The sequence below is a fragment of the Rhinichthys klamathensis genome, unplaced genomic scaffold (genome assembly GCF_029890125.1).
Source record: "Rhinichthys klamathensis goyatoka isolate OS25496 unplaced genomic scaffold, OSU_Roscu_1.1 h1tg000487l_1, whole genome shotgun sequence".
In the NCBI taxonomy this organism is placed as follows: Eukaryota; Metazoa; Chordata; class Actinopteri; order Cypriniformes; family Leuciscidae; genus Rhinichthys; species Rhinichthys klamathensis.
Window position 1 is genome coordinate 1,218,751 of NW_026606974.1, and position 101,250 is coordinate 1,320,000.

Consider the following 101,250-nt stretch of genomic DNA (forward strand, 5'->3'; position numbering starts at 1 on the left):
TATTCTGATCGGATATGGTCACATTTTAATAATGGAATAGGAGCTAAATATTCTCTATAAATAAAATATAACTATATATACAAAACTGTATCTTATAAATCTTACAATTACAATATACATAGAAAAAAAAGGAATAGAGTAATCATGATTTAAACTATATTAGCAATATGTAAACGTACAAAAGAAGAGGTGATCTGTTTTATGCCATTATCGCATCTTACCTGTCGTTTTTTACACCTTTGACGCTCTCAGTGGCTTTTAAATATTGATCAGGCTTTCGTTCTTGAAGCAGTTAAGTTAAGGTTGTAGGTTTTTTCCTAACATGTAACATGTGTAACAATTATTGTATTAGTTAAAAATACAATATATTGTAACATACTAAGGAAGATTAACACCATAACCAGAAAACAAGTTTAAAAAAAAAAAGAAAAGGAAAAAAAAGTGCCTGGCTAAGGTTTTTTGTTCTAAAACCAATTATAAACAAATAATAATGCAAGTTCTAAATCCCTGAAAATCAATTCCATATATATACAGCATGCCGAACACAACAATCTAGGATATTTTCAGGGGCTTTTAACACTGTGCATGATACTCTGCTCGAGTCATCTAATTATCAGCTGACGAAGCTCTTGTTTCCTGGCACACTGCAACATCCTTCCCTTGATATCCTCTAGAGACACTCTCTTGACATCATGAATTTTCATCTTGTGTCCGACGTAGGCTGTGCCGTTTGAAGGAATCCCTGTTGTTACAAACACAAGAGGGAACAGGAGCTTAAGCAGTGACTGCAATGTTAGAAAGAAATATCTCCACAAAAAGAGCTGCACTGTGCAATATGAGTGCTCACATTGATTGACCACGTTCACACAATCAATGTTTGGCATTGTGCAACTCTCAAATAGTCCTATCTCCTGTATATAAAGCATCTCATGGATCCAGCTCTATACAGATTTACCTGCATATACAGAAAATGTCGAACAACGCCACTGAATTATAGTTTATAATGCAAGAATAGACCCAGATACTGCTATCATAAGTCAAAAAATATTCTATATTTTAATAGTAAAAATATTACTGCACAACAGGTAATAATCATGTAGCTTTACAGAAGAAGTGATTGAGTTTCTTAAAAAAAGAAAAAAGTATATTTATAAAACCGATAACCAAAGTCAACTCCTTTCTCTAATTTGAGATATCTTTCACTATGGCATTACTGAATGTATTAATTATTAGATAATACATATTGAATTAATAAAAAAATAATATTAATATTATATTTTTTATTATATTATAATTATATTTTATATATATTGTTTATATGTTTACATGAAATGTTGTTCTTTTTGAAGTTTCTATCAAAGAATACCGTGGTATTAAGCAGCACAGTTTTTTAACTTTGAAATAATTGTAACATTTCTTATTATTATCGTAGTTATTTCATAAAATGATTTCATTTCATAATGAAGCATCATGTGGCATTTAAGAATAAATTACATTTTAAAATATATTTTAAAAAAAAGTTGTTTTAATTGTAATATTTAACATTATTAGTTTTTACTGTATTTTTGATTAAATAAATGCAGCCTTGGTGAGCACAACAGACTTCTCTCAAAAACATCAAACAAATATTTTCGACCCCAAACTTTTGATATATATACACACTACTTTAGACTACTGCTAAAATTAATAGGATATTGGCTGTTTATTAGTACTTATAAAGCACATATTAATGCCTTATTCTGCATGACCATATATTCTACATTCCTTAATCCTACCAATACCTAAACTTAACAAATACCTTACTAACTATTAATATGCAGTGACTTAGGACTTTGAGGCAAAAGTCATAGTTAATCGTGAATATGTGTTCCCAAAACTAAACTGTGACCAAAATTTGTTTTAAATAATCTTTGCATATACCTTTTCCATACAACAGTCTCCAAAATATCACTATAAAAGCACAATAAAGTAGCTCATAACGACAAAATCTTCATTTTTTCGGGTGAGCTATTCTTTTTGCACCAATTATGAAAGTACTTCTGAACACGAAAGAATATTGCCTTCATTCACTGATTGCTGAGTCAATGGTCAAGTATACCACTAATAGGTGTACCTATTCTCGATGCGAGGTTTGATGATGGGCTTGTAGAGCTCAGGGATCTTTCTCTCCAGCATTGGCCTCAGATTCTCTCGCAGTTTGTTGTAGTTTTTCTTCATCTCCTGCTGGTACTCCTTCTGATCAGGAGTGATGAGTTGCTTGTTCTTCTCAACAGCCTCTCCACACCTGCAGATATGCAATCACAACAGCATTAGCAACACAACACGCGCAGCAGAGCACCAGACGATGAATAATTGGTGCAATTATCTGCATTTGGACAGAAATAAACAAATGAGTTTGATAAGGAGACTCAACAATTAAGTTTTATTCCCCAAAAACTTGCTCAACAACAGTCACAAAGGGAACGCTGAGGAAAATGAAAATGTGCTCTAGATCTACTTTTAAAATTGATTTTAAATGGCTCTATACCTTTCAAAATATATCTTAAACGGTCTAGTTATAGAATTAAAAGCCTATAACGTCTTGGCATAAATAACAATAACTTGGCTAGAGAAGGTTTGTGCTAGCTTGGATGGATTATGGAGAAAAATAAACATATTTTAAATTACAGTAAATATTTGTCTGCACGCTGGCAGCAATCAAGCCCCAGAATCCAACATTAACCATTCCGTCTGTAAAAAGCAATATGTAATATTTCCATACAAACTGTATACATCTTGGGAAAGAATCACTGTATTCAAAATCTTAATTCGTTTCGAGTCTTGGTTTAAACATTATGATGATTATGCAAAACAAATGCAGCTGGGTGACATTAAGACAGGGTTTCTCCGCTTGCAGAAAAGCCCCTCGGGTGTCTTTCGTCCACGTATTTCAGCGAACTTTCAAATAAAGAACTTTAAACAAACCAATCACTTTAAAATAAAGACACGTCCATATTTGCTTTGATCCTACGATAGAAAACTTGCTTCATTCGATCATACTTGACTGAAAAGTTTATGTGCATATCTCTTTTCCACTGGAAAAGGCAACTCACCGCAGTATGAACTCTTTGAAACACAAACGCAGTTTGTTGTGATGACGGAAGAGCTTGGGGTCTGCTGGGATTTCATTCAAGAAGACCTGGGCCACCTCCAATGGACCCTGCAGAGACACACAAGAGTGAGAAAAGGAAAGAAAAGCCCCCCCCCCCTCACTCCCACAGCGCTAACGGAGAAAATGAATGCTTCATCCATTGGAGGCCACAAGGTAAAGTCAACACATAAGGGAAAGATCATGAATAAGTCTTTGTGTGAGTGATGTCACCGTGGAGCCAGGAGCAGAGGCATTGCCGCGCTCTTTGTATGTTGTTTCTCCAAAGGGCATTTATCACGTAACCGCAGCCATATGCACAGGATTTAGATATGTTTTAAACTTGATTGGTGTTGTAAACTGTCACTTTGGAGCTTCAGACATCACTATAAATACAGAGACGCCGGGAGCATCATTATGAATGCTTGCAACCCTAAAATTTACATTACTCTTCTATACTGTACTCACATTACCTAATATATTCAAAAACCACATCAGCAGTAGAAGAGGCATGGAAGGAGTCTGGGTGACTGGGAAAGTGACTGAGCCAGTGTTTATGTCAAGGGATCCAAGTTTGGTTGGTTGGTTGGTTAGCATGGGTTCATTAGCCTCTGCTGGTACATGCAGTAACTACATCATCTGAATGCAAAAAAGCATCTTTCCCCATTGATGGTTATTTAAAATCAGCAAAATAATTTTTCAAAATATTTTATGTATTTATTAATAATACATACACACATATATATATATATATATATATAGCCCATGTACACACTGCAAATGCATTTGTGACCACCGCATTCTAAAATGTAATTATCTCCTGAAAAATGCAGGTAGTGACAACCGCACTTACAAAAATTCTACACAGTCAGAGAGGGAGTTATTATTGGGAGATACGGGGGTCCGTGGCTCTACCATTGGAGAAATCATAATGGCTAACTTTGATCACGTGTGCCTTGATAACCAATCATATGACAGCCTTGACGTCATTGAATTTCGTTCTGTTTCAACATTGAGACTGTGTGACAGAAATCACAGGGAAAGCGGTACAAGCCTTGACTCATTCCTGTTGCCAGATCAGTGCTAGAAGAACAGTGAACAAGAACAAGCCCACAATAAACCAAAACAAATCCAAATGCTTTAAAACGGACCAAAATATCGCAGCCCGCACTGGCTCACTTTAATAACTCCGTAAACTCGATTATTTTATGAGCCAAGCTTAAACAACAAGCCCCATAACACCTATAATAAGTGGACATGGCAATACATCGACTGTGCTTTAGTTAAAATTGATGAATATAACGAGTCTTTCGTTGCTGTAATATTCTTTGATCAGAATAGAGGATACCAGACACACGAGATGCCAGCTTGTTGCTATGGTTACCAAGGTGTCAATCATCACCATTTCGGGAGCGAGTCGTGTTCCATACACACATGGAATGATAATTTAGGGGACTCCTGACACTCCTGAAACTTTACAGTGTGTACTTGGGGTCAGTATGAATTTTTTTAATGAGTTTGAAAGAAGTTTATTTATTTGATCAAAAATACAGTAATATTATGAAATATTACAATTTAAAATAATATTTATTATTTGAATATATTTTTATATGTAATTTATTCCTCTGAAGTTTTCAGCAGCCATTACTCCAGACTTCAGTGTCACATGATCCTTCAAAAATCATTTGGTGCTCAAGAAATGAAATGTGAATATGAAATATTTCTTCTTATTTTCAATGTTGAAAACATTTTTAATATTTTGTGGAAACCATGATTATTTGATGAATAGAAAGTTTAAAAGAATAGCAATTATTAAATACATTTTTTGTAATATTAAAAATGACTTTATACTGTTACTTTTTCTTGCTTGCTATTTTATTATTTTGTAAAATAAAAAATATATATAAATGTATTACTTATTTTGTCAAATTAAAAAAACAAATAACATGACAATGTGTATCGTTATATTAGGTATACTAATATATAATTGATAGATGTTTTACCAGAGCATTGGTTTTAGAGGTTTTTTACACAGCTCAGAATATTTAAAGGGTACAAAATGTACATTAAAGTTTCAGACCTGATTGACAGTGGCTGTGACGGATCCCTGCAGAACCATCTGAAGCATCACAGCATCTGGCTTCTCTCGGTGCGTGGCTTCAGCCAGCTCTCGCGTCTTCTTTTGCATGTCCTCAATGGCCACCTCGATGGGCGTGAGGTCAAACTGAAAACATAAAAAAAAAATTGATTGAGCAATTGGTCTATCAAATGCTTTTATCAAACTACTACTGCAGATGAAGCAGACCAGGGTTGTTGTGATTACCTCCTCCTTCTGAATGACGTTGATCCGTGTCTTGATGTAGGGGAAGGCATGCATGGTGGTTAGGATGGTTTTCCTCTTGTATTGCTCATTGAGTTCCCCCCGCGGCCGCCCACTCTTTGTGAACGGCGTAGTGTACATGAAGCGGCGAAGGTTGAAGTTCTTCTCAAAGTTGGTGAGGCGGTCTTTCATTTCATAGTCATCAAAGAAAGGCTCCACAAAGGTAATCTGTACGTATACCTGATGTGATGTATGAAAATCAGCACACTATGTTAGGAAATCTCAATGGCACTTCAAGGAAACATAAATCCTTGAGGGTAACATTAGTTGAATGAGGCAATTGAGATTTGACTGTAGAGGCAGACGACGGCCTTTCAAGCTAATGAGGGTCATGCTGAAGAGAACTTTTGATTGTAATCGTGTTTACACTGGCACAAAATTTGATGAGACTTACCTTGTTGGGATTCAGCTTGTTTCTGTCTACTGGTGTGGAATCTTTAATCATTTCCAAAACTCCATCTCCAAAACACTCACTGTAGAAGTTCTGGAAAATTAGAAGACAAAGAGTTCACTACTAAGTTGCTCCTGATCAAACGAAATGTGTAAGTTACGTTACGTATAATATCAGAGCAAATTTCAGACCATTACAGAACTGCCTAAAAGTATCAAAACCTGTAATTGAAACCTTAAGAAAAACTTCAAACTTCAAATTCATCTTCATCACAAATGCAGTTCAGAACTTCAGAGGGTTCCAGAGAAATTTCACCTCAAGCCGGTGGGATATCTCCGGTAAATGGGTGATTCCTGGCTCTTTGTAGATAAATTCTTGCTCATCCAGGTCTCCAAATTTAGAGCCATAAAATCCTACGCGGAAGTAGGTTCCAAACATCCTCTTGTGACCCTGAAAAGTAAAAATAAACATTTCGATAAAAGACAGTAGTTGATGCATGATTTTAAATTTAAATGTATATAAAGTCACCATTTTATGTATGTTTTTGTCTTTACACTGATTTTTTTTTTTTTTTTTAGATGAAAATAAATAAAAAGATAATTGGAGTAAAGTTTGCAAGAAAATATTAATTCAGTTTTCTTTCTTCAAAATTAAAAGTACACATTCTATATAACGTCTCAAAAGTGCTCATAAAACTAAATGTATAATAACTATTAAATAACAGCTAAATGCTGTTTTAAATCGTTTTGCCTCAAGTATAGCATGTCACAACATATCAACTTCCTCCCATCGGCCCACATGCACATTAGATAGTTTTTTTCCTGCCTGGCAGACTCGTGTAGGAGGACATGTCATTTGTATGCTTTACCTTTTGAATGATGCTCTCAAAAGCCCTTTGGAGCTTGTCATGTGTGGAAGCGAGCTTCCGGAAATCTCTGTGGGCCTCCAGTATAGGCACGATTACCTTGTACACCTCATTAACTGCCTCGTACAACCCGCCCTGTAAGATGATAAGCAGTAATGAACAGTTTTTTTCATTCTTAAAAATATATAATATTTCAGTTAATGTTTAATCATGTTTAATATAAAATATGTCAAAATTAAATATAAAGAAATATATCAATATAAAGAAATATATAAATATATACACACACACACACACACACACACAATTAAGCTAAATCTATTTATATAGTTTATGTATTTTTTATCTTTCAATTATTATTATTATTATTATTATTATTATTATAAATATATACAATAAAATAAATACTACTACTAATAATAGCAAAAATAAATATATATTTTTATTATTAAATAGTATTTAAATATAATCAAAAAATGTATGTTATATAACACTGTACACAGTATAATGAATACAAGTAGCATCATAGTACAGAAAAGATTCAGAGTATCATAAAAGAGAATGGGCTGCTAATTTGGATTATGTCGTTGGCGCCTTGCTCCACGGATAACTCACATTGCTGAATAGCTCGGCAGCCTGTTCCAGAAGCCCAACTAGGCCATTTTCTGTGAAGTAGCGTCCCGAGCAAACCCCATCCTCGTCTGGAGACAATATGTCGTCTGAGACTGCAGACTCCTCCAGCACATTAGGAGAGATGTTCTGGTGGGGAGAGACAATTATTTACCACAGTCGGACATGGATCTCATTTAAACCGAGCCGTGTGTGAGGGTTCGAAGAGCAGCCGAGACATAATTCACGCCTACTGTTGTTTTTCGGAAAGGGAGCCGATTCAAGCGTTTCCTACTCACGATAATAACTCACTTGAAAGGTGACGCTGCCCACAGGCAAGTATTTGTGATCCTCCAGCATGCTGAGATATTCAGCTACCAGGGCTGCGGCATGGATCAGACACATGGCTGACTCTGTAAAACACTTCCTGCCGTTGTGCTTCTCTGCCATGTTTTGGAGCCAGGTTAGACGCAGGTCTGGAGAGGTCTGGTAACCCTTTGCGATCCTGGAGCCAAAGCAAACAGTAGGTTTATTTAAAAAGTAGGTTAATGCTCTGAGGAAATAAATACAATTTTGTTCATAATATCAAAGAAAAGTGTGGACTGGCATATTCGCTCAAGTTATTACACATGTGAGGCACACTGCAGGGCTCAAATGTGCCACTCGGTTACCATAGTAAGTCTAAAAACAGTAGACAAACAGTAGAAACCACAGCAAAATGGGAAGCAGGGAAAAAAAACCACAGGACTGGAATCCCTAAGCCACATGCAGACTTGGTTTTAGCTGCAGAAGAAAATGTGTACCTATACATGAGGTCCATGAGCATCTCCGGATCTTTCTGGAACTCCTTCATCTTGACTGTATCTGAGAGGATACTGTTTAGGTTCCTCAAGAGTTCATCCACCTGTGGAGACAAAACCAATAAAGTAATTCATTACAACAGATGATCAATGAAAATGATTAGTATACTTATTGATTGGGCTGAAGGTCTAAAGGTCTAAACTTTAGGCCAAAGTTTTACCTGTGAGGGCAGCTGTGTAGATTGCATTTCCATGTCCTCTTCCGCATATGCTAGGATAGTTCTGAAGGAGCGACGCAGGTACTCTTCATGGATGTCTGAAGACTTGCCAACCAATGAGGCCAAAGACATTGTCACCTGCATTTTGACTCTGGAGAAATTCTGCAAGGGCAAAAAACAAGGGGTCAAGGTTTGGCTAACTAGCCTAACACAGCTAGCCCCTGCTGGTCAATGCTGTACTACAAAGTCTAGCAGTAAAATAAATAATAATAATTTTGTTCGTTAACAGCCAATGTAGAGCAGATTAATATCAGATAGACTAATTGACTAACTACTCTGGAAAACTCAATCCAGGCTCAAAAAATGATGTGGTCCCATGAGCTACGAGGGCAGCATGCAGTTAAAGAGTTATAAGCCATGAACCAAACCAACAAGCCGCTAGGTGAGTCACATTACAAACTTTGATATGAAGAAAAAAGCATTTGAAAATCTGCCAAAAATTACAAGACTGTGTACATAACAGCTTTAATGAGGGAATGAACTACAATCACATTAAGCATTGCTAATGACAATACAATTAAAAACGATGGAGATATATTAATTGATAAAAGATCAATATATAAACAATATATTTTATGTTTATTGCAAAATATGCATATATATATACAGAAATATTGAAGTAGTTTGAGAGCATAGGGAGACTGACTTGATTACGTAATATGCAGTGCTTCATGGGAGTGGGCGGACGCAAAAGTGTTCATTTGGCGTGATTTGAGTGTTTCGTTTGTCTGATCGGTGGAGATTTATTTGCAGTCATTAGTAGAATCATCAGAAATGTAGTTTTTACCAGAAATTCAGCAGTTAAAAACGGTTATTTAAAAACACGTTAAACTGGGACTGTAGATGAAAAAAAGCTATTGTGTTAACTCTGGCACAAAATTGTACATGGTCCTTTCAAAAAAACAAAATAATAATAATGTGTGCTGATGGCTTCAACAAAAGCATATGCCCACGGCAATGACTGTGCAATGACTGTTGATCTCTATTGAGATGGATGAGAATGCCAACTCCACTTTCTCCGTGGCAAAACATTGATTTCTTACAGGATTATTTTACCCCCAAAAAATTTAATTCTTTAAAATTCATGTATATTCAATAATGCCAGGTTCTCAACTTAAATTATGGTATTTTCTTCATGCAAAACTATCATATTACTTTAGAAAATGTGGAATACACAGTGTATGGACCACTTTTAAAATATGTTGGTTTTTTTTGCCTTTTTGTAGCTCGACAGCACCCTTCCTTTTTGACTTTCATTACATGCAAAAAAGCAGCATGAACATTCGGTCTAACATCACCTTTTGTTTTCCACAGAAGTCATACAGGTTTGGACAGACATGAGGGTAAGCATTTTTGGGTGAACTATCCCTTTAATTTCAAGTCTTGTTCCAAAGTATGAATGTCCAAAGCATCATGACAGCAGAGGTCTGATTACTGCCTGAGGTTTCCTATTTAGAAAACAGCCCTTCCCCCAGAAGTTCCTGTCAACCAGAGCTGTGTCATTTATCTGGGTTGGCCCTGCTGAGGTTATTGAAGGTTACATTGTCAGATACAGGTGTTAGGCTGTGAAAGGAAACGCCACACTGCCAGGCGCGGTCGGCCATTGCTGTCATAGTTTCAGATCATTGATTCCATGGGAGGCTTGAGCCAGGAGCTGAAAATGCTCCATCCATCTTGCTTAGCATCAGGAAACTGCAAAATGATCTCCCATTAACCCCTGTATAATTGCCAATGGATCATTTCAATGGCACCATTATGTTAAATTGAGCGTATGCGTGAGGCATCTCTGTACGTCGCCAATATCGCATCAGGTCAGTTTTGCCGTGAAAAACGACTCAACATCGACACTGCTGAGAAGATTAATTCTGAATTTGTGCTTGGACCTGACTTCACTGTTTTCACCATTTAATCTAATGTGAGAAAAGGCCTTAGGAAACATAAAAACAAAGCAGAGAGGGGGGAAAAGACGGCCTGTCGCTGAAAGGAATCAGCATGACTTATTCAAGGTTACACTAACGACAGGAACGACTGCTGGAGCCTTTTACAAACCAAACAAGCAAACAAACAGACAGACAGGGAGAGAAATCCATCCTTTCCCCATTAAAGATGAATGAGATGGCAAACAACACGGCCATCTGGTAGGGGAGGGCTGAGGGGGTGAGAAATTGAGTAAACAGAGGAAATACTCCAGCCATCAGCCTGGTGCATACAGAGAGATGGCCGACCAGCAGCGACAGGCTCGTGTTATCAGACGACAGACAGACATAGAGAAGAAAAACATCACAGCGAGCATTGTCAATGTTAGCATTTTAACGGAGAAAAGACAAGGTGAAAGTGGTTTTTGTGTATTTGGCAATAGATCCTACTGAAAAGTCCAGCATAAACCAGCATGAATGTTGGGCCAGAGTGGTTTGTGTTGGTTAGAGCTGTTATAGTGTTGGTCTGGCTGGTGGACCACCATAGTCATGCTGTTCTCAAGCTAAACTGAGCTGGTGTAGCTGATCTACCGGCACTCCCACTTTCCATGCTGGGGACCAGCAACCAGCATCACATGCTGGTCCCGGTATGCAAAACATACCTATGAAGGTGACCAGCAATGCTGGATTTTTCAGCAGGGGAGGTATTGAGTGGTCTGTTATGAGGTGTCTTACACTAGCAGAGCTGTAGCTGTATCTCATGATCAGGTACAGCGTAGCACAAGCCTGACTCCTGTTGCCGTCCACACAGCTGCTGCAGTAATGAAGAACCTTCTGACACAGGTCTGCACACTGCTCGGCCTCCTCCTCAAACAACAGGTCGCCAAACTGAAAAATATTAGTGTCAGTGATATATTCAATATAACATACATTACATGATTACAGGAAGGAGACAGGGTTTGGTTGGTACAATTTACATTCTTTGGTGAATACCTCTGGTGAGAGAAACATTTTAGGTGCAACTGAAAGCTTAGGTTCTTGGATAATAGACATTCAATAATAATCACATTTTGTTAATTCATGACTAAATTTATGCAATTGTGCCAGCCAACTGTAACACAGGAGGGGATTAACAAACAGCATTTATTTATTTTTATTTTTTTACAATTAATATGATTCTGATATGGTTTACACTACCGTTAAAGAGTTTGTCTCTTATGCTCACCAATTAAGGCTTCACTTATTTGATCAAAAAAACTGTAAAAACAAGGTAACACTTTATTTCACAGTGTCCTTGTTACACAGGTTACCTGTAGTTACTATAGTAATAAATACAAATTATGCATAATTACATGCAACTAACCCTGAACCAAACCTAGTTCATGTAGTTAATTAATATTACTCAGTACTTAAATGTATAATTACACTGTAACAAGAACACCTTAAAATAAAGTGTAACCAAAAACAGTATTATTGTAAAATAAAAAAAATCTATTTTAATATAACTTAAAATGTTATTTATAAAATTCTAACTGACCCTAAACTTTAGAACAATAGTATATGATTCATTTAAAATAATCTTTTATAATAGTTGTTACACTTTAATCACTTAAACAGTCAGTACGAAGATGTTTTTAGTTTTTGCTTAATCTTAATTTGTTTTGTCTTTTTATTTTTATTATTATTATATGCCCGGGCAGAATATGTTAGATCTAACTGACGAAAATAACCGTCAATTTTACCGTTCCGGTCAAATATTGCGCTGCGAACATCAATAACAGCTTTAAGTTGTCAGTGCTGACAAATGACCATGGTATAAGTGGGATAATCAACGGCTAGCTGTGCATTAAACGATTTTAATGCATTTCGAGGAGGCAACCACCATGTCGCGCATTAAAATCATTTAATGCACAGCTAGGCATGAATTATCCCTTACATGTCATCCACAAGACTGGGTTTCCCCAATATAATATTTTAAGAATCAGCTATTGAAAAATATGGACTGGATCGGACCTATAAGGATTGGTTGACTGCTAAACTGAATATTGAGGAAAGTGCATGACTCCCCTCAACATCTATAGTGCTTACGGACTTTAAATATACTTGTTAAATGTGAGTATGTACGTATATGTCGAGGTAAATGTTCATTAACACACTCTTTTCAAAAATGATGTCAGCCAAGTGGCATAATTTATAAACAATATAAAAAAATAACAGGTGTCCTGGTTTGACCTCGTATTTTAAATCTCTCTCTTAAATCTCTTTTTTTTTTTTCTGACAGCATCCAATTATGAAATTAATCCTGTAGACAACCAACCCCAATCTAGCCTACAGCTATATGATTAAGAATGAGTTACACTAAAACAACCCACAAGAAAATGCTCTTATATAGTTGTGAATAAAAACAAATTCAATTTCATCACATTTGAAACAATTGCACATGACAGTACCTTTACGATGAGAGCCCGTAGGGTGCTGAAACAGTGCGACAGGAAGGTGGTGCTCTGGTTACAGGTGAGAGAGTGCAGCAGAACTTTCAGCACTCCACCAACCACATTATCCTTGCAATCTGCCAGAGGAACTGCCTGAAAGTAGAATATCAAGCAAAAACATTTATTTATGCTAAAATGTCCAAATATGTTTTGGGTCCACTGTAAGAGTTCTCCGTTACCTGTACGATCATCTCCAGCAGGTCAAGGACTATGAGGTTGGTCTCAGTTGCCAGGTTACCACAGATGATGGCCTCCTGATCCAGCTCTGCTTTGGATCTGAGGAAACAACAATAACAAGATAGTAATCAAAAAAAAAAGAAGCTAATTTTTTGCAGTAGATTAGGGCCATGGAGAACTAGAACCAACAATGAATGAGAAGCGCTGCAGGTTAAACAGATGTGAACCATGAAATGAAGGTACTATTTTACGCTCACTTGTCCTGCCTGTCGTTTGTCTGGCGCCACTGTGTAAGGTCTTTCCTCCAGCGTAGGTTCTCTCTCTGACCCAGCGTCCGGTCGTTACCTTGCACAACACACAGCCAACACACAAAGACGGGACATATTTAGAAAATATCTAAACAAAGGAAGTCTGCGGACTGTAAACATGTCAAATTAGACAGCATTTTACATGAAATGGAAAATTATTTTAGTGCATTGTGGAAAACAAATAATATATTATTCATTGGGCCAACATTAACTGTCCCCCCTGCAGTTAATATTTCTGTCATTATTTATTCATCTGCATGTGGTTTCAAAAACCCAAATGACTTTCTTTATGCTGTAGAGAACAAAAGGTGTAACATAATGAAAGTGAATGGAGACTGGAGTCAGACTTACAGTAACTACAGTAACTAATACATACAAACTTTCCTCACAAAAAGTTAGTGTGTGGTTTCAAAAACAGAGCATGTAAAGTTATATGAAATACATTTTTGTATGCATTTAAATTTGGATATAAAAGTACTTTTCTATTTAGATGTATTTGTTTATATTTTTAATTGCGATAATTAAATTGGTGAATATAAATTGTGATAATTAAAAAATAATTAAATTGTGATATATAAAGTCGCAATTGCGAGTTACAAAGTCATAACTCGCAATTCTAAGAAAAAAAAAACTAATTTCAGTGAAAAAATTAAATTAAAAAAAGAATGTAACTATAATTTAATTATAACATATTATTAGCACCAAATTAATACCACCACATAATGTTAGCACCAACAAAAAAATATTCACAGCTGTCCTCCCTTCTCCATTTCATTACATCAGTTAGCCACGTTACCCGGAATGGTGCGTATACTATTCCCACGAAAGTGGGATATATATATATATATATATATATATATATATATATATATATATATATATATATATATATATATATATATATATATATATATATATATATATATATATATATATATATATATATATTTGTACAGTGCATGACAGTCCCATTGAAAAAAATAACAAAAAAATAACATTTTGTGTTCTATGGAAGAAAGTCACCTAGGGGCAAAATTAATAACAGAATTTCCATTTTTTGGGTGAACTATCCCGTTTAAAGGCTAAGATAGAAAGTAAACCATGAGATGCAGCTCACCTCCCACCCTTTTCATCATTTCTCCTCTAGCTCCATACCCTCCCAGCAGAACCTCCTCCAGACGCGCTTTAGCCTGCTGAGACTTCTGCAGGGCCTGCGTGCTCACCTTATCCGAACTCTGCTTCCCCTACACACAAATAATGCATCACGTGAAAATGTTCTAATGACATCAGAAAGGCCATCCAGAAGATGTCTTGCTCTTCAAATCAAAGTGCATCCTGTCATGGTTCTTGATGCTGCAGTGCCTGAGTGTTTTACCCTGTACTCAAAGCAGGAGATGCAGATTGCGAGGAGTTCCAGCAGACGGCTCAGCTGGGAGAGAGGCATGTCCACGGTCCAGCGCTGGATCAGATTATGGTCTGCATTCTTAATAATCCACAGGAAACACATCAGCAGATTGCGGCTGGTCTCTGCTGTCAACATGTTGCTGGATTTTCCCGTCTAGACAAAGAGAGATTGTAAAAAAATATTCAAATGAGAATGACTGTTTCTTTGGAATATCTCGGATAAATAGACAAATATCCATAGATCTCTGGAATACTTGATTCTTATCAATCATTGTAAAATATTTTGTATGCGAAACTGTCACTATTGTAAACTATTGTTGTAAACTAAAACTATTACAATTATTTTCCTTAATTGAACTTACGCTGAAATAAAATAAAATAAAAATATTAGATTGAAAAACTTAAACCTAACAAACTTTTAAATTTCTTTTTTTTTTTTTAAGTTGCCTTGGCAAAGAAATTAAATAAGTTGAAATTGAAGATCTAAAATGATTAAAACTAATCAAAAAATAATTAACTAATTGGAAAATATAAATATAAAAAATAAAAACAATAAAAATGACAAAGGCACAAAAAAAGTAAACTAAAATTTAAGTGAAATCTGAATATATATATATATTAATAACATAATTGACATTATAAATAAATGTAAATAAATAATTGTATTATATGAGAAGAAAATACACTCACCGGCCACTTTATTAGGTACACCTGTCCAACTGCTCGTTAACACTTAATTTCTAAGCAGCCAATCACATGGCGGCAACTACGTGCATTTAGGCATGTAGACATGGTCAAGACAATCTCCTGCAGTTCAAACCGAGCATCAGTATGGGGAAGAAAGGTGATTTGAGTGACTTTGAACGTGGCATGATTGTTGGTGCCAGAAGGGCTGGTCTGAGTATTTCAGAAACTGCTAATCTACTGGGATTTTCACGCACAACCATCTCTAGGGTTTACAGAGAATGGTCCGAAAAAGAAAAAACATCCAGTGAGCGGCAGTTCTGTGGGCGGAAATGCCTCGTTGATGCCAGAGGTCAGAGGAGAATGGCCAGACTGGTTCGAGCTGATAGAAGGGCAACAGTGACTGAAATAACCACTCGTTACAACCGAGGTATGCAGCAAAGCATTTGTGAAGCCACAACACGCACAACCTTGAGGCGGATGGGCTACAACAGCAGAAGACTCCACCGGGTACCACTCATCTCCACTACAAATAGGAAAAAGAGGCTACAATTTGCAAGAGCTCACCAAAATTGAACAGTTAAAGACTGGAAAAATGTTGCCTGGTCTGATGAGTCTCGATTTCTGTTGAGACATTCAGATGTTAGAGTCAGAATTTGGCGTAAACAGAATGAGAACATGGAACCATCATGCCTTGTTACCACTGTGCAGGCTGGTGGTGGTGGTGTAATGGTGTGGGGGATGTTTTCCTGGCACACTTTAGGCCCCTTAGTGCCAATTGGGCATCGTTTAAATGCCACGGCCTACCTGAGCATTGTTTCTGACCATGTCCATCCCTTTATGGCCACCATGTACCCATCCTCTGATGGCTACTTCCACCATGTCACAAAGCTCTAATCATTTCAAATTGGTTTCTTGAACATGACAATGAGTTCACTGTACTAAAATGGCCTCCACAGTCACCAGATCTCAACCCAATAGAGCATCTTTGGGATGTGGTGGAACGGGAGATTCGCATCATGGATGTGCAGCCGACAAATCTGCGGCAACTGTGTGATGCCATCATGTCAATATGGACCAAACTCCCTGAGGAATGCTTCCAGCACCTTGTTGAATCTATGCCACGAAGAATTGAGGCAGTTCTGAAGGCAAAAGGGGGTCCAACCCGTTACTAGCATGGGGTACCTAATAAAGTGGCCGGTGAGTGTATGTAGAGTGATCAGTTTTTATAGTATTTTTACAGTTGTATAGTATATTAATAATACTAAAAAACTGATCACTCTACATATTTTCTTCTCATATAATACAATTATTTATTTCCATTTATTTATAATGTCAATTACGTTATTAATACATTTTATATCAATATGCTATGCTATGCTATGCTATAATATAATATAATATAATATAATATGATATAATATAATATAATATACATTCTATTTAAAAACCTTGTTCATACCACAGAGGTCATAGATGCCAGTGCATTTTTCGCTAATGTGTTGAAAGGATTTCCAGCGATTGCCATGGCAACAGACTGATTGATGGGGGTGACGCTGTCAGTGTCATCCTCAGGTCCACCAGACTTGCCTTTACCGCCACGAGAGTCAGACACTGTGAAGAAAACACATACATTCACATATATAAACCGCAGGTCTGAAAAGCATAATCCATTTTAAACTACCATCAGAGAGCCATAATCGAGCACTTTGGCTCAGTGCCTAAAAGCAACTATTAAGTCTAACTGAGATTAACAACTAGACTTGTGTAAGGCAGTACCTGTGAAATCAAGATAATTGATGGAGTCAATGATGATGCCCACTAGAGGGAGGTAGAGAGCAGCAATCTTGGACTTGACCTCTGACCTCGAGCAGCGCTGGTCCAGATCGTGAGCGCACAATAAGCTGTATGTGGCATTAATGGCCTTTTGTGTAACCCTCCCCCTACACATGCACATAAAACAGAATTATTAGTTTGTCAAATGCACTCTTGAAAAAAATTCACTAAACAGTTGTTGACACTTTTGTGCCACACATTAAATGTGACCGACCCCTCTGACTCAATGTCCAGTGCAGTACTGAGTTCGGTCAGCAGCAGTCCGGTCAAATAATGCCGTTGCTTAAAGTCCTGCGACAGATCGAACATGGCTGCGATCTTGTTGTCCAGAAAACTGCACGAGCTGGAGGTCTGGCGACAGAGACAGATGATACTCATTGTTTCCAAACACTGTGAGTATTAGATCAGTCATAACAGCAGAATGAGGTTGTTTCTTTACTGACCTGTGAGGAGACAGAAGGTGACGGGGAGGCGGGGGCGGAGGCAGGGCTGCTGAAGAACAGGCTGAGGTTTAGATAGTGCTCATGACTGCACAGGATCCTCAAAAACTCCAACCTCATACTGATCAACGTCGACATGTTCACACTCTTTGCTGCCATCTGTGAAAAAGAGTGACAGTTACATATTAATGCTGCAAATATTCATTAGTGGAGCTCAAGATAAAATGAAAAACTAAAATGTAACTATAAAACTTTAGTTAATAAAATATTTAATCTATCTACCTATCCATCCATCCATCCATCCATCCATCTATCCATCTATCTATCTATCCATCTTTCATTCCATCTGTCATTCATCTATCTATCTATCTATCTATCTATCTATCTATCTATCTATCTATCTATCTATCTATCTATCTATCTATCTATCTATCTATCTATCTATCTATCTATCTATCTATCTATCTATCTATCTATCTATCTATCTAAACATCCATCCATCTATCTACCTATACATCTTTCATTCCATCTGTCATTTCATCTATCTATCTATCTATCTATCTATCTATCTATCTATCTATCTATCTATCTATCTATCTATCTATCTATCTATCTATCTATCTATCTATCTATCTATCTATCTATCTATCTATCTATCTATCTATCTATACATCTATCTATACATCTATCTATACATCCATCCATCCATTTATCTACCTATACATCTTTCATTCCATCTGTCATTTCATCTATCTATCTATCTATCTATCTATCTATCTATCTATCTATCTATCTATCTATCTATCTATCTATCTATCTATCTATCTAAACATCCATCCATCTATCCATCTGTACTTCAAAAGTCATGCCTTAATTTCTTGTGATGTTCACTGAATCGAGAAGTTGTGAATGATTTCTTGCTGTTAAGATAACGATTAGAAAATGAGATGAGCTGCACTACCTGGTTGCAGTAATTTTTCACAAGCTGAAACACAAAGCCTCGGTCCATTAGAGACATCAGGTCATACAGGAAGAAAGCCAGGCTGACGTTAACCTTCTCTGCCTGCTCCAACTCCTGAAGACAAATAAACACACACATCTCTTCTCATTATCACTGACAAATAACATTCCTCCCAAAAATCTGACCTCTTGTTATTCTCGTGCGCTCCATGTTTACTGAGATACTAAACAGTTCTTGAGTCCGATTTTGATCAGTTCAGAATGGATTCAATCACCTTTTGCTGTTTTACTAAAATGTTCCCAATCTCAGCAGTAACAACGTTGACTATAGTGGTAATGTCATCTTTGAAACGGTCCGAAAATCGATTCCTACGAGGGACTGCCTTCTTATCCAGCTGAGACACGTGCTGACTCATGCTCTTCACCTGGAGTGAGTAAATTTGGACAATGAGAACCAGAAAAAAAGAAAAAAAACTCTCAAACAACATCTACAGAACATCTTGCATTTGGAATTTCAAAGACAGCCAAAGTTCGGCTTGCTCAGCAACGTATACATATTTAATCATCTTACCAGAAGTTCAAAAAAGAACCAGGCGTATTTGTAGACGTTCTCTCTGCAGACTCCAGTGCTGACCACCATCTGAAGAGCCAGCTCCTCATGGAACAACTACAAAGACAGATGGATCTGCTTATTTAGAAACATCCTCTGCTGAAATGACAGACAGCTTCGGTAATAAAGTGGCAAGTCAAAGAGTCACCTTTTTGTTTGTGGGACGTGTGCTTGGTGTGGAGTTCTGTGAAGTATTGGCATTTGTAGCTGCTGACATGCGACTGCCTGGAAGATTTAAACCCTGGTGGAAACCAAAATGAAGAATGAAAAAGAAAAAAAATACAAAGTGTGTGTATTAGGGGTGACCCCGAATAGTCGAAGATTCGATGCTTCGATAGGAGGAGCCTGATTCGACTACCAATCTCACGGTCGAATCTTCGCAGATGTGTTGTTAAACGAGGATTATGTCATTTTGGCTATATGAGTGTGCTCAATGTCTGATTTCACATAGAACTACTGGTTTTCTGTCAATACGTTAATATACAGCCTATTATGATAATGGTGTCAATAAAAATGTGCAAAGAAAGAAGCTTTTAATAAATATTTTTTAACGTGCGTGCAGCGTGAATAAATCCAAACACCCCGTGACAGATTTAGTTTCACTTTCGATCCGTGACCGACAGAGGAGCGTCTTGTCGGCAGGGATTTAAATCTTTGAAAATGTCTGGGACAAGAAAATCTAAATGCACACCATCAGAAAGGATATTCTCCAAGGCTGGATTTTCATTTTCATCAGGAAAACCATGATCGCACTTCTGCCGGCCAACGTTAACAGGTTTTCCTCGGATGTTCTAAAATGCCTAACGTGAAAAAAGCTTTTAAAACGCCTAAATGGCACTTTTACGTGCTTAATGTATGTATACAGTAGGCTACACACCTTAAGAAACCATTCTATGTGCAGATAAGCAGATGAACCCAGAATATGAACGCAACGCGTTTCTCCTGAAAGTCACGTAAAGCTTTTTCTTTAACGGTTTTCAATGGGAGGAAAATGCTTAGCCTAGGCTATAATAAAACGCGTTGCGTTCATATTCTGGGCTCATCTGCTTTTCTGTAGGCTATATAGTATGCTTTATTAATAAGGTGTGTACAGAATTTGATCTTTTAATATAACAGTTTTAGGACAAAGCCGTTAAGCGTTTTTCACGTTAAGCGTTTTTGAAGGTATTTTATCCGCGCACACAATTTTAAAAGACTCAAACGGACACAGGCCGAGTGAAAGACTGGATTTTGTTTTTTCGATCAGGTATGGGTACAAGTGATTTCAAAACATTTCAGCCGGTTCTAATTTGATTTTTGGATACTGTGAACACGTTTAGCTAAAAAGACTGCCCAGTTTAGCGTTTATTGTTGTTTCTGCAGTTAAAAAGACAAAGTTGACAATCCTGGCCATACTTTCGTTATTTTAATAATTTCTTTATTTTTATTTTATTAATTGATCACTCAGGGTGATCTAATTTAACTATTTGTGACTTGTGTTATGAATATTTGTTCCCCTGCACTTTAGGCATTTTGCACACATTTGTTCTGCTTCTTGTGACTTGATTCTGACTTATTTCGTTTTGTATTTTTATTTATTATAAATGTATCTTGTGTTCTTAATTGTTGATTATTTTTCAGTGCATCGATGTTGCGCTGTAGGCCTACTTAGAGCATGCTCATACAGGCAATTCAGCCGATTTAATTTGCATGTGAAATGCAAATCCTATCTGCAGTGTGGCCTTTCTGCAGTTAAATATGTTATTTCTTAGTTTTATTGATCCAAAATGTTTTTATACATTTTCTTCTATATCTTTGTGTGATGTTCTGTACATCGCGGCTTTAAAATGTTACAGCCCCGCCCCCCAACACCACACACATGATTCGACTATTAGTCGACTATAGGCAGGACTTGACGAATCTGATTCGACTATGAAAATCCTTAGTCGGGGACACCCCTAGTGTGTATGTGCCTGTGGAAGAGCTGGGTACCATTCCAAATAAAACTGGGAATACGTACCTTTTAAAAATTTAAATTTAAGGAATTGTGTCATTGTTGTTGACTAAAGTTGAAATGATTAAAAATCATTGAAAATAAAAAGCTGAAATAAAATAAAGTACTGATATTAGATGAAAACCTGAAAATTAAAATGTTTTGCCTTGGCAGCAATTAGAAATAAAGTGTAAGTTGAAGTGCAAAAATGAATAAAACTAATGAAATGAAAATAAGATAAATAGATATTTTAAAAAGACTAATAAAATGACAAAAACACTTAAACTAAAATATTAACAAAAAAGGCTCATTTAAATTAATAATAAATAATAGTATATAAATAATACTAAAATAAATATATATAAAAAAAAATGAAATACAGTTCATTGAACTGTGATTCCATGTATTCCTCTTCCTACATCCTGTGGCCTGTGACTCGTGAACTTTGACCAACACTTGGGTTAATGAGTAAATTTAGATTGGCATGTTGAGGTTGCCTTTGTGTATATGTACCTTTCCCAGAATGTTATTGACCTCTGCGTCCTCTGGGCTCTGTGGTGCTGGTATATCAGGGTTGCTGCTGGAACGAATGCGTGACTGAAGCAGCATGAAGCCGACCGTGTTGGCTGAGGTGCGAGTCAGAGTGCTGTATCGGCTCTCTGGGTGAGCCATCAGACCTCCTGTGCCTGGTGAACATAAGCCTCGGATCAGTGACAGACAACAACGGAGTCAATCCCAAACCGGATTGTTTTAGAATGGCGAAGAATGACATCATTGGGGGTCTAGATGATATCACAGCCCTACTGTACCTGTGGTGTGGATTTCATATTGTGTGTCTGGCAAGCGGAAGACAAAGTACAGATATGTTGCAAGGAGACAGTTCCTGCCCTGATGGTCCTTCGCCAGCTCCTGACTGTTGTGAAGGCTGTTGACAACTGACACCACTGACTCAAATGCAATCTGGGCCAGATTTGCTGCACAAAACAAGATTAAAACCCTGTAAAGTCAGCTGACAAAACCGAACATGCTTACTTGCCTTTGCAGGATGCAAAAATCAGAACGTTAAATTAGTAAAATGTCCGAAAACTCTGAAGAGGATGTACTTGTATGCTGAAAAAATGACTTTGTTTTTCCAGTAAGTGTAATTCAAAAGCTAAAAGCTCTTCCTGTCTGAAACGCACCAGTCTGTCCAGCAATGACCATGGGCTGCATGATGAGTCGGAAGAGCTTGTCGAGGACCTGATGGAGAAAAAGCACCAGCGGCTCCAGGCTAGAGGAGGACAGCGAGATGATGCTGAGCTTCAGCTCGTGCTCAAACATGTTTTCAGAAATCTTCTCATCTCCCACTCGGATGGGGAAGGTGGACTTGCCCTCCAGAGCGTGACACAGAGTAAAGAAACGGTCCAGATGACTGTCCTGGGATTAAATAAAAAAAGTTTCAGTAACAGCCAAAACCTTCTTAAATATAAACATAACATTGCATAATATTATTAAAAAAAATTGAAATGTCACCTATAGAAGCTGGTATTTTGATCATAGTATGTTTCATATAATATAATATAATATAATATAATATAATATAATATAATATAATATAATATAATATAATATAATATAATATATGTCATTTTTATAATTATTTTAATATTCCTTTTTAGCTATAATTTATTTTTATTTCAGTTTTACTAATTTTAGTACTTTAGTAATTTTAGCAGTTATTTCAGTTAGTTGCCAAGGCATTTCTAATTTTTGTTTTTCAGTTATTATCTACATTTAATTATATTTCAGATTTATTTCAATTGATGAAAATTATTTTTAAAATAAGGTTAGTTAACAATAACAACACTGAAATAAATCTGAAATATAATGAAATAGCAGTTGTTATTATTAAATAAAACTAAAATTGTTTAAAAAATAATTTTCATTAACTGAAATAAATCTGAAATATAAATAAATACCATTTTTTTAGTTAATAATAACAACACTGTTTTAATAAATATATATTTCTTGAATTGTAATTCAGTTCATTCTTCTTGTCATTCCATTTCCTGTTGGGTAGGTCAATATAATTCAAATTCCATTGAATTTTGCAGAACACTAGTATATTTTAATGCTTGAAATTCAGCTGAAAAGGTTTTTTGGTGGCCAACCAGCATGATCTTTCACGTGACATTGATTACCATGCATGGAGGTCTTGCTAGTTAACCTAATTAAGAAGCCTGATGGGAACATCAGCACACTAGCATTGAAAGCATAACATAGATTGGTCTTTCCAGCTAGGAAGTGAGTTCTGAGAGCGTTACGCACCTGAGTTTGGACGGAGGACACAGCTTGTAGCTCAAGGTTGAAAAGTCCCTTATGATTCTCAAGCCACTTAACTGGAGGTACCTGAGCTGGCAGTTTCTGAAGGCATAAAACCCCACAAATTTACAGAATTTACACTATATTCAAACAAATGAACACACAAAGGCACAGAAGAGTCATAGATTCTGTGCTTAAATATGACATTGATTATAAAATTAAATAAATGACTGGTATCCAAAAAAAGGCAGACGTGAAATGGTTGCCTGTACCTCTGGGGGATGCAAGGAATAGTTCATGGGAAGTTTGTCCAGAACGATTGGCAGACACTGCTGTCCAGTCTGCAGCCTGTCATTGTTCAGCATGGGTAACCACTGCAGGGAAGGAACTGAGGTCATGACACTTACATTTATGTCTCTGCTAGTTTGTGTAGACATCACTGAAACTCTCTCTAGTGTTTGTGTATATATACTGTGTATATACACATATATATATATATATATATGATTTTTTTTGGTTTATTGTATGTTCACCAAGGCTGCATTTATTTGATCAAATTTTACAGTAAAAATTGTTATTTTGCTAAATATTATTACACTTTACAATAAATGTTTTCTATTTTAATAGATTTTTAAATGTAATTTATTCCTGTGACGGTACTAAAGCTGAATTTTCAGCAGCCATTAGTCCAGTCTAGTGTAACATGATCATTCAGAATTCTAATTCTAATATGCTGATTTCGTGCTCATAAAAAACATTTCTTATTTTCATCAATGTTTAAAACAGTTGTGCTGATTAATATTTTTGTGTAAAGTCTTTGATGAATAGAAAGTTACAAAAAAACAGCATTTATTTGAAGAAGAAATCTTTTGTAACATTATAAAAGTCTTTCTTGCTGAATAAAACTATTCATTTTCTCCTTTTTTCAATCTGACTGACCCCAAACTTTTGAACTGTAGTGTATACACACAATCTGTTCAGTCACTCACTGAATATCCAATGAGAGTCTCCATACTTCCAGTCTGGTTCTGTTTCTGCTGGCAGCTGATATGATAGAAAGTGAACAGCAAATGGTGTTTCTCTGTTAAACGGGCTGGAAGACGAATCTTTAGCTCGTCATAGAAATCCGGAGACCTGCAGAGCAAATGGAAACAGCCACTGACTACTCCACCCTTACATTTGCTTGACACATTGATGACTGGAATTGTTGTTAGAGACCATGATTACCTGTTGTGATATGTGACTGGAGTGTAGACCTCTTGAAGAAACTCAGGGCCACTTGATTTTCCATAGATTACCTTTTGAGGGAAAGCGCAGAGGAACATAAAGGTGAGTACAAAATGTATAAAATATGAAAACATTTTTAAATATGCTCTTCACACACTAGTTACACAACCACAATCATAATATTTTGGCTGATGATTTTTATACAAACAATTACGATTTGTGACTTAATTGTTTGCCACTTTTTGTACCTCATACAATAAAATGACTAATTTAGTATTTAATTTAGTATCATATATTATATTTTCTTTTATGACTTTGTAAACAAATATCTACACTGTTAGAATGACAGTAATTTAATATAAAATAATAATTATATTTACAAATGTTTAAAAATTCTCTTTTCAATCCACTTCAGTTCTTACTGATATTTTTTAGAACCCAGCTAACCTGATTTTAAAATATGTATTATTATTAATGTATTGTAATTATAATAAATATAATACATTATAATTCTAATATAATAATATTTAAATTACAATGGTAATATATTTTCGACACACATATAGACACATAAATGTGGTTTTGCACTCACAGGCATAGCACAGCTGGAGTCCTCACCACTCATGAACTGGATTTTAACCGTAATGTTTCTCGCTGAAGTCAATCGGTTAGTAAGATTCAACCTCAGAGGATACAGGTACAACAGGTTCCTGTAACATAATACATAAAAATTAACATTTGAAGTCCATAATTGGGTGTAAAAACATTAACTGGCCACTAGATGGCGCAGACCACTCAGAGTTCTACACTGATAACAAGTAAAAATCTAGCTGAATGCGTCATAAATTCAATTATAAATATCACATTAAACTGTTGTGCTTTTGTCTGGCTTATTTCCATATAGCAGTTGGTTTTTAATGCAAGTTTATCCTATAATTAATCAAATTAATTAAACAATTTGACTTTTTCCATAATCTATCCATAATCTAAACAATCCTCCTAGCCCCAAAAACAGGGCCGATTTTGTATGTGAGGCACGTTTCTTTGGGCTTGTTTTGTAAGACCAGATTGCTTGTTTTTCTTATGAGACCTGGCAACACTGATATGCAAAAAGTTTTTCATGCACCCAACCTATTTGTTTTCATAGTCAATGAATGACTAGAATCAACCACAGTTCTGCCCTCCAAATTCTAACAAACATTATTACTTAAAACTAAGATTTATTTGAGATTACTGATTAATCAGTGCAACCCAGTTCTGCTGGATCTCAGCTTGACAATTCATGCGCGTGTGTGTGTTTAACCTAAATTGTGAAGACTGAATGTCCCCACAAGGACTAGCCATCGGTCCCCACAAGGGAAATGGATTAATAAGCATGCAAAATGATGCTTATTTGAAAATGTAAAGATTCAGAAAGTTTTCTATATGTAGTTTTAGGGTTAGGAAAAGGAATATACAGTTTGTACAATATAAAAGTCATTATGTCTATGGTGAGTCCCGACAGACAGGCGCGCTGGAAGCTGTTTCATGCGAGGGGGGCTGAGGGCTGGTTTGGAAAATATGTGACGTCATCATGGGCGGCGCTAAGGAGGGGGCGGGGCTAGCAGGTGCTTCAGCACCCCCAATAAAGACCAAAGCACCCCGATAGCACCCCCCATAATAATTTCTGGAAGCAACTTATCTCGTTATTTCGACATATGATGGGACATTCTAATCTGTATTAAACCAAGTGTTCTTATAATGGTTTTCTATGGGAGGAAAATGCTTAATGTGTAGGCTAATTAAACGTGTTGCGTTTATATTCTGGACTCATCTGATTTTTTGTAGTATAACCTACTTTATGATTTTAGTATCATAATGATTAATAAATGCACGCACAATTATTCGTGAACTTGGTACATTTTTCAAACGAAAAGAAATAGGCTACTCTCTGATTATGTTGCACACACACATGTTGAAATAACGAGATATTATGTTGAAATAACATAAATAATAGGCCTACATCTTTAAATATATTTTATTGAATGTTGTGCTTATTCAATTTAGTAAAATTAAAACTTTAGTTGTGATAATTAAAATGATTGAATATTAAATATTGAAGTTTTGCTCATTTTATAATAGTATTTATATGCGCAGCTCCCCCTGTCAATGATCTAGCACCCTCTCAGCACCTGCGTTAAAAATGATCTGGCGCCGCCCTTGGACGTCATTATGTTGTGGCTGACTGACGACAAGACATGAAATTTCTCTGTACAGTATACTTGTTGTAGCCATATTAAGTATCATATTTATGTTTAAATATTATAGGCTAATGTTATTTTTTAATTTAATCAATGTTGATTATGAAAATGAGCATGCAGCATGATAAAGATATGATACATCATGAGATGCGCAATATGTCTGGACTGGAGACATGATTTTGACCAATTCATTGAGTTTTGTTATGTAGAAATACTCTTTTTAAAAGATTTTCGTTGTATATAAATTGTATCTTAATTTTAATCAATGTTTTATCAACCAATTGAATTGCCTGTATTTAATAAATAGGCTAAGCAGCAAATATAGCAGACAATGTAATAAGGCGCCACGGCACAATCACTTGCATCGCACGTGAACTTGGAGGGCGCCGAAACTCAGCTTGTGCCTAACGCTTTCCATTGATACCCACTTCATCAATCACGTAAAATTAGAGGCCAAGTCACAAGTCAAATAAAATGTTTTATTAACAATTTGAGAATTTTTCCCATGACTACTATTTATTTGACTTTTCTTAACCGTGGTGTTACTCGAAAAAAAGTCAGAAATACGCTTCTGCTGCTTATTGCTAGCCATGACCAAATTAGTATGACGTGACGGAAGCACTTCCTGTCTGAGGAGTAGGCGTATATCAACGATTCACGAAATATTAAAATAATAAATCATTAGTTTATATCTTACTGCCCATAATTTTTATCCCATACACAGTATGTTATGTATATTTTACATTTTTTCCTCACGTTTTTAAGTATAGAGGGAATGCATTGATGTCACGTGTCCCACGTGAACACGCCCCCTCAGCTGGACTGAGTGGCAAAAGAGCTGCTGCGTGACTGGATTTAATAGGGGAAACTGCGGAAACGAGAGTAAAACAAACGATGTTTGGACTCGATATAAGTGTTCCTTACAATTTAGGCCTACCAAAGATCCAGTGATCCATATTGACACGCAGCCATTGTGTTTCCTGACATTTGTGTGCCTGATTTCGACGCCGGGGAAATACGTGAAGCAAATTTGCCTGTGAACGCTTTATATAAATACAATATAGGTAGGTCTAAATCCAGGTGATCACTCATATCAATGTTATATATAGGCTATAATCATATCGTCCAGCCCTAAAACTTGTAGCCTATAGTTTTTTTTTTTGTCATGACAACGCATGTGGTCATGTAAACACGGGAAACCAGTTTTCTTTTACACTGGTAGTTTTTTGCCTCTTACTCGGATTTCGCATTATGTAAACGCATTAACCTGCTTTCTGCTTTTTTTTCTCATCTCGTGCAGCAGAAGTAGAAGTGGTTCAGTCAAAACGCTGCATCTGTAACTGCATGACATGAGAGAATATACGAGCTGTAAGTTTCCCGCTGACATGTTGCAAGCTTTATTTAACATCAACCGACAAAACAAATGAAGTCAGATACGCAAATGATTGTTTTGTCGTCACACGGTCATGGCCTGATTTATTAATAAAGTCATGTAAACACGGTTTACTTGTGTTGTCATGGTTACTGGTTTGCATGTAAACGGGAAACTGGTTATTTCAATAAGCTGATATATGTGAGTTATCATCTTACTGGTGTGCATGTAAACGTGCTCAATGATAACTGCAAATCCACTTTTCTCTGGAGTCAAGTTGATTCTATGAATTGCATCGATCCATTTGCTTCTCTGTTCTGTAGCTTTTGGCAGTCTGTAAAAATATACCTCAGATTTCTTGTGAAATGTAGTTGTACAGTCAATCGCAAAGCTCTTTCCCATTTTAGATGTGTTTTTTGTGTTTTTCACGGCATTCACGCTGAAAACCAATGCTGCCGCTCAGTCTTTTTGCCACTCGAGTGGGCGTGACCGCAATCACTCCAGCTGACGGTGACGTCATACGCATTCCCTCTATAATATTATAGTCCACCACAGCCCCCCACCAGGGGGGGCTGATGCTATGACGAGGGGGGCTGCAGCCCCCGCAGCACCCCCCTTCCCGCGCTACTGCCCACAGAGATACCAAAACCTAACGTGTGTGAGAAAAGTGTGTGTGTGTGTGTGTGTGTGTGTGTGTGAGAGAGAGTGTTTGTGTGTCTGAGAGAGAGAGAGAGAGGGGGAGGGGGGGATTACCGGTATATATTGTGAGGCACATAGACTTCACTGGAAGGGAACTCCAGCACCTCTTTAACCGGCCGTTGATTTTTCTCAGACACAGGCTTGACTGGAATCAGTTCAGGGGACAGACACCCAGGTACAATCTCCGGCACTGGAGACACTTCCAGTTTCAGATAGCCTATCAAACAACATACATGATGTAGGATAAGGTTTTCAACTTTTACACAAAGGACTTTTTCTGTGGATAAAGTGGGCAGCAAAAAGGCACACTTGAGACATCTGCTCACCAGGTATGAGTTTAACACGTCGCTGACTGGACGACCTCTTGATGTCTGTCAGGAACTTGAACAGGTCCTCATCGCTCAGACGCTCTCCTTCCTGCCGGCACATATTTCACATAATAAACATCTTTACAAATGTGTCTGGATTCTTTAATGGAGAGTTTAGATGATAAATGTTACAAAAATGCAGTGTGATATTATCTAGAGCTAGCTGAAAAACGCATGCACCGTTTAATCAGGAGAATGTGAAGAATGGAAAAATGTACTCAAGGTGAACAACTAAATTTTTTTTACAATGCTAATTCGGCGAGGTTGAATTTATTTCCCACAGCAAAAGCACTGTTCTGAAATAAGCAACTGTTGAAAAGTTTAAATTGATCACATGCTCTTGATATTATTGTGAACAAATCATCATTGCACATCATCATTGAACTTTCATCAAAAAGCATTAAATTCTTCCGCCTCTGAAACGACTTTCCTTGTCAGCTGACATCACCATGGCCTTTTGTTTTTCAGTTCCACCTCTTCAGCCACCTTTCCCCTAGAGACCACACCCACCTACACTAGTGTTCAAAGGTTTGGGGTCAGTGTTTTTTTTTTTTTTTTTTTAGAAAAATAATACTTTTATTCAGCAATGATGCATTAAGTTGATCAAAAATGATAGTCAAGACAATGTTTCAAGAGATGTATATTTAAAATAAATACTGCTCTTTTGAACTTTCTATTCAAAGAATTCAGAAAGAAAAATGGTTGCCACAAAAATATTAAGCAGCACAATTGTTTTCAGCATTGATCATAACATGAACATTTCTTGAGCACTAAATCAGACTTCTTACCGACCCCAAACTTTTGAAAGGTAGTGTAGCTGCACTATGGAGAAGCCCCTTTTCACAGTCCCACTAATTATTATTTTTTCTTAATTCTATTAACTCTGAATTGTGCAAGCAATACCTGCTTGATGAACGTGCACATTGTGACAGCTGGTTTAAAGCCAGACAGGACATAGTTGTCCTCCATCACGCTGAATCTGTCAGAGTTACGTCTGGGCAATGTTTTCTTTTCCGTACCACCCCTGCCTGTGCCAAAATTCAAAATTGTACATAATTATGGATTCACATTTTTGCAGGGTGATGCATTATATTAACAGGCCACTGGTATTCATCCATTCAATATCTTACCATTTATACTGTCTGTGTCACTTGTGTCTCGTTCCAGTGTGGAGTTGATGGCACTCATGATGTTGACCGTAGCGAAGGCAAATGGCATCCTGTAGCGGCCCAGTCTGTGACAAAACCCCTCTGCCTGATTCTTCAACTTCTCCAGCTTCTCTCTGTTCTGAAGGACACAGAAAAAGGATGGAGCTTCATAAAAGATAGTGGTTTTATTTATCATAACATTTCTCCTTAGTGAAATAATGTAAATTAACATAATTCGAGAAATAATTGACTAAATTATACACACTTTATGGCCAAGTATGTGGACACCCTAACAATCAACTCTTTTGGGTTTGTTGAACATTTAATCTAAAGAAAATATGCTTCTAAGCTTCTGGGAAAGCTTTCCATTAGATAATGGCACATGGAATGTAGGGTTTTGAAGGTGTTCTTCCCCACCAGACTCAGTGAATGATTACTTTATGGACTGTATACAGGGGGCATTGTCACAACTTTAGCCAAACCCGATTATTAGAAGGGGTTGTCAACATACTTTTGGCCATGTTGGCAAAGTAAAATTTTCAGTAGTTACCTTAGTAACATCACTCTCCCTCAATACCATATATGGTTCAGCACAATCCCCGATCTCTCCTTGCTGAAGAACCTTCTCAATCTACACATACACAACACCAAAAACACTATTAATAACACCATTGTTACACAACGCCATTTATCATCATCTCCATAATAATTTCTACTATTATGGGAATAATCACTATCGATACTATTGGTCCTGATATGGACTGAAATCTACAGAGCAAAAATAATACACATATAGACTAACATTTGATTGGGGCCAGTAACATTTTCTTCTAAAGAAATTAATACTTTTATTCAGTAAGGATGCACTCAATTTGTTTAAATGTGTCAGTACAGACTTTAATAATATTACAAAAGATTTCTATTTAAAATAAATGCTGTCATTTTAAATTTTATATTCAAAACAAAAATCCTGATTTTTTTTTTATCACGGTTTCCACAAAAATATTAAGCAGCAGCACCACATCATTTCAACATACTGGAGAATTTTTTTCTGATAAATTAGATTTTATATATTTAATTACAATTATATATATATATATTTTTTTTTTATATATATATTTTTATATATTTATTAACACTTTTTCATATTGTAATAATAATCCACAATATTACTGTTTTTACTAAGAATTTATGTTTAATTTCAAGCCATTCAAAAACATTTAAAAAAAATTTACCCAGACTTCACTGAAAAAAAAAGAAGAAATAAAATGATTATTATTAATTGACTAAGTCTCAAAATGGTCAGATACCTGTGGATTAATCAGACTGGGCAATATATTGGTTTGTCACTTGTTTCTAAAATATATATTCAAAACCAACGAAACCAGATGATAAAGTAATTTCAAGATAATAAATGTACTCATTTTATTCATTTCTAAAATGGCCTAGTCCTAGACATTTACTCAAAACTACCTTAATGACCAGATAAATGTCTGGAGAGGGGTAGGAGATGGAGAAAATTGCAGATCTGGCCAAAGTGGAGGTGTCAATGTTGGGAGTGTGGGGTCGCAGGAAACCCTTCATCTGATCTGAGTTCAGGTCAAAATGGAAGTTCTCTGAAATCTGAAGGAACAAAATATAACATGATTTCCAATGGACAGCACGAAACAACCAACCTGCTAATGATTTTAGCATATCACTAAAGAAACAGAAGGGAAATTGTGGTGCGTAATGAACAAAAATACTTCCTTATACTTCAGACAGTGTGAACCAAATCAGAATTGAAAGACAGCTCACTAAGAGTCGCATTAGCATAGTTTCCCCCTAAATGAACTCTAAATCTCACTCAATCTGACAAAAGTCATCTTCAACATTGTAAAGAAAGCAAGTCTTAAACGGGCATTTCAGGAATCTTAAATTATGTTTTTTTTCTCAACATTGTAAAATGGGTCATTCCTCCCATTCCAAAACACTCTCTTACACCAAACCATGAAAGAAAAAAAAACATGCTGCATAAAGTCCCTATTTAGCATGAATCATCTGGTCTGTCTCATGTATTAACCTTCTTCAGTGAAAGCTAAAGCTAAAGATGATTAATGTAATACTTCAGGATATTCCTCCCAAATATATCTGCTGTCTGTCCATTTAATATGAAAATACACATGCCACTGCATTTACAGTTAACATTATAACTCACTAATTCCTTAAGATCCATAACTGTCAGTCAAAGACATTCTTAAATTTGCTGTACAGTTTAATGTTCACTGGTTTTATGAACTCGGTCTGAACCGTTCAGACTATATTTTGTGACCCATTTCTACTTTATAACCAAGTTGTTTTAGATGTTTACACAGACTAAGAAAGAAACAGAGAAATTAAAGTCCAAGGATGTTGATTTAACAAAACAATGTTTATGTCTCATTAATGTCCAGCTTTGTTCAGACTAAAGTCGAGGAATGTGGGAGGACTATCAGAAAGAACACTGACAGGAAGAATATTTATTAATTATGTCTCCCCAGCTTAAGCAAAAGGGTCTAAATACAGAAATGTACCACATATTTTAGTTTTTTTATTCATAGCTCTTACGATAACCATCAGAAACTGACCTTCTTCTTCTCTTTTGCGTCATAGAGGGCCATGGTTGCAAAGAGAGGCTCAATTTCAATCTCAAATCTGTAGAAGGAAAAACATTCTCTCAAAACCACATTTAAACCATGGAGAGCATTTCAACCTCAAAGTAAAAAATAAAACAGGTAATTTATAATGAGAAATAATGGGTTAAAATATGAAGTTAAATCACATTGTGAGATATAAAGTTCCAAATAGAAGAAAAGAAGGTCTCAAGTTTAAACATTCAGTAATAAAATAATCAATAATAGTGGACAGTGAAGAAGTATTACTTGATGGTCTGACATCGCACTAGTATCCTCTGCCCAAAGTGTTCCTTGGGACAGTCAGGAATGGGCCGAATTGCTACTGCATCCTCCTGTACACATTCATGGGTAGATTGAAGATAATATTTAGTTTCGAAGTCAATCTTACTTATGATCACAAAAAAAAAAAAAAACACTCAAGAATATCCTGTACAAAACATATCCTCCTGAGACCCAGAAAAAAAAAGTTTTTTGAATTTAGTTTTTTTCCATGTCATCACACTGTTTAGAGCACAATAAACAAATGGTAAAAAAACATATATATAAAATAATATTTTATTCATACGTTATGCTATGTCCTCTGTAGTGGACGCCAGGACTAAGTTGTTTAAAAAATAAAATGACATGAAATTATATGTATAGGCAAAACCAATGGGATTTTTTTTTCAATCACCAATACATTTTGGGGTTTCAGGATTTTTTCAACCAAAATTTGTATAAAGATTATTCTCAACTATGTTATGAAAGAAATAATGGAATGAATTGATACACCATTTTACTTTTTGCAATATGTGGGTAAAATGGCCATAAGTTAATATTCCCATTCAATGCAATGTATCTATACACTGTATCTAATTTGCACATTAATGTGTTCTTGGAGCAACATTTAATGAAAAAATAAGGGTAATAATTGGAGTAATAATTGGCAACATTTTAATAATAATATCTAATATTTCATAGGAATATTGATGTATAATTTATTTCCATATTCACTTGTTGTGTCTCCCAGAATGCCTGATAAACATGATTTTAGTCCTGATGTCCTCTACAGTGGACACGTTTGAAATCAATGTCCTGTTTTGTAACAGAAAGTAATTTTTTATTTGAAAGCCCTTAACATTTTCCTGAGATGTTGTTTTATGAAATACAATTTGAAAAGTAGTCCAATTTAAATTATAATTACAATATATTATCATATTTCCATAAGAATGCTACATTTGATCACTAAATTAATGTCAGACATTTTTAAAGACCAAGGAGAAGTTGTTTTCATGGTGAAACCTCTAAAACATTTGGTATCTCTGAAAAGTTCTGAATGTGCTCTTTACAGGACACCCAGGTTGTGTCATGTGACATGTATGATGTCAGAGAAATTCACTAAAATATAATGTCCACTACAGTGGACAAAAGTCTATTCTTGGGTCCCAGGAGGATATTTTAACATTTAAGCCTGTATTTAAAGCACCTCATCCATAGGCGGGTAGAGGCCAAAGAGCTCGCCGTAGCGGGAGCAATGTCTGGCCTCCTGGTTGAAGCGATCCAGTTCCTCCGGGCTGCTGAAGCGCAACAGACTCTCCACGCGACGGTCCGGCTGCAGAGCCCGTAAGTTGAAGTCTGAGCTTGTGAGGGTGGTCCGTGTTGTATCACATAGTGCTGGCAGGGACGGCGACTTTTCCTGAGGGACAGGAGAGGATATATGGAGAGACATTTAGATATTGTGGTTTTCAATCTGGGGCCTGGGGAAGCACAGGAGGCCAAAAGAGGGTCCAACGGGGTTCAAGGAAAAATTATATATTTATATATATTTATATAAAAATACAAAATAACATATATATTATAATATTTGTTTACTGTTTTTTCACACAGTATTTGGGAATATAAAAGGGACATTTTGGAAGTAAATCATATTTGGAGGTCTTTGGAACCAAAATGTTTGTATAACCACTGTACAGAGACGCAAAAGAGTTGTTTAAACTGGACGCGTCAAATCGAACATTCTTTCACTCTTCCATTTGTCCTGTTGTCGACAGATTCAAGTGCGTGGAGTATGTCAGAAACTGAACGCGCATCTGTATACTGTATCCAGTGTAGAAAGCGTCTGATTATAATTGGTTCTATTTGCTTTTGACGCAACGCTCACATCCAGTGTAGGCAAGTGTCAGCCGTTAAGCAACTGAATGCCTATGGTGCGATGATGTATAACTATTTGTCAATGTCTTGCTCTGGAGGCAGTCATATGCAAATGTATTTGCCCTATTTGACCTAGACGTCGTCGTCACATATTGCGCAAAATCAAAACAAGCCTTGTTTTTTTTTTTAAAGAAGCTTGATTAAATGCTTTGTTTATAACGAGGACGTTTTAAGCTATGAAATTTGCAGGATGTTTTAAGGGTACAAAGACCTCTTATATGTCAAAAAAATTGATTTCTCATGTCATGACCCCTTTGAGAGCAAATATTCTTGCATATACAAGCTAAAAGCAATGGTTCAGATTAAGTTCATTCATTCACTTTCCTTATTTGACACTCTTTATTGTCAAAAGTACAACGAAAAAACAAAAAGGCACAAAGAGTTGACTATTTTCCAATTGTATGTCTTTTGATTACTGACTGAACTAGCAATACCACATAGCTGCATGTGAATTAGAGCAGAGGAGCTATGTATAATTCTGAGACTAATGCTTTTTTCCAGGAAGATCATAAGCCTTTGAGATGGATGAATTCTCAAAACCCTAGGAGAGATTTCAGTTAATCACCAAATATAAGAACCATATGCACTAGCTCTGATAGTGGGCATCATGCAGAGTTCCCATGATACATTGCGTCTAGCCAGTGTAATAGACCTTTCCGTACCATTTGTATTCTTAATCTACTTGCTTAAAGACACACATCACAGAAGAGAGCTGGCTAGCGGGGTCTTTGGTACTCCTCTGGATTGCTAATAACCCCTGCAGTGAATGCGGAGGCCCTTTAAAGGATCCGAAACTAAGAGAGGATTTTGGTGTTCCCGCAGACTCTCAATCTAAACTCATGAAAAATACATGGAGTGAAACAAATCTTTGTGGTTTGGATAATTAAATCTTGGCAAAGGTGCATTGGGACGGAAGCAGTGAAGACAGAATGAATATTCATGCCTCATTTTGTCCCTGGACCCTGACAAAAAGGGGTGGGATAGAGCCAAGATGGTGGTCATAGGGACAAACAGAAAAAAAATACCTAAGAGAAAGATTCTGCTTATTTTATCCTCATCTGTTTATTTCTTTACGTTGAATTGAGGAAATTGATTTGTTTTGTTTGGGATTGAACACACATATGCCCCTTTCACACAGAGATCTTGGAAAACACAGATAATGTGTCCCGGGATTTTTCCCGAGATCGTTTGATTTTGGTTCATTCACACTGCCAGTGATTTTCTGGAATCTGCGTGCGTTCATACACATCCCGTAAGGACATGTGACACCAGATTGTGACATGTTTGCAGAAATTTGTTCTGCAGTTCCTTGACAAACACAAACTTTCTTTTTAGTTCAGTCTAGCAAATTTCTATGGCAATTGTCTGGGATCAACACTCTGTGTGAAGTGGCTATATAAGGATGGGTGGTGACACACTTTATCGGCTTTAATATAATAATAATAATAATAATTACAACAACAAAAAAGAGGAAGATAAGTGTCCATGGGGTTGGGTGGTGTACTTGAGTAACAATATGTACACAAATCCCAATTAGCTGCTTTGTTGTAGTAAAATATCAGTTGTATATAAGAGGAAATGTTTTATAAACTGTGCTTACCAGTTGGTCTTGTTTGTCAGGCTGAACGTCAGACTCAAACGTCTGTCTCTGTAATAATTTGTTAGCGTCTGTCCTCTCGGAGTACGCAATCCATCCATAACCCTGAGTTCTGTGAATAAGAAACACACAATCATTATAGTATCTGTGTGTCTGATGTCATGTATTCATGTATTTAAAATTCAGCCCTGAGGAGGGACAGCAAATGAAGTCTGGGGATTTACCTTCTGCAAACCACCAGCCACGGCTGCGTGTAACTCTGAACACAATCCCTCACATGGGGATCCAGCTCCACTCTGGAGACACACAAACATACACATTATCCATGAAGTCATGAAGTGAGGAACACTGTTTCCATGTCTAAGCCTCAACTCGTTTCAATTGAGAATACTATCTCAACAGCTGATTATGAGCACTTTTTATTCATAATACACATTTAAGCTAAGATTTTTTATTTTTATTACAGTGAACACCAATATTTGAAAAGCTGAATTACTGTCTCACCACCTAGGATTTTGGTACAGAGATAAAGGTTAGGATCATGATTTTTCTGTAGTATTACATACATTTTCATCTCGGTTTTGAGCAGTTATGCGTTTTTCAATTGAGAATGAAAATAATTAATGTATGCAAACAATACATACTTGTGAACACAGTTTCCTGTTGAATGAACAGATGTATAAATGTTTGTTTCTTCAGAGACCCACCAAATGCCACCATTTATCGGTAGAACCCATATTAAAGCTGAAAATTGACCGATTTCTACTCTAAACCTACCTAGACTGCATTATAGGTAAGTCAACTGCACACGTTTCAAAGGAGTTGTAGAGTTCAAACACTAAAATTCATCTAGTTGACCTTCTCAACCCCAATAGGGAGCACCAAGCAGCACCTACCCTTCCTCCGCGACAGAGGGGCGGGTGGTCCTGCATTCCCTCTCCACCAGCTCCACCTCCAGGTTGTCGTCAGGAAACTCCCCCAGCTCCTGCATGAGCTCGGGATCTCCACTGCGCAGCTGTGACATCAGGAACTCATCCAGGTCTACTGGCTCAACTGCTTCATATGACTGAGGCTATATAGAAACCAGGAAATAAAATCCCAAAAAAATTAGCTCTTGGATTGGACACATCATGCTTACTTGTAAGACATCGCCTGTTGCATTTGAGACATAATCCAGAATATAATAGTATGAAACAAAAGTAGTGAAAAGTATAGGAATTGATCCTTTATTAAAAAAACTAAACTATTTTTTACTTTATTAATAAACTTTATTTTTAAGTAAAAATTTTAATATCTAAAACAGAGGCCAGAGACCATCATCAAAGATGAATGCATCACTTCTCTTGGCACTAAAGCATTTAATCCAACTTAATATTAGTTGTCTATCAAATATGCATTTAATCTCCCTCTATAACAACTAATGAAAGGCCTAAATATAAAAACACACACAGAGAGAACTAGAACGCTCTATGACCTCCATAAAAATGAAACAAAGAAGGAGGCCGGTAGCAATAAATCATTTTATAGCTGTTGACGTTCAGACCCTAGCAGTAAAAAAATGCATTGCCTACAGTTGTATTCTTCTAGTAAAAAGCTAGACTGGAACAGAGAGCATTCTGTCATGACTCGAGGCAGACAGATCCAGACCTGCTGAAGATCATTAACAAAACTGCTGCAACGCTCTGGAAGGTTGCAATCTTTTGAGACGTTTCATAGAGATGGATTATTCAGAAGGCTATTGGACATTAAATCGTCAAACTAACGCTAGCCTGCAGAAAGATAGGAAAGCATGTCAAATAAAGGATTAAATAAAGTGTAATTTTATAATAACCCTAGCAGCTAGTTATGTAACGTCTCAAACATTTTTCACACTCTCTTATCTTTTGCAAAGTGTTGTACAACAACACTATCAGTTATCTGAAATGTGCCCCTATAACACAAGAACTCACTAAAACAATTCTGATAAAACACTTTCTAAACAAAGCATCACATTGGCACACCTTGAAAATCATTTAAAGGTGTAGACATTGAATCCCACCACAAGAGAAACCATTCAATTTAGATGAATTAACAAAAAAACTGTACTGTATGTCATCTGATTTCATCTGATCTCTATGGAAGCCCGTTTACACCGCAGAGTAAAAAATAAAAAAAGGTAACAGAGATAACTTTATACTTTTTGCAAGATACAAGAGATAACATAGGATCGAGCGGAGGATCTTGAGGTACAGAACAAGGAAGCAATAGTGAGATTTAAATTCACAATTATCAAAAAACTCTGCAATACTGAGAAATAGACGCAAAAGTGAGTAATAATTTTAAATAACAGATATAAAGTTGTAGTATGTGAAATAAAGCTGCAATTGTGTGAAATAAGATTACAATAGTGAAAATACAGCCGCAAAAGTGAGAAATACTGTCGCAATGTCAGAAACAAAGTCTCAATAGTGAGAAATACAGCTGCAGAAGTGAGATATAAAGTAGCAATAGCATGAAATAAACTCGCAATTGTGAGAGATCACAATAGTGAGAAACAATAGTGAACAGTGAGTAAAGTCTATTAGCTTTTATTGTTTTACTCAAAGGCGGAAACAGGCTGTATGGCAAGTGGTTGCTTATATCTCTAGTGTCATACCTGAGGTAGCACAAGGAACAAGCTTGTACATATTAATAACTGTGAAAAAGCTCTGGATTTAAAGTGCCCCTATTATGCCATTTTAAAGATTACTCATTTTATCTCCTACAACAGGTTTACATGCCTCAAAAGTAAAAAAAAAAAAAAAACTTTCATTTTCTCATAATTTACATTGCACATCACCACATTGTTCAATGATTCTCAAACACCTCGATGGATGAATCAGTCTCTCTTAAGGCCCCGTTCACACCGCAAGTCCTAATGCTCAATTCTGATTTTTTGCTCAGATCCGATTTTTTGATTGGCTGTTCACATTACCTTTTAAAATGTGAGCTATATCTGATTGCAGTGTGAACTGTTTGAGGTTTCAAACTAACCGGCATGCGCAAAAGAACAATAACAATGACATCAGACGCAGCACGCGGTTGCACTAAAGTTCGGGAGGTTATGGAGGAAGTAAGCATATTCGCATTTATTTCATAATGTTTGTGTAATGGAAACTTTTGCGGGTTTATAGTTGCAAATTCACTACAGAGATCTGTGTGGATGCGTAGACGAAGCCAGGAGTGGTGGGAATATGACGTGAATAGTTTCACTGAGACGCTGTTCTCCTGTGTCCCCGTTCTTCCATTTCGTGTGCAATTTTTTCAAAAACGGAGCGGTTATGGTAGGTCCTTCTAGCTTGAATTGAAGTATCTCCCCATATACTACTTAGATCTAACACCTCACTCTCATTGACTCGCTTCATCGCTGTTCTCCATATCTAGTCAAGTGTTTAATGTTAGGCTACTGTCTGTGTCTGTTGTGTCTAGGGCTTCGCCGGCGCATAATTGTGACAAATATCGACGTAGATTGACGTAAAAGTCGCATCAAATCCGCCTTGATTGTTCACACTGCGGCCACATTAAAAAAAATCAGATCTGGGTCTGATTCAGGACCACATAGGTATGTGGTCTAAATCTGATTTGAAAAAATCAGATCTGGGCTAGATTTGAGTGTTCACATTACCTCTGAAGAAATCTGACCTGGTCACTTGACCCCAAAAAAATCAGATTTTGGCCACTTTTGCCTGCAGTGTGAACGGGGCCTAAATCCCTCCTTTCCGTGAGCTACTCTCTGATTGGCCAGATGGCCCAGTCTGTTGTGATTGGTCTACCGCTTACAGCGTGTGTCGGAAGATAACGCCCATTTCCAACAACACTTCAGCTCTCGAGGCTTCCTCAGTCCTCAGTAATTATACACTGTATAAGAAAGTAACGATGACGTCGATTTTACCAACATTTGAAGAACTTATTCAACCCGAACCTCCATCGCAAGGACGACTTGAGCAGGACGTTTCTCACTGAAACGCTACTCAGTTTGACGTACAGATGTTAACTTCTTACTATCAGCATTAAAAAGTGTATGTCCATCAACAAACACATTTGTGTGTGTATTTCTAATTTATTTCGGTGCACATGCAGGAAATGTATTAACTGTATCAATAACGGTGCATGTTAGTCGAGCACTAACGTGAATGACTGATGTAACAAAGTTTGCAAAACAAATCTTGTTCCATCCTTTATCATTACACAAAGAATTAAGAATGACAGACAATCTGCATTTATAGACAATTTTAGGTAGGTAATAGTGGCCCACAGCTGATAAGAAGTATTTCAGTAAGACAGTGATAACGTGAGTTAACCGGTTAGCCAGAAACTTACACAATATAAAACACAAATCTACATATTTTTAACACCCAGTAGAAAATATATACATCAATAATTATTCATGCTTACAGGTGGTGATTCTGAGGAGCAAGCTGGTCCAAATAAACTAGGTACTGACCCATCTTTCTAGAGCAAGAGTTTTGCAAATTCTGTGTTGAACTCAGAAATTTGAGAAGCATGTCGTCAGTAAAATAAAGTGATTTTGGGCGTGTCAAGTTGTTCGAGGGTGGACAACGTACAACATAGGCGGGTATTATGCAAATGTATCTTTTAGTGACATACAACCATAAAGCAGTAGGGTTCTAAACAAAAACGACTCGTAAAGGCGGTTTAGAGTCGATTCTTTCTTTTGGGAGAAAATAACGTTGAGTTATGCTTTTCCCAGAAGCCTCTATGCACGAACGCTGCTGACGTATTTCCGGTAGAATCTCAGCCAGTGTCTTTACCTCCGCATAGCGCGTTCTATTGCGAAGTGTACTAGCGGCCAAACTTTAATAAAATTCATTTTCTCAGAAACGAGACAACAATTTTAGAAACTGATTCGCTAGTCGGATTTCACATGATATGAGAGATTACTCAGCCTCAAAGTTGTCGATGTAGCTCGAAATATATAATTTAATATAGCCCTTCTCTTTCTTACTCTTATGTGTGACAGCTAACTGCCTCACAATATTGTTAACATCATTCACGTTAACCGCTGGAAGTTCTTGTAAACAGTGAGTGTAATTTGCCATTATCTCCACCTAATGCAAAAACGGCTTGCGACGCAGCACCAGATGTAACTGGGCGGGCTGAGACAAAACACGGAAGCGATCGTACATAGAGCCAATTGAGGTACAACACATGACTAAGGGATATCGCGCTCTTGCGCCATCTGCTGTAGTGCGCATTTTCTGTAGACGCAAAAGATCTACCTCGGCCCTGTCAAACCGGTCCCAGATCTGCGGCACTATTCTCGGGTGCAAGCGCCACTTCCTGACCTGTGGTCCTTTTCTGAACAGCAGGTCTGCTCCGCCATTCAAGCGCGCCGGGACATGCACCGCCCTGAGAGATGCTAAATGTTCGCTGGCCCATATCAGGAGCGTCTGTATCAGTTGCAGCAGCGGAAGAGAGCGGGTGCCCCCCTGTCTGTTTATGTACGATATTACTGTCGTGTTGTCCATTCTGACTAACATGTTTGCCGTGCAGATGCTCGCAAAGTGTTTCAGAGCCAGAAGAACTGCCTGCAATTTCAAATAATTTAAATGACACTCTTTCAGTGCTGTCGACCATTCTCCCCTTACAGAGTTCCCCTGGCACAGAGCTCACCATCTATGTAACGCATCTGTCGTCAAGGGACCCTGCCTAGGGGAATCCCATCTAGCCAGGGATCCCCAGGGGATCAGAGCTCGAACGCACGCTGGGGTTATCATCACTTGTCTGTTTAAATGCCAGAACGGTGCTCAGCGCCCATCTCTGGAACACACGCATAAAGAGGAGACCCAGCCGAACGACTGCCATTATTGAGGCCATAAACCCCAGCAGTCTCGACACTGTACGAAAAGGCACTCGCCTTCCCAGCCAAAAAAGACTCAGGCAGCTGCGAAAATTCTTGCCTCTTTGAAGTGATTGCCTCTGTGTTCTTTACCGAATCTATCTCTAAACCGAGATATGAAATCCACTGACACGGAACCAGGGAGCTCTTTTTGAGATTAAAAATCTCAGAGCTCATAGATGGGAGACAAGGGCTTGTTCCCTGCTGTCTGGTCATCCAAATAGGCGAATACTCTAATGCCTTGATGATGCAGCGAAGTCAGTGCTGCTTCTGCACACTTGGTGAATATGTGCAACGCTAGGGACAGCCTGAAAGGCAGGACCTGAATTTCGTATGCATTGCCCTCGAAAGAGAACCTCAGAAATTTTCTGTGATCCAGGTGTGTATTGAGACATTAAAGTACGCATCGGTCAAATCCACCAATGTGTACCATTCCCGGGGAAGCATCCGGATCAGCACCGAGGCCAGAAATGCCTGTTCACTGCACCATCGAGCATCAGCTCAACAAACGCTATAGGCAAAGCTGCCGGCAGTGTATACATGCTCCAGCTTGAGCCAGCTTGGCGTGGACAATCCCCAAACACACCGGGCAGTGCTTGTGAGTATCTTTTTCGGACAACAAGTAGCCACGTCATTGGACACGGGCGAGAACCCTTGTTTTTAGCCATTTTGCCAGAGAAAAAAAATGTATTAGCTTTTGTTAGTAATGCTAAACTTGAGCTATTAAAGGCACACTATGCAAGAATTGTACCTTAATATAACAGCTTCAAAGTCATTTCGGTGGTAAACAAACTCATAGTAGGGCGAATCATCCTGGTAATAAAGCTTGGGGGGGACGCCGCTGGAAAAACCAGCAATGCAAGTTTGAGAGGAGCGCCCCCGACAAATCTCGCGAGAATCACGACATGCTTTACGGCAACGACGTCACACACATCGACAACAACATATGAAGCACGAAGACAATTGCGCGCATTTCAGACGTGATACTCGACGATGGAAAAAGCAAAGAAAACGCGGTCGGAATAGACTAGGAAAAGGAAAAGAGAATCTGACCGCGTGAGGAACCGGACAAGAGTCCCACTCGGTCGGGCTTTTCACTTGTTGGCGCGAGCTAAAAAGCAGCACTGGATGCAACAGTGATGCTAACCTGGCGATCTTGTTGATGGACTAGTAAGTAAATCTTTCTAAGTTTGTGTGCATTTTATTTTGTGATTTCACCGGAATGAATAGAGAGTCTCCGCAACTGCGATAGATTGAAGAGCTCGTCCGAGTAAAGACTCCGCGCGCCACAAGAGACACTATGTATCCATGACACTGATAGCAGCAGACACGAGCGCTCAGGTTGAGTTCAAAAACACATCTCTTATTTAAAGGCACACTATCCAAGATTTGTACCTTAATATAACAGCTTTGAAGGGGTATCAGGCCGTGAGTGCAGAGACGCTCTGCGTGAGTGGTATTTATGACAGTAACGTTAAATACAAGTACTCCACAGCGACTCTAGGGGTCGCTGTTTGACAAAAACGGAATTCCTGCATAGTGTGCCTTTAAAACTTTTCTCTGCTTGTGCCTTTCGACAGGAATCCCCACCGTGGGCTTTCCTCACGAAAACTGTGGCGTGATGGGGTTCTAGCAGCACGGTGAAAAGCTGAAGAACAAAGGGAATGCCGCATACGACAGCAGCTATATGCTATCGCCATGCGTAATTGGCCTTTCAGACGTGTATAAAATTGTCTTCAGCAAGAGCGCGATATCCCATAGTTATGTGTTGTACCAAGTTGACCGACTGAATGGGAACTATTTATCGTGCACTTTCGACTTTACAATTTTGCAGAATGTTTACATTCACAAACAACTATATTATACACTGCATGAAAGAGAATATCTGAAGAACCATAATAAGGGCACTTTAAATATAACAACTGTTCTGTTCAAACTTTTTTTTTGCTGTGTTGTTTGTGTACATCATCAGTTGACAGGGGAGGAGCAGTGAAACTGTTGATAAACAATCATATAGTCTATGGGTTAGATCATCTAACCCCAACCAGTGATGGGAAACAAAGGTTACATAAACAGACTGTTTCATATATCTGTTCTGCATCATCTAACTAACACACAGGTTTAAATGTCAGTTTTTTTTATTCAAAGGCCTACTTGAGCTTCTTTGAAACATGGAGGCAACCACAAAACAGTTCCTGGTCTTTATTCAACACCATCAAGCTTAATATAACCCACCCAGTCTGCGTGTGTTGTGTAAATTTAGCTTATAGTTTCAATTCTCCATCTACCAATTGAAGGTAACCAACATACAGCAGACAGAACAAGTGCATCTGAAACGGATGAAAGAAATACTCACCAAATGCTTCTTGCGAACAAACTACTGGCAACTGACAAGATGGCGTTGCACGGAAGCAAAAACGACTTGTTTCTGCAAATCTCTTCCTTAATAGGTTTGAGCCGCATGAAGCACTCTATCTTTTTGTACATCCAAAAGCAGGATGTGACATCACAACCACATCCCTTACTAGCTATGGTGAAATAGCAGGGGCACATATGCACTCATAATAGTCAAAAGCGTAAGGTTAAGTTAAAATCTGATAACGAGTCAAAGCCAAAGTTCTGCTCTCCACAGGAATTAATTATATGATCACTGTCAAAAATTGAGTTATATTGTGGACCATTATTGTAAGTTTACAGTGGCAAAGAGCTTTAAAATTAGCTAGCAGTGAGATTACTAATTAGACTTAACTGACAAATTGTGCCATGCTATTGGTTTAAAATATAACTTTTACAATTAACAACTAATTATGAAAGCTAGATGTATGGGTTTATCATGCTGTAAAAAAAAACAGTACACATCAGGGCGCTATACTGTAATGCATAAACCAAAGAACTTCTCGAGTATCAAAATTATAACTACTTAATCATTTTAAAGCATTATTACTGAAGTATAATCCGTTTTTAATCCCAAAAACAGCTATTTTTCATTAATATAACAGTTTCATTTGCTTTTATACAGTCTCTCTATATTGTGAATAATGGGAAAACATCACAGGGATGATTATGTTTCTATGAAGACAACAGCTTCTAAAATCCATGGATATTAAAGATGTGTGTGTGTGTGTGTGTGTGTGTGTGTGTGTGTGTGTGTGTGTGTGTGTGTGTGTGTGTGTGTGTGTGTGTGTGTAAGCTGGAAGGCACCAGCTGCAGTGGTCTGGGAAGCTGGGCTCTGACCCATTTTCAGCAGAGAGGAAACACACGCAGGTTAAAGCTTAACCACAAGCATATTCACATACACACTTTGTGGGACTTACCATTCATTTCTAATATTCTTAAGTAGGCCTAAATATAAGAAATATAGGAATGTAATAAAACAAATTTAATATTTTCATTTTTATAAATACAACAAATACTCATTGTATAAATATATATATATATATATATATATATATATATACACATACATATATACACTGTATATATATATATATATATATATATATATATATATATATATACACATAAAAAAAAACATAAAACATTTTACACAGCAGTGGCCAAAATTGACATTTTTATCAAGGAAAATTGACATCTTCACCCTATATTCAAATATTATTAAAAATGTGTTTAAGATTTTGTAAGCATATTGCATAGTTGTGCTCGAAGTTGATTGTTTTATTTGTGATAACGCATTTAAACACGCCAAATTGTGTGGAAATCACTTTTGGCCAGGCTGTCATACAAAAAAATCATGAACACATGCAAAAACTAGAGAGAACCAATGAAGTATGAATAACTGATTATGTTTTAGTCAATGTATGCTTTTTCTTGTGAGCCTTTTGTTTTTCTATGCATTTTTATCAGTAAAATAAAACCTGTAGCTTTCCTTTTTTTGCCAGATAAATACCTTAACCAAGTTTAGTGTTTTTTCTTCTTTTTTCATATTTGAACTATATACTGTATATATAAAAAATCCTCATACTTTGATGGGTTAATCAAACTTGTAGGATCATTAATAACAAATATCCCCTCAGGACATTACTTTTGTATATAAAAACATACACACACATATACATATATATAAATGAATGTGTGTGTGTGTGTGTGTGTGTGTGTGTGTGTGTGTGTGTGTGTGTGTGTGTGTGTGTGTGTGTGTGTGTGTGTGTGTGTGTGTGTGTGTGTGTGTGTGTGTGTGTGTGTGTGTGTGTGTGTGTAAAATATATATTGTATATTGTATTTATTTCAATTATAAAAATTAAACTATTAAAATGAAATAAATCAATTCATTTTACAAAATATTTTTGACTGCTCAATGCCATAACTGAACAATCAGAGGGCAGTATTTCAAAGAGAATTGTAAAAATGATAATCATCAACAATCAAACTGCATTAGACAGTGATGTCAGAGACATTTACATACAACCATTATCACGTCCAGAACACCATTTATAAACATGTATATTATAATCTAAAAATGACCTATTTGTATGTACAGAATCAGTTTGTTTCTGTGAAGATTCTATTGAAGTATCAATCAGTGAAAGTGCATCACTCACTATGTTGAGGCAGAAAGAGCCTGAGGAGCTGTAACTGTGCCGGTGATGCGGCAGGGAACCATGGCTGATCCCACTGAAGTGTCTCCGGATCTCTGCAGAGGAGTGTCTGAGACGAGAGAGAGAGACAAGGATGAAGAGGGTAAAGAGGAAACAGAAAAGAGAGGTGCAACACTGGATTATTCTCCAGTGAGGGGTATTGTGCAGACACCAGGTGCTTATTTAGACACTCCTTCCGGTGTGAGTGTGTGTGAGAAGCAAAGTTACACACATATTCAATGAACCTTCCCATCTATTACCTCACTCATTACTCTTCATTAAACACGGTCCCCCTCATCAACCTGAAATTAAGTGAATTGCTTAGGTGTATTAGAGTAATAAATCAGAAGAGCTCAGTAACTGTGTTGTCCATGGTCACCCCAACCTAGATATGAATAGTCATAATCGCAACAGTATTCACTTTTTTTTTTTCACATTCACTCTTAAAAATAATGGTTCTTTATTGGCATCAATGGCTCCATGAAGAACCTTTAACATCCATGGATCCTTTCCATTGCACAAAGTTTATTTATAGTGGAAAAAGGTTCTTTAGATAATCAAAATGCTTTTTTTTAAACGGTTCACTGAAAGGTTTTTTGGGGAACCAAAAATGGCTCTTCTATGCAGTGTTGGGAAAGTTACTTTTAAAAGTAATGTATTACAATATTGTGTTACGCCCTAAAAAAGCAATTGCATTACTTTAGAAAGTAATGCATTACAGTTACTTTTGCGTTACTTGTTTCACCTGGGCTGGGCTTGCTAGTTTATTTTTTAATACCAAAAAAAAAAAAACCTTTCACACTAAAAGTGAAATGAATAAGCCTCAGGCTGAAGGAAATGCAAATTCACACCTGTACAGTAGAGGGTGCAGCTAAAACAAACCTTTCAGATGTGCTGCCATTCTGGATTGCAGAAGATTAGGATGAAAGAGAAGAAAGTTCAACACTTACTTCAACAGTAAAAACAACAATAAAAAAAGAAACAAATGTGACGTTTTACTAAAGTAATTTTTGCTTATTCGTATTGTTGAATCGGATCATCAAAAGTCAGCAACCAAGATATTGGAATAAAGTGAGATTAAATACATAAATTATATTTTTGTTGTTTAACATATTTACTTATTGCAGGTTTGTGTATTAGCATTGAATTAGCATTTCAGAGTTTTTACTTATTTTGAGGAATACTGAATCTGTTTTTGTACAAGTGATATACACTCACCTAAAGGATTATTAGGAACACCATACTAATACTGTGTTTGACCCCCTTTCGCCTTCAGAACTGCCTTAATTCTACGTGGCATTGATTCAACAAGGTGCTGAAAGCAGTCTTTAGAAATGTTGGCCCATATTGATAGGATAGCATCTTGCAGTTGATGGAGATTTGTGGGATGCACATCCAGGGTACAAAGCTCCCGTTCCACCACATCCCAAAGATGCTCTATTGGGTTGAGATCTGGTGACTGTGGGGGCCATTTTAGTACAGTGAACTCATTGTCATGTTCAAGAAACCAATTTGAAATGATTCGAGCTTTGTGACATGGTGCATTATCCTGCTGGAAGTAGCCATCAGAGGATGGGTACATGGTGGCCATAAAGGGATGGACATGGTCAGAAACAATGCTCAGGTAGGCCGTGGCATTTAAACGATGCCCAATTGGCTCTAAGGGGCCTAAAGTGTGCCAAGAAAACATCCCCCACACCATTACACCACCACCACCATCCTGCACAGTGGTAACAAGGCATGATGGATCCATGTTCTCATTCTGTTTACACCTAATTCTGACTCTACCATCTGAATGTCTCAACAGAAATCGAGACTCATCAGACCAGGCAACATTTTTCCAGTCTTCAACTGTCCAATTTTGGTGAGCTCTTGCAAATTGTAGCCTCTTTTTCCTATTTGTAGTGGAGATGAGTGGTACCCGGTGGGGTCTTCTGCTGTTGTAGCCCATCCGCCTCAAGGTTGTGCGTGTTGTGGCTTCACAAATGCTTTGCTGCATACTTCGGTTGTAACGAGTGGTTATTTCAGTCAAAGTTGCTCTTCTATCAGCTTGAATCAGTCGGCCCATTCTCCTCTGACCTCTAGCATCAACAAGGCATTTTCGCCCACAGGACTGCCGCATACTGGATGTTTTTCTCTTTTCACACCATTCTTTGTAAACCCTAGAAATGGTTGTGCGTGAAAATCCCAGTAACTGAGCAGATTGTGAAATACTCAGACCGGCCCGTCTGGCACCAACAACCATGCCACGCTCAAAATTGCTTAAATCACCTTTCTTTCCCATTCTGACATTCAGTTTGGAGTTCAGGAGATTGTCTTGACCAGGACCACACCCCTAAATGCATTGAAGCAACTGCCATGTGATTAGATTAGATAATTGCATTACTGAGAAATTGAACAGGTGTTCCTAATAATCCTTTAGGTGAGTGTAAGTAAATGCCTATAACATAGCACCACCGCAAACCCTCTTTTGGTGTTAAAAAACTAGTCAGAATTTACTAAAGACACGCAGTGAAAAAAAATTTGCGCTGAAATGGCATGGACAGGGTTATTTTTGCAGCTGAGTCTGACCTTATTGCATATGCATTTGTAGGAGTTTCCCTTTCAGATGCAGAAGTTTATGGGAGGAGTGTATTTAAATGAAACATGCAAGGTGATTTAGTAAGGTTTGCGCAAGTAAATTTACTGGTATTTGTGCCATTATTTACCGCCCAAAAAAGCATGTCTTAAACCAGACGCTCATTTGCGCTGCTCTCAGTAGATTGTGTTGGGCATTAGGGAAATGATGCAGTTGCGTCTGTGTTCTTTCATTTGCGCGTTGTCAGTAAATCACACGAAGAACTTTCCACTCACATCATCAGAGCTTTTTTGGAATTGCGCTCTCGCGCTAATTTGCCCTGTTTAGTAAATCTGGACCTTAGTCTAGAACAGAGGGCTTCAATCCTGCTCCTGGAAGGTCACTGTCCTACAATTTAGTTCCAACCTGCTTCAGCACTCCTGGCTTTGTATTTTGAAGCGATCCAGAAGAGCTTGATGAGCTGATTCAGGTGTGTTTGATTAGGGTTGGAACTAAACTCTGCAGGACATTGGCCCTCCAGGAGCAAGATTGAAGACCTCTGGTCTAGAACTATACAATAACCATCATGTTTTCACAGCGTTAACTTACTTGTGTTACTTATTTGAAAATTTTAAAAAAGCAACTCAGATATTTTGCTGTAAAGTTAAAAGTAATGTGTTACTTTACTATTTAAGTAATCTGATTATTTAACTCACGTTACTTGTAATGCGTTACCCCCAACACTGCTTCTATGCCATCACTCACTGTGAAAAAAAAAACCTTAAGAACCTTTATTTTTAAGAGATATAACAACCATCTGCTACTGATACCTCGCTCTCAAGTTATTAGTATGAACTTAAAACATCCATATCAATCAACCACTAGATTTGAACCCATGACATTTGCCTTATCAGCCTAGCTTCTTAACCATCATCCCATGATTCTGTTTGTCACAGTATACTTAAGGTCATAGATACATTTTTATCAATGCTGCTGTTTACATTTTATTGTCCCTTCAAATATTGATGAGGTAGAGTGTGATATCAAAGACTCTATTGTAAACTTTTGGCTGAGAGGCGAGTACAACAACAAACCTTTCCGTAACATGCAGTATTCAGCTTTTGAGAAGCACGCTGTGACATTCCCAAATGAAGCGTAAAATGATTTAGACACTCTTAATGACATGTTCCCCGAACACTGGATAGGGTGCGCTACAACAAGGTTACCACTAAAGCAGAGACTATACTCATTTTCACCAAATCACTTCAGTCACATTCCCACACTATCTCAGCCAACAGTTCCCACAATGCAGCATGTTTTTCTGATAACTTCCATTGATATGAACAGAGGGATTCGCCTCAGAAGCGGAGAGGTATTGAGTTTGGCAGCCAGCCTTCTGGGCCACAGCATACAACAGAGTGCTATTGTGCACCTGCTTATAAAAAGCCCCCCAAAATGGGTCACCATTCATAATGCTGTAATGTTTCCCCCCAAACTCATTTACACAGATTGTCTGTTGTAGGATAATGGGGTTCCTGTAATCATTTGCACTTTATATTCAACATGTTTGAGGAAAAAAAACAAATTAAACAACATTACAAGAACAGCTGCTGTTCTTGTTTTTCACGACTCTGTTCAGTAAATTGTGCCAATACAAAATATCAACTTGAATTTTAAATAGGTTTTTATTTGTCACTGCTTTTCTATATCCACAAAATCAGCCACAGACTTTGTTTACCTACTTTAAAAGTCAAGTCTGGGGCAGGACAGCATGAAAATTCTATAACCGCAAAGACAAACATCAGTGAATTATAGCATGAAACCTTTCTATATTCTGCAGATAGATCACAGAATACCGCAGAGAGTATTTAACACACACAACATGTTCACGATTTGTTCTTAATAGAGCACGTTCTTAAAAAACAAAGTTAAAACTGGTGTAATATCTCACCGAAATGCTCCATCATTGTGTAAATAAAGACAGAATGCTGTTTTACTCATCTATTGCAATAACAGCAGATCTTTTATAGAATAACCAGGCATTCAGTTGCAGTGGTAAGTGTTTTACGACAAATGTAGCTATAAAGAAAAAAAAACAATTAAACATGAAAAGCTGTGATGGGTGCGCTACAGTTCTTATCCACAAAAATGTTACAGTCAGTATGACTGGAATATTCATCACAATAAAATTAAGTTTTATCATGGACTATGTTCTCGACACAATGAGATAATGACATAGAGTGCAGAGAGATGAATCTCAATTTGACCCTCCTTCTGCTCCATCAACTTTCCATCAACTTTGACAGGAGCTGTAATTATAGGGAACATTTCACGTAAACAAACACACACGACATGCAAAGACCTCACATTTTATGAGCATCCATCTCTCTCCTGGATTTGTTCGACTTTTTGATGATGATTACAATGCATCTCGCCGCATCAATTTAAAATACATCTGTGTGTTTTTTAATCAAGGATGCTCCAATATTGAAATTGCACTCTTAAAGGGACAGTTCACCCAAAAAAAAAAAAAAAAAAAAATCTTTTAAAAAAAGTGTTTTTTTGTCCATGAAAGTCAATGGTAACCAAAACTGTTAAGATTGCCAACATTAGAGTTGTGGTGAACAATACCTTTAAAGGATCGAATATTTGCCATAATGTATCGCTATACCTTTGACTTAGTGCTAAAAGATAATCTAAATCTTAAAACAGATTAAAACAAATGTAATATCTAATTTCAGCACATGACCTTTTCTAGTATAAATACTATCGTTCAAAAGTTTGGGGTCAGTTACATTTTTTTAAGAAATCTGTTATGAAGGCAGCATTTATTTGATCAGAAAATCTACTTCTGGTTTAATTTATTTTTAAATGTAATTTTTTTATTCCTGTGATGCATTTTCAGCATCATTACTCCAGTCTTCAGTGTCACATGATCCTTCAGAAATCATTCTAATATGCTGATTTGATGCTCAAGAAACATTTCTTTATTATTATTAATGTAGTATGTAACAGTTGTAATGCTTTATATTTTTGTGAATAAAAAAAAAGTCAAAAAGAAAAGCATTTATTTAAAAATATTGAAATAAATCTTGTATAGCATTATACGTCTTTACTGCGTTTTGATCAATTTAATGCATTCTTGCAGAAAATTATGAAGAGTATGTTTTTTTAAATCTTAATGACCCATAAACTTAAACTGTAGAGCACTATATTGACTTAATTCGAATTAAACTTTCAATTCAATGATGCAAATAAACATAAACATTCTCAACAATACACATTCAGAAAGAGACATTACAGTAGTGTCAATAACCAACAGTGAAGAAGTCAACAAAAAGAAATCAACAGTTGCTCAGTCTTATTACAGATCGAGCACAATGACAACCCCTCTTTAAAACACAATTAAAGCCATGACAGCAACAGCCACATTCCACAGAGAGCGGACTATGATTGTTTGTCTTAGTTGTCTCAGCCAAGTATGATTGTGGGTCAGGGAGCCTCACAACAGTATTGTGCAAGAACACTGCTGTAGTATGGAACTTCCCTTGAAGGTCGACATCAGCTGAAGATAACTTAACTATTCTCGTGATATGGAGAGCGTTTCCTTCAACTACAGCCTTTCTGCTGACTGGGGGCTTTCGTTTATAGTCTGCCACGTCTCATTACATTCTGTTTTCACCACATTGTCTGTCCTACAACATTTAGTGTCACTTCTCATAGTGAAATGCGCCTGGAAAAATCAAAGGATTGTGAAAAGGGCGACGGAATAAAGAGCAAACAAAAACCTCAGGGCCCTTCTTTCTTCAGAACAAAACACAGCTGTGCTCAGAGGACTTTTCGTGTGTGAACGCATCACTCATGCAAATAAACGTGTGTCACTGAAAATGAGAAGGGACATTGAGGGTGGTGCATGATGGGCCAGGAGAAATCTGCAGTGTATTTGCTGACGTTTTCCCCCTTTTCAAAGCGGTCTGCACGAGACAGCACGAGTTCAGCTTGTGTAATACAGCTGCTGCCGCCACAGCAAGTATCAAGCCCCCTGTGGTTGCACTGGTTAGGCTGCACTTGCATGAAAATCTGGGAATCATTCTGTTGGCTGACCAGCTCAGTGCTTTTTCGAGCTTGTTTGGTTTTGACACGAATATCTATATTCCCTATAACTGCCTATAATCTATCTTTACCATCAATGAGTCATTTTGAATTTCCTATTGTGTCCTTACAAAGAGGAAGTGAAACAGGACTGATAATTACTTAATCATAGTTACCCAATACTGCTGTGACAACAGATATAAACCTCGAGCACACTATAGAATAGTGTGCTCTAGGTTTATATATCTACACATTTTTGCTTGAAATCGTACGTTTTCGTATGATTCACATTCATACGTTTAGTATATATACAGTTTTTTTCTTTAAATCTTACGGTATAAGTTTTCGTAGGACTCACATGGTCGGGTTGGATGGACAGATATTTTTTTTATTTAAAAAACTAGTCGATACTGATAAGCCAATAAATCATGTTATGGCAACAAAAAAAATTGTTGATATAAAAATTCTCTTATATTTTGTCTAAATACATAAAAATCACAAAAAACTACAATCAGTCAGTGAAGAGCGTTGAATTTATGCATCACAGTACTATACCTAAAAATAAGGTTTAAAAAATGGATATTCATTTTGATATTTGCTAAAGATTGCATTTAACGCTGTCATTAAATTATTAGTGTGAATGTTAATTTTAAGTTACTGTTATGTGAGGTAATCTAAATGTAAAAATAATGAGCTGATCAATTAAATATCCAATATCTAATCCCAACAAATACAAAAAATCTCTAATATCAGCAGATAACAAATATGGTGCCGATATATTGTGTATACCCACTACAATTGTTTCATGTACTTTCTTTGCTTCCCGTCTGATTCAAAACACAAACGAGGAGGACATCATATCAAATCCTGATTCAGAATCAGCACAATAACAATTGTGCTGATACAGGACACTACTGAACATGTGAAACACTGTTTTTCAGTTTTGACAAAGCCGTTGAGTGCTCATGTATGGGCGATTTTACCAAAGATACCAAAGATTAATTTTTCATCCAAAACATAGACATACTGCACAGACAGCAGTCTGGGATTCAGTGCACAATCGCGATGCCATTTCAAACCTGCAGCATCTGTCTCACCAGTCCAAAGCCTTAACCAGTATGCTTCAACCACCATGAAACGGTAGCCAACTTACAACCGAGAAAACACAAAATCTGTGAATTCCACAGAAAGCTGGTTCTTCAAACACACAATGTGACTTAGTTAAAAGCCAAATTAATCACCTTATTAATTCACAAATGCATAAAGATTGACTCCACTGCATGATCCCCATAATCTGCAGAAACAAATGGAGTGTGGCATATGACAGTTGTGCTATGAATGACGCTTTGTGTGCCTGTGTGACATAAACTCACAAGACAGAATACGGATCATTACCCTGTATATGAGCCCTTTGTTTCAATACCGGACTCCCTTCTTCCACTATGTCTTTAAATTCATTTCCTCCCCACCTGTTGTGCGATAAAACAGGAACAATACAAACTTCCACTTTAACTTGACACCTAACAGGGGTCAATCCTGAGCTGTAATAAGCAGATGAGAAGGGGGACCGTGGAGGAAATGATCACATAGACAAGAGCTCCAATTTTAGAATTACAAGGAAATGAATGAAAATTGCTCTGAAATGCTTCGCAGTATTCTGTCATTCGTACTTTCTTTTAGCCTAAAGGGGTATGTGGAGTGGAAGGCATCTGAACAATAACTTTTACAGCAGTTGTATCTGAATGTAAGTTAGACCATCTGCAGAAAGTGACAGGTTGCTAGTTCAAAACTTATTTATCTTAAAAATGAAGGTTCCAAAAGGGGGTTTTCACAGCTATCTGAATGCTGTATCAATGCTGTAGGCTACCTCATGAACTTATCTTTAATTAATATCACATAGCAATATTGATCAGACTCACAAGACTATCAAGTCTAATGGTGCCATACTTGTAGCTTATCCCAAACGTGTAGCTGCCTGTTCCGGAATTCACTCTAACTCCCTGTAGATTTAACACTGACTGCAGACAGACAGCTCCAAAAGTCAGCTCAGCTTCCCTGGGATCAGTCAGTGCACGAGTTATGAGGTGCAGCCAAAGGAAAAGAACATTACCTGTTGATTTTGAGAGCGAATGCTCTCCGCTCTGACGCTGGCAGAGAAGACATGCGAGTCTGATATCAGTCAACGCAGAGCCGCGGAGAGCAGGACGTAGCGGGGGTGATCGCTGATGGCATCGCAAGCCTCATCCTAGCGGTATCAGCGGCTTTACTGGGCGGAAACTTCCGCATTTTAACTTCAACCCAAACAGAGTGGATTTACGAGAGAGAGAGAGAGAGAGAGAGAGAGAGAGAGAGAGAGAGAGAGAGAGAGAGAGAGAGAGAGAGAGAGAGAGAGAGGAGGGGAGGGGAGGCAACTAAACGATGATATGAAGATTAAGGGTGGGTTTGCTTGATAAACAAATGGGTTTAAATGGGTGACGACATAGCAGGACATTATAGACACAAGTGCCGGTTTACGTGAATATATGAATGACCCATATCCTTTCTTTGTAACAGACAATTCATATAGTAAAAAATATGTTTAATAAAATTGTTAAGATGATATGTTGCATGGTTTCTGACGAATAGCCTAAGTGCAAGTCTGCATCAGAGCGACCCTTGACACTTGGTCAAGTTGATTGGTCAGAAAGATGTGTGAAATTGCACAGCTGCGACCCCTGTCGACCGTGAATTGCGCTGCAACAAAACATTTCTTGTTAAACAAATAGGCTACTTTTGTTAAAGGTACAATATGTAAGATGCATTAAAATATCCCCCCCCACCCCCCCCCCCCCCCCCCACACACACACACACACACAAAACACTAAAACAATGTTTCATATTTTGTTGGCTTGTGTATACCTACTTACGTTATTCCAAATGTTTCCAACAATGTTTAAATCCAGAGAAATTAAAAATTTTAACCAATGACACGGCCTGTGTCATTGCGTCGCCTGTCAGTGGAGTCCCCACAATCAGCTTTCGGTAGAACCAATGGAAACACAGTGTGCTTTCTGAAAAAAATCTGACGTTTCAATCAAAGCCGGCGATCTCTGGTAGTGTCTAGCATGCCACTGCCACAGTTGTTTGTTTTGCACATTTGTGATGTTCTGTCGCCAAAGATATCCCCATAAAGCGAAAACAGGTTGAGGTGAACACGACAATGATTCCACGCATTTCACGATTCCACACTCCATCACTGCGTCATCAAGCTACTTTTTTGTTATTGTTTTGAATGAGCGAGCGGTGAAACATACTGGGATCGTGTAAACTTCAAACTGTTTGACCACTATAGAGAAAATCCTGGAATGTTTTCCTCGAAAACCTTAATTTTCTGAAGACTGAAGAAAGAAAGACATTAACATCTTGGATGACGTTGGGGTGAATACATTTTCAGAAAATTTTAATTCTGAAGTGAACTAATCTTTTAAATGCCAAGAAAAATTAGACCATTTTTGTAACCCTGTTACTAAAATTTAGGTTTAAAAGACAGATTTTTTTCAATAAGCATTAAATAAACATCAATATATTAAAAATATATATATTTTAATTAAGCTGTTGACTACCTCGTCTGGGACAATTAGTTATTGATCAACTTATAATTTCCATAAATTCAAGAAAAATGCTACGGCTATTTTGAGTGAAGTGTTTGGTGCATCATGGATAGTTTGCTATCAGCTGGTCTGATCTTTTCATTAAACCAATTCACATATTTGTTGTTAATTGTCACCATAATTAACTTTATGGTTTATTTTATTGAATCGTTTATATAGTTAAATACAGAAAGCCCTCAAGTTGATTTCTCTAGTTCAAGGTAGGCCTACTGTATAAATGAATTCAAAAGGCCAATTTTGATTTATTTATTTGTTCATTTGTTTGTTTTTGTGACTCTTCTATTTTGTCACTTGTTATGCTCAACCTAATGCTGAACAATGCTAAATAAAAATAAATAAAAATTCGATCCGTGTTTAAACAGGAACTCTTACTGCAAGTCAATGCGCAGGTCGGACCGTGATTACAGACACACCAGCATATCGCCCCTTAATGAAATATTGCGTTTTTTATTACAAACTGGACGACAGACATCACTCTGCAAGTCACGGTTTCATCTAAGAGCTCGTATTTCGTAAATTGTAAGTTATCTTTAATTTGTGTGTATAAGCTTCGAAATAAATACATGGCGCTTGTATTCTCTGGTAGTGCCAAACCGCTCTGTATTGACAGCTAAAATGACAGCACATGTGTCTCTAAAATCAGCGTTCTGATCTGTCAAACACGTTGAAATATAATATATGTCCGGTTTATGTTCGACCTACGCTGAGTTAATCTTATCACTGACACTGAAGAATGAATGTCCTGTCATATGCATTTATATAAAAACCCTAATTTAATCTGAACTGCAATTTGTGTCTCTAGATTTTCATTATTATCTCAGTAATGGAAGAAGAGGATGAATGTCCGGAGTTGGTTCCCATCAAGGAGAAGCCCACTGGACCCACAGCTCAGATACCTGTTACCATCATCACTGGATACTTGGGTCAGCTTTTAAGCAGTAACCATGTCTATCACTCCAAAGTGCATTGATAAAGCATACCAAACCTTTTTTTAAAAATTTTTGCTTAAAAATATGATTCTTCTATAGTATTAAAGTAAAAATGCTCAATTATATGCAAATACAGGTTATTATATCCTTAAATAGAAGAAACTATAATTTTACTCAAAGTGTCTTAACTTTATTTTTCTCTTTTCCATATACAGGTGCAGGAAAGACGACACTTTTAAACTACATATTAACAGAACAACATAATAAACGAATAGCTGTCATACTTAATGAATTTGGTGAAGGTAAGTTATAAAATGAGCAAGGAAATAAGCGATCAAAAGACCTCTAGCGTTGTTCTTATGCCTAGATTTTTTAATCTGTCCTGACAGTCTCTCTGGATTTTTCACTGTCATGACCAGAAGAGGGCAGCAAATTCATTCCCTATTTCCTCAATCAGTGCAGTATAGTAGGACCTTAACCCAAAAATTCAAATTTCGTCATCATTTACTCACCCTCATGTTGTTCCAAACCTTTATGGGTTTCTCTCTAAGAAGATCATTTAAAGAATGTTGGTAACCAAACAGTTGACAGTAGCAATTGACCTCCATAGCAGGGAACATTACATATACTATTACATACACATACAATACATATTTTGCCATCATTTTCGTAATTTGGATCATATTCATGACCATTCTGATCAAAAGTGCACAGGTTGACTCTGTGCTGTGTTGTCCTGCAGGCAGTGCTCTGGAGAAGTCTCTAGCTGTAAGTCAAGCAGGAGAGCTCTACGAGGAGTGGTTGGAGCTGAGGAACGGCTGCCTGTGCTGCTCTGTAAAGTACGCCCTTTCAAATACTGGGATGAATTGTCTATAAAGTATATGTGTGTGTGTGTGTGTGTGTGTGTGTGTGTGTGTGTGTGTGTGTGTGTGTGTGTGTGTGTGTGTGTGTGTGTGTGTGTGTGTGTGTGTGTTTCCTGTAGTTGCGTGAAGAATAAATATTGTTCCATCTGGGCCACACAACTATTGTTGGATCTTAAGATGGATTAAATGGAAACCCACTATTTCTGCTTGCCCTACATTCCAGTGACTAAAGAACTGTTGTCCTGGTTGAAACTATTCAGTTTGTTTGTTTGATTTGTTCAAAATCAAGTTTAAAAAAAACAACTCAATTTTTGGTTATATTTTGTGACAATTTCTCATTTAGGGTCATGAACATGCCTGCAAACTTTTGACACTTTGAGGTGTTGTGAAATGAGGTTACAAAATTCCTGACGATTTTGATGTTCGCAGGTCAACTTGACCCGCAATTTCGTGGTTAACCGCAGCTACACAGACCCTATATAAAAATAGAAAAAATTATGGTTTTTTTGTCAGTTTCTCAACTACCCTCTGAAGTTATGTAAATTTACATTATCCAAAGAAATGTACACTATGTTGACGGCGTACATTTTTATCAGTTCAAAATGTTAATATCGCTGGGATTCTAATCGCATGATTTTGGCGTTGCTAGCGCCATTCTCTACTGTTTGAGCTTCAGGAAAGCACACAAAAACAAAACAAAAACATTTCAAATTAAATTTTCAATACTGTTTGCAATATTCATATTTTTAAACAAATGGTTATACATTTTTAAAATAATTTGTTCTAATGCTTATTTTTTGTTTGTAGTGTGTGAGAAGTATTAATATTAAATGTTTACTGTTTTAACCTAATTTTTTTCTTTTTCATAATGTGATTTTTTTTTTATTTGTCAGGAATTTGATTTAATCCAATTAGGGTCAATTTGACCTGCAACATAAAAATCGTACCCAAACATAAAACTGGTTTTAATTACCAATCATTATAAAAACATTATATAACTACTGCTGTGTAATGGAAAATAATTAACTTGTACACTAATGTTCTGAAGTTTGGGGTCAGTAAGAGTTTTTCTTAATACATTTATGAAGAAGACTTTATTCAGCAAGGATACGCTAAATTGATAAGTGACAGTAAAGAGATGTATAATGTTACAAAATATTTCTATTTCAAATAAATACTGTTCTTTTGAACTTTCTATTTATCAGTCAATCCTGGAAAACTTACTTGAGCATCAAATCGACATATAGAAGGATTTCTGAAGGATCATGTGACACTGAAGCATTTGACAATAAATGAAAATATAAAACAGTTTCTTTAATTTACTATTTAACTTTTGAACCATAGTGTACAATTGCATATATTAAATTATGTCAGATAATACATTATCACCCCTTGCCTTTACAGAGACAATGGTTTAAAAGCTATTGAAAATCTAATGGAGAAGAAAGGAAAGTTTGACTACATCCTTCTAGAGACCACCGGATTGGCAGATCCAGGTACTTTATATGCATCAGCAGACAATTCTTTGTAATATAACAAATCTCCTTGTTATGATAGCTAATGCATCCATTGGCCAGCTTGCTCAAAAGTTGTTATCTGTTATCTTTTGTATGGGAGAGTTCTATTACATCCATGTTTGTTTACACAGATGTTTAGATTATGCAATATTTTACTGCTTAGATTAAATTAAATTGTAAGGAGTTCCTCACTAGACGCAATCTACCTTGTCTTAGTCCTCACTAGCATTTAGCATTTAAATGTAATTTTTTTTCTTTCTTTTTTTTTCTTTGCAAGACAATTTAGACCTCTTTGTGTATAGGGATTTTTCTCATACATAGCAAAAAGCACTATAACGTAATTGAGAGTGAAACTGAGATCAATGAAAAGGCAGGAAGGGTCAGCATCTCTGTAGCCAGACTGTGTACATGAGTGATAGATGTCAAGGGCCAGTGGCGTGCAGGACCCTCAGAGCTCAGACACAAGCCCCTCTTCACTGCTCTGCACTGTCATTGGCTGAGACAGGCCTGTCACTCCTGGGGGCCTCAGGGGGATAAGCCCCTCCCCTTCATCAGAAGATGCTTGTGGGCTGAATGGTTGATGTTCCTGGTGTCTTTCAAGAACATTGCCTTCATTATACTTCTATCAAATATTTATAGAGCTTTCTTATTCTACCTTGACAGTTTGACAAAACTCCATTATGTGAACAAGATGGCCTCAAATTGTAACATGAAACTGTGAAATAACTTTTACAAGAAAAGTTGGAAAACATGGAAACAAACAAAATTTACCTTGTTGTTAAAATTTTTGAAGCCATCCATAAAATTTAGTTATGCTTTTTTAAGCACATACCTACACCCTAGCCTGTACGAGTTGTGAGTTTTAAGGCAAAAAAGTGTTCAATAACTTAATGAACAGTGCAAAACCTATGCTAAAATAAAGCATAGTATATAACTCAATACATTTTATGCCACACCTTTCAAAGGTGAGTGCCATGAAACTATATTTTGCATAATTTTTTTTTTTTAAATTAAGTAGAATTATGTGATTTCCCATTGTATATTTACAGTGAATAGTAAAATAGTTATAACTAATTTTTTAGATTATATATTAAAAAATGTGATTTATATAAGTATTTATTTATTTATGTTTTCCAAACCAGGAGCTGTTGCTTCCATGTTCTGGGTTGATGCAGAATTAGGGAGTGATGTCTACCTGGATGGTAAAAAACTAACTAATAAATGTTGTCATTAATGATGTGCCTGTCAATATAATGCAGTTTCCTCATCTCCCACATAGGTATTGTAACGGTTATAGATGCTAAATATGCAATGCAGGTAAGTTGCTGATCCACACACTAAATTACTTCTGCAAACTGATATTTTGAAGCTTGCTGTACACCCATAATAAGTGTTAATATTCGGACTATTTTAGACTGGTTTGGGTCGTACCACTGCGGAGTAGCCCAGTACCTGCGTGACTCGACATAGACAGAAATAGAGAGAAGTAGCTCCGGCTACAATGTTCTTCTGCAAGACGCATGAAGTTCTGTTTATTAACCGCTAGAGTGCCAAAAGTTGCGGACTGCAGCTTTAATGAAATCTGAGCAATTTTTGTCCCTTTATTGACAGTCTACACAACTTCCACTTTGATGCTTCAAAAAGTTCATAAAGAGATCATAAAACTAATCCATATGAAATGAAGTGAGTATTTTCTGAAGAGACACGATAGCTTTAGATGATGAACAGATTCAATTTAGGGTTTTATTCACATATAAACATAACCTGGCAAGCCAGACCTACATCAAGATGTTAGGTCTGGGAACTCACAATTGGCATGCCTCAATCCGAGGGGCGGGATAAACAGTTGTCTTTCAAAATCCCTCTGCACGCAATAGGATAGCGCTACAACCAACCAGAGCAACGAACGGCTGTGGATGAGTGAGTCCCATGCGTTTTCCCACCAGCGGAGCTAGTTGATATATTAAACTTTTGCCGTATCCGGTCGTCAAAACTCCGAACACAACACATCTTCCTTTATTAAGAATGACTTAAGTGACTAGTGATGGGGACGAGACCGCCTATGCAGAGTCCGAGTTAAGACTATTTTTTTACAGTCTATGGTCAAGACCGAGTCTTTGAAGGGACGAGTCCGAGTCGAGACCGAGTCTGTTGGTTTTCAAAAACAGTCGAGTCAAGACCGAGTCTTTGAAGGGTCGAGTCGAGTCGAGACCGAGTCCGTTGTTTTTCAAATCCAGTCGAGTCCGAGTCAAGACCGAGTCTTTGAAGGGTCGAGACCGACTCAAGACCGAGTCTTTAAAGGGTCGAGTCGAGTCGAGACCGAGTCCGTTGTTTTTCAAATCCAGTCGAGTCCGAGTCAAGACCGAGTCTTTGAAGGGTCGAGACCGACTCAAGACCGAGTCTTTGAAGGGTCGAGACCGAGTCAAGACCGAGTCTTTGAAGGGTCGAGACTGAGTCAAGACCGAGTCTTTGAAGGGTCGAGACTGAGTCAAGACCGAGTCTTTGAAGGGTCGAGACTGAGTCAAGACCGAGTCTTTGAAGGGTCGAGACCGACTCAAGACCGAGTCTTTGAAGGGTCGAGACTGAGTCAAGACCGAGTCTTTGAAGGGTCGAGACCGACTCAAGACCGAGTCTTTGAAGGGTCGAGACTGAGTCAAGACCGAGTCTTTGAAGGGTCGAGACCGACTCAAGACCGAGTCTTTGAAGGGTCGAGACCGAGTCAAGACCGAGTCTTTGAAGGATCGAGACCGAGTCAAGACCGAGTCTTTGAAGGGTCGAGACCGAGTCAAGACCGAGTCTTTGAAGGGTCGAGACCGACTCAAGACCAAGTCTTTGAAGGGTCGAGACCGACTCAAGACCGAGTCTTTGAAGGATCGAGACCGAGTCAAGACCGAGTCTTTGAAGGATCAAGACCGAGTCAAGACCGAGTCTTTGAAGGGTCGAGACCGAGTCAAGACCGAGTCTTTGAAGGGTCGAGACCGACTCAAGACCAAGTCTTTGAAGGGTCGAGACCGACTCAAGACCGAGTCTTTGAAGGATCGAGACCGAGTCAAGACCGAGTCTTTGAAGGGTCGAGACCGAGTCAAGACCAAGTCTTTGAAGGGTCGAGACCGAGTCAAGACCAAGTCTTTGAAGGGTCGAGACCGAGTCAAGACCGAGTCTTTGAAGGGTCGAGACCGAGTCAAGACCAAGTCTTTGAAGGGTCGAGACCGAGTCAAGACCGAGTCTTTGAAGGAACAAGTCCGAGACGAGTCCGAGAAAGCAGAAATCGGTCTCGAGACCGGACTCGAGTACTACATCACTATAAGTGACGTTCTCTTAACTCCAAGTTCTCCAGAGTCGCGGCCAAAGCCGATTCGAAAGACCGCTGTTTGCCAGCAGCATCTTCTTTCTTTTCAAGTAGCAGGGAAATCGCCTATGGAAATCACGCGGAACCGTCACAACTCTGCTGTCATTATGTTAAGCCCGCCCACCAACTCTATACACGATGTGATTGGCCTGACCAGAGTTTGGTTTTTCCAGCTCGCAAGCAAACGGAGAGTTGCTAGACCACACTGGCTGCAAAATAATTCTTGCTGCCACTAGGGTTCGTCTAGATTTCTAGGCTAATATAAACATTCATCAATGCAAACATCAGTTGTAGTAAACGGAAGCTCAATCATGTTTGCTTGACGGGTGAGAACCAATAAGGTTCATTCTCTTGTTATACAGCACATTTGAGCTTCAGCAAGAACCAATCAGGTTTGTTCTCGTGTATCAAGCAGATTTGTTTGAGCTTTTTTTTATGTTCGCTGATCAATGTTTATATGTGAATAAAAGCCTAAATTTGATTTGTTCATCATATAAAGCGAACAAGTCTCTTCAGAAAATTTAGACCATTTAAACCATTCAATTCATATAGATTAGTTTTACAATCTCTTTATGAACTTTAAAACGTCAAAGTGGTAGTTGTGTAGCTGTCAATGGAGGGACAGAAAGCACTCAGATTTCATCCAAAATATCTTCATTTGTTTTCCGAAGATGAATGAAAGTCTATGGGTTTGGAACGACATAAGGGAGAGTAATAATTAATGACAGAATTTTCATTTTTGGGTGAAATAACCCTTTTAGAATTATTTTTACCAATTAATAATATCTATAAAGTTAACTAATTATTGCAAATTGCTTGGCATAACATATATTTTACATTCTAAAAGAAAAGCAATAACCCATTCAATACAATTTTACCTTGGTTAAATCAGTCATCCATCTTTATTGTTTTATTTGAAGACATAACAAGCCTTTTATGTATATAAGATGATAAATATAATAGGCATGTACCATTTTTACAGTTCTAGCCAAAATTATTATTATTTGTTTGTTTGTTTTGTTTGGTTATGGCTGATAACCGATACATTTCTGATATAAAAATTCTATCCTACTGAATGTGTACCCCCTGTTCTATTGTTTGCTTCTTTTTTTCTTTTCTTTCCCTTCCTCCCCTGTCTTTCTAAATGTTGAAAGCTTGAAAAATTATCAATAAAAACACAGTAAAAAAAATAATAATAAAAAATTCTATCCTATTTTGCCTAAATAAATGAGAAAACACTAAAACTTAAATTTAAAAAAAAATGCATCAAGTAAAATCAGTGTAAACAAAAAAATATGTAAATAAAAAATGTATACATTTTTTTAAGAAAGATAAAAAACATTTTATTTTATATTTTAATAAACACAAAAGTAAACATTTTAAGAATCTGCATTACAATGGTTAAAAAAAAAAACGTGTTTGATACAAGAGACATTAAATGATCCAGTTAAGAAGTCACTTTAAAAGGTTTGATGTATTAAATATTAAAAAGTTTGATACTTTTTTGTTTTTTAAATTATTTGGTCTAAAAACAGTCCAAAATACCAACTTTGGGAATCAACTCTGTATAAATGTATTACATGCTGTTTGTGAGCTCAACTTTGCATTTGTTTATCGTTTTTTGTGCACACACGGACACACACACACACAAACACATACACATAGTGTATATACAGTTGTGTTCAAAATAATAGCAGTCCAACATCACTAACCAGATCAATCACTGTTTTTGGTAGAAATTATATTTCTACATGGCAAATAATTTACTAGTAGGTGTAGTAGAGTAATAGAAAAACAACAGACCCAACAGTCATGACATGTATGTTGCTAATTCTGTATAATTGAATCATTAATTGAAAGGGGTGTGTTCAAAATAATAGCAGTGTGGAGTTCAATTAGTGAGGTTAATCATTCTGTGAAAAAAATAGTGTCAATAAGTGGCCCTTATTTAAGGACGAAGGCAGTACTGGACTGTACATGGTGGTTATAGTGCATTTCTCTCTGAAGATCTGAATAAAATGGGCCGTTCCAAACATTGTTCAGAAGAACAGCGTACTTTGATTAAAAAGTTGATTGGAGATGGGAAAACTTATAAAGAAGTGCAGAAAATGATAGGCTGCTCAGCTAAAATGGTATCAAATGCTTTAAAATGGCAACCAAAACCAGAAAGACGTGGAAGAAAACGGAAAACTACCGTTCGAATGGATCGAAGAATAGCCCAAATGGCAAAGACTCAGCCAATGATCAGCTCCAGGGTGATCAAAGAAGATCTAAAGTTACCCCTGAGTACAGCAACAATTAGAAGACGCCTATGTGAAGCCAAGCTATCAGCAAGAAGCCCCCGCAAAGTCCCATTGTTGAAACAACGACATGTGCTAAAGAGGATACAATTTGCCAAAGAACACATTGACTTGCCTAAAGAGAGATGGCGCAATATTTTGTGAACTGATGAAAGCAAGATTGTTCTTTTTGGGTCTAGGAGCCGCAGACAGTTTGTCAGACGACCCCCAAACACTGAATTCAAGCCACAGTACACTGTGAAGACATGATGCTTGGTGGCACAAGCATCATGATATGGGGATGTTTCTCATACCATGGTGTTGGGCCTATTTATCGTATACCACGGATCATGGATCAGTTTGAGTGCATCAAAATACTTAAAGAGGTCATGTTGCCTTATGCTGAAGAGGAAATGCCCTTGAAATGGGTGTTTCAACAAGACAACGACCCAAAACACACCAGTAAGCGAGCAGCATCTTGGTTCCAGACCAACAAGATTAACGTTATGGAGTGGCCAGCTCAATCCCCGGACCATCCAATAGAAAACCTGTGGGGTGACATCAAAAATGCTGTTTTTGAGGCAAAATCAAGAAATGCAGAGGAACTGTGGTCTGTAGTGCGATCGTCCTGGGCTGGAATACCTGTTCACAGGTGCCAGAAGTTGGTCGACTCCATGCAACACAGATGTGAAGCAGTTCTCAGAAACCGTGGTTATACAACTAAATATTAGTTCAGTGATTCACAAGAAAGCTAAATCTTCAAGCATTTTTCAGTTTATACAGTAAATGTTTGACTTTGTAAAGAAAAATGCATACACTGCTATTTTTTTGAACAGCCTAATATTCCCTTTTCTTCACTTTCTATAAAGTAAAAACAAATTTCATACATTTTTCTTCATGTTTTGATCTTGAATAGAATGTGCAGTGTTCCCAATGCATTTTTGTGTATTGAAATAAAAGTTATTATTAGGATTTTGAGCTTTACTCACTTTTTTTAAACACACTGCTATTATTTTGAACACAACTGTATATATATATATATATATATCAAAGCTGGCCTTGTAAGCATTGTGTAATACATTTATACGGAGTTTATATCTTTGCTTCAAATAGTTTGTTACTGTAAGGCATTATGTTTACAGAAAACAACTTTTATTTTAAATTTAATCTTTTGAGTATCGTATCCCACTGAAATATCTCCCCCCTTGCCGTTCCTCTTCACACTTCAGGCCGGGAGCAGGACAGTGGTACTGACACCTGGGTAATAGGCTGTCATTTAGTGGTGTCAGTCTTGGCAAGTCAGTCTTTTTATTGCAGAGGTGGCACCTCTCGACGCTGCGGCCCTCTGGGGTTCTGTGAGCGCCTGTTGAGGTGAAGACAGGGGAGGGCTTGATAGAAGCCGAAGAAATAATGGATATCAGGGCAAATCACTCTAATGGGCCTGTCACCCTTTGTCCTGCTCTTTCATTGTCACTTGATATATTCATCCATATAAGACATACTCTAGGGTTTGGTGTGGTGAGGTGTCTTCTTCTCTCAGGGTTTGACTTGCAGAGACATGCCCATCAGGTGCCCTTGTTTTCATTGATCTCTGCCAGTCCGTTTGAAATTCGTGCAGACAGATGATGAGGCTTGTCTCGCTCCCAGAGCTCAATGTTATTACATATTGAGCACAGACATTGAGACATCCCTCTGTCCAGTCAGCAGAGACGACTGGCAGCACGTAGAATGACATAAATTGGATTGTTTTCAATAAGCAAACTGTTCAGAAGTTATAATATCCGATATAATATTGGATTTCTTCTAGTGAGTTTGCGTCTTGTAATCGCAAACTTGTCAGTTTGCTCATCTGCTCGGATGTTAAAGACATTTTGTCAGATAGGAAGCTGTACAGAACAGAAGTATTAAGCCTACAGGACCTTATGAGACATTAAATGTTCATATCCTTCTATTAGATATTATAAATTATATAATTCCAACTCTGAATTCTGATTGCACGAGTTGCATTCAAGCTGCCATAAAAAAGTCAATATTACACACACCTGTGACCGCATATCATCACTTGAATATTATATGCATCAACTTGTGTTGCTTGACAACTATAAACAGATTACACTACTGAACTTTTTTTAACTATTAAGAATTATTTGTTTGGATTATTATCTAGAAGATTAACTGTTTATTGCACATTGGCATAATTTACCTTCTGAAAGCAATAAGCCACTCAATGCAATTTTACCTTGGTTAAAGAGGTCTTAATCAGTCCATAAAAATACATAAAGCTTTATTTGAAGATACATTTGTGATATTCAAATTTCATACTATTTGATCTAAATAAATTAGAAATAAAAAACTAAAACTTACAAGTGAATTTAGACATCACAACATTACAATGTGCACTATGAAAAAGGGATATTCATTGTAAAATTTGATAAACACGACATTTAAGAATGTTATTAAATAATTGAAAAAAATATATTCAGCTGAGAACCAATAAGGTTTTAATTCACTCGATGTTGTGCATCACTGAAATATAATCAAAATAAAATGTATTTATACAGAATAAAACTAAGATTATGATGGTTTGTTGTTGTAACAGTTGTTTTGTATGTGTTATGTAATCATTCTGTCATTTTCTATTTGTCTTGTAGCATCTAACAGAAGAAAAGCCAGAGGGTCTTATCAATGAAGCTGCCAGGTAAAACCTTATTTGATTCATTATCCTCCTGAGACCCAGCCAGAGTCTGTTGTCCTCTCTAGAGGACGTTATATTTTAGTGAATTTCTCTGAGACCATTCATGTCACAGGTTTAAAGAGCACATTCAAGGCTTTGCAGAGATACCAAATGTTTGGAGGTTTGACCATGACCACTCCTCATCCTTGGTCTTTAAAAATGACTGACATTGACTGAATGTCTGAATTTAGCACAATTTTATTGAATTTAGTCTGAATTGTGCAAATATGATATAATTTTGTAATTATCATTTAAATCTGACTAATTTTCAGATTGTTTGTTGTAAATGAACATCTCAGGAAAACATAATGGGGTTTCAAATTAGAATATGACTTTCTGTTACGAAACAGGGCATTGATTGATTTCATACACTGTGGGACACCAGGACTTACATCATGTTTATCAGGCATTCTTGGGAGACACAACAAGTGAATAGGGAAAGAAAATATATATCAACATTCCTATGAAATATGAGATATACTTATGAAAGTTATTACTCCCGCTATTACACTTATTTTTTCATTGCATGTTGCCACAAGAACACATTAATATGCAAATTAGATGCTATGTATAGATACATTGTATAGAATGGGAATACCATTTATGTCCATTTTTACACTTATATTGTATGAACTATCAGATCATTCTATTATATCTTTCATAACATAGTTGAGAATCATCTTTATACAAAGTTTGGTTAAAACAATAGCCTTAAACCTAAAAAATGTATTGGTGAATGGAAAAACAACATTGTTTTTCCTTATAGTGTCTTATTTTCTTAATAATTGAGTCCTGGTGAGGACATACTAGCATAAAATATTAATAAAATATCTACTTTCTTTCTTTTTATAAAACATTTCTTATGTTCCAAACAATGCAATAACATAAAAAAAGCTAAATTCACAAAACTTTTTTTCTGGATCTTATGTGGATATACAGCATAAATATGGTGTTTGCCAAAAAAAAGTTGAAAGTCTTCATCATTACAATAAATAACTGATTATGCACCATACAGTTCTATAAGAATCCAGAAGCCATTTTTTCCCACATCACACCCAGATTTTTATGAGCACCTCTTGTGTGGTCTTTCAAAATACTATTTGTGACTGTTATGTTATCTCTATTAAACATTACAGCTGGTGCTAATGTTTGTGCAAAAACATATCCGATTCCAGCCCAGCTCCCTCCACCTCACCTGCTGCGGTCGGGGTGTTTTTGTTGGGGTTCGGAGGCATGTCGGAATGCTCACAAGTGTCAGAGGCCATAAAAAACGCTTCTGCTCTCTGTTTATGTTTTCCTACCACGCAAAATGGTGGCGCCTTTTGAGTATGGCACGAACCATGCCACCCACACACGACTCATCAACAACAGGCAGGGGGATGGATGAAACACAACAAAGACTGTTTGCACACTTACACACACACATTTAGATACAAAGGGAGAGTGGGACATTGAACACGAGCAATAAAGAGAGTGACAAAAGAGAGAGAATGGGACGAGATGTTCTCGTACTGTATTGTCCTATTGATGTATTATACGACTGTAATCACACATACTTGCGTACAGCAACTGTAGATGCACATAGAAGCAATTTGCTTTTTATGACGAATAATCCATATGCGACCCTCTGAGGTGTCGTCTGCCTTTGTCGCATACACATTTAGGAAAGATGGGCAGCATTTATCAGGTGATTGTGAATGGTGCTGAATTCTGCTTTCTTTTTTTAGGCAGATAGCGCTTGCTGATCTGACCATCATCAATAAGACCGATCTAGTGAATGAGACTGAGCTGCTGCAGCTCAGAGATACAGTGAGGTGAGAACGGTCAACCTTTATATTCCTATAGGTTCTTATTAGGGATGTACTGATAAAAAAATTCTAGCTGATAATGATTTTTACCAATAAATGGCTAATATTAAAATGTTATACTATTATATTGTTTAAATAATAATACATAAATAAAAACTGACAACCAAAACCAGTCATTAAGATGTCCTAACTTTTTGTCAAAGGTATAGTACTAGTTCTACACTACCGTTTTTGAAAGACATCTCCAATGCTCACACAGGCTGCAATTATTTGATCAATTATTATTTGATTATTGTGGAATATTATTACATTTTGAAATAAAATTTCTATTTTAATAGATTTTAAGATGTCATTTATTCCTAAAGCTGAATTGTCAGCATCATTCCTCCAGACTTCAGTGTCAAATGATCCTTCAGGAATCATTCTAATACTGGTTTAGTGCTTAATTATTATTGGTGCTGAATTATTAATGATGGTTCTTATCATAATCAAGCAGTTTTTGCTGCTTAATATTTTCGTGGAAACTGCGATAATGTTTTCAGGATTCTTTGATTTAATAAAAAGCTTAAAAAAACAGCAATTATTTGAAATGGAAATCTCTTTAAATAAATGTCTTTACTGTCACTTGAATCAATTTAATGCATCTTTGTTGAAAAAAGTATCAATATTTTTATTTTTTTAAGATCTTACTTACCCCAAACTTGTAAATGGTAATGTATCACGGTTTCCACAACAATATTAGGCAGCACAACTGTTTTCAGTGTTGATAAAAATGAGAAATGTTTCTTGAGCAGCAAGTCAGCATATTAGTATGATTTAGTATGAGTAATGATGCTTAAAATTCAGCTTTGACATCACAGGAATAATTCTAATTTTATCAAATACTATTCAAATACAAAAAATAGATCAATTACATTTTAATAATACTTAAAAAAATATTGTTTGATCAAATAAATTCATTTTTGGTGAGCATAAGAGACTACTTCAGAAAAACATTTTAATAAATTTATGCCAGTGTATGTTATTCAGTTAATTCTGGTGTTTGTCTTTAATATGTCACGAATGTTTTGTGGTGAAGACACCACAACATTATAAGTGGTGTTTGCTTAGGCATGTCACTTTTGCTTAGAGTTAGGGATTTGAACCCCCTTACACAAAGTGTTTTCTTTTAAAAAATGTTTATTACTTTTGCATAGTGAACAATTAAATGGGCAAAGACAATTTGAAACTTGCTTTTAAGGAGGTACCCTATTCATATCTAGGTACCAGAATATCTTAGAGTCTTGAGGGTAGACTCGTTTGACTTAAACCATTCGTAAAAACCATTCAGAACATCTTGACGACCACATAGCCACGTCCTGACAACCAAACATAACACCTTGGCATTGTAATGTTGAACTACTTCTTACATTTGCTTCAGAAAATGTCCAAAAATCTAGTTGTAATGATACTAGTTCTTGTTCATTGAGTTTTTTTTACATGTGCTCTGTCTTCTTCATTATAGATCAATAAATGGGCTCGTAAAGATTTTGGAGACACAAAAATCCAGGTGAGGTGATATGCAGAAACCACCAACACAAAACATGCACTTTATTCGGATCCATGATAAAAATGGTGTGCGTATTGTACCAAGTTTTTAAGCTGTTTAAAACTTACTTTCTGAATGCAACAAATGTCTGTCAAGATATTTAAAGCAGTTCGATTTTAAGACCTGTAATCTGATATGTACACTACTGTGTTATCATCAGTGTTGTAAACCGTTTTGCTGCTTAATTATTAAAATGATTTATTTAAAAAAAAGATTGAAAATAGTATTTTTGTAACAATGTAAACATTTGCTGTTTACTGTCATTTTTGATCAATTTATTGTATCCTTGCTGAATAAAATTAATTAATTTAAAACAGTAGTGTATGTTCAATCAATTTCATGAATTGACCTAAGGAAAAACTGTTTTTCAGCAGTTGTATAGGCTTGTTAAGGCACTCTTTATCTTCTTATCTATTAAAAACATCAAATACAAAGTATTTATATATATATAAATACGAATTAAGTGTATTTTCCTTTCTCATAGGGTTGATCTGTCTCAAGTATTAGATTTACATTCTTTTGATACCAAAGATGGCACAAGGTAAGTGTTTTTTGAAGAATACCTATTAAAGTACTTGGTTCTTACTGAAAGTGTAGTGGCGATTCTGTTCACCAGTATTTTTTCCCAGAGGATTTTGTGCATCTGACGAGGATCAAACACTCCATTAGCTCATGCTAATGTTGATGACTTACACAAAAACAAAAAATGAAACACCCAGTTTAAGAGTAATTACAGTGAGACAGACTAAATGTAAATGACTGCCCAGCTGCAGAGGATTATAGCCGGTGTCTGCAGTAAAGGTACAGAAGCACTTCCACACAGACTGCCTTTCAGCCCCGACTGTGGCCCATTTGCCCCCCTGAGCACAGGCTGCTTGTCTGGGATGACCCCCCTCTGGTCTGCTGTGTGGTACTCCCAGCCCGACGAATAATCCACAGAGCTACGTTTGCCCTCCCCGAGGGGTCAGAGCCCGCTTTCCCGCTACCCTCACGCGCTTTCTTCTTCTTTCTTTCTGTATTAAGCTCAATCTTACTGTTACTAAACCCAAAAGCTCCTCCGCATCACACCAGCAGCAGGATTAGGGGGCCGGCCCGTCAGTGTAGTCAAACCCTTTGAAAGGTTTTAGCTAAGACTGTACATCTGTCTGATGCATTTGGGTATGTAAGAGAATGTTGTTTATTGAAGGTATTTGACATAAATCAATGTACTTGTTTCACATTTAAATGTCTTGAAATCGTGTGTTCTGCAGGTTAGCTGAAATGCTGCAGCTGGTAAAAACGAGCCAACCACATCTTGACAAGGTGAAGATGACTTGCTTTATGACATTTTGAATTGGCATATAGGAAAAAACTATCCAGCTTCGCTTTCTACAAGGAGGTTTGTTTAAACTAGGAGCTTCGTTTAATGTTAAATGTTCCTCCTATCCTTGAACCAAACTCTCCATAGGAGCTCTTATCATTGGATGGGTCACTTTCCCGCATCCACCCAGTCGGTCCCACCCTCCCCCTTCAGAGCCAAACTTCACTGCTCTTTTCATGTAAATGAGAGCCCTGTTTTCTCTTGTTATTCCAAAGGAAAAAAGGAAGTGTAACTTTGTGTAACTTTTAGCACAGACAAACAATGGTTTAAGTATCTGTAAAGGGCCCATGTAACACCCCAGAGAACTACAGCAGAATGGGCGCTAAAGCAGTGTAAGTGTTTAAGACCGAGGGGAAATTCATTCAAGTGTTGTACTGATGCCGTTTAAGATTTTAAAGGCTTTACTAGAAACAGAAATTATTCAAATCCCTTATAAATTTCTGCTGCTGATTTTGTTGCCTTTTGTGGCATAAAATCCTCTTGATAGCACAACAAATGCAGCAATCTTACACTACCGTTCAAACTTTAAAAAAATAAATTAATACTTTTATTCATCAAGGATGCATTAAATTGATCAAAAGTGACCGTAAAGACATTCATAATGTTACAAAAAGATTTTTATTTCAAATAAATGCTGTTCTTTTAAACCTTCCATTCATCAAAAAATCCTGGGAAAAAATTGCATCACAGCACAACTGTTTTTACATTGATGATAATTATCAGCAAATCAGCATATTCGAATATTTCTGAAGGATCATGTGACACTGAAGACTGGAGTAATGATGCTGAAAATTCAGCTTTGATGATCACAGGAATAAATTACATTTTAAAATACATTCAAACAGAAAACGGTTCATTTCAATTGTAATAATATTTCACAATATAATTTCACAATATATTTGTTTTTACTGGCGTCCACTCCAGAGTTTTGAATGAAATTGTACAGTACATTTGTAATTTCACATAACTCGTTTGAAAATGTTTGTGATGGGACAAATGTTTAATGTTTGGGTTACGTATTTGCTTTATTTCAGAGTATGCTGACTGTAACATTTGAAGTACCTGGCAGTGTGTCAGAAGACCTATTAAATATATTCATTCAGGTACAAATACATCATATGGAAGCATATAAATAAAACAAAATTAAATATTTACTCCATAACAAAATGTCTTGAAATTTTTTAGAGAAATAAAAAAAAAACATTTTTTTCTGTAGAACCTCCTATGGGAGAAGATATTTAAGAACAAAGCAGGATTGGCAATGACAGTTATCCGGTTAAAGGTTAGGGTTCTTTCTCAATTCTTTCATTATGTAAGCCACCGAAATGCCAAATAATCATGACTTCTGTGAAGAAGCTTTGCCCTCAACAATGTACAAGAACTATAATATTCATCAAATCTGTTCTCAGTGTAAATGATGTGTGTTGTGGCAGGGGATCTTCTCCATCCAGCAAAAACAGAAGAAGGTGATGTTGCAGGGGGTCCATGAGCTTTATGAGCTGGAAGAGACTCCAGAGTTCTGGGCAGATCACGAGCCGAGACTCAACCAACTCGTCTTCATAGGTGAGAACCTACTGTATGAAGACCGTCTGCAAGTGCTTCCAGATATTAAGATGCAATGCCTATATAGAACTCTTTGTAAAATGCTAAATGATTAATCTACCTGTTGTAGATTAAATGTAAAAAATGTAACATTTACTCTCTTTTTTTTCTTCAGGTCGAAATCTTGATGGCGAGATTCTGAAGAAAGAGTTCATTTCGGCCATGTCAAAGCGTGGAGTAGATGATGTCTGACTGAAGTTGTGGACAATCTACCAGGCCATGTATAGAAACCATACAACACAAATAACCTCTATCTCATAACAAGACATCTGTGGAATCACTGGAAAATGCAGCTGTTTCTGTTTGCAACCCACAGGGAGTTTGCAAATCCTGCAGCAGCTTAATAGGTGCTTATCATGCTCCATAATGTTTTAAATGAACAAAGTGTTCAAATCTGACACTTAAAAATCCTTTAAATACATCTCTATGCCACACTTCAAACCAGTAAAATTCACTGACATGTCTTAAACACATTGTAATTTATTTCACATTTACATCATTTTTCTCCAAATACATGTCTGAAAATGCGTTATATTTTGGAACTAGCGAAAAGCCAGTCTTTATTTTAAGAGTATGACGTTATTTAAACAATTCATCTTGGTGATCAATTACTAATCATTTTACGTAGGCTTTTTCACAGTGTAAAGTGTAAAATAACAGTAACCAGTAAAATAAATGTAGTCTTGAGTTACATGGCTTGCTCTTCTAACGTGTTAAATTTGTCTTTTTTCAATGTGAGAACCATCTTTATAAGCACCCACTTAACACTTTCTGTGATGAGGCGAAAAATGGCTATTTAACAAACATTGGGAAAATTGGTTGGTAGAGGTTATTTTTGGTTAAGTGTGGAACACACATTATGATAACTAAGCAAAAGAAAGCTAGCCTAGAAATCTAGACGCACCCTAGCGGCAGCGAAAATTATTTTGCAGCCAGTGTAACATCTTGACGTAGGTCTGGCATGCCAGGCTAAAAGAAAGCTTAATGAACTTATAAATGTATACATTGAATGTAAGCCGCTTTGGATGAAACATGCACTGTAAAAAATTATATGATTAATAAGTTATGACAACATGTGTTTTTACATTGCTTTAACTCATCAAAATAAGTTAAGCAATTTTCAACTTTTTTTTATAAGTTATACAAGATTCAACTAATTGTTTAGCTGCAAAGTCAGTTTAATGTAATTTAAGTTGAAATGACTTAAACATCCAAGTAGATTGTACTTAAAATTTTAAGGAAGCAACTTTTTTTTTTTACAGTGCCACAAATGTCATTATTGCTTCACTAATGCATGCTGCTCTAATGTTATATATTATAACATAATTTAGTGATGTGCTAGAAACTACAGTAAGAATATTTTAATACATTTTATCACACTATAAATTATTTGCTGATTTTTTTTTTCACACTTTGTGTTATTAGAAACCTTAATGTTCAGTACATCCACTATAAGATCAGTCTATGTCTTTGGATTTCTTATCAATGACAATGAGTGCTGTAAATAGTTAGTTTACACAACTTTCAAGTACTCATACATTTACATGCATCCACTTCCACACCATCCACAGCTGAGGAAGTGGACGGTGGGCTCCAACCCTTTCATTTGCAATTGAGATGACTGTGAACAGTTTTAACACATATCCGCGCACAAGAAGGTTTGCTTTGAGGATTGCTGCGTTCATTCATGCCCTCCAATAAAACTCGCTCCTGGCCTGTAGCCTAAAGCTGCGCCGTTTCCTTTTTGATTCTGATGTTGATAGGCTCGTTTACCGGCATTCTTCTTTCAATGCGGGGAGCCGGGCCATGGCCATTTTCATGGTCACACCACCTGCGGGTATCTTGAGGTGACAAACCAAACGAAACCCAGGGGGTATCGGGGGAAAATCAGTCTTTTAAACCGGTAGTTAGGCGTGGTGTGAAAATTCACCCTCACACAACCCAGCTCCCACTGCGCAAACTTGCTTCTGAATCGGAGAGGAATCCAAAAAGATCGAAAAACGTGTGCTGACGTAGCCCAAAATGTTCAATGACGTTATGCTCTTTTTTTTGGTGCGGATTTAAAACACAATTGGTAAAAAAACGTTGAAATCACGATTTGTATAATAAGCATATTTCATTAGTTGAATTACAATTCGCGATAGGCTACTTTTGTTTGATGTTTGAAATGCGCTTAAAGAGCAATGCCAATTTGGTTCTTAAATTTGGACTTAAATTAGGCCTATATCTTATCATAAGACAATGTATTAAAATAAGGATTTTTTTGTTTGTTTTAAGCATTGTTAAGTTTAAAAACAAAGTAATTGTGGCATAACTAAGAAAATAATTTTGATGTAACATGAAATCTATAAAACGAGGCTCAACTTAAAAACCTTTAGGCCAAACAACGAAAAAAAATAGGATGTTAAAATAATACATTAATATTAAAATATATAGGCTATTGCATATATGTTTGAAAATAATTGTTATTTTCTATTTTTATTTATTTATTTACTCGTGACATTTAAAAAAATAGCCTATAAGCGTTTGTTTCTTTCCATATGTGTTGGTATAGGCTATATGCATTTTAAAGATCCATTATTTGTAAGTGCATTTAATAGGCCTAATCAATTTAATATTTCAATACTTAAGAATAAATATTTAAATATTAAGGATAAAACTGTATTGAAAAAAAAAAAAAACGAATTAAAGTTGGTCATATAAAAGTAATTAATAATATGGCCAATAATACACTTTTCTTGCAGTAGCCAACACCTATCAGTACAGATGCTCTAATAGGATGTTTAGGATCCACATCTCATATGCGAATTGTTTAAACGGGTCAAAGCCCCCCACACCTGCCTGCCTGTCCTGAATCCCTGCGGTGACACTCTACTCCTATTGGTCTGACCCTCGGCGGACCAAAGACAGAATGCGTGTGGCCTCTCATAAATAGCCCTCATTTCTTTGAGTCCTGCAATCCGACCACAACCTTCACCAATCACGAGTCGCGTCCAGCACATTTGGGGTCTCCAACAATGACCCTTACCCAGGATTACGAAGAAGTGCCGTGTACCCCCGTCTCGTTTGAAGACGATGAAATAAACATCGTTGGAGGAGACCACAGTGATAGCGACCGAGAGTATTTCATCATGCCCTGCAGGGACCCCGATCACTCAGGGTCCGAGTCTTCAGGAGAGAGCGAGAGCAGCTTCTCCACCGCGTCCGCTCCAAAGCAAACCTCCTCCGTCAAGCCTCCGTATTCCTACATCGCCCTCATAACCATGGCCATCCTCCAGAGCCCGATGAAGAAACTCACCCTCAGCGGCATCTGCGACTTCATCAGCAACAAGTTTCCCTACTACAAGGAGAAGTTCCCAGCGTGGCAGAACTCCATCAGACACAACTTATCACTCAACGACTGCTTCATCAAGATCCCGCGAGAACCTGGGAACCCGGGGAAAGGGAACTACTGGTCCCTGGACCCTGCGTCTGAGGACATGTTTGACAACGGCAGCTTTCTGCGCAGAAGAAAAAGATTCAAGAGGAACCAACCCGAGTTCACCAAAGACAACCTGGTGCTCTACCACCACCCAACGTTAAGTTATCGAGCATATGGGCGACCTTACTGCGTTTCTGGGCCTGTGCCAGCCCAGGCTAATCCTATTGGATATTTGCCAGTGCCGGATGGCATCATGGTGCCCCCTCCATATTTCCAGTATCAGACTCTCAATATTAAGGTCCACGAAGCTCCAGAAATCCAGCAAAGGCCCGAGCCCAAGACCCAGAAGTGTTCGTTCAGCATTGACAGCATCATGGCTAAATCAACGGCGTTTCCTCACAAAAACTCTCCCCATCATCTCACACCTGACTACAGTTATGCTTTTCCCAGGCCAACATCATGTGTGACTCCAAGTTTGGTACCTGTGCCACCAAGGACCCCTCTGCTCAAGACTGTTCCTTTCACAGAAACTCTGCGGATGGTGTATCCTCACTGTTGAACTGTCTGGGGGAAAAGAACTCTTGTCATTTTAAATATGCTTGTAACATAAGATATTTCTGTCATTCCTCTTATATGATAGTTTTAATGTAAATAAATAAATGGTAATATATTTGCTAGTCCTGGAAAGTGGATGTATTAAATGCCTGTTTAAATAAACCATCATTGTCACATTTCAGTTTTGTGTTCTCATTATTCGTAGTTCTCCGGTTGCAATTATCTTGTCAAAGTTTTCAGAATTAAATGAAATAGCCAAATTGGGGGGGTGCGTAGGGCAATTTAGCCTATACTGCAATTCTTAAAGAGCTGCATGAATGAATGCGCGTTCAATACTCGTGTTACAGCGCGCATAATATTCCCCTCTGTCAATGCTTGCAAGACATTTTCTATCATGTTATGTCCACTAGATGGAGACTGAAGCTCGTGAAATCAGTCGCACTCAATGCATTGATTTCACAAGCATTCCCCAGTTGAGACGGATGTGCTTGATCGATTATTTCCATTGAAGTTTGGACACATTACTATTTTTAATGTTTTTGAAAGAAGTCCAGGCTATATGCTCAACAAACCTGAATTTATTTGTTCAAAAATACAGGGAAAAAAACAGTAATATTGGGAAATATTATCACAATTTAAAATAATGGTTTTGTATTTTAATATAGCCTACTTTGAAATATAATTTATTTCTGTGATGTACATCTGAATTTTCATCAGCTATTACTCACATGAGTGTCACATGATGACTCTTCAGAAATCATTCTAATGCTGATTTGGTTCTCATTTATCAATGTTGGAAACAGTTGTGCTGCTTGGGCCTAATATATTTTTGGAACCTGTAATAATTTCTCAGGATTCATTAATGAATAAAAACTTTTTGAAAACAGCATTTATTCAAAATAGAAATATTTTCTAACAGTATAAATCTTAACTATCACTTTTTATCAAATTTGCTGAATAAAAATATACATTTCTTTCAAAAAATTTAAGAAAAAAAATTGGCCTACTGACCCCAAACTTTTGAACGGTATAGTGTGTATTGTTACAAAATATTTCTATTTTAAATAAACACTGTTCTTTTTTTAACTTTTTACCGGTACTGTATATAGTTATAACTTTGTCTATTAGCCTAATGCATTTTCAGCACAAACAAACAGTTGTCACACTTTTCACTTCGTATATTTATCACGGTATGTTTATTTTGAATTTCTGCGTGAATAGGCTTTCGTGCCTTAACTATTATGAAACAAAATATGATAATGCAAAAGGTAGCCTACACAAAATATCAAACCATTGTTTTGGCCAACAACATAAAATGTAATTAAATATGAAACACACGTGACAACATGCCCCATCCTGACTTTTATGAAAAATATCCATGTATCCCCAGAACACATTTTAACAAACCTTTAAAATGCCTAAAGTTGACTGTTGTTTGAATGTATTTCAGTGTGGAGCTACGAAATATGATACAGAAGTTTATTCTTAAGTAGGCCGGAGTTCACAAAATTATTGTAATCTAAAAAAATTTTTTATTTTTTTTATTAGACGTTTGAAACTCATTGCTATAGAAAACATAACTGGACTTTTGACTCAAACATTTAGGCCTACTGAGAAACAGCTCTTGTCCCAACTAGCCCCGCTCTCCCATATCTGTTTTGGCATTGGAAACTTTGGTCAGTTTATTTCTCTCTCATTCCTTTCTGTCTTCGTGTTTAATGTTATTACATTTTATGAATGTTATGATGACATTCTGCATTTGATCCAGTGCGTCAGGTGAGAACTGCTGTCCATCTGAGCGCTTCTTGTGGCTCCATTGCGCCACGGACAGTAGAAGCGTCCGATTACACAGCAGCACACTGTCACTATCCCCCCACACATCATGGGCTATTTTTGGCCAGTGCGTTAGCTCATTATATAGAGTTTTCTTCTACCCTCCCTGCCTTTTGGCAAGCAAACGTGCGCGTGACAGTTCGGGAGAAGAGTGTCGGTGAGCGTAAGACCTTATCTTGGAATCTTTCTTTGCCCTTTCACCCATTTATTCTGTATTTTGTGCCACTATACCACGGTTTGTCCCGGTGCGATGAGAAGACAGCTGCTGTACACTAGTTTTCCAAAGAAGCGTCACGGGACGCGTCTCAAATAATCCACTCCGACTGAAGCGCACTGCTCGCTGCCTCCGTGAACGGCTTCTTGTTGACGATATTTAGAACATTGTTTCACACCTCATTACATTTTTACGGTCCCAAAGCGTTGCAGAAGATCATGGAGACTAACCCTATACCCATTTTGACTATCCAAACGACCCCCTTTGACGACCAGAGACCAGGGACAAATGGACTGCGAAAGAAGACAGCTGTTTTCGAAAGTAAAAAGAACTATCTTCAAAATTACATCCAAAGTGTGCTGTCCTCCATCGACTTGAGGGACCGTCAGGGATGCACTATGGTGGTGGGCAGCGATGGAAGATACTTCAGCCGGGCTGCAACTGAAGTCATCGTTCAAATGGCAGCTGCCAACGGGGTAAGTGATGGTGTTTATACTTTTTCAAAGTCAAATAAAAATCTCATGCATGTTTTTCTAGTTCACTATTTTAACATTTTACAATTATAATTATTTATTGTCTATGATAGATTTCTAGTCTTAGTCTAAAAAATGCATAATTTATTTATTATTTCCCACTAAACGTGATAGATTTTGTTGTAGGCCTATATTAAAAGTGCATTTATTCATTTTTAAATATAATTATATTAGTATATATAATAAAAATGCATTGTTTATTTATTTATGTTTTCTGATCTATATCATCAAAACGGTAACAACATCAGTTTATTGAAGCTTATTAATTTATTTGTTTATACATGTTATAGATGTTCTGTCTATATAATAAAAATGCAATGCATTGTTTTATTTATTATTTATTAGGTTGTCTGACTTGTATTGACTTATCCTCAAAAAGTAACATCAGTTAGATTAATTAAAGCCAATTAATTAATTTATTGATACATATTTTGTAGTCTATATAATAAAATGCATTGTTTGTTTGTTTGTTCATTTATTTCCTAATAAACTTTATAGATTTTGTAGTCTATCTAATAAAAAATTGTTATTTTTTCTGATCTATATCACCAAAAAGGTATCAGTTAGATTAATGAAAGGCCATTTATTTATTTATAGATTCTCTGATTTATATAATCAAAATTAATTTACTCTTTTTTTTTACCAATTGGTATAATTATTATTATCTTCGTTGTTATATTTGATTATTATCATTTCAAGTGTCTTTGAAAAATGTATCATGATTTGTTGTATGTCTGTTGGACATGTTAGTTTTATGATTCAGTATTACATGACTTTTGGTATCCCAAACTGAGATGCACGTCTTGTTGGAAAACCCTTAAAAGCAACTAAATGAGTATGAAAGAAAGTTCAGAATGAGTTAAATCTCTTTCCTGGCCTGGCCAAATGTATCCTGTCTTATCTGTTATGCCGTCCCTCATCTGCACACTCTTCCTGGAGAGCCGCTGTTTCCCTTGTTTTGACCTCATGTTCATGTCAACTACAGGGAAACCCAGAACATATGGCCACCAGCCAAGATGCTTCATCAACTTTGTCCATAAACCTTTATGGCATATTTTATTGTGCCTCTAATGAAGATGTAAAGTTTAGTTCAGTCGGAGCATAAAGCCTGAAGTCACTGTTTTGATGCTCTAAATACTGTTATTCCATTTATATTATACAATACAGCCACATAATTCCTCCCTCCTTTGGTCTCTTTCTTTGTATCAGTGACATTCTTCCATACAAACTTGGTAGCTCTCAGAGACATGATATACAGACACTGTGTATCCAAAAGCAGCACCTTATATGGATAAGCTGTTCAAAGAGTGCTGGGAATACAGTTCACACTCACTGAGCTTCAACTAAGAGATGCATGTAAAAGCAACGGGATAAGCAAAGCATCAGTGAGGTATTTCATTAGCATATTACACAAAAAAAGACTAGGGTCAGTGCACTTGCTCATCATTATAAATGCTTGAGTGAGAGATGCCAAATACCTCACTATTAATAGAAAGTGGCTGATCTTGTAAAGCTTAATGAGTCACAAAGTTGCTGAGATGTCTGGTCTGCTGTCTTGTGAGCTAGAAAGTCTGAAACAAGCAGTATCTGTCAATATTTAGAGCGCTTGACAAGTGAGGTTGCAATTTATGGAAGCTAGGATTGTATGTCAGGTCTGCTTTGAATGCTTAGGTATTGTTAGCCTGTATTTCAAGTAAAGAACCCTGTACACGTCTGTTTAGTTATGTCACTGAGTCAGCTCGTCAATCCCACAGGAATGAGCTATACCAGACAGATGTAGTTGTTGATCTGGTATGCAGTAGTAGCCATGACTGGCGCCTCGGAAGGGTGCAGGTTTAAAGCCCACCACATAATGTTATGATGACCCCTGGTGAAGGTCTGGAAGCAAAGAGGCTATTCAGGATCTAAAGTGCACATTTACATTTGTCATTTCAAAAACGAATGACTTTCGTTCTTTTGTGAAACACAAAAGAAGTTATTTTGAAAAATGTTTAAATGTTTTTGTTCTTACAATTAAAGTCAGTGGAGTCTAAAACAACATTGGACTTATATGTAAAATGTATGAAAAAAAGTTTTACATTTACTCATATTCATATTATCTTTCCTCAATTAACCTAAAATAATATTTACTTATTTTGTCATGTACGTTGTTTTTATAATCTACAGGGGGGAAAATGCAAAAAATTTACTTTTAGATGAACAACAGGTTGATATATAAGGATATATATTACTACTCCAAGATACTAATATGCACATTTTAGGGCCAGTATCTAAAGTATTTAACATTTTTACACTTGACTTCTGTAAACCCAAAAGGCAAAAAAAAAATGTTTATTGTTTTTTTCCTACAGTGAGAGTCCAAACCAACATTGGACTCCATTGACTTTCAATGCATGGAAAAAAACTGAGATAAATCAACCTTGACACCACTGAAACCAAAACTTCAATTTCAGATAGGACGTCTAGTCATTGGACAGAACGGGATCCTGTCCACCCCAGCAGTCTCCTGCATCATCAGGAAGATAAAAGCCAGTGGTGGGATCATTCTCACTGCAAGCCACAGTCCAGGAGGCCCAGGAGGAGACTTTGGGATCAAATTCAGTGTCGCTAATGGAGGTGAGAGCATTACAAAGCATATTGAAACACCCTGCATAAGAGCACCTTCAGAATGATAATGATACTTTCAATATGTAATATTATAATATCAGCCTCTAAGGAAATCGCTGTGCCAATAATGTCATGACATCAGCTTAACGTTACCTTTCTCTAAGCTGTCGTGAACAACTATTTACAGAAAACACGGTAAAATATATTCTATGGACATGTATTGTAATATCTATGGACCTAAATTTACCTAAAATATATACAGTAGCTTACCTTAAAGGTGCCCTAGAATGTTTTTTTTTTATTATTTTATAATGTTTCCTGGGTTACCCTTATAATGTTAGTATGTTTTTTAGATAAAAAATAATCATAATTTAGAAATAAATGGCATTTTTCCTAGCCTGCTTTTAGCCTCTGATTTGAACACTCTGTTTGAAGGGGCGTGTCTGCTGTGGGATTCAGTGTAACCGCGGCCACTGCTGTGATTGGCTGACATGCTTGCATATGAAATAGCAACGCATTACATGTGAAACTCTCTCCCGAATACTTTTACTACTGCTATTATACGTTTTTACTATAACAGCTATCGAGATTAACGAATCGTGAGATGTTTTTAAAGTATTTAGATCTATTCCCATCACATAAAATGTTGCCGTGATGAGCATTGAGCAGATGACAGTCTGTTGATCGCGAGAATGAAGATCTAATCATTGCAAAGCAGTTTCTGCACTCTCTCTGCTTTCACCAATGCAAACACGATGATGTAAATACAGTAAGAGCTTCGTTGTGCAGTAACGTGCGTCATTGATTTCATAACGTGTTTGGCAAGTGTCCAGATAAACTCGCGCTGTGTGGAAAGATTGTTCTTTGATCGCTTTCTGTATATAATTTGTTCACAAATTAAATACGATTATTTTCATCCTACTAAAAGAAACGATGTGAAGCTGATATTTTAGTCACTGGCTTGACTTACTGATGCATAAACAGTATTGAACGATTTTGAGAGAAAGATTACCTGTCTGAACTTGAACAATTACACATCAGAAAGTGTTGCTTGGTAGCTCGATCCGAGGCCAGCTCTGTATTGGCCCAAGTTGAGGAAACACTCGGTGAAATGTTTGGAAATTTCCAGAGAAAATAAAATTAACCCATTGTTTCTTCAGAGGCCCAGATGAAGGAACTAAAAAATACTTTTGTGTTCATGTGTACATCCACACTGAGCAACTGCCATGCTTCGGCTACGCAGTTCCACCTGGCATTGAGGGCTGGCATTATGCAAATATTTGGAGGCGTACATATTAATGATCCCGACTATTGCGTCACAGTCGGTATTGTGTGGAGAACCGACCGTTTTTCAGGGGTGTTTTTCATAAACTTGAATTAAATGAGAACGCGAAAACAGTCCAGTTTGAGATTCACTCTATGTCATGTCCATGCACTGAACTCTTGTTATTTGACTATACCAAGGTAAATTCAATTTTGAACTATAGGTCACCTTTAAATTTATTTTTGCTTTTACTTACACCATTATTATAATGAGATTTTTTTTTAATCATGCATATATGCATATTCCCGTTCAAAAGTTTTGGTCTATAAGATTTTTTAATGTTTTAAGTCTCTTATGCTCACCAAGGCTGCATTTAATCAAAAATACCAACACATTCTCATCCCAAGGCGTCATCTAACTGACACTTTTGACCATGCGTCAACATGCCGACGCACATGGTACCCCTTAAGCGTCAATATGAGACGCTCATCCTCGGGCGTCATCTAACTGACACTTTTGACCATGCGTCTAAATCCGACGCACATGGCACCCTTTAGCGTCAGTTAGATGACGCTTCCGTTATGGGTAGGTTTAGGTTTGGGGTAGGGTTAGGGTTAGACCACTAGGAGGCGCGTCTCATATTGACGCTTAAGGGGTACCATGTGCGTCGGCATGTTGACACATTGTCAAAAGCGTCAGTTAGATGACGCCTTGGGATGAGAATGGGCTGAAAATACCGTAAAAAGTGTAATATTGTAAAATATCTGTTTTATATTTGAATCTACACTGAACAAAATTATAAACGCAACATTTTTGTTTTTGCCCCCATTTTTCATGAGCTGAACTCGGAGATCTAAGACTTTTTCTATGTACACAAAAGGCCGATTTCTCTCAAATATTGTTCACAAATCTTTCTAAATCTTTGTTAGTTAGTGAGCACTTCTCCTTTGCCGAGATAATCCATCCACCTCACAGGTGTGGCATATCAAGATGCTGATTAGACAGCTTGATTATTGCACAGGTGTGCCTTAGGCTGGCCACAATAAAAGGCCACTCTAAAATGTGCTCTAAAATTTCGGGGGGTCCAAAAACCAGTCAGTATCTGGTGTGACCACCATTTGCCTCACGCAGTGCAACACATCTCCTTTTCATAGAGTTGATCAGGTTGTTGATTGCGGCCTGTGGAATGTTGGTCCACTCCTCCAGGACCTGGAACACGCTGTCATATATGCCTATCCAGAGCATCCCAAACATGCTCAATGGGTGACATGTCCGGTGAGTATGCTGGCCATGCAAGAACTGGGATGTTTTCAGCTTCCAGGAATTGTGTACAGATCCTTGCAACATGGGGCCGTGCATTATCATGCTGCAACATGAGGTGATGGTCGTGGATGAATGGCACAACAATGGGCCTCAGAATCTCATCACAGTATCGCGGCGTATTCAAAATGCCATCAATAAAATGCACCCGTGTTCATTGTCCATAACATACGCCTGCCCTTACCGTAACCCCACCGCCACCATGGGCCACTAAATCCACAACGTTAACATCAGCAAACCGCTCACCCACACGATGCCATAACACGCTGTCTGCCATCTGCCCTGTACAGTGAAAACTGGGATTCATCCGTGAAGAGAACACCTCTCCAAAGTGCCAGACGCCATCGAATGTGAGCATTTACCCACTCAAGTCGGTTACGACGACGAACTGCAGTCAGGTCGAGACCCCAATGAGGACGACGAGCATGCAGATGAGCTTCCCTGAGACGGTTTCTGACAGTTTGTGCAGAAAGTCTTTGGTTATGCAAACCAATTGTTGCAGCAGCTGTTCGGGTTGCTGGTCTCAGACGATCTTGGAGGTGAAGATGCTGGATGTGGAGGTCCTGGACTGGTGTGGTTACACGTGATCTGCGGTTGTGAGACCGGTTGGATGAACTGCCAAATTCTCTGAAACGCCTTTGGAGACGGCTTATGGTAGAGAAATGAACATTCAATTCACGGGCAACAGCTCTGGTGGACATTCCTGCAGTCAGCATGCCAATTGCACTCTCCCTCAAAACTTGCGACATCTGTGGCATTGTGCTGTGTGATAAAACTGCACATTTTAGAGTGGCCTTTTATTGTGGCCAGCCTAAGGCACACCTGTGCAATAATCATGCTGTCTAATCAGCATCTTGGTGGATGGATTATCTTGGCAAAGGAGAAGTGCTCACTAACACAGATTTAGACAGATTTGTGAACAATATTTGAGAGAATTAGGCCTTTTGTGTACATAGAAAAAGTCTTAGATCTTTGAGTTCAGCTCATGAAAAATGGGGGCAAAATCAAAAGTGTTGCATTTATAATTTTGTTCATTGTAGTTTAAAATGTAATTTATTCCTGTAATGGCAAAGCTGAATTTCAGAAGCCATTACGCCAGTCTTCAGTGTCTGATGATCCTTCAGAAATCATTCTATGCTGATTTGGTGCTCAAGAAACATTTCTTATTATTATCAATGTTGAAAACAGTTGTGCTGCTTAATATTTTTGTGGAAACTGATTTTTTTAGAGGATTATTTGATGAATCGAAAGTTCAAAAGAACAGCATTTATTTTAAATACAATATTTTTATAACAATGTGATGGTCATTCTGTATTTTTTCTTCTTCTTTTCTTTTTTTTTTTTTACAAAAACTTACTGACCACTAAACCTTTTAATGTAAGTGTATGTTAGCAGCATCATGATGTGTCAGTGTCCATCTCTCTGTGAAACTTGTGATGCATAATAGCCTATTTTCGTTTTGGTGGATTATCATGAGGAATATTCATGTGACGGCTTAAAGTAAACAATGTAATTTTTTGCAGTTTCTTCAGAGGATTTATTTTGCACCCTGGCAACACACATTAGATAGATAGATAGATAGATAGATAGATAGATAGATAGATAGATAGATAGATAGATAGATAGATAGATAGATAGATAGATAGATAGATAGATAGATAGATAGATAGATTCTCATTCAACTTGTTGTTATTTTTTAATATTTGAGATATTTTTTTTTTAATCTGCCACTGTTTCTTGTTCCCAGGGCCTTCCCCAGACACAGTGATGGAGAGGATCCATCAGGTCAGTCGCACACTAGAGGAATACGCCATCTGCCCTGACCTCCACATCGACCTGTCCCGCCTTGGCCGTCAAGACTTTGACTTGGAGAACAAGTTCAAGCCCTTCAGAGGTGAGTGGTATGAACTTATTCTAGTGTTTTCATTTACTTTTATCACAAACTTCAGGTTTACACTCATGTACTGAACATAAACATGTTCTTTCTCTGTTTTCCAGTTGAGATTGTGGATTCAGTCGAGATCTATCTAAACATGCTGCGGGGAATTTTTGACTTTGGTGGCATCAAGAGCTTGCTGACAGGTCAAAACCAGCTGAAGATACGAATAGATGCAATGAATGGAGGTAAACTCTTGTGGACAGTTGCAAATACCTATATGCAGATTTATATCTGTATGCACTGTAGAGTAAATCTTCATGTCGTCTGTTTCAGTTATGGGACCATATGTCAGAAAAATCCTATGTGATGAGCTCGGGGCTCCAGCTAATTCTGCTGTTAACTGTGTCCCTCTGGAGGACTTTGGAGGCCAACACCCAAACCCTAACCCTGCTTTCGCTGCGTCTCTGGTGGACTCTATGAAGGGGGGAGAGTTTGGCTTTGGGGCTGCTTTTGATGCAGATGGGGTGCTTATCTCTTATCATCTGACAATCATTTACAAATCACTTACAAATTACACAAACAGAAAAAATATGTAAAAACGTCATAAGAATAATAATCAAGAAAAGAGCAAAAGAATCAAGGCTGTTGAACAAAATAATTGCTGGATTATTTCCTGCATCTTTGTCAGGGTCTTGTTTTGATTGCAGTTCTTTACTAATATCTATCTGTTTTTTTTGTTTGTTTTTTAACCAAGATAATATTTATCTTGTTTATCTTTATTTATTTTATCTTCTTTTTTTTATTAATTTTTTTGTTGTTGTTGCTATCTCTATTTCTAAATATTGCAAACAAGTGAGAAACAGGGAATGCTGTTCATACTATTGAGAAAAATGCTTATACACTACTGTTCAAAAGATTCGGGTTGGTAAGAATGATTTAATGTTTTTGAAAGAAGTCTCTTATGCTCACCAAGGCTATTATCAATGTTGAAAAAAGGTGTACTGGTAATATTTTTGTCGAAACTAGTACTGTCAAATCAATTAATCGCAATTAAATCGCAATAAAAAAGTTTTTGTTTACATAATATATGTGTGTGTGTATATATATATATATATACACTCACCGGCCACTTTATTAGGTACCCCATGCTAGTAATGGGTTGGACCCCCTTTTGCCTTCAGAACTGCCTCAATTCTTCGTGGCATAGATTCAACAAGGTGCTGGAAGCATTCCTCAGGGAGTTTGGTCCATATTGACATGATGGCATCACACAGTTGCCGCAGATTTGTCGGCTGCACATCCATGATGCGAATCTCCCGTTCCACCACATCCCAAAGATGCTCTATTGGGTTGAGATCTGGTGACTGTGGAGGCCATTTTAGTACAGTGAACTCATTGTCATGTTCAAGAAACCAATTTGAAATGATTAGAGCTTTGTGACATGGTGGAAGTAGCCATCAGAGGATGGGTACATGGTGGCCATAAAGGGATGGACATGGTCAGAAACAATGCTCAGGTAGGCCGTGGCATTTAAACGATGCCCAATTGGCACTAAGGGGCCTAAAGTGTGCCAGGAAAACATCCCCCACACCATTACACCACCACCAGCAGCCTGCACAGTGGTAACAAGGCATGATGGTTCCATGTTCTCATTCTGTTTACGCCAAATTCTGACTCTAACATCTGAATGTCTCAACAGAAATCGAGACTCATCAGACCAGGCAACATTTTTCCAGTCTTCAACTGTTCAATTTTGGTGAGCTCTTGCAAATTGTAGCCTCTTTTTCCTATTTGTAGTGGAGATGAGTGGTACCCGGTGGAGTCTTCTGCTGTTGTAGCCCATCCGCCTCAAGGTTGTGCGTGTTGTGGCTTCACAAATGCTTTGCTGCATACCTCGGTTGTAACGAGTGGTTATTTCAGTCACTGTTGCCCTTCTATCAGCTCGAACCAGTCTGGCCATTCTCCTCTGACCTCTGGCATCAACAAGGCATTTCCGCCCACAGAACTGCCGCTCACTGGATGTTTTTTCTTTTTCGGACCATTCTCTGTAAACCCTAGAGATGGTTGTGCGTGAAAATCCCAGTAGATTAGCAGTTTCTGAAATACTCAGACCAGCCCTTCTGGCACCAACAATCATGCCACGTTCAAAGTCACTCAAATCAACTTTCTTCCCCATACTGATGCTCGGTTTGAACTGCAGGAGATTGTCTTGACCATGTCTACATGCCTAAATGCACTGAGTTGCCGCCATGTGATTGGCTGCTTAGAAATTAAGTGTTAACGAGCAGTTGGACAGGTGTACCTAATAAAGTGGCCGGTGAGTGTATGTGTGTGTGTGTGTGTATACACATTTGTTTAAAATATTATGTAAACTAAAACTTTTATGTTAGATGCGATTAATCGCGATTAATCGAATTTGGCAGCACTAGTCGAACCCATGATCGAACAGCATTTATTTGAAATATATATATTTTTATTAACAATGTACAAGTCTTTACTGGGAATTTTGATCATTTTAATGCACCCTTGCTCAATAAAATAATGAATTTCTTTTAAACAAATCTTACTGTCCCCAAACTTTTAAATGTATGTATTCTTCATCATTTTCAAATGATACAGCAGCTGGTTATTTACTACACCAGATCAGTGAACAAGAAATTAATATCAAGTAACCTATACATTTTAGATAAAAAAATAAGATGTTTCTTAGGACAGAGCTAACTGTTGTATAATGTTGGCTATGTTTGTCTTATGTACAGGATCGTTACATGATTATGGGTCAAGATGGGTTCTTTGTGAGCCCGTCAGATTCACTGGCAGTGATGGCAGCAAACCTCTCCTGCATCCCTTACTTCAGTCAGAGAGGAATCAGAGGTTTTGCCCGCAGTATGCCAACCAGCACAGCCATCGACAGGTAAGAAAACCTTGCTAATTTACAGATTGTGAAAAATAAACCTGTTTTTTTTATCAAAAAGCACATTCACAGAAATGTAGGTGTTAAATGATAGGACTCGGACTCCTGTAACATGCTCTCATATGATACTCCTGAAATGCCATTATTCACAGACATGCTGCAGACTAATGAAATTAAACAAGTCAACACCAAAGGTTGATAGGAATGTACTACTAAACCTTCAAAAATTCAGCGAAACTATTATGCAGAATCTTGAATATTAACGATGTACTTAAATATTAATTACAAACCGATTTGCTTGCACTTGTATTCAGTGAAACAAAGAAACTGGTTGGTTCTACTTAGTTTTAAAATCATTTCCACACGGCTTGCTTCCATTTCTTTTCTTGACTTTCACATTTGTTTGTCAAATTAAGAGACAGTGACATTATCCCTTAATATACTGCAGGAGTTCAGAGCTGTTTAAAGAAAAGCCAGTCAACACTCAAAATAATTGATAAGCTGATGATCAGGAAGGAAATCATCCATCAGGATCTTTCCACTATCTCAGTTACTCTTCTTGTGCAAGACACTAAATGGTAAAAGCATTAGTGATGGGGCCAGAGGTTACAGTGTGGAGACTCACTCCCTAAGAATAACAGTGTTAGCTCAACCCTCCGCTCCTGCAGACTAAAAATAATCATGCTAAAGACCTGTCTGCTTTGAGACAGGATCTTGTGCTATGAGAAATTAATAGCAATTTCATGCATTTAAATGAGATTGTTTAAATGTAAAGGCTTTTAATAAAAAGATTCCTATATTTGTAGCTTATTTTGTGGCTCTGTGGCGCTATCAAAACATTTCCCAGTCTGATGCAGCAACAGCTCCATCAATTGTGTCAGTTGGGGGCGGAGTTACCTGTTTTGCTGACCAATGGGGAACAGGGAGTGTTCAGAAAACCTGCCTGAATACAATTCTTAATTTTTTCAGTTCTGTTTGACATTTAACATACACACTTTAGCTTTCAAATGTGTTTTAAAAATAACAAAAAACTGACAAACCTAAACCGTCTTTACTGGTCCACTTCTCTTCTATGAATTCAATTAGCAACTTTCGGCAATAACGTGAACCTGATTGAAATGAAATTGCCTTATTAAATGGATAGTTCGCTCAAAAATTACAATTCTGTCATCATTTACTCACCCTCATGTTGTGACTCAAAAAAGAAATGTGTCAGCGTTTTTTTTATTTTCTTGTCCATACAATGGAATTCAATGGTAACCTTAATGGTTTATTACCAACATTCTTCAAAATATATTCTATTGTGTTTCACAGAAGAAAGAAAGACATGCAGGTTTGGAATGACATAAGGATGAGTAAATGATGGGTGAACTATCTCTGTAATGCTGGCAGTCAAATAGGAAGTGATGTTATTTAGTGCTACCCAATCAGTCATTAAAAACAGCCAGAAAGTGCTTATTGTGTCATAACACCAGAATTAAGTGTGATTTCCTCCCATCAATATTGTTTTTGTTCTGTGACTCATTATTCACTTCCTGGAGGCTTTGCAAGGTTGATTCAATGTTAGTAACACACTGTAAATGAGACTTTAACTACTGGTGTGGCTAAGATGAAGAAAGAGAGGTTGAGTCTACATTTGGCCTGAGATTGTAGCTTGTTATAAAGTAAGCCATATAGCTAAGCAGAGTGTCATATTTTCCATTCTGTAAATGATAGTTAAGTAAGAATGGGTGCTCCCAGCCTAGAGACAGTTCTATTCTCTCTTACATTGAAGTCACCCTCCAAATTTGAGCTGTTGCCTTCCAGGCTAAAGGTGCGGTCACTTCATGTTACATTCACTTCGATTTGATCGCATGTGAGCGTGGCAGCATGGAAACGGCAGGATTTATGTAATAGTTTTGTTTTTTGCTGCATACTAAAGTTCAAGTTTGGTGCACCCGGTCGCAGATAAGTGGTGGATAATTGATGGATGGATGGATGGATGATCTGCAAATTTGTATGGCAAAAACTTCTGACCAACAATGGAGTAGTCTTTGACTTTTTGGCTCAATAAAAATAATACACACAGTATACTTCAAAGCTGAGTTTTCGTCTTTATACCGACATCTAATTTTATGGATGTAGCATTGCGGAAAAAAATTATGTTTTCATTTGCGATGCCATTGTAGAAATGTGTCATGTACTTGATAAAAATCGTTTGAAAATTACAAACCAATCAGTAATGTTTTGCCATTTATGCCATCACCATATCATTCTACAGGAATGGTGTTGTAACAGTATACAAATGATTATAAATAATAAATATATAAATTTAGAAATTGAATTGTAAACTGAATGTAAATATCAAATTAAATAAATAAAATGCATATATTTGTATTATATTTGATTATAATTAATACATTTTAATTATTTTATTTTTATGTTGGAGCCAGTAAAAATGTTGGAAGGACAACTAAATGGCCTGATTGGCAAGCAGCAAAAATATGCAATGTTCAGTTGAGCCCTGTTTTATTAGGCAACTGATTTGACTGGAGTCTTCATCTCTTCATCATTAACAACTGTTAATAAGATAAACATACTTTTTAAATGTTCACACCATACATTTTAATTCTCAACACCACTAGGAAAGAGAGTCAGGTCAGAAAATGAACTGACTTTATTTAAAAGACATTTTTATATTGTGAATCAGATTTTATAGTGCTGGATCTGGTGATAGAGAATAACTGTATTCTCTTTTCATGAATCTGTATCATTCTGTCCAACTAATCTGAACTGTTGTTTCTGAGGCATGCATGTCCGCCTGGGGTGCGAGTTGTTGGAGCAAAGCGTCTCTGCTGCTGTAAACCTTTTTAGGCGACAAGTGAGCTCTAGGCTGTGGCTGTGTTTATACTATGGACCTCTCAGGAGTGTGTGTTTGTTAAGTGGCAGTGGAGATAATCTACTGGAGCATGTGTGTGCTGTAGGTCTGGTGTGTGATTGCAGCTCTTTATATGTGCACATATGACTGTGTTTAAGGATGGAAGGATGGAAAGGAAACATCTGCCGTGTTCCCTACACGTGGGAAGGGGAAGAGAGAATGTGTGCTATCAATGTGACCATGCACTGAGGATGAACTGCTGAAATATGGGGAAAAAAATTACACATGAGAAAATACAGTCGAATTGTAACTGCAGTCCAGTGTGTTTGCTGTAAGTAACCATATTTTAAACCCATTTAATGATATAAATACATCTGTATATAACATCCTGGGACTTTTCACTGTTTGTATCACTCCGCTTCCCTGTGTTTGCACATTCATACATGTCAGTCTGTGCATTAGTGGTGGGGATTTTAAGTGAATCTTTCTGCAGGCAATCGTTAAATTAGTAGGTGGTGAAAAGGGACTGTTTTTAAGAGTGAGTCGTTGAGTAATTCACTGAACTAATTTGTTCAACAGCTTTGATGCATTCAGGAACAAAATAAGCAACTCTCTTTATGAATGAATCATTGAATAATTCACTGAACCGATTTGTTCAACAACACTGATTTATTCCGGAGTGAAATAAGCGACTCTCTTTATAAGTCATTGAATTATTCACTTAACCGATTTGTTCAACAACAACAAAACACTAGTCAGGGTAGTAAAGTGACTTGTGAATTGTTTCAGGGGGGTTTCCCTTTTTGGCACAGTACATTTTTTTGCAATTCGATTTAGTAATACTAGTGATGGAAAAATTACATCATTTATATAAAATTATATGAAACTTTGAACTGTACTATGCATAAACAGTTCATGATTTGTATAAGCTTAAAAATGAAGCATTCTTTGAGTATTTGTTTTTTTTAACTCTTTTGGTCATTGTCGTATAAGGTGGTAAAGTCCTTAAACCATTTGTTTATATTGTAATAAAGCAATTTCAAGCATTATTGGTATTAGAAGTTTTACTTTCAAAAATATTTTAATATACCTTGGAGTAAGGAATGGAAATCATTTTAGTACAACTTAATTAAACTGCCTGTCAACTCATGCTAACATTATGCTAGTTGATAATTTAGTTGTATTGCCAGATTGAGGTTAGGAACAGCTGCCGATTTTAAAACTCAGCTGAGCATGTTATTTTCCCTTTTTTTCATTCTTTTATAGACAGAATTGGTAAAAATCCAGTCACACCCTCATGAACACATATGCATGCAACATATTTCCGATGCAAAGTTAGAGATAGCGCTGCTTGTGTTGGCCACAAATATGAGAATAAATCATCGAAAACAAGTCAACAGGTCAAAGATTCCGATTTGCTGTCCATGTGCCAGGCTTTCCATTCTACTCCATGTCCCTCGAGTCAATAATATTTGTTTTCCCATATTTAGTAATTCCACCCATGAGTAAACAGCTGCATCCTAGCTCTCCTCATTTACATCGGTTCCCTGTCATCTGTCCCTTCATCTGATGGGATCTCAGCAACTCATTACCCATAATGCTAGATTGCAGTGCCTGAAAATAGTTATGACTCTAGCCATTATCCAAGATCAACAAACAGAGAAGGAGACTTGTAATTGCGTTCCTCCTCGTGTTTTCGATCTATTTCATTTTCATAGTCATGAATGATTACAGCTCCCAAATAGAAAACTTGCTGTCTGTAGTATGACACTATTTATTCAAAGGTAGGCCTATATTTTCAGTTTCTGTGACGGCTCGCAGGAGTTTGACAGTATAAGCAAGTTAAACAGGTACACCGATGATTAAAGTGCTGTTTGCTCCTCCAGGCACATGGCTGAATCTCAAAATAAATGTCAGCCAAAATGTCAGCATGGTTTCGTTCTGCTTTTTGCCTTATAAAGACACTGAATTGAGCAGACGAAATATGCAGTTTGACTTTGATTAATGAATCACTCCAAAGGACAGATACTAAATGTTCTACCACCAGTGAATTTGTAGAAAGCTGAATGGCGATTACTTTGCTCATGAGTATATCAAATGATCATTACCTCGACATCCATCTTCTTTTAGTCTATCATTTACTTGTATTATTTAAAAATATATAATACTGTATTATTAGGTTTCCTGAAATATGATCCATGTGGTAATATGACAAAATGTACCTCTAAAAAAAATGACTTAATCTGGCAATCTTACATAAATTAGGTTACACCAACAAAAGAATAATCAAAAGTCAGGTCAAATACAAACTGTTCCCGAACAATGGCACATTTTCACTTTTTATAGTGTAAAGGCCCATTCACACAAACGACGATAACTATAAAGATATAGTTTAAAAAACATTCTAAATAAAAAGAAATAGCAGAGTCCGATAATTTAAAGAGGAATCTTATCATTGGAATCACTTTCAGAACAATTCTTTTCCAGCTGATGAATGATAGAAACATTGACAGAATCCAAATCAGAATCCATCTTGCTTTAAAGAGCTTGATCATTTAAAGTGGAAGATGACATAACTGAAGTGCACACTTATTATATTATTGTCCGCTGGTGTGGACGCTAATATATTTATCGTGATACTTATCTTTATAGTTGACGTTCTTGGTGTGTAAAGGCCTTTACATTCCAGTGCCATATAGCTATAGTAACTGCAACATTTTTAAGATACTTTGATAAAGAAATGATGCTGTTAGCCAGTTTGATACAGTCCTTCTTTCAGATTTGATCTTGTCCGAATAATCTCTGAGTAGGATTGCACTGGACTACTCATGCTTCCTGTTTGTTTGCAGGGTTGCTAAGGCTATGAAGGTGGCGCTTTATGAAACTCCCACAGGCTGGAGATTCTTTGGAAACCTGATGGATTCTGGGAGGTGTTCGTTCTGTGGAGAGGAGAGCTTTGGAACAGGTGGGTGCCATCAGAGTCCATGCACTTCTCTAAGAGGATATAAAAGCCCTTCTCCAGCTTTTAGAGTTGAAAACTCATCATGAATGTTTTGACATTATTTACTTCTTATGTTGTTCCAAACCCCTATAATGATATTTCCCTGTGAAACACAAAAGAAAGCATGTTTAAACAATCATTTTATGTTATTGACATTTTTGGAGGTAGCTTTTTGTCAGTAAATGCTTTCTGACATTTTGACCACATCCAAAATGTAGATCTTTATCAGCGTTGCGCTATAAAAGTAAGACAGGCTGGTGAATCATCTGAAACAGTGAGAAAGTGAGAGTGGTCTCTGCTGGCAAAAGCAAACTACTCCTCCTCTGCTTTTCTCACAAAAGCACACAGGGTGGGGGGCACAGAAGGAGGAGGTAAAGGAGTGGAAGAAAAAGGGATTTACTGGATTGTAATGGTTTTAGTTCTCTAGTCCTCTCATGTCATATAACACGTCACACAGTGCTTGAACAACCAGACGTGTTCCTGCTTAATAAAGGCGTTTCTTCAATGACAGGCACTTTTTTTTCATGTTTTTTCATGTTTGATTTTATTAAAAGTAACAAAAAACTAACAGCTAACTAATAGCAACTAACTTTTTACCCCTTTTTCTTATGTAAAGGTGACATTGAAACTGCATTTGGAAATGTTTTAACGTGCATTTATATTTGCTTATTTTTTTATTATCCAGATCTTTTTACAAAGCATCTACATGGTGTTCAAATGACTTATCTATAGATTATATTTTTTCCCCTTAACAATGCCCCCTTAAAATATGAAAAATTCCCATAATTTTTATTTTAAAACTATGATAATACAACCATTTTTGCTTCTTTTCAAATTGCTTTTATTTAGATTGTAGTTTTTTCAGAACCATATGTTCAGTATTCAAATGTGAAAATTTGTCATAAAAATATTTAAAAACTATTTAGATAAAAAAAAAAATCATCGTTTTTTTTTTTTTTTTTGTGGGTGCCAAGGAGATAGCGAAGAGCTTAAATATGAGATATGATGTGTAAAGAAAAAATAAGGTAAGATTACTGTTGGCCATTTAATACAAAGGTCCAAAATCATAATTTCCACCCCAGAATGTTATCAAACAATTTTTTGTAGAAATGACATTTGCTGGTTCAGAAAAATAGCAAACATTTCAGTGATATATACAGTATGTACTGTATATGCACAATTAAGGGATAGTTCACCCCAAACTTAAGTCATTTACTCACCCTCATATAATTTTAAACCCCTTGTTTTATTTTTCACAGTTTTTTAAATATTTTTTTTGGTTATTATTTAATTACCTCTTTAATTCCACTTGGCAAAACTGCCTATAGCTGTAGAAATTATGTGAATATGTGAAGGTGAGCCCTGTCTGCTATTGAATGGTTGTGTTTTGGTTGGCAGCTGAATGTGGAATAAGCAACTGGCGCTGAATGATGTTGCTGGGCAGACAGACGCTTGGCCCTGGGGGCGGCAGGGTCAATCTGTAAAGCCTCTGGGGTTTTACACCGTCACGAAGACCTTGAGTGAGACACGAGGCATTGTCTGTAGGTGTCAAAAAAGCAGCCCGCTCATTATTCACCATGTTCTGACTTTGCTGCGTGATTGTAGTGCTGTCATGGGTCACTTGTCAGTTGAATATTCACTAAACACTCTCTACTATCCTAGACATGCATCATCATGGTGAGGCAGATACTGTATCTGGTACAAATTGAGTGTGTTTATGGAATATTGGCATTAAGATAGTTTCCCTTCTGGCTGTGAACCAGGTCGTTTCTGCGTCATGCTTATTGTTTTGTGAGCTGAGGGAAAGTTAACAGATAATAGTCGGAAAAGCTGATAGATGTTGAAATCTGCTTTTTGAAATGAACTTTATTGTGTTTTATTGATTTGAAGGGTCAAAACTAATTATACAACAATGTTACATTAGCTTACAAGTGTCTTTGGCTGTTGATGTGATATGCGGTAGGCCTGAGCATTTTTTAGTACTTCAGCATTAGTCACGCACAGAGAACAGCTGTCGGATACACTTCTTCTGACATATGATTACATGAAATAAACCAGATCAAAGAAAAAAAGTCATAGAGAAGATGTCAAGCAGATGAAGAGTTGACCAGGGGAGTGAGGGCTTTCATTTTGTCATTATAATCTCTTGATTTAAATCAATCTCAGTGTAACCTCTCCGGTTCTACTCGCACCGTGACAAGCGGGATTCGAACCAGTGTTTGCAGCATGTGAGGCGGGTGCACTAACTGTCACATGTATGTTCTGTTTGGCTTTAGTTCTTGTCCCTGTGTTTTGGTTTGACCTAGGCTGTGTCGGAAATCACCCCCTATGCCCTTAAATAAGTCACTATTTGAGGGGACAGGCATTTGTAGTGGTGTCCGAAACCATAGTGGTTGTTATCGAGTGCACTCATACTCATTCAATCCCACAATGCACTGCAATTACGAATGTATAACTGACGTACACCCAACAGCTAGAAATCACCCATAATGCGTCGCGCCAAATGAATTCCTGCAGCAGAATCATCCATCCATTTTCCAAACCGCTGGTTCAAAGTGGATCCAGCATAATATCATAGGTATAAATTCCTTTTTAATTGATTATTAAATTGTTTAATTAAGGTTTATACATGCTAGTTTCCATAGTTGCCAGTTTGCTATGTTTCAAATGATTGTTCAACAGCAAGCACAAACTGTGCAAAAACGACAGCCCTTCTGGAGTTGTGCCGAATTCTGACCCCTGCCTGATTATAACCCCCTTATATTAGGAGTGGGGTTAGAATTAGGCAATTAGGTACTGACTTCAACTAGGGGGTACTAATTTGGCAGGGAGACGAAATTCAGCACAACACCGACGCACTCAGTGTCCGAATTCACTCACTCATTTTTATTCACTCCTTCAAGTGGACTTGGCCTATACTAGTGGACTAATGTGGGGAATAGTGAATGAGGGTATAGGGGGGTATTTAAAACACAGCTCTAGTTTTCTTTGATCTGTTTTCCTGTCACT

At 37.1% G+C, this 101,250-nt stretch overlaps 4 protein-coding genes across 6 annotated transcripts in view; 3 read left to right on the forward strand and 1 right to left on the reverse strand.

Annotated features, from left to right (window-relative positions):
- Positions 1-202: 202 nt before the first annotated feature.
- On the reverse strand, positions 203-56,477 carry dock8 (dedicator of cytokinesis 8). Of its 3 annotated transcripts, none has more exons than XM_056237561.1 (48): positions 56,275-56,477; positions 47,480-47,585; positions 37,942-38,117; positions 37,270-37,341; positions 37,049-37,157; positions 34,724-34,933; positions 33,505-33,590; positions 33,211-33,277; positions 32,078-32,227; positions 31,155-31,235; positions 30,587-30,743; positions 30,360-30,484; positions 29,415-29,505; positions 29,143-29,305; positions 25,370-25,487; positions 24,778-24,848; positions 24,540-24,684; positions 23,823-23,924; positions 23,557-23,652; positions 22,431-22,665; positions 22,059-22,223; positions 21,763-21,935; positions 19,426-19,518; positions 19,239-19,334; positions 18,943-19,092; positions 18,669-18,782; positions 17,711-17,866; positions 17,482-17,618; positions 17,211-17,374; positions 16,894-17,045; positions 14,719-14,901; positions 14,461-14,587; positions 13,293-13,380; positions 13,038-13,134; positions 12,817-12,951; positions 11,102-11,254; positions 8,394-8,552; positions 8,176-8,276; positions 7,685-7,877; positions 7,379-7,522; positions 6,767-6,898; positions 6,214-6,348; positions 5,902-5,991; positions 5,451-5,687; positions 5,208-5,351; positions 3,093-3,199; positions 2,114-2,284; positions 203-742 (listed from the first exon to the last, which is right to left on the reverse strand). In XM_056237561.1, exons 1-48 carry the CDS (start codon positions 56,325-56,327, stop codon positions 691-693), a joined length of 6,261 nt encoding a protein of 2,086 aa, XP_056093536.1. In that variant the 5' UTR covers positions 56,328-56,477; the 3' UTR covers positions 203-690. The 3 variants fall into 3 exon arrangements, with proteins under 3 accessions (XP_056093536.1, XP_056093535.1, XP_056093538.1); XM_056237560.1 differs by having other exon boundaries at positions 21,763-21,938; XM_056237563.1 differs by lacking the exons at positions 47,480-47,585; positions 56,275-56,477 and adding an exon at positions 45,280-45,380 and having other exon boundaries at positions 21,763-21,938.
- A 2,129-nt stretch (positions 56,478-58,606) lies between these two features.
- On the forward strand, positions 58,607-76,241 carry cbwd (COBW domain containing). Its single transcript, XM_056237479.1, has 15 exons — positions 58,607-58,737; positions 58,959-59,045; positions 59,486-59,582; positions 61,011-61,102; positions 62,266-62,325; positions 62,403-62,440; positions 69,403-69,449; positions 71,213-71,299; positions 72,798-72,842; positions 73,366-73,422; positions 74,132-74,183; positions 75,276-75,344; positions 75,458-75,523; positions 75,675-75,804; positions 75,959-76,241. The coding sequence occupies exons 1-15, from the start codon at positions 58,638-58,640 to the stop codon at positions 76,033-76,035; spliced, it is 1,104 nt and encodes a 367-aa protein (XP_056093454.1). The 5' UTR covers positions 58,607-58,637; the 3' UTR covers positions 76,036-76,241.
- Positions 76,242-78,764: 2,523 nt separating this feature from the next.
- On the forward strand, positions 78,765-80,000 carry foxd5 (forkhead box D5). Its single transcript, XM_056237481.1, has one exon. The coding sequence runs from the start codon at positions 78,861-78,863 to the stop codon at positions 79,821-79,823; it is 963 nt and encodes a 320-aa protein (XP_056093456.1). The 5' UTR covers positions 78,765-78,860; the 3' UTR covers positions 79,824-80,000.
- A 1,684-nt stretch (positions 80,001-81,684) lies between these two features.
- pgm5 (phosphoglucomutase 5) overlaps positions 81,685-101,250 on the forward strand; it is a 27,496-nt gene continuing 7,930 nt past the window's right edge. Inside the window, exons 1-7 of the mRNA XM_056237477.1 lie at positions 81,685-82,342; positions 84,853-85,015; positions 89,338-89,484; positions 89,589-89,714; positions 89,803-89,993; positions 92,229-92,383; positions 98,090-98,205. Of these exons, the coding sequence (XP_056093452.1) occupies positions 82,085-82,342; positions 84,853-85,015; positions 89,338-89,484; positions 89,589-89,714; positions 89,803-89,993; positions 92,229-92,383; positions 98,090-98,205 (1,156 nt within the window). The 5' untranslated portion in view covers positions 81,685-82,084. The remainder of the gene's footprint in view (positions 82,343-84,852; positions 85,016-89,337; positions 89,485-89,588; positions 89,715-89,802; positions 89,994-92,228; positions 92,384-98,089; positions 98,206-101,250) is intronic.

Bases quoted from the DNA above. Each gene is read 5' to 3' on its own strand.
- foxd5 (XM_056237481.1), top strand. From the start codon at position 78,861: ATGACCCTTACCCAGGATTACGAAGAAGTGCCGTGTACCCCCGTCTCG.
- cbwd (XM_056237479.1), top strand. From the start codon at position 58,638: ATGGAAGAAGAGGATGAATGTCCGGAGTTGGTTCCCATCAAGGAGAAG. The intron at 72,843-73,365 runs GTGAGGTGATAT...CCTTTCTCATAG, and splicing joins TTGGAGACACAAAAATCCAG to GGTTGATCTGTCTCAAGTAT. The intron at 75,524-75,674 runs GTTAGGGTTCTT...GTGTTGTGGCAG, and splicing joins TGACAGTTATCCGGTTAAAG to GGGATCTTCTCCATCCAGCA.
- dock8 (XM_056237560.1), bottom strand. From the start codon at position 56,327: ATGTCTTCTCTGCCAGCGTCAGAGCGGAGAGCATTCGCTCTCAAAATC. The intron at 34,934-37,048 runs GTAAGCACAGTT...CCTGTCCCTCAG, and splicing joins CTGACAAACAAGACCAACTG to GAAAAGTCGCCGTCCCTGCC. The intron at 30,485-30,586 runs GTAAGATATTGA...ATTTTGGCACAG, and splicing joins TGACACAGACAGTATAAATG to GCAGGGGTGGTACGGAAAAG.